General features: G+C 39.1%; 1 protein-coding gene and 1 long non-coding RNA gene across 11 annotated transcripts; one reads left to right on the top strand and one right to left on the bottom strand.

Moving 5' to 3' along the window:
- Positions 1–44171: 44171 nt before the first annotated feature.
- ITGB8 (integrin subunit beta 8) lies at positions 44172–90725 on the bottom strand. 10 transcript variants are annotated; one of them, XM_062616676.1, is made up of 14 exons: positions 90603–90655; positions 72413–72498; positions 68790–68964; positions 65813–66059; positions 63898–64063; positions 61013–61171; positions 56776–56898; positions 56597–56686; positions 53962–54096; positions 50621–51026; positions 47592–47817; positions 46200–46303; positions 44936–45099; positions 44172–44850 (listed from the first exon to the last, which is right to left on the bottom strand). In XM_062616676.1, exons 3-14 carry the CDS (start codon positions 68956–68958, stop codon positions 44728–44730), a joined length of 2112 nt encoding a protein of 703 aa, XP_062472660.1. In that variant the 5' UTR covers positions 68959–68964; positions 72413–72498; positions 90603–90655; the 3' UTR covers positions 44172–44727. The 10 variants fall into 10 exon arrangements, with proteins under 10 accessions (XP_062472660.1, XP_062472671.1, XP_062472630.1 ...); XM_062616687.1 differs by lacking the exon at positions 90603–90655 and adding an exon at positions 90471–90572; XM_062616646.1 differs by lacking the exon at positions 90603–90655 and adding an exon at positions 89454–89880.
- Positions 90726–98231: 7506 nt separating this feature from the next.
- On the top strand, positions 98232–105145 carry LOC134162644 (uncharacterized). Its single transcript, XR_009964387.1, has 2 exons — positions 98232–102603; positions 104362–105145. It is a non-coding gene; the product is annotated as an uncharacterized LOC134162644 (long non-coding RNA).
- The last annotated feature ends 39034 nt before the right edge of the window (positions 105146–144179 follow it).

Genomic DNA, 144179 nt, shown 5'->3' with positions numbered 1-144179 from the left:
AGGAGGTGATCCTCCCCCTCTACTCTGCTCTCGTGAGACCTCACTTGGAGTATTGTGTACAGTTCTGGTGTCCTCAAGATAAAAAGGGCATGGAAGTGTTGGAAGAAGTCCAGAGGAGGGCCATGAGGATGATCAGGGGCTGGAGCACCTCCCGTATGAAGACAGGCTGAGAAAGTTGGGGCTGTTCAGCCTGGAGAAGAGAAGGCTGTGTGGAGACCTCATAGCAGCCTTCCAATATCTGAAGGGAGCCCATAAGGATGTTGGGGAGGGACTCTTCATTAGGGACTGTAGTGACAGGACAAGGGGTAATGGGTTCAAACTTAAACAGGGGAAGTTTGGATTGGATATAAGGAAGAAGTTCTTTACTGTGAGGGGGGTGAGGCCATGAAATGGGCTGTCCAAGGAAGTTGCGAACGCTCCATCCCTGGCAGTGTTCAAGGCCAGGTTGTACAGAGCCTTGCGTGGCATGGTTTAACGTGAGGTGTTCCTGCCCATGGCAGGGGGGTTAGAACTGGATGATCTTGAGGTCCTTTCCAACCCTAACTATTCTATCATTCTATGATTCTAAGGGTCAGTGAATGTCATCCTTTGCGTCTAAAGGAAGCTGTGCAAAAGTCCATGCTCACTGAGTATACACTTCATGCACTTCATGATTCTTACAAGCCCGTACCAGGACAGCCCATAGTTAAAATGGATTTGATTGTTTTTTGCAAAGATGTGTGCATAGTATCCTTTAACCTGTACAATTTAATCTGGAAATGTAAAGTTTAAAATGCACAGTCACGTCCAAGTTGTATGGTCCCTGCGGTCATGAATGGGAAGAGGCTAGGATTAATGAGGAATTAACTTAGACCAGAGGAGATGAAGCAAATTTCTGAAGGCAGCTGCCTTGTACTACCTGTGTGCAAGCTACAGCTGATAACCAGAATAAATTACCCTAATTATAAACCTGGCTTAAACCTCTTGGGTTAAAGAAGATGTTACTTCTGCTCATAAAGTTGCATCACAGTCATAAATTTGTTTCTCTTGGTGGGTAATGAGGTTGTATTGGATAGAGTGGGACCTGAGCATGACATAAATGTTCTGGAATAAAGGGTGGAGAGTGTACTGGTTTCAGCTGGGGTAGTTTAATTTTCTTCACAGTAATTGGTACGGGGCTATGTTTTGGATTTGTGCTGAAAACGGTGTTGATAACACAGGGATGTTTTCATTATCGCTGAGCAGTGCTCACACAGAGTCAAGGCCTTTTCTGGTCCTCACACCTCCCCACCAGAGAGTGGGGTGGGGGAGCAGAAGAAGTGAGGAGGGGACACAGTCAGGACAACTGAATTCAACTGGCCCAAGGGTATTCCATCCCATATGGTGTTGTGCTCAGTATATATAAAGCTGGAAGAGGAAGAAGGAAAGGTGGACATTCAGAGTGATGGTGTTTGTCCTCTCAGGTAACCACTATGTGTGACGGAGCCCGGCTTTCCTGGGGATAGCTGAACACCTGCCTGCTGATGGGAAGTGATGAATTAATTCCTTGTTTTACTTTGCTTTTGTGCATGGCTTTTGCTTTACCTATTAAACTGCTGAGTTTTCTCACTTTTACTCTTCTGATCTCTCCTCCATCCCACTGGGGACACTGAGTGAGCAGCTGTGTAGCACTAAGCTGCTGGCTGAGGTTAACCATGACAGGTAGTTGTTTGTTTTTTTTTTCTGTGACAGCTCATTTGCATGGTCTTGGTTGTGTTCTCTTCTGAAGAAAAATATTTTGGCACTTTAGACAAAAGCAGTGGGATTTCTGTCAACAGTGGTTCCTGTGTTTCAGACTTCTGTGTCTGTGATAGCTAGTCCTGATGCTGACTACTATGGCACCAAGTTCTAGTTCAGAGGGAAAAAAACTGACAGAGCTGGGGGGAATAACAAAGTATTTCACCTGTCATGTAGGTAGCTTGTGATGAGAGGCAGAGCAAGAGCTCCATGTCCCAAAGATGGCTTAATCAAATCACAGTGTTTAAAAGGAAGATGTTAGTATCTTCTAAATACCCTATTAAGTACTGTGTGGTAGACTCTCAGTTATCGCTACAACCTTCTTTTTCTAGTTCTTCCTCCTCCCGCTTGAGAAGAAACAGTATTCATTGACCTTAGTTATCTGCATATACTACAGACTGGGATCTAAAAATACCTCCTTTTGCCATCAGTTCCCAATATAGGCCTTCAGCTGACAGGTGAGCAGAGTTTAGAAGCATGTTTTGTCCAGTGTCATCTTTAACAATCTATGCTCATGAGAGTGAGGAGCCCTTCACATGGACCAGGGAGTGCTCAGGCAACTGAGTAGGCTAGTGAGATACAGATCATCCTGGGTTTCCCTCTGTTGATGCGAACGCTAAATCAGGACTGTTTTCATGCAGTGCTGAACTTTTTTAGCTCTGTGTTTGCAGTATTAAACTAGTTATTATAGAATCATAGCATCATAGAATGGTTAGGGTCAGAAAGGACCTTAAGATTGTTTAGTTCCAACTCCCCTGCCATAGTCAGGGACTCCTCACACTAGACAAGTTGCTAAGGCTCTCTCCAACTTTGCCTTGAACACTGCCAAGGATGGAGGATTTACCCCTTCTTTGGGCAACCTGTTCCAGTGCCTCACCAGCCTCACAGTAAAGAACATCTTCCTTATATGTAGCCTGAACTTTCTCTGTTTAAGTTTAAACCCATTACTCCTCTTCTGCCACTACAGTCCCTAATGAACAGTCCCTCCCCAGATACTGGAAGGCTGCTATGAGGTCTCCATGCAGCCTTCTCTTCTCCAGGCTGAACAGCCCCAACTTTCTCAGCCTATCTTCATATGGGAGGTGCTCCAGTCCCCTCATCATTCTTGTGGCCCTCCTCTGGACTTGCTCAAACAGTTCCATGTCTTTCTTACGTTGAGGACACCAGAACAGTACTCCAAGTAGGGTCTATTATGTAAGTTTACATTTCTGCATGCATGACTGCCCAGTTATTCTTAGGCTTTCATTAAACTTTCCTTCTGTTGTACTAATTTCTAAATAGATCACAAGAACTAATGAACTTCTGGTTGGACCTTACTTAACATGGGAATCGAAAACTTCTGATGAAGGATATTTCCTTTTAAGGAGGAGCTGGTGCTTCCAAGGTGTGCACAAGAACATACCTGAGTAGCTCTTATACATTCAGAAAAAAATTAGGCTTTCCTATTTAGGAACAGCATGCCAAAAAAGATTAGACTATCAGAGACTAGCTTTTGAAATGCATTGATCTTCGTTTATGTGTCTGATTTGTTTTCTGTTTTGTTTCGTTTATGTGTCTGATCTGATTCATTTATGTGATGATGCGAGAAAGGGTAGAAACATTGCAAAATCATTGTAACTGTTGCCATGTATTTTTTAATTCTTTTTTTTTCTTTTCAAAATGATATCAAATTATCTGTGCTATACCACCAAATTCTATTTGAAGCTCCCAAATTGTCTTATAATTATCTAATGAATGACTCAGTACAGGAATAAATTCAGGTAGCATATCAGTTAATTAACTGATCCATAAAATAATTCGTGTTCAGAGAAGTAGTAATTCATTTTAAAGGATCTTTAGGTGCATTGCACAATGATAGTAAAATAGACATCCTAAAAAGTAAGTCGATTTTGAATCAGTTTCATCAAAAGTAAAGTCAAAGAAAAAGAAGAAATTCATCTTTAAAGTGGTTGCTACTCAACTGTTTGGTTTATCAATGAATACAAAATCATTTAGGTCAATGAAAAAGGAAAAAAACATTTTTTCCCCTGTTCCTCTTTGTAACAGTCTGTGTCATTCACCACAACCCAGTTGTACTATTCTGATGAACTGACATGGAACTTACGGAAATAGTTAGAAGATCCCAGCTGCACTACTCATTACTAAATACCCGTGAAGTCAATATGCACTGTGTGTTTCCATTTTTGGCGTCATCCAAAAAAACCTTTTAATGGATTACAAGTAAATTCATGCCATATGTCCAAGACAGCAGTCAGGAGGAGCTTTCAGACAGTATCAGTGCGAAGGCATTAGCTTTTTTTGTTTTCTTACTGTTTATATTGAACTTTTTTCTTACTATTTATATTACTGTTATTATATTTTCTTTCTGTTTATATTGGATGCTATCAATAACCAATAAGAAGACATAATCTGAACATTTCTAATTCACTTTTACACCTCCAAGCCACTTTATTGTAAATTCAACATTCTGCAACATTCCCCTATCTATAAACCTGGTAAAAATGAATCTAGGCTCAGAACCCAGTTGTTTCTCCTGAGAGCTTGGAGGTTTATTTATATTTTAATCAAGAAAGCTATTATTGCCTCTTTTCCAGCCCCAGACCTCAGTGTGATATTATGATAGCTTTAACCAAAGAGTCCAACAATCCCTCTCCTACCAAAAGCACATGGAAGTCCAGCCATGGAACAGGACACAGCCAAAATTTACTGAAGTGCTAAAAATGCTCAAGAGGGAGAGCGAGAAGTCCTTAGCAACCAGCAGTTCAGAACAGTGTGGGACATATATTTAAATTCCTGCTCTTCTGGATGTTGGCCATGGGTCTGGCTTCGTGTCTCCCAGAGGAAAAGGGTACCCCAGTACCAGGACACATGCCCTGCTGCACTGGGAGAGAGGAGATGCAGTTGTGCTGGTTGAATGTCCAATAGCTGGTAGGGCACTTTGAGTCCTGCTTTCGGTTCAATTAATAGTAAGTTATGTACACAGCATGGCGTGATTTTACAGGCAAGATTAGACACCTGGTGATTAGCAGATTTTGCTTGCTAGTGAGCACAGATTAAAATTCTCTTGGGAAATTTATGGGTCTGTGCTTGGCTCTTCTACAGCTTACACCGGGAATGGGATTCAGCTGAGAGAGTCAGACACTACATGTCAATGCCTGCATATTAGCTTTATGTCCAAATTTCCACTATAATCATCAGTCAATAACACAGATATCTACTTAAAGATGAGCTTACCAGTGCACATTGGATATCTCACTTTGTAGACTAGATCTTCATTGACAATAATGGGAGCTGGACAACTTCACTACAAGCTGACATGTAAAATGATGTCTGTGAATGTGGGACCTGTACCCCACTTTGAATGCAAGGGTAGGTACATCACGTTTTTTTTTGCAAATGTCAATGCAGTTTTTCTTAGGTGAAAGCCTTTAAAGAAGATGGTTCAGGTGGTCAAAACTTTCAGTAAGCACACTATTTTTTAAATAAACCAAATCCAAAATTCATTCAGCTCTAGAATCCTCTTGAACTGTTGCACTGGAGGAATCACAGTAGTTGACAGTCTCATGAAAACCAGTTGAGTTTAGGATAACTGTGTTTCTTGCTGTCTGAGACAGTACATAAAGCTCACTTTTTCAGAAAAGAACATCTGACTTGGTTAAACCTTACATTATAAAAAGATGTGCTTGTGGTTGTTTCCTTGTCATTGTTTTAATTTCACATGTCAACATGTGTTTTGAAAACATTATGAATTTAAAGCAACACCAAAAAGAGTCACCAAGTGTGACTTTGGTAAATATTAAGGACTTGTGTTTAGTGATATTTTGCATGCAGAAAAGTTGTGTGGCTTGTTGTGTCAATGGTTACAGATATGAAAAGAGACTGAAATCCACAGGTTTTAAACCATGTATATCAATTTCTCTTGCTTTGGTGGTCTATTTTATATAAAGCCAGGAATGTTACCGTATTGGATAAAATCTGGTGATTTCATTAAAATCTTTATTGAAAAAGAAAGACTGCTGTATCACAAGCAAGACCTTATCTATACCAGTGTAGCATAACCTCTCTGAAATAGAGAGAGGAAGGAATAAACCCCACCCCGCAACAAAACCCCAAGTGATGCACAATACATTTGCTCACCACCCGCTGACTGATACACAGCCCAACCCAAGCAGCAATCCGGGCCTTCCAGGTGATTCCTCCCACTTTATATACTGGGCATGACATTCTGTGGTATGGAATACCCCTTTGGCTAGTTTGGGTAAGGTGTCCTGTCTCTGCTTCCTCCCGGCTTCCCGTGCCCCTCCTCACTGGCAAAGCATGAGAGATTGGAAGGTCCTTGATAATGGTAAGCACTACTGAGCAACAGCTAAACCATCAGTGTGTTACCAGCGTTAGTCTCATACTAAAGCCAAAACACAGCACTGCACCAGCTACTAGAAAGAAAATTTGTCCCAGCAAAACCAGGACACTATATCACTCCTCTGGGCTTATAATAATAGGAACTTTGCTCTAAATCTTTTAGAAAACAATTGTTAGAAGTGAGATGTTCTAGCAAGTTAGGATTTATTTGCTTTTTTAGCTCTTCTCTGACTAACTTGTGTGATCTTAGGCAAGTAATTTTCTCCTCCCATTTACAGAATAAAAAAACAAACCCAAAACAAAAACCCAGAGAAGATTTTATTGAAGACCTTAAATATTCATCTGTTTATGGAACAGAATGAAGTACACCATTCTTGATCCACATGTGGATATGTGAAAATACAAAGATACAAAGAAAGGGCGAAATGCTCAGGTTCTATAGACAGAAAAGTCTCATGTGTACCTGATACTAAACATCAGGCACTAAATGAAAAAAAAAAAAAAATCCAGTAGAATTTTCTTCTAAGAGGGCAAAATGTGTGGGTTAGAGCACTGAGGTATACATTTTTAATTGGGAACGGCAGTTGCCCAGAAGAGATGATCTAGCATTTCTGTGGTATTGGCAAACATGTTAAAGCCAAAGTTAACTTTCCTGTTGAGCAGAAGAACTTATTAATGAGTCTCACTTTTTCAGATCAGATTTTGCTGAATGTTATGGTGTATGAGAGAAGCTGCTGACCTTTCTAAAGAAAGCACAGAACCATGCTGGGCAGGTCAGAAAAGCCTTACAAATCTGGAAGGATACAACAGGATATATCTTCTGTTTAAAGCTCAGACATTTTGTAAAGCACTGTGTGTGCTGAAGACTGTGGAAAAGCTACCATTGCATTTTATGAAAAGTCACCTTCCATCCCTCATTTCCTCTCCCATATGTTGAACTATTTATTGAAGAGAGACGATAAGGATCTCAGTAGCTGAAGCCAGCACTGTTAGCTCAGTAACAACCCTGGCATAATAGTAAAGCAGTGAGTGTACACAGTGGAAGCACTCTAAGAAAAAGCTGAAGGAGTTGGTGAATCATCAGCATGCAGGGAACACACACTTGTGCGAACACTCTCAGCCTGAATATGCTGCAGTTGGCATTTGCAGTCCGGGCTCTATCATCTGAAAAGTGATAAAAATGTGAAGGGCAGTCTAATTAAAAAACTTAAAATGCTGCACTGAGGTAATTCTAGTTTACCACCCACTATAAAAACATGCCCTCTCTTGCATGCTGTGTAGTAATAAAGTCGTAGAAAGGTACTGTGGCAACTAGCTTACCTCCTGCTCCAGTTCCTGGGGCTACTCTTTATCCCCGCCATCCTCAACCAAAAATAACTACTTTCTGTTACTACTGGCCTCACCAGCCTTTTTGGGCAGCTACTGGCAAGGCTCAGTTGTCCTTGTCCCTGCCTTGTGCCTCCCAAAGGTCACAAGGACAGGTGCCCTTGGTGCTGCTCTGTGTGCCACTAATGTGAAAAGGTAATCTGAGGCCCAAACTTGGATCTGTAAGAACTTGCAGAGCGAACCAAAAAATCCTTGGGCATCAAAGGAAAATCCAGATGTTTCCCTCCCCTCTCTGATCATGCTTGGTATTCACCCATTGTCCTCTCACAGGGGGAACAATTTTATTCTTGGAACCATTTTTTAACACCCCTAAGTTAGTATTATCTTGAGTTTTGATAATGACTGTCATCTGGGACTAAAGATATTTTTGTAAGCGTTACTTACATTATTGACTGGGCTTCAACCGCCTAGTGAAGCAGCAAAATGTGTTATTTATTTCCCTTATTTTGTATCAAGAGACAAGGGAACAGGATCTGAATAGACAATCGGTTGTCACTCATAGTAAAGTAAACCTAGCCAAGCCATGCTGAGTGCTAGCATTGAGCTCCAGCTATAAAATCTGGCATAAAAATCTGGGAAGTTGTGGTAAAAGCATTATTTGAAACAGACAAGTGAATTTCTGGGATATGATGTCCTTCTCACTGCAAGGCCCTTGAGCATTATGGGCTGGTGTGGGATATGCAGATAAGATATATTTGGTGACCAGTTTGACCATTGTTTACTTGAACTTTGCTACTAAAGCTCATCTGCATTTAATGTGGCAGGAATCAAATTACACTTTAGACTTCTGGTAATAAATTACTAGCAAACAGACTGGAAGTTTATGTAGTAGCAGGCAGGTAACTTGATATAACCACTAATGGACAGAGGGATAAAATCCCTTCTTCCACCAAAGGGGCTATAAATAGACGTGGGGAGTACTACTGATCTGTTGGAGGAGTCAGCTAAAATAAAAACACAGCTCCTGTTTGTTCCTATCACTTAGAATTTGCGATCCTCATGAAAGAGGTGAAGTACCCTCACACCTTCATTTGGTTACTGCTGATCTCTCCCCTGTAGACTGATTTTGTATGAACAGAGCATGAACTTCCCTTGAGCCAGAGAGAAAACTCTAAGTCAGGTTTCTTACCTGTAAAACTTCTCTGTTTTACAGCTCCATTGCAAAATGCACTGTCACTGCTTATCAGAGGGTGGTTTATGTTTAATGTTTTCAAGAGATAAATGGTTAGGAACCAGGAAACAGGGAGTGGAGTTAATTTTAGGTTACTTTTTGCCACACACCATAAAGTAGTGAAGTTATAGCAAGACTTTGCAACAAGTAGGACACATTCCTTTCTAGTGTTAACTAATCCAAACAATCGTCACTAGCAGGGGGGCTGGGCAAGTTGCACAGCTTCTTAGCTGTGCAGAAGATAGAAGACTTGCTCATCAGATCTTGTATTTTACCAGGTCAAGGTACGCCAGGAGGCAGAGAACTCAAGGAATAATCCTCACATTGCATTGAATTTTGCTGCATTGTAAGTCAGCCCAGGCGAAACACACTTAGGAGCACTGTGAGCAGAACAGAGTCTGTATTATAAAAACATGGTGATGCAAGGGCGTAAAAGGTGACAAAAGAATGTAAAAACTTCAGAGGTGTAAGTTATTGTCTCAGATATTTCCTTTCTAAAAAGAAATTTCAGACACTTTCTGAATCGCTGTCTGTCATAGGCCACAATGATCTTGTCCAGGGGGAAGCACAGTGATGTGCTTTGGGAGGTGGAGAGATCAATCTTTCAGTTTTATATTTTGGAAATTAATATAATTTCTCAAAAATAGAACAAAGTCACCAGAGCTAGCAGTGAAAAATGATGTATTTCTTCTTGCACAAATCATATTGTTTTCCAGGAGGTTATACATAATATTGGTAAATTGCCACCCATTTAATATAAAAAACTGTATTTTCCATACAATACAGAGCATTTTAAGCCTTAGTGATATTGTGTGAATGTTTGTTGGGTAGAAATGGCATGAAAATTATAAATGAAATGCTGATAAAATAACCTGCCACAAAAGTTAAGTCTTTGTCAAATTTCTACATATTCCGACATCTCTGTGCTTAAGAAATGAGAGTCTTAAGTACACAGTAAAGATGAATTTTTCTGTCATTTCCATGAGGACCTGGGAAAACCATGCCCAGAAAAGTTGGAATTGTTTCGTGTTTCCCTAGAAGGCATCCAAAACCGGCATCATCCCCTCCTTAAAAAAGTACCAGTTCTCAGTTTTCCTTCTGACCTATCTTCACAGAACCAAATTCCAGCCAAATTTGACATCTGTATAACACTTGAAACATTTTTCCCATCAGTGTGCCATTTCAGCTGGAGTTTTCCAAAATACATTAACATTTTTTTCATTCCTTTTTCAAATCATCCCAGTGGCTAATTTCCTTGTTATTTCCAATTGGCAGGACATTGTCATAACAACTTTAAAGTGACAGGGTTTTTAGGCAGAGGATTTCTGAAATGCATGTAAATAATGAAAATGCATGAAATAATGAAAAATCAAATATCATCGGAGGTAGATTTATTATTTTTACCTAATAGGCATTAGATGTTTTCAAAAAACTTCTGTGAGCCACTGAGATATCCTTTGTCCATTTTTTAGTTCCATTATATACATATATTTAATTTCTCTACTCAGAGGCATGCAAGAGCCAGTCCTTTAATATTTGCTTTTTATAGAACATTAATGATGAAAGGCCTGAAGAAGAGGAAGACATCTGGAGGCTGTGACAGGGTTTGCATGTCTTGCAGCCAGACATATTTTAGAACCAGTTTTTACTCCAGGATTACATGAACTTTGAATACAGCAAATTCTTTGGCAAAGGGAAAACAGGATAAAACAGTGAGATCTTTCTAAAATTCGTAACTTTTCTTGATTAGACCACTGATTTCTTACGTGAGGAAGATGTGTTAATTCTAGGGTACCTGTCATTCCCTAATGCATTTGGACACTACATGGAGAAAGGCAAGTCAAACTGGAGCAGGTGCAGATTTTGACCAAATATTCTGAAGCAACAACTGGGTAAGCAAAGGGAATCAAATGGATCTTTGCCCAAAGAAAAAAAATTCAATATGAAGTAAAAATTTTCTCCTCTCTCTGTTTATCTTTGTGGAGGCAGTTGTTCCCCAAAACTATTATCCTGCCCTAAACACGGCTGGATTGCAAGTTGACTTTACTTAAAGTTGACTTAACGTCATGCAAAGTTTGGGTGAATGTTTCCCTGCTGGTTAGAAATTTTCTCATGCTTCAAGATCCTTTCCAGATGGATTTTTAGGGTCCAAAATAAAATACTTTTGTGTGAGTGTGGATTTAGCTATAACTTATAGTTATTGGAAGCATCGACAGATCTAAACACTAGTGCTACTTAGAAGTAAGTGCTACTTCGAAATTAAATCACCTCCTGATCCAGTTTACTGGATTAATGGGGGTGGCCTTGACATGTAAATGAAACAGAACAGTTTGGCTTTTTAGCTAAGCTTTAAACTCATGTATTTAAGAGGCAGGGACACTTTCCACTAGACTAGGTTACTCCAAGCCCTGTCCAGCCTGGCTTTGAACACTGCCAGGGATGTGGCATCCACAACTTCTCTGGGCAACCTGTGCCAGCACCTAACCAGCCTCACAGGGAAGAACTCAGACAAAAATAATAAAATATTCATTTACCATGGGGAAAACAAGGCAGAACCATTTATAGAAAGCATTAAATATAGCTTACTCCATTTACTGTGTGCAATTCCTGTCACTTGGAACATTTGGTTTTTTAGCATTTCATGCCCTACTCTGCAGGTTAATTACTTGAGACCTCGCTAGCCCCGCAAAAATCATAGGGCTTTCTGACTTTGTATTTATCATATGTTTGACACTTGAAATAAGATAAAAAACATGGAAAACAGACTCTACTGTGTAAATTGTGTGAAGGGGAGGTGGTCAATTCAGAGAACTTACAGGCACATTGCGCACTTTCAGGAAACTAATAAAAAACCTTCATAGCCAAGGGAGGAAAGAACACCAACAAACTCCAAACAAATCAAAGCCAGTGGCCCAGAAATGTTAAAGCAGTTAGTGCGTTTCCTGAAAGTTACCTGTTTACTGCTGCTACCTTCACTGAAATGCTGATTTATTTCTGACGCACCATTCAAGTGTTAGGTAACAGAACTGGATCACACAAAATAATGTATTTGGCTTTATCCCAATCTCAGTATCCAGCATTTTCGGATGTTTGCTCAAGTTGGCTCTCTTGTTAGCAAAGTTTATTTTTTGTATATGCTTATCTCAAAATTGAAGGACCCAGCCAGGATTGCAAGTAGAAAAGCCAAAACGCTGTCAGAAAAAATTATGCTTATAGTATTTCTATATTGCAGAGCTCAGTTAAAGCTCTAAAGGAAGATTGCTTTGGAAAAGTATACCCTCCATTTGCAACCCAAAGATGTCCAGTTAGAAGTGCTTTCCAGTTTGTGCAACAGTTCACAGTATAATTCCATAATTATATTATTTGGGAAGGATTTTTCATTATGCTGACATTAGTTGCAGTGGAACAGATAAATACAGAATATTCTTTAAAACCAACCAACCAAACAAGGGTCTTCCTTCATAATTTAAATGAGCCAAGCCTATATACTCACAGTCGGCCTTTTGCTAATGAATTTCTCAGAGAACAGAAAGCCAGCTCTGCTAAGGCTGGTTTGGGAATCACCTCACTGAAAGCACCTGGGTAGCTCAGTCTTGCAATCCTGCCACTGAAGTTGCATCTGAAGAGACAACTGCCTCCAAATCACCACACAAAGCATTTTTAAATTGTATCAAAGTAAGAAATTCCACAATATAGTGCACTTCAGCCAAATACCAATGCCTCCTGTATTACTGGGAAAAAAAGTTGTTGAATCAACTTGCACTGTGAGAGTGGTCCAGTTGACGGCACTAGAGGTATTAAAGGATACTGCCCCCATGTGATTAATGAAAGAGACTGAGGTTATTAATACTGTGGAAGATATTCTGTTAGGTAATGAGCATATACAAACATTTCTTACGTACTTTGTCATATCCTTACTGATGCTTCTATAAGTGATTTTTTTGAGGCTTTTTAATTTTAAAGGGAGACCACATAAACAAGCATGTAGGGAGCTAATACTGGGAAGAAGTGGGCATTAGAGCTGAAGGAAAGAGGGCAGGAGCACTACTGGTGTGCAGAGGAGAGAGCTGCATAGCTTCAAGGGCAGTGGCAGCTGACTGGTGTAGCAGGCTTTTAATATAAGCCTTTTAATATGAGTAGTCTTGTCAGTTTATGCATTTGCCATTGCAGGCAGAGGATGCTTCAGATGCTTTACATCAGTTTGTCTAGCTTGAACTGTTCCATAAATTTTTCATTACATTTTTGAAAGCTTATTAAATTGACCAAAAAGTATTAGAAAATACTATGATCTGATGGCTTTCTGCTATACTATGACCTTGCTCACCTTGAGATAGTAGTTACTGACTGTTATCTGATCTGATACAGCACTTAATGAGGAAACAAAAGTACGGTCTGTTTTGAATTAGACATTAAAGTATGGACTAATTTAAAGAAAGAAGAGATCATTTGGTCAAATCAGTTGTCTAGCACCAGCTGGAAGGCTTCTGAGGCATCCCCAGAAGTAAAGCAGGAAACAGAAGGTTTACCATAATAGAAGGCTTATATTTTCATACTGAGTTACGAACTCCAGACGTGCAGATTAGGTAATGTAAAAATGAGAGTTAACTACTTTTTCACACTGACTGGATTTTGGGCTGTAAAAATTGATCAAGTAATTCACTGAAATATCATATGGAGTATATACAGAAGTAGCCTAGCTTTTGCTGGATGAGCAGAATGGAAAAAAAAGAGGAAGCTCTAAGAGGAGATAATTGCCCAGCCCACATATTGGAGAAAGTTTGGAAAATAAACACATCTTCAGTTAGAATTTGTAGTGCTGTATGAATAAACCCACTGCAATAAACAGAAACCATGAGCTGAAAATATGAACGGCATTACCTTTGAATAGGAACATCAAAAATGAATGTAAACTTTTCACCCATTCTGGTGATTTGTACTTTTGCATTGAACAACTATCAATGATGTTTGAAGTCTGGACTTTTCCCAAAGCCTTCCAGTACCCCCAAACCATGAAAGGACTTGTTCTCTTTGATAAAGCTGGTTACAAAGCAAATTGCACAGACCAGCATCATGAAGACCAAGTTTTGCACTTTGTCTCTGAGGTTTGAGGCCCTTGCTGGGTGGCACTGAGGTCCTAGAGGCCAATCACTTCTCCGGACTCTTCATCTGCTGGTTGGCCTTAAAATACAAATGAAAAAGCTGGAAGCAAAGAATGGCCTCTAAGACTCTGTCTTCTTGTACTAATAGCTCTGGGGTACAGCTGAAGATACCAGCAGTGAGGAGGAGGTGTAGTTCACGCGTTCCTCTTACCAGCAGAGCTGGGTAACACAGCTCCTACAACGGGGAGTGGATCCAAACTGTAAACAACCCTTCTCTTCCATGGAAAAATGCAGCTTCCTGCTGGCCAAAACAGTCTGTAAGCTTTTACCAAATCCACCATGTACTTCTGGCCAGAGAAAAAAAAGGGAAAAGATCAAAACTGGGATTTCAAAAGCAGGATATTTTGATTTTCTTCAGTTGTGAATTGCAACTTCTTAGACTTTTTTCCCTTTACTTTTTAGAAATAGATTTCTCTTTTCCTTTTTCTTCTCAAATATAACATTCAATTTTTAATTTTTAATTTTTTTTCACTGAGGAAAAATGTCCCCTCCCAAAATATCCCTCCCCAGAATATTTCTTTTTAATTTCCGGGTTTGTTTTGATGAGAGACCATAAATTCGGTTTGGCTCCAAGCCCTGACTCTTTCCCCAAACCTTTTATTGTGTTTTATCTAAATGGAAAGGATAAAAATTCCATTGTCAGGGTTCTTTCCAAAGCAACTTACCAACAATTTATTCAACTTTCTAAAACAGCTTGTCAGCAACTAATTGTGCAGAACAAGGCTGGGAGGCAACACGCCGTTGAATAAGGCACTTGGCAAAGAAGAACTCTTCATGAAAACATATTTTCTTTCAAGTGCCCATTGACCTATGTGTTCTAGGTGGTAAACATTTGAAAACATCACCTTTATACTTGGGAGCAGACACATTTGTCAGCATTGTCACTGATACCTGCAAGTGCGTTTTTTACAGGAACTGTAGGCTATACTATCCATCCCATCTATACTGTACTATACTATTCCTATCCCCGGTAGTGTTCAAGGCCAGGCTGGGCAGAACTTTGAGCAACCTGGTCTAGTGGAAGGTGTCCCTGTCCATAGCAGGGGACTTGAAACTAGATGAGCTTTAAGGTCCCTTCCAACACAAACCATTCTGTGATTCCATGATCCAGTATGAATGGCAGTATTTTTCTTTACTGCTCATAAATTGTCAGTGGGAGAGGAGAGGCAGGTCTTCCAGTGCTACAGACTACCTTCAACTCTAGAAGTTTGTGCAAGAAGCAGCAGCAATTATGTGGGAATAAGCTCCACATGTGCTTGCGCTAGACATTTAATCCATCCTGAAGCAGGCAGGAACATATCTATTCACTGCCAGCAAAGCCATGTCCCTGCAGCTGACCTTAGACACATGCTTGTTCTTGGGTATCCCTGTCACAAGTTCATTGCTTGTTCAAGGTCATTGTTCAAGTCCTGCCCGAATTTCCTTATTTCCTCTCCCCCAGATTAAGCAGTTCTTTTTCCTACACTGTGTTAACAGATTTATTTAAGTCGTACAGCTCTGTGTATTGCATCTGACATGAAAAGGCTGGATGTTGGTTAGGGCATCTTTGTGCCACTTTAACAGAAGTTCAGAAAATACAGTAATGCAATTCCATTGTCCTCAGCAAAACACAACTGGATTGCTAAGCAGCAGTGCTCAGTCTGGTACAACTAGCACCCAGATCCTGCCAGCAAATACCCAGCAAAATCCTGTGTTCTCATTTTTAGAAAGAAGTTACGGCAGCCTGTTAAAATATAATAAGAAAGTAAACGAATAATCAATGAAGTCACCACAAGTTTCTAAGTCTGTGATTTCATCTTAGAAAAACCTGGTGATGGTTCTCTGTGCCCATTTTATTTTACAAAAGGAATTTGGAATTAAAAACTCCCTTAGTACTTGCACAGACATTTTTTGCAGGGGCCAAATTTTCAGCTGTATTTTGCTCAACCTTGTTCTGCACATGCATTTTATGCTAGTGATACGGCAGTGTCTCCTAGAGATCATAGGCAAACAGCCCATAATGTTACTCTGCACTTCAGCTTTGCTCTCCCATCCCAAAGCTGGCCTGGTGGTCTGGTCTAGCAAATTGACTGTGGCCAATCTCAATTTGCAGTATAGGGGTGAAATATCTATCTGGGCAGAAGAGCTCCCAATGATTTGGAAGAAAATTTCAAGAGAGACAACTGCATATCTGTATAATTGCAGGAGATGTCTGCCTCTCATTCAATACTTAATTACTTTTATCTTAATTGCACTTTTGATTCATGGTAAAAGGGAATTCACCTAGGAATTCCTACAGTAAGGTGAACTCAAATTTGTATGAACCTTGCTCCTTTGCGCTGGTTTATCTCTTTACTCAGCCTACCTCTTCTCAGAAAAACCTCATCTTTTTGCCCTTCATCTTCATGTTATATCATTCATGGTGATAAATATTCTCACTGGTGCTCTCAGTGTTTTGGGCTACCCCAAATTAAAGTATGTCAGTGACTTAGAGCATACCTACAGAAAAAGGCTTGCTTTCCACATTGTTCTGCCTCTGCCCTGACACAGGCTTAGCTCCATGATGTTTCTGGTGTCATGATCTCCGTGGGGGACAGAGCCTCTCTTCCCCACTGGTGATCCAGCTTGCACAGCTGCCATTTGGCACCGTGTGCTAGCACACTTCTGCTCCACAACTGGGCTCTAACTGATGACCACAGAAGCTCTGCTTGCACTTTGGTCATCTGAGTTCGAGGTGAGTCATCCATGGCGAGTCATTTCCAAATGGGAAAAAAAGTGTTTCCACAAGGCTCTCCCAAAAAAGCTGTATGAAATGGTTATCAAACTGTAAGAACAAAAGAAAAATTGAACACATTAAAATCAGTTAGCTATTCATCAAATCAACCAAAATTAGGCAGAAAGGAAGCCTGGGAACTTTCAACAGGAGAAATTATTTTAGATGCCATGAATTTGATCAGTAAGTTACATCATCTTTGACCTGTAAATGACATCATCTGTGGTTGTTACTAACACTGACTGAGGATCACCTCTTTCAATTAGAGTTTATGGCTCCTGTAGCCATTTTTGATGATTTACCTTATTAGTTATTCCACCTGTAACCAGACAATGTGCGTTTATAACTTATTGTGGTTAGGTATGTGTGAAAAACAGACCTGGAACTAACACTTGCATGCCAGAGATTGTCAGGGGTGAGGAACAGTTGTCATAAGAAGGTCAATGCCAGATGGCCTATACCTTTCAACACTATCAGTATTTTAAAAGGCCATAGCTTGTCTACTTTATTGTTCTGCTTTCTCTCCAAAAGGTTAGTGATGGTCCAGATGTGAAAGAAGGCAATAAGTGACTGTGAAGTTCTGGAAGCAGCTTCATTAAAGATTAAGGTCAGGTAGCCTAACAAATTAGAGCCCTCAGCAGGTAGCCTACTTCTCTTCACAGTTATATTATATGAATCAGCAATCACAGCAACAGAAATACTTCTAAGAGAACAAGAATGTTAGAAAGAATTTGGAGAACTGTTGCACCTCTGAGACTCTGTAGCAGCACTGAAAGTGGGCAGCGTTTACTGACTGGGTCCTGAGATTTTGATGCAACATATTACTGAAGATGCTTAAGGTAAAACCATCATTTCTCTAAAAGTGAACGTGAGTTCCTAAGACAAAAGAATCTTAGACATGAGAAGTTCATCAGAAAACACCCCAGGAAAATTATATATAGGACCACAGTACTATAAATGAGGAAAATGTCTATTTACCATAACCTTAGATGGTGAGAAAAGATGAGTGAACACAGTTTACCAAGTAGCTGTAGATCTGGATGTGAACATGAAACAGCGCAGCCAAAAGCAAACTATGTTCACTGAGTTCTGGTAGTTTATTTCTGATGCTGCCTCCTTGTCTGAAGTTTCAGGAATCAGAGTTGCAATTTATACTCATCCTCATTACTTGTGACTAATGAGACAGAACAAAAAGAGGTTTGGCATCCTCCCCTGGGTAGCTACCACTGTGAAAGAAATAAATTATTGACAGCAACATGTGTCAGAGTAGCTCTCAAATACTACTGCTGCAGAAGAATTCATAGCTGGAAGAAGACAGCGAATCATCTCTGATGGTTGACTTGACAAATTTCCTTACAAACTTGATATTGTGGTAATGGCTTTTTACAATGAAAATGGCCATTTTACGCTATGCTAATAAATGTGTCCTAAGAAGAGGTCATGCTTGGCTGTTATCTTCTGCTACAGATAAGCCACAGAGGGGACAAACATACAGTCCTAAAAAGTATAAGCCTGACTCATCATGTATTTCTTCTTTTATGGAACAGACCCTGGAATATAGCCTGGACATATCAAAACTATCAGAGATTAACAAACTTCACCAGGAGTTCATGCCTGCAGAGCCAAGAGCTCCCTCAGGAGAAGGGACATGGGTAAAAAGGCTTAGGAAGGTAAAAATGAATGGGAAAGGAGTGGAGGGACTTCATTAGGAAACCATGAAAAACCACCACACAGGAATCTGAACACATTGGGATAACTGAAGCCATACATACCCGAGAAACACTGGGTTTCTGGGGTATGGTTGGCATAATCCCGTGAAATATTGCAAAAGTCTCATCTCAAAAGATGCTTTGGAATCACTGAGGCTTCACTACAGTTAAGAAACTTAGATTATTTACCTTCTCCAAACCACCCAGCATCACTGAGGGACCAGCTTCGAGTTTCTTCTCATGGCCCCCACTTCAGCTGGATTTAATAAATAAGATCCATGCAGAAGAGGTAGCAGAGCTCTGCCAAGTGGACACATGCTCAGCGGGAGTGAGATAGCGAGGACTGTCAGCACTTTCCCTCTTCAAAGGGCTCCAGAGCAGTGAATTCTTCATCTGCCTTGGGATATGCCTGGGAAGGATTTCCTCATCCCACCCTGCAATACTCAAAATCGTCATTTGGTCTCCTTAGAGTTTTGCAGCTGAGGAGGTGAGAAAAGTACAGCTTGGGAAGCTCCTGCTTCTCCATCCTTATTGACCTCTCCATGCTGGGTTTTGCATTTTTTTTAATGCATTTTTTCAAGGCATTTTTTTCTTCTATTAATTTATAAAAGAAAAAAAAAGCAGATAACTGCATTTAGCTGATATTAGTCTCTTTTCTGAGAACACACTTGTATAAATTATAAATTATACAATAAATATAACATATATATACATTATGCAACGTAACATAGCATAATATAAAGAATCTACATGTAATATAGATGTATGTATATACTATATATCATATATAGTATATACTATATATTATAGTATATTATATATAATCTCTCATTTATGAAGAACTGGTAATATCTAAAATAAAAGCAATAGTATGCATGTTCTTTCCAGATGTGGAGGTATGCTGTGAGCAAACGCTGTTTTCTAAGTGTGAGTTATGTGCATCAGTAACAAAGTATCTCAAAGAACATCTTCAAAAGTGACCAGGCAGATTTTGATGACTCATTTTTAAGAAGCCTTGAAAATGTTGGATTCTTGCCAGGAGAGAAGTTGTTTTAAGTCACTCTCAGGTTGGCCCTCTGGAAGTTAAGACACTCTCTAAATCTGTAGTCACCTTCTAAACTTCAGGCCAACGTACAATTCTGTTTAGATCAAAGAGTTGTAGGAGAATCTTCCTGTGTCTCTGTAACAAAAGGCTTATCAGTGTGTTAACTAGTCTCTCATATCATAGTGTGGCAGAGTATTTAAGTCAGTGATGTACATTGATTTATGCCCCCAAAAGGCAGGACAACATGGGAAGCATGGGAGAAGTTGCTGCTTGTGTTCAAGAAAATACATTGGGAAATACTTAAACCTAGAGGAATCACACTGGGATATAGTGAGTCACACCTGTGTTGGGAATGGGATATGGGGAGGACATGCCAGAATAGGAGCTGGATTGGCTGCTGTACCTGGAGTAGGGTTCTTTGTGTGGGGTCACAACGTGTGTTTATGCTGCTCCTGGAAGGACTCCACAGCTGGACTGTGTGCAAAGCCCAGGAAGCAGAAAAGCTGCAATTATACCCAAGTGAAAACAAGCAGTCAGTCTATCTGTTAGGAGAGGTGGTTGGGCATTCCCCTCCCCTTTTCTGCCAGGGTCACGAGAGCACAGGGCTTTTGTATGAGAACCAAGCTGTAACTGTACGCTGGGACTGAATTTTCCATGCCAGAGCTGCACCCACAGCATGAGGCCCCCACTCTACTTTAACACTGTGCTTTTTCTCCAGGTGACAGTCCCTGGGATGTGTAACTTCATCTGCACAATTTTATTGTTTCAGGGTAGTGGCAGGTCTAAAAACACAGGAGTAGAGAAAGGAGCCAACAGAGCCTATCAGAATCTGTTTCCCTTCTTCAACACAGTTGCAACTGTGTAGTATTGTACATGTCTGAGCCTCTTCCCATGCATTTCCCCTTCACTGGGTACCTTCTTGCTTCCTTGGGATTTTCTTCCCACATGTTGCTTTTGTTCAAATTGGAAGCTTCCCGTGGATGCCAGACACTTAATTTGTGCAATGAGGCTTTCCCCAAAAACAGGCTTGTGGTTCACCAACAAAACTGCGATCAGGAAAGCCTTTCTTCTTCAGAAGTGATCATAGTTGACTTTGGTTTGGAAATGAGGAGACCTTTTCAAGTTGTAACTCATAACCCCATTTACCATTTTGCTCAGTACAGGCTTAGGCAACAAAGACCAGATATCATTTTGTGCTCCAGAGAATTGCTTTAGAAATTATAGAGGTGAAATGAATGCGACTGATCATGTAAGAATATAATCACACTATAGGATTGTCATATTGTCTGCCCATCTGTCCTGGGTAGTCAATTTTTCTCCTTCTTGGTAGCTGGTGCAGTGTTGTATTTTGACTTCCAGCCTGGGAACAGTGCTGATAACACCGATGTTTTCAGTTGTTGCTAAGTAATGTTTGCCCTGACCAAGGAGTTTGTGAGGCTCATGCTCTGCCAGGAGGGAGGGGAAGTCAGGAGGAAGCAGAGACAGGACACCTGAGCCAAACTAACCGAAGAGGTATTCCATACCACAGCATGTCATGCCTGGGGGGGTAACTGGGAGTTACCCGGAAGGACAAGGGGTCTTCTGGGTCGGATTCTTTTTTCGGTGGGTGGTATCATATTCTCTTCCCTTGTTATTTTCTCTTATCATTGTTGTCGTTGGTGGTAGCGGTGGTGATTTGTGTTATACATTGGTTGCGGGACTGTTCTTGTCTCAACCCGTGGGAGTTGCACTCTTTCGAGCCTCCTTCCCATCCCTCTGGGAGCAGGGAAGGGGAGAGCCCCCAGGGGAGGGGGTGGGGGGGGACGCGGGCCTCGACTGCTTCAACCCCTGCACCACTCAATGGGAGTGAGTGAATGAGCTGTCTGGCTGGGTTTAAACCACAACACCATCTGGCTTTTCTTTCAGTCACAGAGAAGTTTCATGAACTAATTTAAACTCAATTGTGGTTATTATTTTGGCAACACTTCATCAAAGGTTCTGCCATGGACACTGTAGACAAGCTATGTTTTTCTTGCCTCACTATTTTCAGTAGTCCATGACATTTGATGAGAGGATATGTAGTAACTTGTACTTATCTCTAATTGATCCAGAAGGATATATGGATATATAGGCATATCTTTCTTCCCTTTGGGGCCTTCAGTTTGAGTAGGATATTAGAAGAAAAAACGTGAATAGAATTAGAATTTTTATTACATAAATTAACAGAATGCTGCAATGGAATGGACATTGTACATTACAATAATTACACATTTTGAATAACAAATAGCAAATCATCATGTAGAAGGAAAAGAAATTACATAACCTAGGTAGCCACTGGATGGCAGAATTGCTCTATTTAACTATTGCAAAACTGGATTGCTCTTTTCTTCATATGCACGTGAATAAACAAATCAACTCAGATGCAAAGTAGTTATTTACAGTGTAATAAATCAAACTAGAAAACCAAAGTCATACACCAAGTAGGAAGTACAATTTGTCATTGTACAATTTATGATGTCCCACAAACATTACTTTAATTGATCAATCAATCAAAGCTATTTGAGCAGTTGTCAAAACCCTGAACTTTACTTTTCTTTCTGTTTACGCATTTCCACTATCTTCAGATTTGTTAAAAAAAGAAATGTAAAACGGCTGAAAATGTAGAAGTATAACAAAGTGAAATTAGGCTTCCTGATCAAATTCTGATTGTAATAAAAATAAATTACAATTAATAGGTCTAAATATTGAAATTACAAAAGTGTGCCTAATTTCCCAGTTGAATTTTTTGTAAGATCATTGCCTATTTTGTTTCAAAGAATCTGTATCATGGTGTTGAGTGTACTGTTATTACTTGATTTTTTTTCTTGCTGACATTCGTTGGATTTCACCTTTTTGCCTCCCTTCAGGAAAAGTGGTGTGAAAATTTCTGTAAGTCATAGCATGGAAGGTTGTGACATGATTGTTGCGCACCTCCAGTGAGATATGTTACTAGTTACCCATGTAGTACTTCAAAAAACAAGCAGTCATATAAGGCTGATAACCTCAGTAGCACAATAATAATACGCAGTAACAGCATCTTATTGATATGCTTTACTTGCAGCCTATTGCTTATATGGAACCTCTCCTCCTCAGCTCCATTTTCAGCTGTGATTTTGACTGTTTTTTTTGTGGGGAGATATAAACCCAGTGATAACTGCAAAGTGGGTGGGCACCATTATTTGCTCAAATCACAGAAAAAAGACAGCTTAAGAGCTACTGATTTAACTTTTAGTGTGGGTTTGTTTATTTAAAAAAAAAAAAACCACAACAAAAAAACCCAACAACCCAACCCAAAACAATTTTAAAAAAGCAGAAGAGAGAGAAATGTTCACAGTCACATGTTTTTTTCAGCTGGCCACTTGCCTGTAATAACTTCTGAAAGATGACAGCAGCCTACTTTTCTTAAATGTAGAAATTTCTCCCAGTTTGTGGTTGAGTAAAACAGTACCTGGGCACTCAAGACATGGAAACAGCAGTGTCTCCTTACGCTTTCTGAAAGCTGGCTGTTGCTGGCCTGTTGGCACACCAAACTGCTGAGTAGTACACGCATTGCTTCAACCTTTGGTCTGCCAACTAAATACATGGATGCATCGGAAAGAGTGCTGGGGTTATTGGAGAAAGATGGGAAGGCTTCTTTCTGGTGTATGGAGAACAACCAGACATCATCAGAGCCATGACTCATGCTTTCTTACTTGTTTTAAAGGTTGAAAGGCACAATCAGATGCCTGTTTTCAGACGCACATCAAAGAATAAGAGGAATTAAATGAATAATGATACCCGTGAAGGCTGTAGAAGCACAAAGCCACAATGGAAAGGCTGAAAGTATCTCCAAGGGTTTGCATGTGGAAACGGTGGCAAGTTGCCAATTCCAAATCCCAGGGATGCCACTCTTGCAGCGAAGCAAATTCTTTAATAGGCATAATTCAAAAACAGAAGAATAAACAGTATTTGTATGAATAGCTGACTGGTTCATGTGTGGAGGAGGGATCCCCTTGACAGGGAAATGGAGTAGTACCCCTGAGACCTAAAACCGCTGGATAGAAATGGAAAAAAAGCTGTACTTAGTATTACCAAAGACTCCTACACAAACCTGAGGCATGAGCATAAAGGAAAAGCTTGTTTTTCTGTAATGAGAAGTCCTGGCACACCACCAGTGTCTAGCACACAAGTTGGCTCTCCTGTAGAAGGCACATGACTTAGGGATCCTAATTCTTTCCCCTCAGAGCATTTAAAATGCAGAAAAAGAAGCAAAGAGGAGTACGATGCACTAATAAATAGGGCAGAGGCTGACTTTTGTGGGTGCTGAGGCTGCTGAGCAGAGGAACTGTGACAATGGGACAGTAGTTGCAGTGCCCAAATCCTCAGCCTGGGCTAGGATTCCCTGTGTGGCTTCTCCTGAGATAGCCCGTACTGGCCCTGGCTCCCCGGCACCGCTCTGCTACTTTCATTCCCATCCTGGTTTATAAACAAGCTGCTACAGGAAGTGTGTGGGGGGAAAGTGATAGGGCATAGAGGCCCAACCCAGGGGGTGTCTTTGATATTAAAGCTTTATGAATAAAAGCCTTCCATTCTGTACATTCAGTGCTTATTTCTCATAAAGAATTTAAAGCAATTGTAATAGAGCCTATAGTATAAATATACTGTGGGCCCCTAATTTATTCTCAGAGCTTTACTGATGCCGCAACCCACAAACAGCAACACCTGAATTAAAACTTATATTGGTTACAGCCATGGTTTACAGTGGTCTACAGGCTTTGAGGCCTGTTTCATTCTGTCATAAGGCCAGTTTTATAAATGGCATTTAGAGTAACATCATTTAGAATGATGCTTGGATGAATCTGGCTTTTTAGTGTTTTAATAGTTAGGTGTTTCTTACCCATCGGAGTCATTACCTGTTAAAAAAATAACAGTTGAATGTAACTTTCATGGCCATGAGTCCACTAGAAGAATCATAGAATAGAATCATAGAATCGTAGAATCATAGAAGAAATGTATGGCAGGTCTCCTAACACTGCCTAAGAAAAGGACTGTGGCTATGGACTAAGAATTGGAACATGTTATAGAACAGAAGTGTTGGGCAATATATTTGGGTTAGTTAGTATTTTTTGTGGTGTGCTAATCTGCCATGTGGAAACTTAAATGCGTGATAGCTTTGTTGAATATAACTGTGCTTCACAGTTTACACGTGAACAACCCATATGTCCTGGCTGGAGGCGCAAAGGGCTTTTCTGACACCAGTGACAAAATAGTGTGAAGGAAGCCAGTATGAGCTGGCTTAAGGTGGCTACCTTTCTGGGTTGCAACACTGAGTTACCTGTAAACATGAAGAAAACAGTATTACTGACATAAGAGGACTACTATTAAAGTCCTGCCAGACCTTGCCCTTCTCTTTTACTACCCTGATGAAAAGCGAACAACACAATCATCAGAACTGGCACCTATTGCAGGATTAAGTGGTAAAACAACAGCAACAAAGAAGTTAAAAGTGGTGGGGCTTTTTTTTGTTGTTTGTTTGGTTTGGTTTTGGTTTTCTGTTGCTTCTTTGTTGTTTTGTTTTGTTTTGTTTTTGTTTTCTTTTAAGAAATCAAGGTGTGGGACATTGGTCGCCTGACACGGGAGTCACGGACAATGCAGGGACGATTAATGTGATCAAGCGATTGCCAAGTTTATTCGCACAAACCAACAGCTTTTATAGTTTATAGGACTAGCTGATGTAACCAATATAGATTCTGATTGGCTCAAAAGTGCTGTCCACACATTTTCGAAGTAGACAATAGGTTAGCTGAAAGCTTGTCCATTTGTTACTTTTTGCACACATCTTACAGTTTTCCCATCCCTCTTCTACATCTTGTTAACCTTGAGCAAACGCCAAGTTCCTTGTTCTACTGCACATAGCCGTCCTTTAGTAACCTAAGGTTAGGCCTTTGCAGCCTGGGTAACTTGAGTTCAGGCCTTACAACTTAACTCAGAGTTTGGCTAAGACCAAACAGCTGGGATGGCTCACATGTCCATTGTTCAACTGTATTCTTCATAGCCGCCATCTCCTAAGGCTAAGATGTCTGGGTTGGTCACGAAATGTCCACGGTTCCTTAGCCAATCCACAGTCACCTCTCTAAGACTCTCCCTTGAAGAATTAGACAGGAGTACTTGCAAAGAGACCAGGTTTTGTCAGATGTAGCTGTTGCACTCATGCTTGAAAATGTGAGACAACAGAAGACAGTAAGTTGATGACGTGTTTCTGTAAATACATGACCATAAAGTAACTGAAAGAAAGTATGGTTTCTTAGCATTAAACATTACAAAGTTAATTGCAACTCCATTTTTTTGTTAGTTCCAGTTCCTACAGGTATTGTATCTTGAATTTATGGGAGATTAAATGAATATGCATTGGTTCAGCATTTATTTTGAAGAGTGTTTTATTGGCGCTATAGAAATGCATCCTCTACAAATGAACCTAAAATGCCTTTTATTGGAAAATATTCAGTTTGTGTGTTAATCTAGGACTTCTTCCTTTCTCCTTATTTGTTAAACAAATTAAAAAAGAAATATCAAATCATCAGGGAAGGCACAGATACAAAAAATTAAGTTAATACTATTTTTTTTAGTCTCATTCTTGATATTTTTATTACAAAAAGGGAAATTAACACCAGATTGAGGAGTCTTCACTTTTCTTTCTTTGAAATACTAACATTACTGCATTTTAAAACATTGTTGACACTTTTAACTGTCAATAAGTCCATTTTTGATAGGAAAAGAAAACCATTAGCAAGAATATACATATATCTAGTGTCCTTTCCTTTTTTTTTCCTGTAGTATTAGAGTGCCTTCCTAAAATTATCGTGAATGGCAGTACATTTTGCTTTGTTTATAGAATCTCTCTGCTATATTTCTCTTTAATATTTAAAATAGCTTGGAGCCTGAAATTTGGTTCTGAGATGCAATAAAATATGTTACAGTAGGCTCAGCTTTCTCATAATCAGACTTTTCTCTGCTAAACTCTATTTTTTAAATAAATTATCAGTCAACAGTTAAGGGCTTAAGTCTCTCCTTCAGTTATAGCCATCCCTGCAGTTGTTTTCACCTCAAAAATTTATGAGAAGAGTTTTCCCCTTAGCATCCCAATTTTATGGGAAAAATGTTACTGCTGCATCCCAATAGTTCAGGCAATATTATAGATGTCCAGAGGGGGAAAAACAAGCAAACAACAAAGGAAAAAATATTTCTGTATGACACCGAGCAGTATGCATACCTATTTTATGGTTTCCATTGTATCAGTTCAAGGTTTTTACATGGAAAACTCAGCTGTTTTATCCCTGTTTGTACAGTGCTTGTTAGTAATGACTTGTGGTGGTACAACCCTGGGCTACAGTCCCCTAATGTTTTAATAGGGTTGTGCCTGCTTGGTACCTCAGTGAGAAACCTCCAAGGAAAGCAAGGCTTTGGGAGGTCCCTGTCCCTGGCCTAGCAGAGGGGACAGTGCTGAGGAGACATGAACCAAGCACTTGCCGCCAGCACCAAGGTGACTTGATCTTGCTCAGACTGTTAAAGCCACTGTGTCACTGATATTTCATCTTGTGGCATTACAATCTCTCCAGTTAAATTCCTACAGCAATCCATCCAGGAAAGCCCTTCCCTATAGCATGCCCTCCTCACGCACAGCAGTGCTGGCTGCTTTAGGCAGCTGTGGTGTTTCAAGAGCTCAGCCCATGGAGACAGTCACATCTCAGGACAAGGCTGACACAAGCTTTTCTGTCGTTACCTCACTGAAGACAGAATGTGGCTTTACAGTAAGTTACTAAGAGTAAATTTACTTCAAGATCTTCTTGGATGAAAATGCTGTGATTGTAAACAAGATATTGCTATAGAGTAAGAGCAGTCCATGCTGTGTTACCTTCTGTGCTGCAAAGCAGAGTCACTTCCTTCTTGGGCATGAGGGAAACAATGAGATGCTACAAGATGAGATAAAGAGTCTCTCCCCACTCCCCAGCACTTTCCAGTGCACCTTGTGAGGGGCCACATGAGTAAAGGGCATGCACATGTATAATCTCATACCCTGCTCTTCCTGCTTTCTGCTCCTGCCTCTAAAGGCAAATCAGACCTGATTTCACACCCATTGCAAACACCATAGCAGATGGAGGAGGCCAGGACTTGCTCAGAATGGCTGTAAGGTTAAATTTTCAAGTTTCTATAGTCATATGTGAATAATTCATTATGATCATTTTTGAGTATCTAGAAAGAGGGCATAGATGCCAGCTGCGTTTATTTTATAATATTTTATCTTGCCAGCTCTATGGATGCAATCTGTACCTGGCCTTGGACACTGCAGTTGGAACAGATCTTGTGTACATGTGAGGCTTTCCTTGGGAAAGTCACAAAGTCACAGGAGCTATCCTGCCCACGGAGCCAGCCCAGTGAGATAGGGCTTGAGTACATTTTGTCCTGTGTTGTTATTTTCTTATGCTTTGTGGCAGTTTCCACTTCTGGCCATGTTGACACTGTATAGAAAGTTTTCTACACTGGTACCCCATGCTTTGCTGACACATGGTGGATGTCAGTCTGTTGTGATATTTCTCATACATGTGCAATATATCCCTATAAATTAACTACACTTTGCAGTACTTCTGAATTGCAGTGATGCTTTGCAACTCTGGGGATGTGGATTATGTTACCCTGGTGTAATGGACAAACTTAAGCTTAATGTGGGAAGGGGAAGATTGGAAGAAGGGACATTTTCCACGGAAAATGCAAGAATGGACTATATGATGAACATTGGCACTTCTCTGAAATATCATATACATTCCACAACCTTTTTAAACCAAACTAATGAGTGGGAAGAGAATAATTGCATAATATTTGGTCTAATATTGCTGTGTGACACTTTTGGCCTGAAGTGATCTTGTGAACTTGTATTTCAGATTACCCATGGTCTTTCTCAAGAAATCTACTTAGACTTCAAAGATGTTCCCACTAAATTGAGCTCTATAACTGCAGCAACAGGAATGACATCAGAGCCTTTGGAAAGGAAAAATATGAATACTGCAAGAAAAAAAATGTAGGAAAAAGCTTTTAGGAAGCTATTGACCATGGGTCAAACTGTGCTCTCAGATATGTATATGCTATTCCGATTGAAGCTAAGGGGGTTTGTATATGCCTTAGAGCAGAATATGATACCTTGCTTTAGATGACAAAATCAACATATGCTATGAATTTCACTGTATTGAATTTCCTTATATAGCTGTTTCTGCAGTGAAGAAGATCTCTCTGCTTTATAAAGGAGTTCGAAAATCACCACTTTTCCTTCCCAGCGGATTCTACTGTTGCTAGCAGTAGCACTTACCACTTGCATACAGCAAGCCTCTTGAAGTTAATGGAGTTAATACAGAAGGGAACAACAGTGTCTTTGGGGAAGTTAATCAGGAACCACATTTATTACAGACTTATAGGCCTATTCAGGCTGGAAGGGACCTTGCAAGGTTTCTAGGCCAACCTTCTGCTCAAAAGAGAGTCAACGCTGCATCAGACTGGTTTGTTCAGGATTTTGCCCAGCTTGGCAAACAGACACCTGTAGGACAGAGACCCCACAGGTTCTCTAAGCAACCTCTTCCAATGCTTAATTACCCTCAGAATGAATATTTTCCCTGGTATCCAATCTCCTGTTTCAGCTTATGTCTGTTATCTGAACATGGACCTTGGCGAAGAGGCTGGCTCCATCTTTGTAATAACCTCCCCACAGGTGCTGGCAGGCTGCTCTTTAGTCCCCTGAAGCCATCTCTTCCCAGGTTGAACAAGCTTAGCTCCCTTGCCCTCTTCTCACAGTGCAAGTGCTGCAAACCCCATCATCACAGTGGCCCTCCACTGGACTTGCTTGAGGTTCTCGATGTATTTTTTGTATTGAGCTCCCAAAAGTGGATGTAACATCTAAATGAGGTCTAATGAGTGCTAGGTAAAGGTGAACAATCACTTCCATCATTTTACTCTCTATGCACCTATTAGTATAGCCCAGGATGCTGTTGACTGGCTTTGGTGACAGGGTTCCCTGCTGTCTCCCATTCAGTTTGTGTCCACCAAGGGTCCCTTTACAGCAGAGCTGCTACCCAACCTGGCAGCCCCTAGCCTGGATCAGTGCAAAGAGTTAATCTGCCCCAGGTGCAGGACTTGGCATTTGCTCTGGCTGAATTTCATGAGACTTCTGTTGGCCCATTTCTCCAGCATGTCAAGATGTCTACCTTAATCCAAATACTCATCCCATGTGGAAAAACCTTAGAGAGTCATACTGTGGAAATCTCATACTGTGGAAAATATCTTAATGGATTTCCACTGTGCTGACTCTTACTTTCAGAGTTATCCCAGTAGTCTTTTCTTGTTTTTTAACTTTCCACTTCTTGGTATTCAACAAATGTAGGAGTTCATTTGGTCCTGTGCTGTGCCAAAAGTTGGAGGAATCTCTGCCAAAATTTTTAAGTTCAGAACTTCAAACTTTGAACAAAGCCTAGGAGTGAAATGCTGAATTCCCACCCCCTAAAGAACATTTTTAAGGTTGTAGAGGACATTTATAATTGATCCTTGTTTTAACTGTTTTCACATGCACCCTTGTTTCTGTCTCATTTTAAGTTTTACCTTAGAAACAACCCTTAGAAACAATCCCATTGCCATAGTTGTGTCTAACTAACAATTCAGTTTATAATGAAGGGAGCCTCATGTGTCAAATGATCTGAAGATGCCATTTACAGTAGGGCAGTTTAACTTCCTCTTCTATGTGACTCAGACAAAATCCCTCAACTCTGGCCCCCAAACCTTGAAACCTCCTCAGATTTCTAGGACCTTTCCCTAAGATTTACTGAGTTTGAGTCTAAGTTACCCAACCACAGCTTAAGGTTGTTGTTTTTTTTTGTTTCTCCCTTACCCTCAGAAATACTTATGCAGAGATTCTGAAGGTAGGAAAGGGATAGATCCCAAAGGATGCAGAATCAGTGCACAGTAAACCAGGTTTAAGACACTGAAGGAGCTGTGCTATGAACCATGGCAAATGGACATGGAAATTTATCCAGGAGGTAGCAGATTCTCTGGGTAATTGTGATGTTATAGGTACCTTTCCCATTGTTGTAGACTGGCTAGTAGGTAGAAAAGCTAAAAAGAAGTAATAGGCTGAGCTAGGAGCTAAAGAACTTAGTTCTGTCATAGGAAAATTAAAAGTACTGCAGTCCTTTCAGTTGTAAATCTTATAATCTCCTTAAATAAAAAATTGTTTCCACATCCCTTTTGAAACTCTACAGGTTATAAGACCAATACAATTACCTCATTTAAGAAATGTTCCCTTTCTGAAGAACCCTCTGTAAAGAGCCAAAGTGATAATTAGCTAAGTAGCCAACCAGGGGCATTCCAGGACAGCAACCCACTCTGAGAAGAGTTTGGATGGGGATGAGTGGGAGACAGCCAGCCACAGGTATAAAGCCAGAGGCAAGGTCAGGATGCCTCACATGCCTTACTCTGTTAAGGCCAGGTCTAGGATGGGGTGAGTAGGAATTTAGAAGTAAGCGGCTGGACAAGATTTTCTGCTCTGGTAGAGAGACAGGAGCAGAAGAGGTTTGTGTCTCCCTCTTTTTTTTGTGCTGTAGGAGGTTAGTGTAAGAAGGGGCAGCTGACAAAAGAGGCTGTGTTAGGAATTGCTCCTGCACCCATTCAGAAAGGTGAAAGGAAAGAAGAACACTAGAAGCACTTTTTCTGTAAGGAGAGAGAGAAACTTACATGAGTGTTTCCCATTTGGGAAAGACTGCATATGTGTGTATAGATATCAGGGTATGATAGCTGACCCAGAGGAAAGGGGGGTAATGGAGATGTTCACTGAAGACATACTGCAGTTGCTGAACAGTTTAGTCCCCAAAAAAGCAATTTGCTACTGCTGAGACCTGGGCTAACAGAGGATATATCCAGTAGTGTCATACTGGCAAGTGAAAGGAAACATGACTGCAGTAACAGGTTTCTCTTAAATGGTTTATATATATGTGCCCTCTCTTAATGAGAGTGCTCTTCTGGAATTAAGGTGTCCAGCAGGAAGGAAAAGAGGAGCTCTCATCCAGCAAACAGGTGTTCAGACATATAGAAAAGCATACTATTTGCTTACTTAGTGCAAAGCTGGTAAAGCTCAGAGGCAATGGGTTGCAGCCAGTAGTATTTAGGTGAGCATCAACCACATGAAGAAGAAATAAGGTAAGAAATTCTGGAGGAGAAAAAAATTACTCTGAAAAAAAGATGGAGATCAGGACATTGTTGGGAACTTTCTCTGAAACAGTCACTGTACCCTGTACAGGGCTGGAAAGATAAGTAGAAAGGCAGAGATATAATGCTAGGAGGGTGGTATCTGGAGGAGATTTCTCCCTCACTAGGAACGGTGCTACTTGCCGACTAAGTAGAAGCTATGAAGAAGGTAACTTCTGCTCGAACCAAAGGGGAACCAAATTGCTAGAGTTTGGATTCAAGACAGCTGTGAGTGATCAGCTTTCCTTCATTCAAGGATTTCAGAGCTAAAAACATGGTAGGACAGTAATTCAGTGTAAGACCTCTGTTAAGGAGAAAGATATGAAAATTCTGTATCAAATCAAGTTATATGAATGTTAGGAAGCATTATAAAAGGAATAGGAAAAGACTCACATCAGTATGTCCCTTTGTAAATAGGTGGTTCATCTATATTCTGAATCTTAAAAATAGCTCTACTCTCTTATCCTTAAGGAAGGAAAGGAGACAGGAGAGGATCAGAAAAGGGCAGAAAAGATGATCAAAGACAGAGAAAGGCTTCAGTATAAAGAATGACTGGTTAAGCTAGACTCTGCAGTCTGGGAAAGGTGACCTAGGGAGATGTGAAAATTTCTACAGAAGAGAGTGGCTGGGGCTCAGAGTCCACTCTGAATGCAGGGCCACTGAGCAAAGTGCTGTGTTAGGAACAAAAGGAAACAGTTCTTCATGCAGCATTTCCAAACTCAATGAAGTTTTTCTTTTTTTAAGTAAGTTCAATGGCACTGAAAGTGAGAATTACTGATTAAACAAACTAATCAGATGTAGGAAATTCCCTCCACTGAAAAATGATTGGAGGCTGAGGGAAACTCGGAGAAGTATACACTTGGAGTGTGCTTATGCTTCCCATGGCAGCTCATCTCCACTGTTGGAGAGAGCTACACCCAGCTAGATGGACTCTAGGTCTGAAAAAATCTGGCTATTCTCATGGGAGACTGGTATGAAAAGGCAGTACTCCTGTCAGAACATTGAGAGCACTTGTCAATTCTATATCCCTAAGGGAGCGAAGGCTGAGTGCCACCTTGTGAATACTGTAAATGAAATCCTATTTTATCATCCTGTAGGAAGGTGTCCTCGGGAAATGAAGTATCTGAAAAAATATCATTCCAAGGGACACCTCAAAAAGATTATTTAAGTAAGTCTCTCATACAATCAATAGCCCTTAGAATTAGCAATATTTCAGGTTTGCAATGCTGGTGACTTCAGCAGTAGGTGTGCATAAATTGACTATAAATCTTACATCCAATAAAACTTCAATTACCCAGGTTTGTAATCAGAGCAAAATTATACTACTATTTTCTTCGCCAAAGCTTGCTCAAGAATAACAATTCCCTTATCTCGCTGGTTCAACAGACATTGCAGACTCAACTTTGTTGGCAAGCACCTTCACTGGTCCAGGGAAGCATCAGGAGCTGGGCACTGTCAAAGTAAGGAGTAAAATGTGGCAAGGTAAAAGCAATTGAATTCCATAGGAACTTGGTAACCAAATGTATCATAAAGCTTAAATGATAGCGATTAACCTCGTAACACACTTCAAGACATTTCAAGTGATGTTGGAAATCACTGGTTAAATTTTCCTTCCTCCTCCCTCCCCACTCCCCAAATAACTGAGAGCATTAACACACGAGAAAAATCCAGACAAGCAAAATTCCTGGGTAGCACAGGAATTTACAGTCAATTATGCACTGCATTATTTTCAGGTAGTTCAAATCCAAAAAGGTTTTGGATGAGTGAAAAGGGGATAAATGAAAAATATAAGAATACTCCACAATGGATTCTAGCATAAATTCTTTGTAGTCCGAAAGGCAGTATCAGCTAAGACAACGAAAAAAAAGCATCTTAAGTTTTGGCTTCGTAATCAGGTAAGATTTTGGTTTTTTTTTCAAAGGCGGAATATAACATATTACATTAACATGATTAATCTGTTGTTTATCTGATTTCAAAGGGGATCTTATGGACTCAATATTCAAAGATGCTCAGCATGTTCTCTCCTAGCATAGCCTTCAGCTGAACTGCGAGGGCCCAGCAAGTTCACGGAATTGAACCTTGGACAAAAGCAAAGGTGTCTTTTCTTTCATTTAGTTATTTATTCCTCCTCCCCCCCCCCCCCCCCCCCGCCTTTTTTTTTTCTTTTTTTTTTTTTTTTCCTTCTCCCCTGGAAATTAATCCACTCAGATTTCATTTTAGGCAGCATGAAACATCTCACTCTGTCGTATGACAATAAATAGTCCTTCTGGGAATGCCACTTTTATTGCTTTGCAAAATGATCTGTCTGACACGTTATCTTTTCTTTCTTTTGACCTAAGGATTCTTTCCTTTTTAAAAAGCAAGACTTCACTTACAAAAGCATGAGGAATATATTGGCTAACAAATTATTTACTATTTTTGACACAGAATCACAGAATCATAGAATAGTTTGGGTTGTAAAGGATCTTAAGATCATTAAATTCCAGCCTCCCTGCCATGGGCAGGGATGCGTCACCCATGTCAACCAAGACTCTGTCCAACTTATCCTTGAACACCAACAGGGATGGAGCATTCACAAATACCTTGGGCAACCCATTCCAGTGCCTCACCACTCACAGTAAAGAAGGATCCTCCTTGTATCTAATCTAAACTTCCCCTGTTTAAGTTTGAACCCATTACCCTTTGTCCTATAACTACAGTCCCTAATGAAGAGTCCCTCCCCAACATCCTTATGGGCTCCCTTCAGATACTGGAAGGCTGCTATGAGGTCTCCACACAGCCTTCTCTTCTCCAGGCTGAACAGCCCCAACTTTCTCAGCCTGTCTTCATATGGGAGGTGCTCCAGCCCCTGATCATCCTTGTGGCCCTCCTCTGGACTTGTTCCAATGTCTTTTTTATGTTGAGGACACCAGAACTGCACACAATACTCCAAGTGAGGTCTCACGAGAGCAGAGTAGAGGGCCAGGATCACCTCCTTCGACCTGCTGGTCACGCTCCTTTTGATGCAGCCCAGGATACGGTTGGCTTTCTGGGCTGCGAGCACACACTGCAGGCTCATGTTCATTTTCTCATCGACCAACACCCCCAAGTCCTTCTCTGCAGGGCTGCTCTGAATCTCTTCTCTGCCCAACCTGTAGCTGTGCCTGGGATTGCTCCGACCCAGGTGTAGGACCTTGCACTTGTCATGGTTAAACTTCATGAGGTTGGCATCAGCCCACCTTACAAGTGTGTTGAGGTCCCTCTGGATGGTCACGCTCCTTTTCCTGTTTAGAACCTATTTGTGAACAAAGAATCCCTGTGTAAGGTGATGTGTCTCTCTTCCGTTGGGGAAAACATCAAGTAGTGTTTTCAACATGATAGCAGCCTAGCCATTAACAGAAAACAGGATATGTATAGGAATTTTTAAAGGAAAATCCTGCTATGCATGAGAAATTAGGGGAGTTATCCCATTTTAAATATAGACAAAAAGTTTTGTAAGACAGTATCTGTATATATAGTACATGTATTTATAAAATTTGGTCTGACAGGCTATTTAGCAGTCAGAGATGGACTTCTTAATGCTTAGGAAAAGTTGATTTGGACGGAACATGCAGACACACACACATAAAGCTATACATAAAGAAATACAAATGATAAAAATTTCCACCAGAATGGTGGTACTATATGGGAAATGTGGGCAGTGAAGGTGATAAGATTTGCATGAAAAAGAGTTTGGGAATGAGCTCTGAGCCCTTGGTGCTTGACAAGCCCTAGGGCGATGAGTTGGACCCTTGAAGGACAGGAAAGGTAAACAAGCAAGCCTTCAGGTGATGGGCCAGGATGTAGTTGTGGCTGGAATCTCCGTTGGAGGCCAGAGGATGTGGGGGTTGTGAGAGGGTCTGCAACATTGTTATTGGACTATTTACGTGGAGAGTTTTACAGGGGTCAGTGAGATTAAACGTTGTATGTAAGTGTAGGTTGGGAAAGGACTGAACAAGGGGATAAAAAGGGCTTGGTGATAATAAACGAGGATTTGAGTCTCTGCATCAACTTGATTCCGTGCAGTGAAATGCCACAGGGAAATGTGTCTCTGGAGTTTGCATATTGCATACAGCTTGCAGAAGCTGTGAGGGTATCAGATTCAAAGCTTACAGCAGGAGCATTCCAGTGGGTATGTGAGGACTGACTAGTTCACCAAGAAATGGCCCTGACTTCTTAGCTTTGGAAAGGAGCAGAAGAGTGTGACTACATCTGACCAGGCTCAGAGATGCTCTGTTTAGCTCTGTACTACAGACTTGTTCTTGTCTGCCCCAAAATAAAAAAGCTCTTCTTATCAGCTATTTCCTGAGGAAACCCTCTGATTCAGTGCCTGCAAATTTTCAAGAAAGGCACAGTGAAGATAATTTTCCTTGATACCCAATTTAGATCGGGAGAGATGCAACAGAAACTGAGAAATATGGGAAGTATTTATTTTAGCTCTTTTTTTTTTTTTTTTTTCCACAGAAGCCTGGGTGCAGCTGCAGAATGATTCAAGGACGGAAGCCAACCTTAAACACTTCTGAAGACAAGGGTAATCTAGAGAGCACCACATTTAAGCTGTAGAAATCTTTGAAATTCCTGCTTTGTCCAGAGCAGAGTAAAGTGAAAGTGTGTCTAAAAATTCTGTGGAGAACACATCACTGACATGTGTCCTGTCAGCAGTTCAGCCACAAATCTTACAGCCCCGGTGACGTTTTCAGAATGGATGTGTTAAGGCTATGGTCAAAGACCACAGAGTCAGAAGGGGGTTTGTGGGAAAGGCCACTCCTGTGAGCAATTTTGAGAGCAGAGGAACCCCACTCAGGAACAGGTCCTGAGCTTTCCAGATTGCTGAGGCATAAACAACAGGCTTAGGGCCCCATAAGGGGGCAAGCTGGAAAGCTGAAAGAAATACATCATGTGTACTGATTTCAAAAAGCATATATGACATAACTTGGCAATATTATATTTTTGTGGTTAATCATTTAATCAGCTTGCATGCACATCATCTTTATTAAACAGTAACCATCCTTCATGAATGTTCAAGGCCAAGAAAATAATCAGAGGCCATGTTATGCTCTGGGCTGAGTAGATGATAGAAGGGTTCGGAAAAAGGAAGACACTGCTTTCTGCCACCTACCACAGTTTTCCTGGGATAAGGGGCCAGGAAATGGTAATGTTGGGGCCTCTTCTAATAAATCAGACTGGCAGCCTACCTCTAGGCAATACGAATCCTGTACAGTCCAACCCAATTTGGATCAGTCTAAGGCTCCCAAGGAGAAGATGAGCAGCCAGAAGCCGCTACACCACACAGAACACCTGTGCTCTAAATACAGCTTCAGACCATTTAGTTTTCTGTAAGACTAGATTTTTTATTTAATTCATATGACAGATTTAAGCTGTTTAGTTTTAAACCCAGGGTAGCAGGAATGCATTTCCAAGGTTCTCTTTGTTGTAGACCTGAAAGCAGAAGAAAGCACTCACTTTTCAGATTAACCCCTTACTAGTTGAAATCAGTCTGTTAACAAAGTTTTTGTTGCCTTTTAGTGATCACCAGTGATTCGGAGAAAACTCCAGGAACAAACTCGCCAACAGTTTCAAGTTGGCAAGCAGGTATTCTTTATTGCGGCGCTGGGAGACACGGGGGATAGCTCCTCCTAACGTATGTCTCCAAATTGCTATACAGGTCATCCTTATATGGTCACTGAGCATATTACATCATTTTCCAGAAAGTTTCCTGCATGCATACAAAAATGTGATGGTGGTCTTTAAGAGTCGTTTTTCTCAACAGTGTTCATAACCAGCTTAATTAACATTACAGACGTAGCAATCACCCTGTCCTTCTACTTACCAGTTAGTTTAACTGCTTGCATCCTGGACATCTGCTAGTCCGGGATACTCCCTAGTAGACGCTTACACCAGCTTAATGGGTTTATTAACACCCCAAACATAGCAATCATCCTGTCCTTTTACTTATCAGTTAGTTTATTTGTGCCCACCCTGGACATCTGCTAGTCCCAGATACTCCCCAGCTCCTTTTTTTCTGCTTTTCTAGAACCCTTTGTGCTAAGGTCCTGAGGACCTGACACTGTGTCAACTACCTTCAAGCACCGCAGTTATTTTCCATTACAAAGCCTTCAAACTTTACTTAGAACTGATTACATTTTGTACTTTGTGCCTTCTTGTCTCACCAGGCATATTCAGATCTTCACTTAAGCCAGCTGTTCCTAATGCCATCCTCTCAGTCCGTGCATTCGATCAAATTCTTCACGGACAACAAAGGGAATCATGCAGGGAGAGAAATTCTGTAATAGTGTGCACCTACATGACTGGTGTCAAAAAAGTGGCTGAAACCTGGATCTCTTTCCTCCGCCGGCTTTAGAGGCTGTAATTTAGGTATCTTTCCTCTTTGGAGAGACTGAGCAGCAAGCCTTTTTCTTGTCAATGGTATCTGCAACAAAATAGCAGTTGTGTTATGTTGGAGTCAAATTAGGGCATTGTGCCCTCATCGACAACTTTGTGGATGTGAATAAAAACTGATGAAATAAAATGCCACTCATGTCAAAACTTCTTTCTCTAATTAACTGGACATTTTAAGTTATATAGGCAAGATTTATTAGCTGGATTTCAGAACATAGGAAGAAACAAAGAACTTCATCTAGATCGCTTACTGTCATTCCACAACATACAGGGTATGCAACACAGCTTGGAGCCAGGATCACTGTCTGTAGGAAACTTGAATGTTAACAGTAACCTTAGTTTTGAGATTACTATCAGATGGCAAAATGAAGCCCTATGTCTGTAGCTCAAATTGTATGCATGAAATTCAGATCTAGGTTTATGTTTACGCTAGGTGGTGACAACATTAATGTTCCCTCAATCAAGGACTAAATGTGTATGTCAAGGGCTGGTTGCATGTGCTTGCTCAATGTGCCAGTGAAGGCTGGTGACTCCTGCCTCTGTGGAAGGAAATTCTCAGCCTTAACCTCATCAGGCATCTATTGGGACTATGTTCCTTGCTTTGACAGAAGAAGCAACAAAGGTGAATGGATGCCCTTGTGATACTGACTTCTTTTTTTTCCTAGTTTTGGTGTACAGCTCTTCCAAGGTGTTTCTGTTGTATTAAGTCCCGTACACTAAGTGATGTGATGACTGAGCAAATATCAGTTGTTACTTCAGTTCGCTCTCTCATGCCTAGAGCAAAAACTGGAGCATGTTAAAAGCACAAAACAAGCTCCTCTACCACCCAAAAGAACAAACATAACCACCTGTCAGTCTATAGATTATATTTCTACAAAAATTATCTTGTCCTCTACCAAGTACTAACACCTCCTTATGCATTAATGCTTCCTCTGCATTGGGCAAGGCAAACCAGCGGCACCTCCAAACTGCTAATGGCTACTGTGTCCCTTCCTACCTTCTCAAAGTTCATCCTGAACATGGTGTTGTGTTTTACCTCTCCCAACACAGTTATTATTCCCTTAAAAAACAGTTGTAATCATTTGCTTCCCTTTGCAGACATTTGCTCTTCAATGAAGGTGCCTTCAATTTTTAAAAGGAGGGCAGCATCTGTTCCTTAACTTATTACAGACATAATAAGCATTACAAATATGAAAAATCTATATGGATTAAATATTGATTTTATTTTTTTAGAGAGCAAGTACAATAATGTTGCATTATAATAATGCAATGTCATAGTTGTTACAGCTCTGATAGAAAAATAAACATCTCAATATACTACAGTGTCAAGTCATTAATAAATAACAGAAGTTAGTAGTCAACTGAAATTAATAAACAGCTATAAAAGTATACTATTTTAAATAATAAAATATTCAGTATATTTTCAGATGACAAAAGTAGTGATTTAAAAGTATCATTTAAAATGTAAGATGAACAGTAAGAAGTTATAAATTTATTAAAAACCTCTTCCCTTACTAACATTCTCTAGAGAAACATTGTCTGTATATACTTTTTTTACAAAAGGTAGTATATGTTAAACAGGAATTTTAAAACTGTAGTATTATTAATAGCTGTCACACCATTGCTAAATAAGATGTTTAAAAATACTTTACTTTTTGAAGCAGTAGTAGGTAAAAGTGAAGATGTTAGCACAGTGAATTCATCGAACTCTAATGCCTTCCCAAAAGAATCTTTCAACATGTCCCTTCAAAATAATCTGAAACAGCCCAAATACAAGTATCAGGATGCTGGGATTTGGGTAGAAGCCATTATTTTAACAAATGTCTGATTTATTTTTGTTTTATTAAGTAGGTACTTTTTTTTTTAAAGTGTGTGCAGAAAAGGAAACAAAGAGAACATGCAATCCAGGGCAGCATTTATAAATCTTAAGAATTTACCAATTTTAGGTTTTTTCTTTTTCTCTCCTCCACCTCCCACCCCAGAAAGGCTAACCATTCTGAGCTGGCTTACACTCGGTGAAACCCACTGGTTTGGCTTGCTATGGAAATGCATTCATGCTGGCTAATTTTAACCTTTTTTCCCCCTCCATGAATTTCAATTCCCTGCAAGATCCATGAGATGTCTGTACATTGGAGCACTATCATTAAAAAGTGGTGTTCTTCTCAACTACTCCTCTAATCTGCTTAGCAAAAAAATCTTTCCTCTCTCTTGCAAAAGCCTGAGCACTGTCAGTACACCTCACTCACAGTCAGAGCAGAAGTGTCACCCAGCACTGACTCAGCACAAATGCCTCTATGCTAAGTGCCTTTTTCCAGCTACAGCTTACGTTCCTTAAGGTTGGCTGGTGGAGATCCTGGATCTGGTGAGAAATCAGTGGGCAGATGCCCAAAGACTTCCCAGAAGCTTTAATGTCAGTCATCAGCATCCAGGTTTACAGTACGTACTGGCACAGACAGTCCCTTGCTAGGTTACATACAATCATTTTTTGATGAGTAAAGATGCTAAAGTCTGCAGTGCTGAGGGTTGCAGGCTGCACAAAATGCAGTTTCAAAGTGTGGCCAAGCAGCTTGGACACAAACTGCACCATGTTTTCTGAGCCAACCTACTTTGAAGAGGCTTCCTGCCCTGGCAAATGGAGAACTGTGTTCTCGGAGCACCACCTCTGTAGGGATGCTGCAGGAACTGCATGATACATCACGCCTGCTGAGGATGCTGTCCTTCTTCAAGGCCTTGTACAGGCAGCAGTGCTCTTGCATCTCTCTGCCTTGGGCATCACTAGGCCTTATGGCCAGTTTAGGACTAAGGGCTGTTGGAAGTTGCTTCACACATTCACTCCCAACAGATGTACATTTAGGTAAGCACACTAAGCAGGAAACAAGTATTATATATGTTCAGACTGGGAAAATAATTTTTTCCACTGCTGTCTGAAGAATACCTTACATAGCAGGTTTTCATGACACTACAGAAAGGGAAAAAATAAATCCAGTTGAAAATAATGGATAAAATGTAAACTATGCCTATACAAATGTCCTTCCTTTTTAAGGTTCTCTTTCAACATTCCTTGTGAATGTAAGGGAATTTCAGCTGGGCACAATGAAAATTCCTTGCATACCATGTTCACGTTTTCTGGATGAAACAGTTCTTTTCCCACATACTTCTGTAGCAATGTTATTAATGTACTTATGCTTAGAAATAATCAGTTCATGGTATTTCTTCATTGTGAAGTCTTTAAAGAAAATCAGAAGTAAAATGTATACTTTTTAATTGTATAAACACGTCATTCTGAAATGTTAGAAAAATAACCAGTTAAAGGCAAAAGAAATGGGATTAGAATTTGGAAAGTATACATACGGATTTTGGTATTAACAAATCTGCTGTTGAAGAATCATACACATGCTCTGTTTATGGAAGCAAATCTAAAAACAACTCCCAGAAACAATTATAAGATGCAAGAGTATCTGCTGGTGTATTTTTGGGAATAGGCATGCAGTTGAATTATTTGAATTTTTTTTTTTTTTTTTTTGAAGAAGCCCAGTATAAGAAGTTTTATTTAAGAAGTTTGGAACATTCTATTCTGAGGCTAGATATTCCCCCCTGCCATGTTTATAAGCATCTTTGACGCACAATAAATTGAAAATGAATATGAACTTATTAGTCTTTACTATCTCCCATATTAAGCACTATAGGAAGCAGAGTCCTTCTGCATTCGCTGTGGAAATTCCTTGTGAATTACAGGCTGCTTTCTCATTTAAGGTCATGTGCTGAGGGAACACAGCTCCCTAAATAGTGAGGCTTTTGTTGGGCTATTAATCTCCTGCAGCAGCTCTTCCGAAAAACATGGTCAAAGGCAGAGGGAAACAAGTACCAAGCAAAGCCAGAGTTTCTCATGGATAGATTCAATCCTTAGAAACAAAGCCTCCCCCAGAGGATCCTGCTCTGTATAAGCTCCTCGTGGGCCTTCTAAAAGCCTTGACCTGTCACATCTTATTCATTTTCACTGGCCTCCTCCACAATACGATGCAAAAAAAAGCTTTTTTTTTTTTCCTTTTTTTTTTTTTTTGTTAATATACTTTTTTTTTAATCTCAGGACACCAAGTAGTTTACAGTGCAATTCATCCTGTAAACCTGCTCTGTTTGACCAGAGCATTTTAAACATTCAGGCAGGTGTCTGATAAGTAAATACTGGCTCTGCCCTCTCGCAGGCAGCACTGCAATGCCAGCTAAGTGCTACACAAGAAAAGTATTTGATGTTATCTGGAAGACAGCTGTTACAACTTAAATCTTTCTTCCACAAAGAACATTCATTGTCCCCTACCCATATAACTTGAGACCTTCTAACAGCAAAAAGTAGTTTCTAAAGAAAAAACATTAGCTATCAGTTCAGTAAATGCTTTAAAGGCCATTATGGGAAATACATTCTGAGGAATTGATTTTGTTACAAAGAAAACTACCACACTGTTTAAAGAACACAATCACATCTTTCATTATATACTCAGATATCCTCCACTAAGCTTTCAGTTGTTTTTTTTTGTTTATTAAGTGAAACTGATAACCACAAATTGTTTCCTACTCAAAAATACTAATGAATTGTGACAAGGGCAATAGCAGGTAAAAACCTTTATCAATCTTCTCTCTTTATCCCACTGAAACCAATTGTTTGGAATATGTTAATTTACAGAGGAGGAAAATGTTTCTACAGGTTTTAAAAGAAAATTAAGGTATACATGATAGATTACAGAATTAATCTCTAATAAATATATTACAACTAAGCTGTCACTAAAATCGGGGTCAGTGTAAGAAAAACCCTTTTGTTTATAAGAGACACTTTTACCTGTTTGGTAGAAAGCTCAGGGACTACTTTGAAGACTGCTTTAGTATAATGAATAGTCCAGTTTACATTTTAAAAAAAACAACAACCCCTAAGATCTAAGATTTTATGTCAATTTAATGTAAGGCCCATTGTCTCTATATTATTTTTCTCAATTCCACTTCATGCATGACCCAAGAAACCATGAACACTCACATAGCACTTATCATTTGTTCTGTGTCCTGCCTTCCTTTCACATGTATACTCCTCAGATTTCAGCGTGAATTTACAGAAGAAATACAGAATAAGAAATAAGAATATATACTAATCTCTACAAACTGCATATAAAGTGGTCCTGCTTTGTTTCTGTAATTCTTATGTATGACAAGTACAGACCAATATTCAGTAGCAGTAATTAATGTTCCTAAAATGATACACTGCATACTGTCTTCTGAGATGATTTTCCTTTTTGCCAGCAAAATTGTAGTGCATTAGACCTTGAATATTTTCATAGGGTTTGGCAGCATAAAGTTAGTAAATCAGGCTGACTCTTCCAACTAGCTTATAACAATAACTCGTCTTCTACCACTGTAGCCAGTTTCAGAGGTAAGAAAACACTTCTGCTGGACCATGCAGATCAAATTCTGCTTTCAGATAAGCTTATATTGGTCCCACTGTGTTTAGAAGAGATTTGCCCATTTCTGAAGGAAGAATCTGATCCCACATTTATGAAGTCATTTAATGTGTTCTCTTGAGAAAAAAAGACTCCTGTTTTCTCCACCTCCTTCCAAATTGCAGTTTTTTTCCCACATCACACTGGACATATTTCTTATGTCACAAATGAATAGTCACAAAAATGGAAGTGGTTACATCAGAATTCACAAAAACTAATTCTGTCCACTAATTTACATAGAAAGAAGAGCACGTGTAAAATCAGACTTACATCTGACATCATACAAAAAAGAACAAAGTCTTCATTTAGCAAAACACTGACATGTAGCTAGCAAACAAGCACAGCTCTGGTGTAATTTATCTATTTCCAATGGAAATGATGCTGTCTCCAGAGCTGAAGTCAGCTGGCAGTGATCATCATGTACACTATGTTGTTGGACAGAAGAACTCTTGTTTTCTGTAGCCACTCAGATTCCAAATACCTTAAAATTTGTATAAAAGTGTTTATGTTGAAACAAGTAAAAAAGCTAAAAATCAATCTTTACCAGATATAAATTATGTTTAAGTGACTTCATACACATAAAAAACTTTACATATAATTTACCTCTGTGTGTGTGTATGCGTGTGTGTGTACACACACAACTGTACACCCACACTAGTAACTCATTCAATCCAATTATTTTTATTAAGTAATGAGGAAAAGCTAAGAGTCTAAAGCAGACAAATCAGTGGAATTTGTCAACTGAGAGAACTATAAAAGTACCATTTACTCTATCTAAGAGCATTTGAATAATTTCATCTATTGCTATACTATACAGCAGTGTTAATATTTCAGTCACAGCTTTTGTCCGTTCCCACAGAGCACAACACTACTAGCTACATGTAGACTGAGATCAGCGATTTGTCAGACCAGTTCATATCTACATTCTAGGGCAAAACTAAATAAATTAGAATATGCTAAAGTGCTACATCAAACTAATGTTCCTGAACAGTAGTAATGCACATTTCTCTTTCAAAAAAAATAAACCATTAAAAAATACAGCAGCTATAGTTTCAAACATAGTCACATTATGTGAATATGCTTACATGTGACTTCGTTACAGTATTCAGCATCGCAGGACACAAAACCATACGGCAACAGTCACAACTCTGATAGAGTACAGAAGATAACTTTAAAAAAGTTGTGTGATGGAGACAGACATTTGCAGAAAACACACAGTCTTCAGAATTCACACTTGAAAGTTTCATTTAATCGTAACTTGCTGATGTTGATATTTATTTCCTCTGGTTTGTCACGTCTGTATGTTACTGTTCTTGTACATACAGTAGGCAAAAACATCTTATCCTTGAAGGAGAAGATACAATTTTTGTCAATGATTAGCTAACTCGTATATGCTCGAAAAAGATTACTGAGTATTGAAATCAATTACCTTCTTTGTTGCAGATACTCTGTAATCAGCTGAAGATTTAATTTTATTGCTACTCCCCTGCAGAATTATTTGCCTGATGATAAGGACAACAAGCAACCCAATCAGAAAGGTAACTATAAAGATTATGGAAAAGACTCTAAAGTAGCTTCGTCCAGGGAAACATTCTGCAATGAAAGGAAAACACAAGTGTAAAGTCTAATGTATGGAATAGGCACATCCCTCAACCAACAGGTATATCAACCACTGCCTAGTAATGTCACATAAATGTAACACTAGCTTGATAAAAGTTAAGGGAAAATAACTTAAGATGAAAAGTTGCCATATACAAGCTTTTAAAGTGGGCATATCAAAAAAGGGAATTCTGATTAAGATCTGCTGTAGAAAAATGGTGGAACTATTATTCCTTTAATCTATGAAACTAAGACTCAGGCTTCATTGTGTTGACCACCATAAATTCTTTGTAAACCGCTGAGTTTATAGATGAAATAGAGGATGAAGCGTTAGGGATATACAGGGCCAAGCCAGTTTAACCTTCACAAGATTAGAGTGTAGATCACTGGTGAAATATGACAGAAAATGTGGTTTATTGAATCCTTGTCCAGTGCTCTCCTCACTGGTAGACCTCTTTCACAAGAGTAGGCTCTATTAATTAATTCTAAAGTTATGAGAAAAGTATTCACAGTTAATTTCCTCACTAGATAAAAAGAGGTACAACTATGTGAAGTGACAAAAGGTAACCATTTACCTGCATTTTGGTTGCAACATGTACTGATTAAGCTCTTAGGAGATTTTATGAAAGAAAATGTATTCTTTCACAGCCTTCATAACTATAAAGTATTTTATACTTGAAAGGAGTATTTAAACACTACTGAACATGAGGTAAGCATTCTACTTCATTCTTCCTCATTTCTGATGATGTCAAATAATATAAGCATATCCAAACCAATAAATATACATATACCATAGTATATTTTTATAAATATTTCTTTAAGCATTGCTCAAGCAGGATTCATTATTATTAGATGTGACTCCTCAAGGAGCTGGGAAATCTGATTTAGCAATGCTTGCCAATCACATTTCCTGTTATTATTTATCTTCTACTTTCCCTAAAGCTATGAGTAATTTTTCACTTTTTCCTGTTTTCTTCTTTTATTATTATGATACTACAACACACTTTTGAAAGACACTGTTAACAGTGGTAAATTCTATTATTAATCCCAACGGATTATCATGTCATTAAAATTACCTAGAAAATGTTACATACCTGAAGTTTGGTCAATATAACGCAGCAGGTAAGAGCATGAGGTTGTGCACTGGTCAGGTATGGCTTGGGATGCATTGTAAGAATTATGGCACTGAACACAATTCCTGTAAAATAAAGATGTAATTAAAAACCTATGTCTTTCTCTGCACTCCCCTTACAGAGATGGTATCAACAGGCTGATGTATTGCTTGTACATAATGCTTTCCTGCTGTTACTAAAACCATTGCAACATTTATTTATTTCTGAAATGTGATGCCTCTCTCAGCATTTTATCCCTGTGATGCTTCTCTGAACCAACTAGTCAGAAGTTGTAAAGTTAAACCATGCTTCAAGCCACCTTCATCTGGCCTCTGCTCTGCATTTTGAGATGTGAGTTTTCCAGGGGAAATATCATTGAGATGCATGTTGGAACTGAAAGGTAGAGATAGGTGTAGGAAACACAGCTTTGTTAGTGTTTTTCTGGATGCTATGTTAAGACAAAGCCATCTAAGTTCCCTCTGCTGGGCAGCTCAAGGGGTCAGCAGCACAGTGCAAGCCAGCACTGTCAGTCTTACCTACTATCTTCACTGTATAGCCTTGCTGAAGATGGACACCACCAGTTATCCTGCAAAAGCCCTGACTACGCCATGTTCTGAATTTATTAAAGGCATACATTTCACAGTGACTTTGAACAAGTGTAAGCCAGCAGGACTAAACACATTTTATACAGTAAAGTCTTAGCAGTCACCTTTTCAGACATGGCCCACCGTTCAGTGGTGCTGGCTTAAAGCCACTGAGGCTTGGTTTAGCTTCTCTTCTCCTTGGACTGCTCATTTCAACCTTCATACTGTCCCTTTTTTTTTTACAAGGGTAAGAAAAAATGACATACTTTAGCACAGCAAAGACTAAAACTGAGAAGCAGAGAAAGTTGATCTCTGTGTAAGACCAGCTCTGCTCTTGTTCAACACTCACATCTCCTTCTTTTATCTGAGAAGCACAAGGAATGTTCAAAAAACAAATCTGGAGACTACTGCACTTGGTGGCATTCAAGAGTAGGTTCTACTGTCTCTTTTAAAACTCCAGATTCACAGGCTTTATTTCCTGCCCAGATGATTTCATATGAAGAACAATTGTTTAATAAAAGTATGAAAAAACAATACTCATAGGACACACTTCCTTTGACTTCAGAAAGCCGAAAATAGGACACAGACAGGTGAACACAGATACAGACATGCAATTCTCTTAACTGCCAGTGTGAACCCCTCAGTTACATACAGAAAATTCACAAGCATAAATTATTTCCATTTCCTAAACTAAATATCTAAGACATGTAGCACACATCTAGCCAAGCAGAAATAATTCTAGTTTCAACACTTCAGAGTTAAAAAGTCAAGTCTAGCACAAGAAACTTACCAGTTTTCTTCACAGGCTTTGTTACAAGTAGGGCAATATTCACACAAATGGCCAAAGCTTCTTGGATCTGTGCACTCACATTTTCCACATACACATTTTCCTCTTCCACTGCAAATCTGGCCATTTGAATTCAGGCAGTATTTTGCTGATTGTAACGAGCACTGGCAAAGGTCACCTTCCCAGCCAGTGAAGCATTTGCATTTACCAGCTTCACATTCACCATTACCTACAACAGCAGACAGTCCTGAGTCATACACTTTCATGAAAAAACAGGGAGTCGATTTTTATATGCATACATTTGTATTTGTTGGTGCTTTACATTAAACAGAGCTAATTTAGACCTTGGCTTGCTAATTAATTTTTAAGTTAATGATTTGACTGAAATTACCAGCCTGATACATATTTATGGTTGCTGTTTGTTGTTAGGTTGAGCAAAAGCTTCTACCTTGATGTCATCCTTAAAACCTCTTACTAAAATTTTTCCCTGTTGCCTTGGATCAAAGCAGTGGGGATTAAAAATTACATAATGATCAGGAAAATGGTCTTCAGACAAACTAAACAAACTTCTCTTTTGCAAGAAACCATTCAAATCAAATAAACAGAAAGATTCAGTAGCGGAAGGAGTATCAAGTTCATGTAAACATGCCAGGTTGGGTTTTTTTCCTTTTCAGAAGCATGTATGACAGCACTGGTTCCTGCCTTTCTAAAGGACGGATGACTGAGCTGGACAGGTAGATATGCTGTGCTTATGAACTGTAGGTTATTTAATAAGAACTTAAAATAGACAACATCAAGGACTCAAAGACTGTAAGAATCTCTGGTGGCCTTTACAATTTTGTAGGCAAAACAGTGTGAACTTTGGGGTAAAATCCACGTTTTCCATGTTGTGGCACATTTAGGCAGGTGCATAACTAACCTGCTGATAATGTTTAGCCACATTTTTACAGCATGTGAGAGCACCCTTAGGAAATACAGAAACAGAGATCACATAAAACACTGGCAGGCCTAGGAAATCTCATGAGGTCTCCTTAACTACACCTCAGCAGTACTTCAGTTTCACAGACTGTGATGGCCCTTCTTGTGCTCCAGAGCAGCTGTAGGGAGACAGTGCCACCTAACAGACAGGATCTGGCCTGGAGTCAGGCCAAGGTACAGGCTGCCCCATTTTTTGCCTGGGCTGGGCAAAATGGAGAGAGGAAAGGTATCCCAGGACATACCAGAACAATGTTTTGCACTGGAAAACATCCCACAAAGAGGCATGCTGCCCAGCCATGGGGCTCTGGGCAACAGATTCCCCTTGTGGTAGCCTATAGCAGAACTCCATACAGGTGACAGTCTCCAACAACTCTTATACAAAGATCTCCCTGGCTCCTCTGCCAACCAGGGCACTGTATTTCAGGCTTCAGGAATTTGTAAATTTAGAAGGTTTGCGTATGACTAAGATAGTAAATTTGCAAACTGGGTTGGGAAGAAGAGTTAAAAGATGAAATGTAATACTTTTTGTTTCAATGAAGTATTTAAAGGATTAGGTAACATTATTGCTCTTCATTTTATGTAAAGTTCACAGTCACCAGCAGAGCAAAACCAAAGTAACTTTACTGAAGTCCACAGTAATACTCTCAATTTATCCATGGATGAAAAAATTGGTCCCTTAATTCATCACTGGTTAATATGCAGTGAAACAAAGGAATGCGGAACAGCAGTACATATTTTAAAATGTTTAATTACTTCTGAGGGGAAAAAAAAATCCAGTAGTGATAAATTAATGATACTGATTCAATCCCATTTTTTCTTTCTAACACTAACTTAGAAGTACATTTTTTGTATTTTGTTCATACACAATTTTCATTTGCATATTTTCTTTAAAAAACATAAAGTAGGCCACAAAAAGAATAAGAATTTCTAACAACTCTCCTTGTTTATGTTTCACTTACACTCTCCTTTTCTGAATGGTTTTACCATACTTATCAGTTATTTGAATCAAGTGTCACCGTATCTTCCACAAGTCTGATTTTGGGTGTAAGAAAATCAGATCCTCATCTGGAAGTTATGATTCCTTCCTAATCTTCCTATTCCCACCAGGCTGAAATATATCAACTTACATTCTGGAATAATGTTACCATCTTATCCAAGATATCAGTATTGTTACTTCTGAGGAAGTTTGAGATTTAAATCTTCAAATAGCTAAACTTAAAAATAACTCAATAAATCCCCTAAAAAGCAGGGCTGAAGTTTAGAAGACAGTGCATGTGGTGGTTTAAACCCAGTCAGGCAACTTGTTCACTCACTCCCCCCGCCCCTTCTTTCCCTCCCCCTACCGCCAGAGGGTCAGAGAGGAGAATCAAAAGAATGCAACTCCCATGGGCTGAGATAAGGACAGTTTAGTAGCTAAGGCATAACACAAATCACTACTGCTACCACCAATGATAATAATGATAAAGGAAATAACAAGGGAAGAGAATACATCACCTCACCACCAGCCAACTGATAACTTGCCCCCCCCCCCCCCCCCCCCGCCTGACCAAGCACCGACCGATACCTCCTCCAACCCTGCAGACTCCCAGCCCTTTCACCTAACTCTCAGTTACATCCTGGGCATGACGTGCTGTGGTATGGAATACCTCTTTGGTCAGTTTGGGTCAGGTGTCCTGTCTCTGCTTCCTCCCGGCTTCCCCTCCTCCCTGGCAGAGCATGAGGCTCACAAAGTCCTTGGCCAAACCAAAACATCATTGTTATCAGCTCTGTTCCCAAGCCGAAAGTCAAAACACTGCACTGCACCAGCTACCAAGAAGGAGAAAAATGACTGCTACTGCTGAACCCAGGACAGTGCATAACTCTCTGGCAAAGAAAGCCCAGGATTCCAGAATTCCTACCAGGCTGTTCAGGACATTTCACATGCTAATCCTGCACACAGAGTTCTAGCACCTGACAGCATTACATCATTGTTTTCACCTGCAGCATATACATAACCTTCAGAAAATGAAACAAAACCAAAAAAAGAAAATACAGACATAAACTCTGCGTCTTACCAGAACATAAGTTTCCCTGGTGATATGGGCAGGAAAAGTCATCCATTTCACAGTACTTGCCAAAGACCTTGCCTAGCTTGTTTTTGTAGCAGAAACATTTTCCATCAATGCAATTTCCTTGACCACTGCAGATGGGCTGGTCCTGGTGTTGTCTGCACCTCTCAGAAGGAACTGTATCTCTGTTAAAGCTACAGTTATTGTCACTGCAAGGGGACTGTTTGCCATCAGAAAAAGTTTCATCAGTCCATACTCTTTTGTGCTTTGCACTGTCTTCATACTGACAGGCACAGCTTTTCTGCACATTAACAATGGCGGTTTCATTGAAACCAATAGGTTTAAGTATTGCATATTGTCTTCCTCCAGTTGTATCGCATCCTTTCATTGTAACTGATATATTGAAAAGTACCTAAGAAAAAATAAAGACAGATTTTACACCATTATTATTTCCTATAAATTGCATAAAATTTTTGACACATAAATAAAGCAGAATCTGACACTGTATACAAATGTGCACTAGCTAATAATGACAAAACACACAGTGGCCATTTGTCAAATATGATACAATAGTAATGATAGGCATCACAAATACAGTTAAAATCCTAATAATGTAAGACTGAGAGCAGTCTACTTTTCATGTTAAGAAAGCACAGCTGCAAAACACAAGTTTAATGCATGTTAAATAGCAATAGAATTACCATCATCATCCTCCTATTATTATTTAATGTGTATGTTCTTCTATATTTTAGAAATACTCAGATGAGAATTGGGACTGGATTGAGCAAGACAATACACAAACAGAAACAGATACTCTTTATAAAAAGGATCTATAATGAATGTTCTTGCTGTAGAAATAGTCTGTGAAAATAGAAACTGCAGTTTTTTGTCATGGCTCTATCTACTCCTATCAAAACCCAGAAATGGCTCATGCCTTAGCAGCAGCTTATTTTTCCCAATTCCTGCAATGGGGATCATGCAAAAGAGTCTTACTGCTCTTGTGGTCCTGGGCAGACCAAGTGCTGCTTCAGAGTGGACCCAGCCTCCTGGCCATGTGGCTGTGTCCATGCGGCCATGACACTGTGGCTGTGTCATGGCCATCACAACCATGCTCCAGGTCCTCACCCTGGTATTACCCACTGCAGCAGCAGCCTCTGTGGCTTTCCAGGAACTTGAATAATTTTGGTGAGTAGATGACTACCACAGAACTTGCCTCACTACCAAAACTCTTTGATGGTTTTGACTGGATAGCAATCTTGTATTTCAAAATTGGTTTTTTTCTGGGCTTATGACAGGTCATTCTCACTAAGGCTATTTAGCCTGCTGATGTAAACAACTCTTCCTTGCCTTCTCACAGAGAAAATATAACCAAGAGGAAAAAGTGAGAAAGGAGACTCAAGAGGAGCAAATACCTCTACTCCTTACCACCAAAGAACAAAGACTTCCAAGTAAAAAGAGAGAAAACCTAAGAAACAGATTACATACAAGGTTGAAACGATGCACAAAGACTAAGGCCATTCATTTCTCATCACTGTCTGCCCCTCCCACTGCGCTCCCACATGAGAACAGCTGAGGCCCTGGGGACAATGGCGGCTTTGTGGTGAGCTGGGCTGTGGCTGCCTACACGGACAACAGGAGAAGAATGCTGTGCAGAAGCTTGTGCTTAATGTTGTATCGAGGGGGCACTTGAGCTTTGTCTCACCCTTTGCTTTTCTTCTTGTTTCTCAAATGCAGCCCTACACACACAACCCCTCAGTTGCCTACACTCTCGGTATAGGCTTTGGGTTTGGGACAAAAGTGTGTCTATGCAGTAATGAATTCATGCAGCAGTTGCATATCACACAAGGAGGACACGCTGCAGCTAGAGAATGTGCTTTTAATTTAACGCAGAGCCCTGCTAGAAAATGTCATCTTCGTGTACAACACAATACTGGAGGAATGACAGGCAGATGGGAGAGAAGGGCAAATCATGTCTTGAGTATGAGTTGTGATATTTGATGGGTCTGAACACAGCAGCAGAAAGATTAAGCACATTGTGACTAAGTAATTGCAACACCATGAACACTTGCTAACAGCCAGTTAGTTTTGCACCCTGAAGAGGCCGTAGTATTCTTCCAGAATATAACACACTTTGTGTTTTGGTAAGAAAAGGAAGGAAGAAGGATCAGACAATGTAAGCAATGTGAAAATGAAGGAAAAGCATTTTGGCTGTAAACAAATACTGAAAGGAGGATTTATGGTTAAAATAAATTAATCTCTTGAGGGTGGCTCCTTTTTCAACAGCAGTTGAGGTTTAGGACCACATGCAATCTTTTACAATCAACTGGCCTGGCTTTTTGTTAAAAAGAAACAGATATAAATATTTTCTTTTTCATTAAACAGAACAAATACCAGCCTTATTTCTTAAGACATGCACAGGGAACAACACGGGAGAAGACTTAAGAAGAAAAACACACCAAATCTCCCTTAAACTGTAGAAGCTAATCAGTAGTAAGTCATGCAGACAAAATTCACAAGAGAATAAAATCCATCTAAATGAACGTATTTAAAATGCACATATTTAATCTACTGATTTGTTTTGCTATTTTTACTCACACAGACACAAGTGAAATCACAGCAACTGAGATGTATGTACACGTGAAGAAGGAAAGAACTCCTTGACCCTACTCTCCAGAAACACAAACCTCTTCCTGGCAAGCAAAATGAATTACTCTACTCGTCTAAGGAATTAAATAAATATATCAAGGCACAGAGAAGTTGTTCTGGGAAGAAAACCATGTTCTTTACATTAGCCAGATATCTTCCCCCTCATTTTCATGGTGCATGATGCTCCAGGTTTACAATCAATTTCATTCAATAGATGGCACTGATCCAAATGGGGATAAGTAATTTTGTTAAGTTAATTTATAAAATAAACCAATTATCCACAACCCTGACTGTGCATGAAGACTACTAAAGCAAGGAGAGGAAAAGGTGGTGTCTAGTACTGACCCAAGAAACACAAATTCCAGTGATTCTTTTCTATAGGGTGATTATCTTTCAATGCCTTTACATACAGATTTCATCACAATGTACATGGCCATTGTGCTCCATGGAGGACAAAGGAGGAGAGTTTTAATGGACATTAGCTTTCAAGAAAAGCTTTGAGCCTTAGTTCCACAAGATTAGTGAGAATTAAAATAAGATTCAGGAAAAATAAAACCAGAGAATAATAGAGAGTCTGTGATCATTAATCACATAAATCCATTTTCAGTTTAAGTAAAACCCTAGAAGATTTCAAACCACTGAAACCCAACCAAACAGAAAAATAAGTATCTCAGTTGCTTGAACAAGAATTATTGACATACTTCTTTATTATATCCCACATTTTTACATCCTTCCATGGCAGCTTTTTTACTTCCATCAGGACAGATTGCAGTGATATTAAAATCAAGTCCTTGGATCTGGTTATCCACTTGAATTTTCACTTCAGAGATTAGTTTCTGTAACCAGAAAACAAGTTTTAGTTGCATTGTATCTCAACATATAATGTGCATCAGTGACTAGTACCAAGTACTGTGACTGACTAAAAATGAAGAAATCTTTTCTGTATGAATAAAGGAATGAATTAAAGCATTGTTTCCCATATAAAGACCCGATTACATTCCAAATATACAGAACCAGTGAACTGGCAATTTTGATGAAGAAGATTACGTTTTCCAGATAAAAAATGCTTTCAGTTTTTTGAAAATGGTTTTGAAACTGTATTTTTTGCAATTTGAAAATCTATTGTAACAACCATGTGCAACAAAACCTGTTTCTTGTCTGAGAGGCTATGCTGCCTTTTAGCCACACATTTAAAATAAAACAGTAAACATACATACAACTATTATTATCCAGCAGAAAAGGTTCCTAATTGACTTGGTATTTTCTAAACGTCTGATATTTTGCACCTGTCTTGAAAAGTTTTCTCTGAACAAACCTTAGGGTGATCTAGAGGCTTACTGCAATTATTCTTACTGATTTATTTGGGTCAGGTAGATCTATACATGTCAACAACTGGTTGATTCCCATTAGGCTTTCTGAAATATAAATGAAAAAGCTGGCTACTTTGCAATTTGTATTTACTGCATACTCTATAATCCTACTTACTTCCAAGAAGGAATATTGCTACTTGACCTTTTAAAAATTCATTAAAACTCTGTACAAATCCATAAGCTGAAAACTGCACAAATTGATTATTAAAATTCCTGGCATGTTAGTATAAAAAATTAGTTTAATAGGTCACTTTTACTGTTACAACTGGATATTTAATTACATAGATCTGAACACATGTTTATCTTGGCAACTTTTTGAAAATTAGTGACTCATCTTTGGCTTTTTAGCCAGGGATTTTCAGCTAGGGTTTTCCACAACTAAGCCTAAGGTTTGCCTGCCCAGAACAAGAGTGCAAGAGGCCCACTGTCATTGAACATCAACACTTGATTTATTTTCTTATCTAAGTACTTTTGCTTTCAAGAAAGCAAAATATTTAAGCCCTGTTCACTGTTTGTATACTAAAAGCCCCTAAACTATGATAAAAATCTCAAAAGTATAAAATCCAATGAAGTTTAGGATGGGAAGGAAGACACTGTCTAAAAAATGAAAATAAGGCAAGAGGAAACTGGGGGTGCTTGGAGCAGGAAAGTCCCACAGAATCTTCCACTGAACTAAGTCCTTGTTTTGTAAATTTTTGTTTCCTCTCCTTGCATGTTTGCCTTCCATTGTGCTCTAAAAACTGGGGTACTGTGTAAAAGTGGCATATAAAAGGACTATGATCTTCAATTTTTTTTTTTTTGCCAGCAATTTCCTGCAAACCTCCATATTCAAAATGACATTTCTTGATTTTATAAGATGAAGTACAGTATCAGTGAGAACATCTCCACAATTTTCTCCTCTGCTTTTGAATGTCTTTACCTTCTGCATGATGTTGCCAACATGACAGTGAGAAAAATGTGCACAAAACCACTCTATTGACTAGGAAAAGACATGGGACTGGGCTTCTCATTACAGCCAATTTGCTGAAAGCAAATAGTCTGATTTATATGGTTAACCAAGTACAATGGATAATTTCAGCCTCTGATGTCCAACTAATTAAAAATAATGTGATACATGTTGATACCTTGCATATAGCTTTGTAACTGATTTTTCAGCTGTTGGAACTCGCATGTTTGTGTACCCTGCACACCTTAACAGCATTCATACTTGGCTTCACTTTCAAAGCTGTTTACGCCCACTCTTACCAGACTATCTTTCATTCAGTATCAGGATGCCAGTTTCCAGTTTCAAGCTGCCATTCCCTGTCTATCATTTGTGGAAAATGACTTCACGTTCTTCCCATACGACTGTGTTTTCTTTCCCATACTGTTACTTGCAGTTGAGAACTCCAGGCAAGAGCCATTTCCATTGTTCCTTTCCAAAGCCATATCAAAAGTCTTCCACACTGCCATGCCTCAAACCCCCAAGTCATTACCCTGCTTTGTGCTTTCCGTAATATCCACTGTTAACTCAAACTACCTCCTCATGAATTCCTACCTGTTATCCATGTTCTAAGAATTATGCTGTAAAACTCTCTTGATAGTGCACTATCTTTTTGCACTGAATTTATATGGTGCCGAGACAGTGGTGTCTGGTCTACAAACTAAGGAATGCCAAAATTCAAGTATATCAGATATTTCTTTTGAAATTACATGGCAACAGATGCAGAAAAATCAAACAGCTTATTTAGAAGTACGCTTAGAAAGGAAAAAGTGCTAGCTCTTAGCTTTGAGACCCTGACAGCCTGTGAATTTGACAGCCATTGTGGGACAGCTTCACCCACCAACCTGGACATTCAGAAAAGTAGGGAACTTATCCTTGTGGATTTCAGATAGATGCCAAGATCCTAGAAATTCCAGCTTTAGACTATGAAAGGTAAAAATCCCTGAACAAATACAGCATACAAAGCTATCATTCTCATCATACCTGATAGGCTTCTACCACCAAATCATTGAGATTTGCTGCTTGTGATTCGATCTGTCTTGCAACAGTACCAGGCAACAGAGGCAACAGATCCTATGAAAAATACAATGATTTATGCACAGTTTTAATTTTTAATATGACTATTGTACTTGTAAAATTGGAAAAACAGGTTTCTAACCTACTTTATACCAGTGGAACTGGCTTCCTTGAACTGCAAAAATAACATTGATGTTATTGTCAATCAACTTTTCAGAGAGCTGGCCAAGGGATGGATGCTCCTGCAAAATATACCAGAAAAGAGAAGACTGCAGATTAGTAGGTAAAAGCCTTATATTTAGCACAGGACACAATGCAGGATTCCAAAACCACCCCAATCCTTACTTCTAAAAGTACAGAAAAATGCTAGGCCTATTTATGAAAGATGGTGGGACGAACCAAATAAACAGATCATGACAAAAAAAGTTACTAGGGAATCACACAGACTGTAACAGGCCATTTACTGTTGCCAACTAAATAGGGAAGTTGCACAGTGGGAGAAATAACTCACATAGTACTATTTTATTGGTTTGAGTTTGATGCTTAAGAAACATGATGTTGTCCCTGATCCATCTAGAACAAGATTCCTAATAATGACAGGTAGGTTCTTGTGAAAAACTCAGGGAGAAAGTACAACATAAGGAAACTGAGATTAAGTATGCTTTTGGGAACAGCAAGGCGAGTAATTAATGAGTAATCTTGATTCTCAGAAATGTATTTTGGCACCACGGATCAGACACATCAACTAAATGCAGCCACTGGGTCAGGTTCTAGCAATGTCAGTATTCTGCACATATCTTACTTAGAGCTGACAACTTTCTCCTCCTCCTCTGTATGTCCAAGACCTGCCTTAGGAATGATGCCTCCACTGCAATGACCTACTACATTTTCTTAACCACACTTGCTCTTAAAGACAGTAGCATGAGATTCATGTCTCTCCCCAGTAATGACATTGCTCTGTTTGGTGAGGTACCTATGATGGCATGTCCTGTGCCAGTGACCTGCCTTTCTACACTTCTCATTGAGAGATCTGACATGGATTTCAGAACAAGAGGTGCCTATGCTTTCATCGAAGATCAGGGGAAGCACAAGGATGTTTGTGGTCCCAGTGGGCTTTGCACACCTCACACCTTGGCTATGTGAGATCCCTCCAGTTCCCGTTCACTAAAACAAACTGTATCTGAAAATCACTGCTTACTTATCACATATCTGTGAATACTTCTCAAGAAGTAAATTCAGTACCTAAAATTCATGACTGAACACAAAGAAGTACTGGGGACTTGAACTATCTTTCCCCTTACAAAGATTTCACCTGGACACCTCCACTGATGTCAGGTCCTTCAAACTCTTTCCCCCCACATACTTCTGCTGTCTTTCTCTTCCTGGCATTTTTCACCATCTGCCCCATATTGTCTCTCTCTCACAAAACCATACTCAAGTTACCCTGCACAATTCATTTCTCCCCAGAGTACCACTTGTTACTCAAGGCACCCTGCAAGTCAACTGCTCTCCTAACTGTAATCTGAATGCCAAGACAGCTGAGATAGCAAGGAGGCAAAGTTCATTTTCCATCGTATCACACCATTATAATGAACCTCGTATAGAAAGAACAAAGGAGTTTCTTACTGTGGCTTGATCTTAGCCAGTGTCCACACCTCTCTCTACTTTTCCACCCTTTGGTAAGAGATTATATTCTTTAAGATAAGTGATGAAGGTAACGCAGCAATAAATAGGCCTTCTTCCAGCTTCAACTGGGGAGTATGCCATACATGAGGATCCAGTGAGCATGCATTCCCACTACACAGTAGCTGTGGGTGAACTGCAGCAGCAGTGGTTTTGCTGCCATTTTCAGTAGCTTGCAGCTTGTACTAAGCCCTTCTTCCTTCTCCATGATCACAAAGCACAGTGGTGGGGCCTCCATTGTGCTGCACAACCCTACAGGACACATGCAGCTGGCTAGCAGATCACTGACTCACCAAGTGGTCCCAGGACAAGGAAGAGTGAATCCAGACATTCTGTAAATACTATGTGCACTGTCAGCATGTGAAGGACGGGCAGTGTCAAAGTATCATGAGATGGTTGTCAATTAAATCAGTCTTCCTCCTTAACAACTGAGACTTGACATGCCAGAATTCCAGCAGAGGGGCCCCTCCACATCTTGGCAACTAACAGCAGGGCTCTGGGATCAGTAGTATCAGAGATGGGTTTCCAAGTGCTCATGAAACCAAAACTTACTCAGATGGAGCTTACTGAAGTCAAGAGATGATATGCACAGATGTGCAAGGGTTGCAGGGACTGGATCTCCAAGTTACCTAGTTTGCTTACAAGTAATGTTGAACTTCATTCCATTTGTCAGCTCTAACTCACTACAGTGTCCAGCTTGCTTAGCAGTACATTAAAGTCTCACTTCAAGTTGGAAAGAAAAATTTTCTTAATTTTAGAAGGGATATTAAAAAAAAGTCTAACCAAACAAACATCATCAGACCCACACTTACCTTTTTCATTTAAGCATATGAAAAGACAACATAAGAAACTGTTGCTTGTTTGTGAAGCCTCACTTTGCTTGCTGTGAAAAGCTTGCTGTACTTTATATGTTTTTACCTTATCTCTTCCCACTACGGCTCAGGAAAATGTACTTTATATCATCTTTCTTGTTCCAATTACATCATTCATTTTATTATTTTAACCCACTGTGTTAAGCTGTGAAGATAACTAATACAGATGTTAAATATTTCAGAAAGGGAGTTGACCAAGCACAGATCTAATTAAAATGGACTAGATTTCTTTCCTGTCTTATGCTTTTCTTGCTGACACTGTGTGACTGCTTAGCAAAAGTTAGAAAGAAACAGGCAGAAAAGTGACTGGAAACATTTCTGATATAAAGGCTGAGCTTATGCAAATAAATAAAGTCCTCTTAACTGGCACAAGCAGGAAATAAAAATATTCCAAAATGAAATGTTCTCAAGACTCAGATGCCAAAAACCAAGGTAAGAAAATGTGATTACAGATGGCTCTTTAATTTTGCACAGAACAACAAAAATGCACTGATAAAAAAAGAGGGCAAAAAATACATCATCACTTTTTTTAAAAGTGTCAGTCTTCCATGACATTTCATTTAATTATCAAGTAGCTCTGATTTGACTTGTTCTGAAACTACTGAAACTGAACAGACTGGCTAGAGGAAAATAAATAATCCTGACATCTGAGAGGGAATATCCAGGAGGTGACAGGGGGAGTATATGTATGCAAGAACATCAGATAATTTGAAATCCAAACAACTTTCCTGTTAGCACATGCTCAGCTCCCTCCTCCACTCAGCAAGGCCCTGGAACACCCACTGATTCCCAGAAACCTCCCAAAATGTCATGATCACACACCATATGGCAGTTGCTTCCTGCTGCCCCATTATCCTTGTAAGTACCAGTTGCTGGGATTAAGTTCAGATCAAGTCTAATTTACACACAGCCCTCACTGCTTTCACCAGCACGTTGTTGGGTTGGGCTGAACACAGGCCATATACTTTAACTAAATGCAGCAAGAAAAAAACTGTAATGTGCTCCAATGATACCACAGCTCATAATTCTGCTTTCTGATGATTACATGGGAAGTAAGTAGTGATTCATTTTTCTTACATAAATGACTCATAATTTAAGCAAATAGCCAAAACTATTAAAAATTTCAGGGAAAACAATAATTTCTTCAATCACTTATGACTACTTTATAAATTCCTGAAGAAATTATTTCATAAGCAAAAAACATCTGCTAAAGAAGTATTATTTTCTACAGTATTTTTGCACAGGTATGTATTACCACACATTGTCTTTAGACTATGAGATTCAAATGTAATGCTGCATTACTGCCACAAAGCTTTGTGGCACAAGAATATTTTCTAGTCTATTATGTTTGATTAACTCATTGCTGCTGTACATCTTCTGTTTTACTCCTACCAACCCTTTAAATTCAATGCAACTGTGCCTCTGTGACCATAAACTGACCACTACCTTGGTCGTATAGCAGGACTGTGCAATTCTTACATTTTACCAGCTTCTTCTTGTGCAAAATACCACACAGGGCATTTCCTACATGTATTTTATCAAAATGTGTGTAATGCTTATTAGATGGCAATGAAAAAAAACGCACCAAAAGCAGTAACATAGCCTCCTCTGCTGGGTGCTGCTGTCTCAGACTCCAAAATACTTTATCACAGACAGAAAGAATGACAATAGTTCCAAGTGACTGATTCTTCATTTCACAACTTGTCTCCCTAGAAAAATACTATTCTGATAACTGAAATAAGAGCAATGCTTTGACAGTGATATAAACCTTCCTTTATGTAGTTTTACACTGCTTCTCTGAAGGCAGAATCCATGACATATACCTTACCATACTTGTAGCTTTGATGTACACGTTATCCTTCAAATGACAGTTTCCATCATGGGGAATTACGATCCCTGCTAATTTGCTATCAAGGGCCAGATGAGAAGTTTGATCTGTCATCACAAGAAGCAGTCGCTTTGCTTCTTTCCGCCAACCAATATGGCTCTAAAAAAAAACCACAAAACAAAAAACAAACCAAAACCCAGCATAACTAGCTACTTATTTTCTAAAATAATAACTAACAACATGAAAAATGAATGTTGAAATCTAGTTTCCGATATTACACTGCTTAGCAGCACTGAGTTTAAGTCAGGCTATATAAAGCATTTTCTGTTGAAATGTGTATCATGTCCTGCATCTGAAAGCTACCACTGTACTCAGTGATTCACTTACCACTTTGCTTTGAAATCTTTCTTTAGAAAGATCTCTCAAAACATACATAAGTCATGCATTACACAGGGGGCTTGGTTAACAGCTGCCACATTGGGTGTGTCACTGTTACGTACAAATGCAAATGCACTGCATTTGTAAAATACCCCATGCTCCAAAAAGCACTACAAACTGTTAATAGACATTCATTTGTACTGGTAGTTGGTGCTTTCTTTTATTTTTACTTTATATGTATCTACTTTATTTTCTCAGCATTCCATAATTTTGTTTTCTTACACAGCTTTCCAGAAAGGACATTGAATGTGAACAACAAATCAATGAGTGTGTCTTCATGCACCTGCAAATTGAGAAATTCGTTATCACGCAGCAAAATACTACATCTATCCACCATCTTAAGGGATTAATAACAAAGCATCATCCACAAGGGTGGATTTAATGTGTTTCTGGAATTCAGTGATGTGAAAATGTAGAAGGGTAATCTTATACCTAAACTGGGTTAGGTGCCAACTTGTATTTCCATAACATTTATTTCCCTGCAAGAAATAAATGGCTCCTTTAAATTAAACTCTAGAGGCACACACAAATCACCGCATATTATTTTTCGTGATTCCCTTTCATGATTACTCCATCTTACTCACTAATTCCGCTTTCCTCTCTTTTCCTCTTTTTTTTGCTCCTCCATCCTATGACTCTGCCTCACCTCTACCATTAAGATGTCCAGGTATCTTTCATTTCATGTGAAACGTATTAGCAACACAGCCCATGTACTCAGCCAGGCTTTGTCTTATTCTCTGTCTTCCTTTCTTTGCTTTGCAGAGAGGGATTTAGCTCCCTTCTCAGGCTCATTCCCTCCTACCTCTGAATGGGGATTAAGTATCTCATAACAGTAGGGATAATAAGTACAGAGGGGTGTGGTGTCTTTTCCAGCTAATACATTAGGCATGAACCTCCCTCAGATAAATCTAGACAGCATTTCCCCTAAAGAAGACATATTTTGAGTTTTATTTATAAGCAGTTTGTATCTAAAATAAGCCCAACTTCTCCTTTAGCACCACAGAAACTTCTTGTTCCTAAGACTCCCATCATTTCACCTTGTCACCTCAAGACTCCTACCTACCTACATCACAGCAACCAAAACTTTAAAGGAGCTTTATGACCTAACCTGCTACCTCTTGTAACAGGGCTGTACTGGCTAAAGCAAGATGGAGCAAGTTATGAAGTTCTACTCTAGGCAAAATGAGTCTGCATTAATCTAAATTATAGTTCATGATGGTTGTTATGAATTGCACATTGTTCTCATTCATTTTGGTTCACAATTCAGTTACCAGGAAAGCCTCCCCATTCTCATGAATGTTTCCATTCTGTTGTTTTTGGAAGCATATATTCTAGAGCTCACATGTCATAAGTGTGGAATGTGTCCAATGACAAACGCTGAATTTTAAGGATTTTTTTTGAAAGCTTCAGAATGATTTTATGTAACAGCTATGATAATGGTGTCTACGAAGAGTAGTTTTTATTTACCTGTTTTACGTCTCATCAAAATTTGAAAATAAAATTGGGCCAAACTGTTAATTTTTAGCATAGAGTTACTTTTTGTCCTTGATTCATTTGACTGCTCAAAAAAAAAAAAAAGTGAGGATGGACAAGATAAAAGAACTGTCCTGACATCATCCCAAGGCATGAGAAACACACTAAGCCTGTGATTTGGACATGAGCTGAATTACTTTCTTTAAGAGAACAGAAAGAGCAGAGAATTAGCAAACCCATGAATCAGTCAGTTTTCAAAATTCCTATTGCAGTACTATGCAAAGAAGACAAACAACACGCAAAATAGCCCTTTAGAAGAAACAAATTCTTATTATTTAACATGTTTATAGCTTGGGAATTACTGATGCAGATCTTTTCCATCCTTTTCTGCATGGAGAGATGGTGATGAAATTTTATTGAGATACAACAGTTAATTTTTACTTGTTTCGTATTGTTTTCAAATATAAATTATTTAAAACTTGAGATAACATTGACATGCATTTGTTTTCCTCATCTACACAAGCAGATATGTAACCGATCCTTCAGTTTTCAAGTAGGTTTTTCAGAAAAATGTCAAATGGTATTTTGACATTTCACTTAGGAACACAAGGAGGGCTTTAATGATTTTTTAAACTAATTTTGTAGTGAACTGAAATTAATACTCTTCAAGCAAGAAGCAGTTGCTTGCATTGTCCATCCTATGTCAGTTAGGCTGTTTAAAGCCAGAGTTTGAAGAATATCATTAACCAATACTGACAAATGTTCCCTTAGGCCCTCCTTTTTCAGTTTCAGTGGGAAACAGAAATGTATAGCTAAGGGGGAAATAATGGAAAAGGAGGAAGAAATCTCATTATCAGGCCTGGAAATGACATTTTGAAATCAGGAACATTGAGCGCTGTTTAACTGTATATATATACATATATATACACACACGTCTGAACTACCATTTAGTCTTCTGTTAATAAGCTCCTTACCTGGCACACAGCTGCTTGGAGCATCGCATCAAAACCCCCTTCAGGTGTATCAATATTCCCAGAAATTTTTTGTTTATTAACTGCATTTCTGAATTCTGCTATATTGTCGGTCAGGGATAGCACGTGAATATAACCGTGAGGAGGCATACAATCTAAATTATAATCACTGTAAAAAAACAAAAAAGCAAAAGTCTAGCACATTCTGTATTTTCCATTTGAATTGTAAATATTGAATCTCTATTAACCTATAAAATCCTGCTAGTAATTTACATAGTGCATAGATGCACAGTAGAAGAAATACTTAAAGAAGAATAACTCTGCATTAAGTTCAGTAGGAATTAGTTCTCATTTACTATGAAAAAAATGTATTTTTTGGCATTTATGGAAATGTATATAATATAATTTAATATAGTAACAGTACATATGTAGTATTTCTGTCCAGAATGAAAAGAAACACAACGTGAGCAATGGTATGATCTCAGAGAGTATACAATCCCTTTTGGAACGTCTATCAAGTAATACGGCTTTGCTTTTCATTATTTTGAAAAAGAGCTATCACACTGCAGCATTAAGATCTTTTAATGTATCGATACACAGGTGACTGGATCAAAACTAAAATAAAAGTTCCTACATCCACTAGCAGTAAGTGTATATAAAATGAATGCTGAGATTAGTGACAATTAAAGGGATGGTAAACTCCACTTTCAATAACAGCTGTAAATTATACTCTTTGAAATTATGCATAAGGGAGAAGTATGAAGTTTGAAGTAAGTAAGCTAGTGCCACAGCGCTTACTTGAGCCATTGCTCTGTGATCCATCTATAGCAGTGGAGTTCATGGCACTGAAGAAGCAGTGCAGGCATCCAGACTACAGCCTGCCCATGCCCAACTCAGTTTACAGTCAAGGAAGAGAAACTGGCACTGTAAGGATTAATATTTCCTCAGACATCTGCTTTTAGGCAAAATGAATCATGTCCTAGAAGTGGTAATTGATCGCCACTCACTACACAGTCTAGATGACTGCTTTATACACTGACATTTATATCAACCTAATGAATTCCACTCCTACTGCCCAATTCAAACACCACTGAAATAAAAAAAGACACTAATGGACTTCACAAAACCTTGAATCATGCCTTCCCAGGAAAGATAATAACAATCAAGAAGGTATGAACAGTTAATATTCACTTTTCCAAGTATTATGGTTTATACAGATTTGAATTTCTCATGAATAATCTTGTTCTCCCATGGCTTTTGGAAGTGATCCCTCACTTTATGTAAGTGTTGAACGCAAGAAAGAAAAGACATGGGATGAAAAAAGAACCACAAGCCAAACCAACTTTCATATTTAAAATGGGAGTTCTTTCATATTACAACAGTGGAATTAGATCAGAGGATTCTCTTTAATTATTCATTAAATTAGCTGAAAGAAACTGTATCACAGAGACAGAAGTAGCACTTTAAGAGTTCATGAATATACAGCCATACACCATTAAGTCCTAACTCAGGAAGTACAAAACTTTGTGATGAATCTAGGCAACATATGCAACATATATGCAAAGTAACTAAGAACAAAATATTAGATTATAGAATTAAATGCAAAACATATTCAAGTATACCAAAGCAGCATGTCGTTTGGCTTGTTCTGCTAAAAAAAAAACAAAAAACAACCCAAAACCAACCCAGCACATTTTATCTGATACAGAAACAGTTTTTCTGAAATCACTCACCAGATATTTCAGAAGTAATCATTATATAATAACTTTCAGCATTTTCTTAGGAACTCTGCTGGAGAACCAAGGTATAATGAAACACAGACAGATTCTGAAGAGCTTTAAAAATAAATATGCATAATGCATATTTGTGTACTTAAGTAATTTCTCAGTGGTACAATAAATATACAAAGACAACATACCTGCACTGGTTATGGATTCTGCCTGGATGAATGCTAATATAGGGTGACACAGTTTTATCCACATAGGATCCAAACCCAAGTCGAAAATCAAGAGAAATATTCTCCATCTTTTTAGATAAAGCAAATCCAACGGAATTTAGTTTTTCTATATTGTTGTGCATAGAGGCTGAGACGTCAACTAAATAATAAAGATCCACAGGGTATTTCTCTAGAGGACGAACTTTTAACATAAAGTTTGCTTCACTTCCTAATTCAAAGGAAACAAATAAGTTTATTTACTATTTTTAATGGACACTCTTAAAAAACATTTAGTTTTGCAGGAACCTCAGCACAAAGTTCTTTATGTCAGCAAACAGAAGACAAACAAACAAGAAAACCTCCCAAGAGAAAATGAAACCTTGAAGCATTACTCAAATATAAGCCATAAAAGGGTTCTTTGTAGAACACGTTGCCTTTTTTTTTTTTTCCTTGAAGGAGCAATTTATTGTAAAAATCTGACTTCTCCTCATTTTCTTTTAATTCATGGTCATGCAATCCCTTTGACATTGCCCCAAAAAGCAGTTACGACTCACAAAGGACACAGATTTGCATAGAAACTGTGGCCAGTCACTTCAAGGCTGACACTTTTAAGTATGTACATGTATCCTGCAAATCGTCTCTCATCTAAGTCTAAAACTACATGTGTACCATAAAGACAGCACAGTAAATTATACTTCAAGTTTATACCAATCTACCTCCAAAGATTTGATGAGAAAACTCAGTAGGATCAACATTTTTTTTTTTTAAAAAAAGAGGGTTTAATCTAAAACGAAAACAGAAAATCCATCTTTTGGTGTATACAAAATGGAATGCTTCTTTTAGCTAGGATGACAAATGTCTGTATCTCCTGCAGAAGCACATGACATTCTTGTATGAAATAAAAATGTTAATGCTTTGGAAGTCACTAAAAATAGTCCCTACATTTTTGCTTGCCTAATATTATGTAATGCCTGCAAAAAGAGTGAAGTGCTTAGAGTACAGGCAGTGTAGGTACAGTAATGCATGACTTCAATTTGTTCATTATTTTATGTCATCCAAACTGCAAGCTCACAGAAGAAATGAGGGAGTACAGTCTTCGCATGATGAGTGCAGAATCTAATTGAATATTATGCAATGAAGATACAGCAAAGAACAGGAGGAAGGGAGACATTATAGAAGAATTACATAGTCATCAGCAGAAGCTATCTGAACACTGAAACATGCCTTCTCTGAAATGTGACTTTTCTATGACATTTACTAGTGCATATGACATTGCTAGATAGCATAATTCAAGTACATGCAACAAAGATCTGACCCAGAAAAGTTAAACGTGCAAAGTGCTTTCTTTCAGCGATCTGAACATAATCTACTTGAAAATATCAGGATTTGCCTGTATAAGGTCTTGCAAGAAAAACGGAATTTCAGTGTGCTGTAACTTGTGCGTTTCCTCTTTGCCAATGTAAATGGAACTACTTTTTGTAAATGACCTTTGCAGATCTCTAGTTTGCATATAGTGAGATGCTGAGTGCAGCTTTTGTTTTTTTCCCATGTCAATCCTGACAGTTGGCTGTATGTAAACAGTGACAAAAAACCCCAGCATCAAAACATCAAAAAACCATATTTGCCTGCATGATTATACTGTATCAGATTTCTGGTTTGAGGCATGACTATAGCTGTACATCTGTGTATTTCCCTGGGCTATAAAATACGGGCAAGATGTCTATATATCAAAAGTTATACTTCTAGAGATTTTAGTCTTCTGCCTCCCTGATGGAAGAACTTCTGCAAAGCATATGGAACCCTAAACTTAATCTCACTGACTAGTGGCAAAAAGGTTCATTAAACCAAATTCCAGAAAACTATTTTTTTTTCTTTTAATCAAGTATGCCTTTGAAAATAAATGTGATTACAGACACATCTAGAGCTAGCTCAGTTTCTCACCATTTCTCAGTACAAAGTAGAGTACTGTTCATTTCTTTGGAGGGAGAGTAGGGAAAGGAGAGGAAGTGCTCAAGTTACTTTCTCAGTTTTATTATTATAAATATGGTAAACCAGAGCTCATTTGTGCTTTACACCCATGAAGAGTCTTCCTGTAACTGACAAAAAATTATCTTTTATACAGTGAAGATCAGTAAGATATTTTTCCTGTTCACTTAATGTTTTTCTACCAAAGACTTATCCCTTGGAAAAGACATATTCTTCTCCAACTCTCATTTGCCAAAGGAAATAAATTTTACAATATGAAACATACCCTGCATCCTTTCATACCACCTTCCAGTTTTGCTGTTGTCTACAACTATTTTAGGGACGGAGAACATACACTGATTTAACCTGAGCTCAGCTGAGGGCAAGCAGAAAATCTCAGATCCATGAAGGGACTTGTAGATTCTATTAGAGGCAGGTGAAATGTCAGGCAGTGAATACCTGTCTCCTTTAAGAATCCAGTCCATTCTTATACATTGACTATGACATCTTTGTGGTTGTCTAGTCAATGCACTTAAAAGTAACCAAGTATTTGTATGACATATAGTGTATACATGTAGATATACCTATAGAGAGTGTATGACAATTATCAAATGATAAATTCAGAAATTCTAACTCAATTTCTTTTCAGTAAGGAATACAGTTGATACTGTATTATATGTACATAAGGGAAAACTATTTGTGAAGTGTCTAAAGAAAAAAGTTCAAGAAACCACAATGGAAAACAGAAAAGACTACCTAAAATATTTTTTCCACTTATTGCTTGCATTATTCTGATCTTCAGCAGTATATGACAGAAACACTTTTCGATGAAGACAGTACCTGAATATGAGAGCAACACCATCACAGTCCTACAATACAATATTATAGTATTGCTCTTCAAATTAATTATTCCAGCCACTTCACAAAATATCTGTACTTAATATTATTGCACTTTAAACTGACTATAACATCAATGTGTTAGAGACAACCCAACCTGGACGCAGTTGGACTGAAACTTTTCCAGGTGTCACTTGTGTATTTGTCTCATGGTCACTGGGCACTGTCACATGAACTGTGGGATTTTCTACAAAATCTGATTGGCAGCCTCTTTTCATTAAGTTGAAAACAGTGTCGCAGCGTCCCTTCTGTGTTGTGTCAGCCATGAAATCCTGTTTAATAAGAGACAAAGTACAAAACAATCTGAACAGAAAAAGCAACTGCAATATCTTCAAAGGAGAACAAAATAATAGTCTTTGAAACAATAAAAAATGCTACTATTATTACATAAATTGTAGAACAAGTTCATGGAAGCCATATGTTTTTAATAAGAGCAATGACAAAATATTTAAATTATAAGTTAAACCTAATTGCCACAATAATTTTTTTCTACAAACGACAAAACTTTTGTAGGAGAAAGAGGATCTTGCACAATCAGAACAAGCCGACTGGAGAAAAGGAAAATGTATTATCATTATACCACTAAAAAATGTTCTGTGCTATGCTATGAGTTAGTTATAGCAAGAAAGTGTCATTCACATGACATCAACACAGGTTAGTTTTCAGAGGAACCCACTAGTAATATTCCTCAGGCGAATATTTAAAAGTAGCAGCAGAAGATAGCTTTAGATTTACCTAACCTGAATTTGTCTATCACAGATGTCTTAATCCGTACCCTACACCAAAACCAAGGACCAGCTGACTACATCATTTCAATCTCCAGAAACAGGAAGCTATATGCTACAGGACTGGACAGTTTAAGATGCCACCAATATAAAAAAGCCCCTGTAAACAACATGAAAGTGGTTAGAGTGATTAGTAGTAGGATGATCTTGGAAGCAGCATATCCTTTCTTGTAGTGAAAGGGCATATTTGCTAAAATTGTGCCAGCATGATCCAATGCAAAATTCCTTCCTGACCACAAATCTGATGATTAACATGACATGAACAGAAAAAAAAAAGACAAAAAAAGACAAGATCCTTTGTACTCTTTCAAAGCATCAGTCCATCCCAGCCACAGCTGGAGAGCAAACAATGGGCAATCTGATATTTCAGAGGCAAATGGGCAAAATAAACAATCAAAAAGTGCATACAGCCAACTGTGTATGCGAATAGTCATCCAGACCCTGAAAAGACCAGAGAAAGCCCCTGAAGAATGAGACTCAATAGTCATATATCTTGGTTTCCAAGTTTCAACTTATTTTTGTAGTTGACCTCTGATACATTTTTTCCACAAGCTTCTTAAACATACGTAACAGAGAATAGCTTTTTAACTAACTGCTATTTAAATACTCTTTTTGATGTATGCATGTTTCAAAAAGGTAGATCTTTAAATGTATAAAGACATTAGCTGCTGTCATTGCTACCACTAACAACTGATATGTTGCATTTTCTGCAGCTCACTGTGTGGGGTATGAAGTCAAAGCATCTCAAGTACTCCTCAAGGCTGATTTTCTCATTAAAAATGTTGTTTAAATGAAGCAGGCATGCTAAGCTGAAATCTGCTCCTGTAACTTTACTCTGGGAAGTTTTGATCTCCATTAGTATGGGTTTTAGCATTCCACAGCCACAGATGTTGGTAGGTGAACTGGCTATCAAAAGTGTGGTCAAAGAGGATTTGACAAATCCATGATTTCCATAAACAGATCTCAGGATTGACATGAGAAGTGTGAGAAGTAAAGCAAGAGAAGCAGACCAGAAGTGAAACTGATTGAATCTGAGCACCTTATCAGGAGACCTACCGCAGCTCCATAGTACTGGAAAGCTAGCAAGGGGTGCTCCGTGATAAATACAGATGCAGTAGGATAAAACTGTGCCCTTTGTAAGACAGAATATCAGGCCACAATAATCATAGAATAGTTAGGGTTGTAAAGGACCATAAGATCATTAAGTTCCAAGCCCTCTGCCATGGGCAGGGACACCTCAAGCTAAACCATGTCACCCAAGGCTCTGTCCAACTTGGCCTTAAACACCAACAGGGATGGAGCATTCACAAATTCCTTGGGCAACCCGTTCCAGTGCCTCACCACCCTCAAAGTAGAGAACTTCTTCCTTATATCCAAACTAAACATCCCCTGTTTAAGTTTTAACCCATTACCCCTTGTCCTATCACTACAGTCCCTAATGAATAGTCCTTCCCCAGCATCCTTATAGGCCCCCTTCAGATACTGGAAGGCTGCTATGAGGTCTCCACGCAGCCTTCTCTTCTCCAGGCTGAACAGTCCCAACTTTCTCAGCCTGTCTTCATTTGGGAGGTGCTCCAGTCCCCTGATCATCCTTGTGGCCCTCCTCTGGACTTGTTCCAACAGTTCCATGTCTTTTTTATGCTGAGGACACCAGAAGTGCACACAATACTCCAAGTGAGGTCTCACAAGAGCAGAGTAGAGGGGCAGGATCACCTCCTTCAACCTGTTGGTCACACTCCTTTTGATGCAGCCCAGGATATGGTTGGCTTTCTGGGCTGCAAGCGCACACTGCCGGCTCACGTACATTTTCTCATCGACCAACACCCCGAAGTCCTTCTCCGCAGGACTGCTCTGAATCTCTTCTCTGCCCAACCTGTAGCTGTGCCTGGGATTGCTCTGATCCAGGTGTAGGACCTTGCGCTTGGCATGGTTAAATGGACTTCTCCACATTATAATCCATTGTGCCACCTACAGATGCCCTAAGGCTCCTCTTGGAAATCGAGACTTCCATGCCCTCTATTCATCCTTGCATTAGTTATCCTTAGACTGGTTGCAGACTAAGTTAATAATTCCAAAATACTGTATCTCAGATAAAGTTATGCCAGTGCCTTACACTTCTTATTGCCTCTAGTCACACCCTAGGAACTTATTTACCTTCTGTGCTAACCTGAAAGCTACTACAGATAATTTGCATGTGACCTTCAAGAGCATGTAAGCCTGGAATTGTCAGTGGTAGTCTTCAAAACCTTGCTCTCTGAAGTGCTTAAAATGGATCAGCCTCACTCAAAATTATGTTCTCAAATGTTTTTTTTTCTGTCAGACAAAACCTGAGATTCCCATATTCTTATAGTTCAGAAAGCAATAACAATTTCAAGGTAATCCTTGCTACTTAAGATCTATCTTCTATAGTAAGTCTCAAAACTGATAGTTTCTAGTGTCAAAACAAGAAAAGTGTAATTTTTTTCCATTTGTGACAGGGTCATAATATATGGTGAAGTCAAAGTTAACTCCACTGTTTGTAAAGCATTTTGCTAAATGCAACAGGCATATGTATAGACTTGCTCTGATATATAAGGACTTAACATAAATTACTGATAAGTAATTTTGCTTTTGAAGCCAAAAGATGCTGAACTCTAAAAGCTACTATAAGTCTGCCAAAGCTGTCTACAAAGCACATTAAAAAGTTCTCACTTCATGTATTTATTTATTAAAAATGTCTCACTTTATTATTTACTGCAATTTCCGAAATAAAAGATTGTATTTTCTCCTTTGGAAAGTATATTTCACACAATTTCTCAGGTTCTGTCTCCAGGGGTCATTTAAAGATTTTCTTGCTATTTCTCACTATGATTTTCACAGTTTAGAAGTCTTCTACCTTTACGAACCAGAAACAGCTAAAATATAAAGTCAAATGTAAATAAGCAAAATGCCATACCTCTTGAGCACACCACCCACACTCTGGACCCAAAGCAAGGCACCTTGTGCATGTTGCTGCATTTGAAGTGGCACATCTGTTTTCTGCTGCAATGAAACATAAAACCAAACATTCATGATTTATGATGATATGTGGGAATTGTAAAATACCTGATTTTAAACCACAATTTCAAAAATGACTTCACCAGATTAAGAGTGATGACAGTGTATCCAAATGGAAGTAAAACAGAACAAAGGTAGAGTAGAATACTCGCAGCATACTTTTTTTTATCCACAGTCCATCCAGAGCCCTATGTACAGATTCCCAAGGCCAAATTTTAAGATCCTGATTTAGAATAATTTTGAAGTGAAAGTTTATCTTTGGCATGCCCCTTGCTGATTTACTGCCTAACAGAAAAAAAATTACCAGGTAGCTTATCTCTTCATAGACATTTTCTTTTAAGTCATTTACACTTGACTGAGTTACTCATTCATTCCGTATGGAACCCAAAATATTTTCTCACTTTTTAAAAGTATTCCCCCTCTACATTTTCTGGAATAAATGGTTTCCCAGAAGAGCCAGATTTTATTTTGTTTTTCCAGAAGGAAATACAAATTTATCCAACATTACATGTGTCACAGATTGAAGATACATCATTCTGTACTAACAACTGCAAAAGAATGTGCCTACTAACAAGTTTATCAGCAAAATCACAGAATCGTTAGGGTTGGAAGGGAGCTCCAGAGATCATCTAGTCCAACCCTCCTGCCAAGGCAGGGCCACCTAGAGCAGGTTACACAGGAACACATCCAGGTGGGTTTTGAATTTCTCCAGAGAGGGAGACTCCTGGGCAGCCTGCTCCAGCGCTCTGCCACCCTCAATGTAAGGAAGTTCTTAAATACAAGAAGTTTCACCTCAAAGTAAGGAGGTGAAACTTCTTGTATTTTAGTTTATGGCTGCTGCTCCTTGTCCTGTCACTGGGCACCACTGAAAAGAGTCTGATGATCCTCTTGACACCCACCTTTGAGATTTTTATATGTATTAATGAGATTTTGTCTCAATTTTCTTTCCTCTAGACTAAACAGTCTCAGTTCCTGCAGTCTTTACTCATAAGAGAGATGCACCGTTCCCCTGATCATCCTCGTGGCCCTCTGCTGGACCCTCTCCAGTAGCTCATTTTCTTTCTTTTACCGAGGAGCCCAGAAGTGGACACAGTATTCTATATGTGGTCTCATGAGGTTGAGTAGATTGGGAGGATCACCTCCCTTGACCTGCTGGCCACACTCTTCCCAGTGCACCCCAGGATACTCTTGGCCTCCTGGCCACAAGGGCGCGCTGCTGGCTTATAGTCACCTTATCATCCACCAATACTGCCAGGTCCTTCTCAGCTAAACTCCACACTAGTAGATCAGCCTCCAACTGGTACTTAGGGTTCTTCCTCCCCAGTGCAGTACCCTACACTTGCCCTTGTTGAATCTCATTAGGTCTCTCCCTGCCCAATTCTCCAGCCTATCAAGGTCCTCCTCGATGGCAGCACAACCTTCAGGTGTATTAGGTACTCACTCCAGCTTTGTATCATCAGCAAATTCTTTATATGCTTTTAACATCTTTGTTTTATAGGTCATTGTTTAAGTTAGTACTCTCTGTAAAGAAACTTTGGCAGTCAAATTGAGAAGAAGAGACAGCCTTTTCAAAGGACTCAGTCAGCTCAACTTGAATTGGGTGGAGAATTGAACTGGGTGGAGAAGGGATTCAGAGCAGTCCTGAGGAGAAGGACTTTGGGGTGTTGGTCAGTGAGAAAATGAACATGAGCCGGCATTGTGCGCTTGCAGCCCAGAAAGCCAACCGTATCCTGGGCTGCATCAAAAGGAGTGTGACCAACACGTCGAAGGAGGTGATCCTGCCCCTCTACTCTGCTCTCATGAGACCTCACTTGGAGTACTGTGTACAGTTCTTGTGTCCTCAACATAAAAAGGACACGGAACTGTTGAAACAAGTCCAGAGGACGGCCACGAGGATGATCAGGGGACTGGAGCACCTCCCAAATGAAGACAGGCTGAGAAAGTTGGGGCTGTTCAGCCTGGAGAAGAGAAGGCTGTGTGGAGACCTCATAGCAGCCTTCCAGTATCTAAAGGGGGCCTATAAGGATGCTGGGGAAGGACTATTCATTAGGGACTGTAGTGATAGGACAAGGGGTAATGGGTTAAAACTTAAACAGGGGATGTTTAGTTTGGATATAAGGAAGAAGTTCTCTACTTTGAGGGTGGTGAGGCACTGGAACGGGTTGCCCAAGGAATTTGTGAATGCTCCATCCCTGTTGGTGTTTAAGGCCAAGTTGGACAGAGCCTTGGGTGACATGGTTTAGCGTGAGGTGTTCCTGCCCATGGCAGGGGGGTTGGAACTTAATGATCTTAAGGTCTTTTCCAACTCTAACTATTCTATGGTTCTATGATTCTATGAATGTCAGCATTCGTGTATCCTTTCAGCACATTCAGCACAAGGCTCTTATAGATCTGTGTGCCTCCACATGAGAGAAGTTGCGTGCCCAGAGTTATTCAGAGGGCACATGACCCTTCAGCACACAGCACAGTAGTAGCACTATTTAACAACACTGCTTTGTGGCATATTCAGCATGGTGTATTATAAAACATACTGGAAACAAAATAAATGGAAACACTGCATACTGGAAAGGCTGCATCTGTTAACTGGTCTACAGTGATAATATGCATATCATCATATCAAAACAGTCTGAAGAAAAGTTTGTTTTTCATCCAAAGTTTTTGCAACATGTACAGTCAGATTATCTCTTTCCAACCTGCAATCATGCAAGCCATCTCTCTTTTTAGAGGAATGAGAGCTACTGCTCACAGTGAAAACCTGTATTAGGAAAACACATACTAAAATATCTTTGTCTTTATTTAACTGATTTCAGCTATGGATTCAAAGATGACAACCCATATCACATCAACAGCTAGTCCTTAATAGGTCACTTTGAATAACTGATGATCCAAGGAACTTATCAGAGCTTGTAAGCTATTAGTATCAACACCATATATACCATTATCAGTATTAACAAGATAGAAAAGCCTAGTATTAGCACAAATGCAGCATTATACTGATAACATATAGGTTACTGGCCATTTCATTAATTTCAAAGGTCATACCTGTATTTCCGTTTCATATAAACTGCTGCTGATAATTTTTGCCATGCAGACAATGTGAGAAAATAAATTATGAGAAAGGGAGAGAATCACATACATGATAGAAACAGTAAGCTGAAAAGCAGCCCAGGAAGGTTCTGGAACAGAAGGAAAATTGATTAAAGGGTGGGAGAGGTGCATAGGGATAAATAAAGGAGGAGTTGCTAAGAAGAGAGAAAAGAACAAGACAAAAATACAAAGGTTTTTTGTTTGTTTGTTATAAAACCAAACACAGCAAGTTTTACTAGGATGTGGAATGACAGCAAGCTCATTCAGCACTAACACAATAAAACTTTGCATTTGTAGGAAGAAGGCAACAGCACTATGTTCTGCAGTCTGAAAGATTAGACCTGGAAGCCATAGAAAAAAATTACCACAAACCACAGGAGAGGAGAATGAGGATGAAGATTCCAGGCAGGTACAGACATGCACAGGGTTATAGAGCTTGCACAGATTCCTTCCTGGAAAGTATTGGTAAAGCACAAAGGCACAGGATGAAATGTTGCTCAAGGAGTACAAATAAAAGGAATGTAATTGTTCTTGGCACAGAAACATCACTCCCATCTTCAACTACATACCAAAGGCAGCAGAGATGAAAGGTATTGCAAGGAAAAGAAAATGATGGATTTAGTAGGACAAGAAAAGATATGAACTGCTGATCTGCAGCATAATAGTGGTTAAAGACCACCATGGGGCAAAAGAGAGAGGAGCTGACATGAACTTTGAAGATACCAATTAAGATAACACCCACCCAAGAGGCAGGCCTGTTCTGATAAGAAGGAATAGTTGACAGGAAAAAATGAGAGACCTGTGTTTCTAGCTATACAGATAAGGAGTAAGTCAATTCCTAGTCATCATAATCTGTAAAACAAATAATGAGGTTAGCCTAATTAATCTCCTGCAGTAATGCCTGAGACTCCTTTCTTAAAACATATAATCCTATCTGCATAATACACGTTTCCCAAAATTAAATGCCATTGACCATGTAACAAAACATTACCCTCTTACCTGGGTAAGCCCTGTGCCTGGGCTATAAAAAAAAATTACAAAAATAGTATGTGTCTATGGCTGGAACAACTGCACCATAATTCCAGATGCATTGGAAAACTGACTGAAAAATAACTGTACCAACTTTTCCCTTTTTTTTTTTTTTTTTTTGGTGTATGGTCAGTTTACTGAATCTGTTGCAGATTGATTTAGTTATATCTTCAAAACTGCTAATGCAGTAGAAAAGATCTTAAAATACAGTTTGGGTTTTCAATGTGATCATGGCAGATGAAATGCTTTAACAAATGAGCTATACAGTATTGCTGGATGCAAATCTCTTTGCTGATATCTCTTGTCTCCAGAGATCCATTTTCTCAACGTGAAGTCACAGACTGGCAATTGACAAGCTTGGTACCACTGGCTCAAAAAGCTGATTTTTTTTTTTAATAAAGAGAAACTTGAAAAAGGTTTATTAATGCCCGAGACACATTCTGGCTACATGACTACTGTAGTTCCCAAGTACATAGTCCCTTATAGCAGTAACGTTTATGGACATGTTTGTTTTCATTCACCAAATATTTATTATCTAGTTATAAGCCTACTCTAAGGTTATAAGCCTACTCTAAACCAGTAACTGATTTAGTATAAATTCTCAGTTTCTTTTAAAAATCATATGCTAAAAGAAGAAACTTTTTTTTTTTTTTAAATGAGTTGGCTCAAAGAAGAACAGAGATTTTTCCTGCCACTTCACCAAAAACAGAGTCCAGACAAGACTGAGTTACTGTTCAGCCAAAGCTAAGGGCAAGTTTCTACTGGCTTCAGTTATAACTGATGTATGCCAAAAGGTATTTTCAATGATGGCCAAATTTTGTGCTGGGAGCCGTACAGGCATATGCATATAATAAAAAGTGAGTGCAGCAGGTTAAACAGCACTTTTCCAGCCTCATCCACAAAATAAACCGCTCCAATGACTGCAGCTATTTACAGTGATCACAGGTGTGGCAAGCCCAAAATCTCAGCAACAATCAACGCAAGACAAATATGATGTGTTATATCCTGCCTCACTATTATGAAAATAACTTTCTCATGAAAGGGTTATTTATCTCAGAGACGGAATAGTAATAATGCACACTGATGTTTGAGAGGGGATGTTATACAGGTTTTCAGACAGATAGCACTTTGTTCAAGTACAGCCAAGAATTCGGATTTATATCAACTTCACTGCTGGTACACATTTGTGCTGATTTTGGAGGGTGTATGATTTGTTTTCTTAAAAGAGAAAGACAAAATACAACTAGCAGCTTATAGTCCCCGAGCATGGAACAGTAAAGGAGGTTGTTGTGGTTTAAGCAGAAACCTGGAATGAGACTTTTTACATGGGTATGTATGGAGGAATGGCTTTAAGTTGAAAGACGGTAGATTTAGATTAGACATTACGAAAAAATTCTTCACTACGAAGGTGGTGAGACACCAGCACAGGGTGCCCAGAGAAGCTGTGGCTGCCCTATCCCTAGCAGTGTTCAAGGCCAGGTTGGATGGAGCTTTGAGCATTCTGGTCTAGTGGAAGGTGTCCCTGCCCAGGGCAGGGGGGTTGGAACTAGATGATCTATAAGATCCCTTCCAACCCTAATCATTCCATGATTCTATGATTCGGTGGTACTGACTGTTGAACACTAACTAAGGAAAGGCAATACAAAATTATCTAGCCTCTGCAGAGCTTTTTTCTTTCAATTCTGTATCCAATCCTGTTCTAGGGCTGCAATCATCCAGGCTGTCCCTCTCATGTGGCCGTCAGTAACTTGTGTGCAGCATCACTTCGGAGGAAAGCTGCAGAGCTTTTATATAGTATACAGCAGTTACCATCACCTTTCTGTCTTCAGGAGCTTAGCAACATGGCTCCTGCAGAAGGGACAACCAGTAACTGTCCCAGCTAACACACAGCTTCCCAATTCGCTTTGGCTGAATATGCAGATACAATGAAAAGCATTGTAAAAATACTACAGAGAGGTATTTTTTCCTCCATGATTATTGTGTCTGACATTTACTTGCTCAGATTACAAGGAAAAAAATGAGTGCCTGTGCTTTAAATGCCAATCCTAAAACCTAATCCTGGAATTAAGTTTTTTTCACCTTTTTTTTTTCCAAACAAGCAATAATTCTCTTTATCCTTTGTGCCCAATGCTATGCTTTAAAAACACCCTTTGGCACTACTAGTAATTCCAAGTGTTACAAGGCAATCCTCAAAATCAGCTTTAAGAGGTACTCACCCTTGCCCAGAAAAGGAGATTTCAACTTCCATACTGTAGATCTATTATGCTTTAAAATACATTCCTAAGATTACTTGAGCAAAAAAAAACAGAAACCTTTTCTTGCCTCTCCCTTTTTTCTATAACATACTGGATTTGTTAATTGGTATCAATTCTCTATTGATGGCTGTCCACTTTAGTTTCACTATTCAGACAGGAGCTAAGCTGTGCAATGATTTGAAAATACCGTTTAGCAGAAGGGAGGTAGCAGTATACTCAAGCATGTAAGAGACACATGTGTTTTTTAAGAAAAAGATGTGTCAAAAACAAGGTGCAAACCATGACAGGCACTGTTAAACGCTGAGCCCTGGAAAAACTCTTCTGTAAACCTGGCAAGTGAGTAAGAAGAAAAATACTTCTGTAAACATGGCAAGTGAGTAAAAACACCTTTCCATGAAAACAAACAAGCAAACAACAACAAAAAAGAAAACAAAACCAAAACCCATCCTAGACCTTCTTAATAAAGAAAAAATAGTCAAGTGTTACAGTGTTCCTGAAAATAACAAATATGGGAACTGGCATACTGTTATATACACTGGTATATATATATATACTGGTATACCGTTATAAATACTGGTAGATATACACCGTAACTGGAGAAGAGATGTAAATGAAACAAGTAAGAACTATACATGCACTTCTGGATAAATTCATTGAAAAGCATCACTAGTGAACAAGTCCTGATGACTGATAACGGGCTCCCATTCCTAACTCTGCCAACATCCCCCAGACAGTTCTTGAGTTCCCCAATTAATCAGCATGACCATATGAACACATCACACTATGAACATGAGGGTCACTACTGAGAGGTCCAGAAAAGTTTCAAAAAGCCATCAAAATGCAAAGTAATGCAGCAGTCTGCCCCATTGTATGCAATATTGCCTTTGCAAACTATGGAGCAAAATACCAAGATCTTCCTGTCTTTTTTTTCACACTGTGCAAGCTCTGTGTGAGCTGATGGCGGGTATCAGGTGAATGAGGCAAAGGTAAAGGGTGAGGAGGAAAAGGGGGTTACCTCTGTCAACACAGCACTGGAAAAACTCTGGCAGAAAAGGACAGTTGCAGCTGATGCTGAGAGCAGCAAATCTATCAGAAGTCTGCTGTGCAACAGCAGTGGAGATGGAGGTCCCAGGCAGTGTATGGACACTTCCATAATTAGGGAATAATATAGACATTAGCCTTCCAAGAGATACTCCTGACACTGCTATGAGTCTACACATGCCTTTCTCAGCCTCATTTCTTTGAAAAGTTCTGTTACTTATGTCAGTGTTGCACATCCCTCAAGAGGACAACTTGGAGCACAGAAGCCTCATGCAAATGCATAAAAACTCAGGTTTAAAAGTATAAGTATTTATTATATATATTTTTTTAATATAGTTTTTTGTTTGTTTGTTTTTTTTGTTTGTTTTTTTTTTTTGTTTGTTGGGTTGTTTTTTTTTGGGGGAGGGGGGTGGTTTGTTTTTGCTTTTTGTCAGAAAGAGGCACATAACACAATTTTGGAAAAGGTACTACCCAAAATAGCAACAGGCATATAGCAGTTAGGACTCACAAAACACAACATTCAAACCACAGCCTCAAACATGACCTTGACTGTGGGAGGCAGAGCTATTGACTACCCCAGACTGACTTTGCTCCCAAGCCGCAATACAGAATGAAAACAAGCAATGTAACCTTGAATTTTTTCACAACACAATTTTTGTAGCCTCTCCTTTCTATGAAACTTCCTGCTTTTTACAGGAGCATGGTTATATTTTGTTGATGCAGTCCATGCCTGTAAACAATAAGTCAACCACTATTTGGCTTCTGAAACCAAACTATTCTGTCTTTTGCAAATAAAAACATACTGGACAACTTATTCTGATTATACCATTAGAAGAGACTCGTTTCCCACAGCCACTAGCTTTTACGGCACAGGTTTGATGGTACTGTTTGCACAGCTTTGCACCAATAAAAATGCAAAGCATATGGAGCTAGAGAGCTTGAAAATTTTTTTATTAAATCACTTGATTTAAAAGGAACTTCAGGATACGCAGAGCTGTGTTAATTCCCCTGTTCCCTAGGACCAAACACAGGCATAGGAATCATTATATTCTAGTCAGTTCCAGCTGCTAGAATCTCCCCTGGAGGTGGCCAGCTTGGATATAGTCATGCTGCTTGAGCAAAGCCTGGAACAGCTACTGCTGTATTTCATTGATAATTTAATTTCTTGTGTAGTACTATGCACTGCTAGCAAGTAGCACATCAACAGCCTAGAATATATTTCTGTGTATACTATAAATTCTTTACCTAAATATGAGGTCATGACACATATAAAGGTAGACACAAATGACTGTTTTATTCCTGCTTAAGAAGTTCAACCTTGAATAAAAGACAAGCCCAAGCTATATACCCTACCATCTCCTCAAAGCAGGTTCCCAACCCCAAACCGCCTCCTTAATTCACCTTTCTGTTGCATATTTAGTCTTCACCAAATCGTTGCTTTCTGTCCTGTAAGAGCACTACTTCTTCCTGGCCCTGCATCTTCACTCACAAACCTAAAAGTGCAGAAGATGGGCTCAGAGCTATTTCTTCCCAAGGAGTGTTACCATAGACCACTGAAACCACAGGATCTATGCCCATAGCAATGCAAACAGCTTGCTTCATACGCTTTTATTTGCACACATTGCAAGTTGAAACAAACTCCGTATTCAGACTCTGATTCTCAAAGCTAAAAAACTAATGGAACCAGTCCCTCGATTGTGAACACAAAATGATAACCAAACTGTGCTTCTTTCTACGAAAGATTTTCCTGAAACAAATCAAAAGCCCCAAAACCAAAATCTGTGCACATGTATATACTAGGAAGACATGTCAGGATTAAAACAAAACTTTGAACACATAATACATAGCTTATACTCACAATGATAAAGCCTAAAGAATATTATACAAGAGCTAAAACTGGTATCGAAGATAACCACTACTCCTTAAGGACTTGTAGTATGTAGTACACAAGTTTGGGAGAAGCATTTATCCAGCAGGGCTATTTTTAAAAATGTTATTGCCTTCTAGAATACAAAGTGTTTGATATTTGTTATTTCAGTAATTTGCTTTTCAATAGGGTTTTCAATCTCCAAACATGGTTATTGGCCCTGAGACAAAAGGAATGTGGTAAAAACTTTCTGCGGTTTTCTTTTAAATTATTTTTGCTATTTATATGCTCCTTGAATGCAGAAACAGATGTCATATTTTAATTAACTGTGTGATAACATAGTACAAAAACCTCTTAGGATCCAATCTGACAACCAACAGCTGAATTAAAAGTCCTTCAAAGGTGAGTTAAACCACATGGCCTTTCTGAACATACAGATCAAAAATGGAAGAACACAAAGATCTTCTCACAGAACACTGAGAAATTAACTTCTCAACTAGAAGATACATGCATTGCTCACAAACAAACAAAAAAACGAAACCCAACCATACCTTTCTAGGAAGAGACACTGGTCAATCTCCATTTTAGGTTTATATAAGCCTCCTAGATTTTTATAATTTGAGGGCAAAGATTACACAAAACATGACTGCATGCTATAAAATATGCAGATTCACATATTAACTATAACTGCTGGTGCAGTATGTGATCCTGTTTGAATGCAGGCTTCTGCTTGTGCTTCTGCAAGCAAGTACTCACACATGTTTTTGGTCTGCAGGTGCAGCTTAAATGCTCTTGAAGGGACAACCTTCAAACATACAAATTCAGGATTTTAAACAGGTAGTGGTTTATTTAATGCTCTGAATTAATACCAAAACATTTTTGACAGCAAATGCAATTCAACAGTTTTGCTTAGATTGGGAGAGCATGCTTGCTGATTTCATTAGTTTTATTTTGGTAATTTTGCATCTTCTGTGACAGATTATAAATTGTCTGAAATTTTCTTATTTCTTGGGAGTCCTGTTTGTACAAGGAGATGGGATCTTGGTTCAGCTTTCCAGCAAGAAGCTCCCATATGAGAGAAGCAAGTTGTGCTCAGCACAGTACTAACCCCTATCACCCTGAAGTGATGACATGGAAATAAATCATATTCTTAAGTACCATAGAACAAGTGGAATTCACTTAGCCTAATTCCCTTGAACACCGAGAAGGAACAGAATTTATTTTGGAAAACGTAGTGACTGGTTTAATCAGGCTTGTATTACTTTTGTGATGCCACCATATATCATGCAGCTGTGCTCATAACATAGCTACAACAACAGCAAAATACCAAAAATACTTAAGTTTTCAAGATTTGAACCCAATGAAATACAGCTGCTAACAACTTAACTCTCAAGACAGTGAACAGAAACAGGGCCTGAAGAAAAAGAAAAATCGAGCCTCCAAGAACATCATTCCCCCTGCCTAAAGCTACAGAATTTTATTCTTCCGATAACTGTAGTTAAAATCTCTGTCTTAATAACTTTTTTATAATTATAAATACTTCAGACTCATTACTGTCACCACAGGTAGTAGCAGGAAGAAGTCACCACAGGCATATGACAATGAGGTCATGGGAAGCATAGAAACATATGAAGAAAAAGGTCAATTATGAGCTTTGCAAACTTTTCAATTTAGGCAAATACAGCCTCAGCTAGAAGCAGCTTTTTTTTTGGCAGCTTTCTAATGCTGTAAATTCTGATCATCCTGAAACACTTAGATTTTGCTCAAGGGGTTATTCTTGTTCTGCCACCAGAACAAGGGATAATCCTGAATGGCTGGCAAGCAGCATACTTTTCTTCTTGAAGAAAGCTTCCATTACAGTGGACAGTGAACTTATTCATTAGAGCTCTACTTCCTTCCCAAAAGCTAAACTAAATAGCCCAAATCCATTTATGTAAACTGCCAAAAGAAAAAAAAAAATAATTATCTTTTAATAAAGTTTGAGTGCTTAGGAAAGAATAATAGACCATATTCTACTTTGTCCATCATAAAGTATGCGTATTTAAGCAGAACAGAAAGAAGTATTACATCTTTCCACTGGTTAGACAGAAGTCAGCAATTAGTAATGGACACATAGAGGAGCTTTGGAGAAATATTTTGCTTGAAAGGAGGATTTAAATAGAAAGAGAAACACCGAAGCTGTAAGAATTTGATTAAAAAAAAACCAAATAAAAAAAAACACCCCCCCCAAAAAAAAAAAAAAAAACCACAACCCTAAAAAACAAATCCAAACACAAAAAGTTTACTAACACAAAGGAATTGATACACCTCTCTGGATTTTTGTTTTTAGTACATTCAACTTGAGAAACCAGATTAATACCAAGACATCTGCCCTACCAGTTACAGTAAAAGCAGAGGATAGTTCATGTATGTCTTGTACATGTAACATATGATTTTAGTGTTATTAATGTATTTTAAGAACACTGAGCAAACTTTAAAGCTCAGGACACAAAATCACTCCACTTGTCCTTCTTACCCTGTGTCGTGGTTTAAACCCAGTCAGGTAATTCGTTCGCTCACTTCCCCCCCTTTTCTTGCCCTCCCCCTGCTCTCGGAGGGACGGAGAGGAGAATCGAAAAGAATGCAACTCCCACAGGTTGAGATAAGAACAGTTTAGTAACTAAGGTATAACACAAATCACTACTGCTACCACCAATGATAATAATGATAAAGGAAATAACAAGGGAAGAGAATACATCATCTCACCACCAGCCGACCGATAACTCGCCCCCCCCAGCCCGACCAAGCTCTGACCGATACCTCCTCCAACCCTGCAGACTCCCAGCCCTTCCGGCTAACTCCCAGTTACCTCCTGGGCATGACGTGCTGTGGTATGGAATACCTCTTTGGCCAGTTTGGGTCAGGTGTCCTGTCTCTGCTTCCTCCTGGCTCCCCCTCCTCCCGGGCAGAGCATGAGGCTCACAAAGTCCTTGGCCAAACCAAAACATCCTTGTTATCAGCTCTGTTCCCGAGCTGAAAGTCAAAACACTGCACTGCACCAGCTACCAAGAAGGAGAAAAAAATGACTGCTACTGCTGAACCCAGGACACCCTGACAGAACTAATTAAATCCTGATCACTGCTTACAATAAACCTATCCCAATACTACAAAAGTACGGTTTAGCAACATGCAGTTTTAAAAATGTACATTGGTGATAAATATTATTGTATGTAGTGTAGAGTTTATTTGTGTGATAATGCTAATCTTTCTTATATGAGCCTCTTCTAAAGAACTGGGGTTCAGAGCTCCCAACAAAGGACTTACTCACAAACACAGTGATGATAAATCTGACTTTCTGAGTAAGTCTTGATAAATAGCAGCAGCCCATGTCAATTTACACAATTTGTAAATATAATATTCTATGTTTCTCTTCTCATACCTCCTACAAATTGTCCCAAATTCAAGACACAATTAACATGGACATGTCATCATGAATTCTTTCAAGGGAATTAAAAAATGTTACCAGTATTTATGCACTGTGTGAAGTATAAGGGAGATTATAATCTGATATTTTAATATCTTCTTGTTGAACATACAACCAGATGAGGGCTTACTTGATGGATAATTTCTAAAGCTTCCATAAAGCTCACATTATGACATCTTTCTGATGTTCTGGGGAGGGGAGATAAATTAAACTTAGATTGTACTTTAATGCAAAATCAGAGTTATTCATTCAGGTCTCTTAACTGCTTACTCAGTCATTGTAGCTCCAGTCCTTGAAAGCTTAAGGACCAGAAAAGAAACTACTGCCTCTTCAAACTTCTACACAGGGAATTCCTACTACATACAATCTTCAGGCTGCCTTCACAGCTTCCTTCAGCAACAGCATGACCTCAGTGACATAGAGACAAAAACTTCCCAAAGCACCAAAAGTACGCGTATTGCTCTTCTAGTTAGCAAACTGCCCATCTCTTTTCCCAGTGTCACCCCATCTCAAACATCTTTAGCATGGAAACATTGTAAATACTATACATGCAATCACCAGTATCATTCAACCTGCAAAACCCATAAATTAAAAAAAACAATAAATTACCACATAACCCCCCCTGAAAAGACATGAAATTGCAACAGATTATGGGAAGTGTTCAATCTGCAAAGCAAATTTATGCATACCATTGCCATAATGTGCTCCTTGGGCAATGTGCAGATAAACAAACCTCCCCCTTGCTGTTCCTTAGAACTGCAACCTACAGCCCTCAAAAACACCCAGGCTGGCTTTCCCGAAGATGGTCCATTACCCCCCAGAAGCAGATCACCCATGCAGGCTCAGGAAATTAAAAATGGGGTTTCTCTTTTTCTTGGATTGATTCAAACCTTAGTAAAAGCAGAACTGTCTCAGTGCTGAGTATCCCATGCAACACAGTTTCTTCCACTGAGCCCCAGAAGGAAATGGGCCAGCACAGGAAGAGAAATCAACAAACACCAGTTAAAGCTATAATAATGTATCATTTATTTCAGACTTTTTTATGTGTGTGCAGGGACATTTCCTGACCACCTCTCTTCAAAAACAGCTCTTCCTTTGACTGACCTTTCCTATTCCTTTGAGAAGTAACACAATAATGACTTACGGAACTTTCTAACTAGAGGGAACACACATGAGAAACTCAGGTGACAAGACTGGCAAAACACCAAAGGGCCAGATAAGACAACCAACACTGATGAATCTGTTCGGCATCAGAAGTCACGCTGTTGGGAATAAATCAATTAATAGTTGTTCTTGCTATGATCACAGATCCTCTCCTTTCCCAAGCCCACTAAACAGTTGTTCCAAATGACACTCTCAAGAAGAAAAAAACAGCTTTTAAATGGTCAAGAGACTTGTCAGCCATGACTGTGTAAGAGAATTGTTGTGAAACTGTTCTCCAACTCTTAAATTAGGGACAGATGTTCACACCCTCCCATCCCTGTGTGCACATCACAAGTAAACTGTTTACCTGAGCTTCATAGCAATGACCACCTAGATATTTCTGAAAGCACCAAATACCTAATTTTTCAAACTTTAATGCACATAAAAACTGTTTTTGAGACATTGCTGAGATTTGAACCAATGTCCTCTGTTAACCTTGACTAATTACTCATTGCTCAGTATTTAAGACCAACATATTCCATGTGCTTATACAGCAGATAAAAACTAAAGGGTTTCAACAGTTCAGTTTCTGAACAAGGCAAGGGAACTAACTGTCCCCACTGAAACGAGCATTTACACAACTGGTTAACATAATGCAAACACGTGCTCTTACTGAAGAATCCAGTTCTTACTAAGTTCACTGGTTTACATCCTTAGGAGTTTGTAAGGCTTTAGCATGCAAAGATAAATTTGCGATCTGTAGAAATCACTATAGAACTACCTCAGTTCTTGCCAGGTATTTGTTATAGTTGGCTTAGCGAACTGCAAATTTCCTTTGGTGAGACATATTGAACAAGGGACCCTTTGTCGAAGGAGGCAACACTAAGTTTTTTATCTGAGCTTACAGAACCCTTAATTTACGATTTGCAAACTTACAGTGTTGTGAGATTTCCTTTTGTGCTCCTCATAACTCCAAAATCAGGGCCAAGTTCTACTTTGACTTATTCCCAAGCAGTAACTGGCATCTCAAAATGTGGTTAGCAGAACACATACTCAGGTAGCATCAAACCATTCATTTTTCAATTAGAAGAGCCATAAATGTTCCAACAAGAATGAATAAACATGAATTCCATGTACATTTAATATTAATTCCAGTCTCTTTTAGAACTGGAGATTTCATGCAACAGATATGCAGGTTCTGCCAACTCGGCACACAAATAAACTGAACTTGCTGATGGCATGGGAACAACAGGATGTTCTTCTCCATGCTGAGCACTGTCAGTGCAGAAGCAAAGAGGAGTGGCTGCTTCAACAAAGCTGTGCTGACAAATAGCGGTACATGGAGCTGGAGCCCAGTCTCTCTCCAAGCAGCCTGCGGAAGATTAAGAGTCCAGGTGGTGCTGCAGTGGCTGAGAGAGCTACCACAACCAAAAGTAAAAAGCACACAATAACAACAATAACAATGAAAAATTTCATGTGTCCATTCACAGAAACACAACAAACCCTCTTCTTGCTTTAACTGTGGCTCTAGTCTGTGAAGTGATTATGTATGAAGAAAGGAATTCAGTGTGAAGAAAGGAATTTCAGCTTTCATGAATTAGCAGAGGTTTCAAATGAAGAGCAAAAACCAAGGTCTGAGTTACAGTCTGCCCAATCTGGGAGCTGTTGTCACATTAAGCATGTAACTCATTACCATTTCACTATTTTCACTATCAAGCACAACAGAGAGAGCAAGCACCCTGTGGCACAAAAGTACTGTGCACCATCTTCCCCTACAGCATTCTCTTCCAATGCATTTCTTGCACTAGTGTGCACTCAGGAGTGATGCTCATGAGCAAGCACAACACCCCACTCGGGCACAGAACTATCCTCTTCATAAAGTTTCAATTAATCTTTCACTCAATTACACTGCATAAAAAAGAATCTGGGATACCAAACACAAGATGCCATGTTTCATAACAAATTTAATAATATTACATTTTTCCTATTGACATTTAGTTTGGTTTTGAATCCAAAATATGAAGCCAAAAAAGCAAACCAAATTATCTTATGAAAGCTAACAAATTATTCCATTGTTTTAAATAGCACTGGGCAAATCCTACTGAATTAGGCATGAATTTGTCACATATGCAATGAAAAACTTAAGACTAATACACTGTTCCCATTGTCAGTCTTATTTTTAGAGGTTACATGTTAACATTCTAAATTAACTCCAGGCTTAAATTTGGAATACTCAATTATTCCACAAGAGGGGGGAAAAATAAGGAAAAGTGATTGACAACTTGATGTGCTTTTTTGATCCTTTATGAAGTACATGACTAACTTGATAGCTCTGTCTGATCAAATACTGCATGATCTAAGGTACATTTGCACAAACTCCTCAGCCTGCATGCACCAAAGCTGATGCTCAGGGGTTGAGGAAGCCCTTCCGCAACCTGAGGGGTTACCCAAATATACCAGAGCCTTTGCTACCAGCATACCACAGCTCTCAGGACTTGTCAGCATACACGTTACTCAAGGTAACGAGAAGACCACCTCCCTATAAGTCTATCCATTTTAAACCCCGCCACTAAATGCCACATAAAAGATACAAACGCGAGAGCTTTCATCCCTAAGAATGGCCCATCCAAAGCTTGTGACCCCCCCGGGGGTCCTGCACGCTGCCTCTTGGAGGCTTCCAGTGGGTGAGCGGGCACTTCAGGACCCGCTCCCGGGGAGCTGCCATGGCTCCGTCAAAGGCTGGCCGCCTCCGGTACGTACCATTAGGTCACAGGCTCTCACTACCAGTACTTAAGCAGCGTGACGCTTGGGCAGGGGCCGGCCGCTCCCGTCCGGCTCTCCCCGCAGGTACACTCCGACCGCTCCTCCCGGCCGGCCGGGGCAGTGCGTGCTGCGGCGCCGGGCAGCCCCGGCTGTCAGGGCTGTGCCCCGAAGACAGCCGCCGAGCCCGAACATGGCCCCCAGCCAGCGCACGGCCCCCGCGCGGAAACCAACCCAAGTACAACCCCGACCAGCCACAGGCACGGCGAGCAGCCCGAGGGGCTTGGCAACTTACGGTGCTGGCAGAGTCCCGGCACGGCGGCCAGCAGCCGGGCAGCTCCCAGGAGGGGTCCGGGACCGCGCTGACACTTGGGCAGGGACATGATCCCCGCGGTGAGGCACGCCAGCAGCGGCACCCACATTGTGCGCCGCGGCCGGCTCCGGTCCCGCTCCCTCTCTCTCTCTTCGGGGCCGCGTCTCGGCGCCGCGGCGCGCTCAGTCCCGGCCCCCGCGGGGGCGGCGGCGGGGCCAGGGGAGGAGCGGCAGCGGGCCCAGCACAGGTAGGGTGCGCGGCGGGGCGGGCACGTAACACTGCATCTCAGGAACAGTGCCCGCCGCGCCCCTGCACCCCACCAAGGGCAGCCCCCGGGAGGCGAAGGCAACGGCGCGGTCCCGGGAGAGCGCTGAGTGCTGCTCCGTCCATCCGCCTCCAGCCCGGTGCGCAAGGGGAGGCACTTGCCACTGCGCGGGGAGCGGCGACCGCCGAGCACCTCCCTCAGGGAAACCACCGCCCGGCGGCTGCACCCGCCTCCCCCGGGGCCGCTGCGCCACGGGTCCGGGGCTGGGGAGCACGGGCACGGGAGCGCGGCCGGCGCCGCTGCCGCCCAGGCCTCCCGCAGAGGCGTCGGGCCCCGCCGCAGTCGGTGCGCGCCGGGCCCGTGGGTCCCCGCGGTTGCTAGGAGACGGCAGAGGGGCAGGTTCGGCGGGGGCGGGCTCGGCGGTGAAGTCACTGCGCCCGCCCGCGCCTTTGTTCTGTGGCGGCCGGCGGCGCCCATTGTTCGCACCGCATCTGCCCCCGGCCGCGACAACGGCAGCAGCAGGGGGGACGGGCGAAGGCCGCGGCCATGCCACCTTTGCCCACTGCCTCGGCCTCGCTGCCCTGCCAGCAGCTCCCCGCCCTACCCGCGGTTATGGCCCTCTCTCTGTACTGCAACCGCAGCTGCGTGCCCGGTCCGTGGTGCGGGCTAGGAAACCGCTTCCCGCCCACAGCCCACCCTGTCACCCCCCGCCGCCTCCGGTTACCTCACGTTACCTAAAAATACCTTCCCTCCTTTTATCGCTCCTATCGCCCTGCCCGAGTATTTTCTGCTCGGAGTTTCCACCCTTTGGGACGAAGTGGGAGTAACGCAAAGGTTAACTGTGCTTGCTGCAGGGCGGAAAGTACCTCGCCATGCGGGCCAGGAAAGCCCCGCCAGGCCTAGGTGCGTTCTCCTGCACGCCAGCACGGCCCAGCCCAGCGCTGATCCCTAACTCCCCTGCCCTTCGGTTTGTTATCTTTCTTCGGCCTCGGCTGAGTTTTACCGGCAGGTGAAACGCGCCCGAGCACCTCGTTCTGTCACCGGGCTGGGCTATTTACATTAGCCATCACCGTGCCACAGCCTCATTCCCCATACAATCGAGCAGATGTCAGTGCATGCAGGTTTCCAAAATAGTGTTTCAACGAGGTGTTCGAGTCTGCCAGTGCGGGGTACAGCACAAGTCATGCAAACACAACCAGTGTAAATACTGTGCTGTTTCAGTCTTCATGGATGAAAGGCTGCTGAAGTATTTTCAGATCCTGTGCTAAGTCTCACAGAGCTAAGGACGATTTATCATCTGCATGCAAAAGGTCAGAAACTGAATGTACACTGTGTTTGCTCAAGGTCTCTGAGGAAGAGATGGCAGTAGAGCCACCCACATGGAGTGTGAGTCCTACCTACACTCACACTCTTGGGAGCTTTTAATCTCTGTATCACCCTTCTGCTTCATCTTGGAGAAATCCCCCATTTCAGACATTTGAATGTCATTCCTGAAGTGGCCACAGCCCAGATGGGGATATGGGATGTGAGAAAGCAGTGGTGGCAATATGAAAGGGTAGCATTGCATGACTCCAAATCTTGTGGCATTCATGACCTAAAAGCTCTTTGATTTCAGAGATCACAATTTCAAGCTGGGTAATAGGTGAGCTCCCTATCCTGTGAGACCTCAGCTGGGTACTCTCCTTTGAAATGAGATACACTTCTGACAGGTGGAACTAAATTCAACTTAATCCTGAATTTAACATTGTAATATCTGTCCCCTCAGTCACAATGTTGCAAAGTCATGGTGATTCACATGTATCTGCAAAAAAAACGTCCAGGATGAGACATGAAGAATTAAACAAAATCCCAGCAGAAGCAGAAGTTGCTGAAACAGAGATCTCTCTGCTTTGGGATTTTCACTTTCATAGTCTAAGTAGTGTTGATGCATTTCTAAGCATAGGCTGTTCACCATAACGAACAGGGAAATAGAGTCCTTACGTGCAGTACAACTGATGAGAATGCCACCCAAGGATTCAGCATTCTGGGCAGAATGTTTCTTTCATGTTAGACCTACAGTCTAGCATGAAAGAAAAATAAATTGGTGATTTTCTTATAAAATCTGAGGATAACCAAAATGAACACACTAGTCATTAATTTAAACGTTGAGAACATGATGAAAAGGATGCCAGTCTAGGGTGAGAACTACGTACCCTGAGCAGTAAAAGTCACCAGTATCAGCAGTAACAAAGAAACCAAGAGCTGAAGTTAACAATAGTTGAGGCCTCTATGAGTTGAGGCTGCTGTAGCTGTTGTTGAAAGTGGTCTGATGGTTTACGTAAAATGCAGTTTCTCCCTATTCGTTTCATACCTTCCCTAGTGAAATCCAAAGACTTAAAAATATTTACTTTGCAGCGATAACATCTTTGAGTATATTGTTGTTTACACAGTGTTTATAATGCAATAAGTTGCATCTCAAAGAACATCATACAGATTTGAATAATTCTGCTAGTTTTGCAAGTAGAGAAGCTGAAGGTCACATAAAAGACTTGTAACAAGTTATTTAAGACCACCGGAAATGGATTTAAGTCTCACTCCATTGTCCTACCTACAGGGCCATGCATGCTTGGAGTAATGTGGTTGTGGAATTTCTGTCCTTCGATATATCTGAAACAGCTGAACAAGTTCCCAAGCAGCCTGACCCCAAAACACTGGGCTAGCTGGGCCTCAGGGGGTCTTTTTCCAACCTTACTCTGGATTTTTATGGTGGAAAGCGTATAATTCTCTGTTCTTTCATTACATGAATACCAATTTTTCTGAAGTGCTATCACTGTGGTTTCTTTCTAGTATTTACATTTGCCTTATTGAAAACAAAATATAATTGTCTATTGCAGTGTTGGTGATAGCCTCCCTTTTCAGGTACGTTTTGAAAATGCTGCATTTGCGAAGAGGGTAGAGCTGGTCAGAAACCCCAAAGAATTTCTTACAAAACACATGTTCCTTTTTTGGTTGAACACACCCTACCATCTTTGATGTGCCATTTCATGGGGGGAGAGTCCAAAGTAAGATTGCAAAGGGAATCATAGATTCATAGAATATTTAGGGTTGGAAAGGACCTTAAGATCATCTAGTTCCAACCCCCCTGCCATGGGCAGGAATGCTTCACACTAGGCCATGTTGATGAGGGCTCTGTGCAACCTGGCCTTGAACACTGCCAGATTGTTGGTGTTTTGCAACTTCTAATAACAGAACTTATTTTTTTAAATAAAAAATGTGTTATGGGTTCATTAGCTTGTTACATGATTACTTATCATAGCATCTTTCATCCCCACAGAAAGCATTTTGGTATACTTAATTGCACTTTCCTTCAACTTCCCTATTTTAATAATGTAAAGCATTGCTCGAGAACAGTAATTGTTTTGGATTTGGTGGCTTCATTTGATCCCACTGACATGTAAATTGTATTTCTTTGCTATATAACTAAGTAAAAGGATCACATTCTTGTCTGTCAGATACAATTGCATTTGCTATAGCTGGGGTTCTTTTTTTTACACAACAGTTGAATCTAAACTGCATCTGTTTCAGATAAAGCAGTCAATGTATTTTGCAAATCTTTCATAATCTATCAATTTAAAGTGATAGAACAATTCAAATTCAATAGCTGTTCCCAAGAAACAGATTACCAAAGAGTTATAGGCCTCTCCCTCAGCAGTGCAGATTATGAACAACCCATATATGCTGGCTTTTATATCCAGTAAAAATCTATATAAAATTCCAACTGCCTGATGCAATGCACAAAATTTTTGAAAAAATTTAACTTTGTAATTTTTACAAAGTTATGATATATTTCCATAAAAGATATTACAACTATCTTCTTTGTTTCTCATTTATGGGCTCAGTTCTCACAGTGAAAACTGGCAATGTCAGCTTTCAAAATAGAATATTTACTTCCCAAAATAGTATTTTTCATTATTTTTTTTCATTAATGACTACCATAGTTACCAGTTACTGATATTTCCAATGCACAAGGCACAAAGAAAAAATGGTGCATTTTGAGGAAAAACAATAATCCCAAATGTCTGATACTCTATTTAAGAGTTTTTCATGAAGGCTTCCATTGATTTCACAAGGGCATTTCCTATGGGCTCACAAATCTTGTTTGGGTTTGTAACTTCAGTGACTTCAGTAGGTCTGCATGAAACAATCAGACAACATTTCTTCTTGCTTTTACCTTCTTAACACTAACAGTTTGGCCAATGTTATGCAGAGACGGGTGGAATAACACCTTCTATTTTCCATAGTGACTTGTGACTTGTGTAAACTGTGTCTTGTTTTTATTCACAATTTATTTGAATGGGTTTAACTATAAAATGATGTTCCCCCCCGCCCTGGTCTAAGTGCCAGCAATATTCCCTCTATTCTGCTTTCCTGTAGAGAATTAATTGCAAAACTCAGCAGTGCACTTCTCTTCCTTTCTTATACAACCGATTGTATTCCAAAATTTGTGTATTAAAAATATAGAGTATATAGTCCTCTAGAAATCCCAGATCTTGATCTTCTGTGCTTTAGTGCTTGCCAGAAGCCCACTGAGAAAGTGTTATAAGAATAAACCTGAGACATTTCACAGCTTTGCGAGAAGAAATATTGCAGTACAGATGGACTCTGAACCAAAACGGTTAGCACGCAGTTGACACAGAGACAGCAGTGGCTTCTCACGTAAGAAGGTATCAGTCTGTTTAGGGTTTACTAGGTCAAAACCAATGCTTTAAGCTCTATACAGACACTCGTTTCCTAGGGCATCTGTAGTTCAGACAGCTGATCTGTAAATTAGCATTGAGGTGGCCTCAGTGAAGGTGTCCTTGTCCTCTGTTTAAGAAAAACTAGGATGATTTTTCTAGAGACAAACAAGCATAAGAAATTATCTGTATAATTCAAATAAGATGCTCAAAAGCATAAAAGCATGTATTATAACAAGTCGTCAAAGCTTAGGGTTGTTTATTGAAATGCTCTTTCTGGAAGTATTTACTGAAAGAAACCCTGCAGTATATACAGTTGAACAGATTTATTCTGAAAGAAGAACATTTTAATTGTTGTCACATGCAGAGTTTTAAATAACACTCTTCACTAGGATTTTTCAGTACTTCCACTATGATTTTTCATGTGACGGAACTCGTATTTCAGATGGAAGTGTTTTCTTCCTTCTGACAAATAAACCTGTGGTATGCTTTGAGAGCTTTTCTGACTTCAGACACAAGAGCTCCCCTGCAGTCTGTCTTTACAAAATTTACCTGGGGTTCTTCTAAATGCAGTCATTGATATTTTCTAGATATTATATCACAGATTTACAGGCACTGCATCTTGATTTCTGGAAGGAGAAGGATAGAAGAGCAGTAGGCCTGATAAGTTATTTCGTTAACCTTATTTCAGTGGAACTTTTGCCTGAGGGACTGTAGACCAGACCTTGTGTTGCTGTCTTTCCTGTTTTCCTTCAGTGAATAACAGAGTGCGAAGAGCATATCGTTTTACTTAGTTTTATATTCACAAGGGACTGCAGCCCACACCAAACCAGTCATTACAATTTTGATGCTCACTGTGTGGTTTTCCAGCTCCATGGAGGATGGGTGAAGGCCAGGTTTCCTCTTGATAGATGTAGGTGTAGATCCACAGACACTAAGGCTGCTGAAATCCTCTGAAAATATTGATTTCAAAGAACATTTGTGAACATAAACAATAGCATTTTCTTTTCTACAGATGAGCAAAACCACTGTGAAGTTCAGCAACAGTCATGCACTTTTTTATGTTTTTGTTTTTATTTTTTATTTTTTTATTATTGCAAGCTGAAACTATCCATAATACACTGGCACTCTGTGTGTTTTTCTTTTTTTTTACCTCCACCTTTTCCTTCTGTTCTTATTGCCTATCTCCTACCTTTCTTCCTGGTACTTGAGAAAAGTGTGCAATCTCCAGTTACCGCTGAGAGCCGGCTTAGGTGCCAATCAAGTGACTGTGTTTCACATCAGGTTTTTTAAATTCTTTTCTTCCTCAAAAGTTAGGTTTGCCTCCTTTTTATTTTTTATTTTTTATTACTCTCAATCTGCCTCCATCCTCACCTGATTTATTTTTTTAATTCTTCTCATGTTTTTTTTTTTAATTATTTTCTTCCATCAGTCACTTTTGATGGATCCTCAGATGATACTTTATGGGTCTTTTGTTTTCCCCATCTACCCCCTCTCTGCTTCTCTCACTTCCCTAATGGAGTTCTAAGGTCATGATTGCTGCTTCTACGGCTATCTCAAGCAGCACTGCAATTTCTCCCTCATCCTCTTTCCATGATGATTTTACCCCTTCTCTGACCCCAGGATTTAAGATACTGGGTTACCAAAGGGGAAGATGAAATATTCCATAATAATACAGCAGGCCTGACAACATTTTGGAAAGTTTTCAGAGAAAATTCCCAGGTAAGCCCCTGTCATCGTTAGCTCACTCATATTTCCCTGAGGTTTCCTATGTAATGTTTTACAAGGAGCTGGTAGAAAGAAAAAGGTAGAATATAGTGGAGAAATATCAGGAAGTATTTTTTCGGACTTAAAGTTCCTCCGGAGAAATTTAAGTGTTAGAGGTTGAAAGGGAAAGCGAAATTGTGGTTTTAGAAAGAGCGCAAGTATTGATTAATAGAAATTAAAGTTTATTTTTAGCACAGTATATACTCTACAGATCAGGTTCAGAAGTATTCTACAGTTAAATGCAGAAGTTTGTAACTGGGTGATTGATGAGTACAAATAATTTCTCCTGTCCATGGCTGAGCTGCTCAATCTAGTGCATGGGTTGAAAAATCCCACAGGCAAACTCTGGGTGCACGTGGCAGAGTCGGGGAAGTGAGAGGGGTGGGGAACAGGGACAGGAAAGGTATGTTTTCCAGAATTATCGAAGGTTTTGAGCCTGCCTGATTGGATTTCATCTGCTCTTGTCCTCAGTCTTGAAAGATGGTGTGCCCATTACAGCCAGGATATTCTCTGTGGGGTATATTCCCTCTCCTTTCTCACCAGATTGCTGCTCAAGATTCACTGCTAATGTGACAGCTAAAATAAATCAAGAAATATTTAATGGTGAAATTGAGAAATAATGGAGGCAGATGGGGACCCCCATTACTTACTGATTTTTGTAACTGTTTCAAATATGTGTCTATATATATGTCTCCTCACATTCTGCTTATTCTTTGATTGTTATCATTTTGGCATAGGAGCATGTATGCTTGGGCAGCACCTCACATGAGTTCATCCCTACTTCTGAAAGATATCCCTACTTCTGATTTTTTTTTTTATTCATATAAATAAACCTTCTCTTGTCTAATTCCAGGATCCAGTAAAGCTGTAGGCATTAATTTTTCCTTTATGCTATAATAAAAATAAGATTCTTTTAAAAATAATGTATAAGTAACTTGTGGAATTCTGTGGCTCCAGATAAGAACTTTGTAGGATTTAAAAACAGATTAGATACTTATACAAATTTTATGTGCCTTTACACTAGCCAGGATAAAAATTCACAACGAAGGTAGGCTTTCATGCTTCAGAACAAGAACCAACCACTGTCTGGGGCTGCAGAGAAATTTTCCTCCAGCCACATAATGATGCAGTCCTTTAAAGATGATTTCTACCTTTGCTGAAGCATCTGGTACTAACTGTTAACTGAAGTCAGGGTAAGGCATGCGAGGAACTATGGGATTTATGTATTGCTAAGGAGCAGACATCACTTTGTTTGGAACAGACACTTCTAGCCTGAGTTAAAGCAGTCTAGAAGTAATGGAATAGTTCAATGGTATTTAAGGAGTCAGAATGAACTGAGGACCAAAATTAAGGTCACACTGTAAGCATGTACTTGATAAGAGTACACAGCTACCTTAGGATTTGCCAGACCTTATCTTTTTATCTCAAATGGAAAATATTTTACATAATTAAGCTACAGCCAAACTAAAAATTTGTTCCTTTAAAATTTAGTTAATGAAATACTGTACTGGCAAATAATCCTTGTGTGACATGACACACTAAAGAACACTGGAAGGTGAGGGGAAATAAAGGTTGCAAAATAATTTAGTAAGCCTAACTGTGTTTGAAAAAAAATGCTTCTGATTAGACTTCTTCTTTGGCACCATTTTTCATCATGGGTGGTCTTTAATTCAAGACCCAATGATTGTATAGAAGACAAACTATATATCACACAGAAGTATTAAGGTTACTGGAGAAATTGCTGGGTGAAGTTGTATAGCGTATATAACATGGGGGGTCAGAAAAGATGATTGTTATAATTCTTTCTCAAGTTCTATCAGTCTTCTAAGTGTCCAGATTTCTACAGGTAAGTAACAAAACAGTATAACTTGTACTTGGAAGAAAACGGAATGTAAAATTGTTAATTTGTAAGAGATGTGTCCTGGCTGTCTCTGAAACATCAAATTAAACTGAAATTTCACTATACTCAGAAGAGAAATACAAGTGCAAGACTGAAGTAAAAGAGAGAACAGCCAGCACTGTAAGAGGTACAAATAACAAGGACATGCACCTTACCTATGCACAAACCATCATAGTAATAGCTGCCATGGAAGGTTATGATCTCAAAGAGATCTGTTCAAGGTAGTAAACTTGAATATAACTGTGTGTGCCACAGAAGACACAGACACATGGACTACTCAAAAGGACAAAAGAGAACAACTAGTTCTTTTGCTCTTAACCATTAACTGTCTCCCAGAGAATACTGCAAATACACTATGATCACAGCTTCAAAACACACAGTTATGAGTTTACTGATTACTTGTCTTCATTTTCACAATGTGGGCCAAAATGCTGCTTTCACTAAGCTTCTTCCCATGTGTGGGTGGAAACCACTAGTTCTCTGTAGACTCTTGGTTTATTCTTTGGTGCATTGTTGTCAGTTGGTCAGTCCACTTCCCTTTAAGAACATGAGAGGTATCATTCCTGTAGGAGGAGAGGGTAAACCAAAAATAAACCAGAACAGATCCTGTGGAGAGTGAAAATGGAGCTGGATGTGTAAATCAGGATTAAACTGCAAAACCAAAGCAGAAATACAGTTCTTTGTTATCCAGAAATTCTTTGAGCCTATGATAGTATAGTTTCTTCTCTCTTGGAATATCTCCTACTTAATTTGTCCTGTTGATTGCTTTTTGTGCTCCAGAATGTAAGACATATATGATGAACATATCATGGAAAAGATAAAGAGCTTGTGCAATTCTGTTACTCTAACACTAATAGTTGAGTACAACTTTATTTCAAATTATAGGTTGATTCTCTGGTTTTGTGGCCATATCACTTCAGATCACTCTTTTTCTCCTTATTCAGATCCTCATTCTGTATTCTATAGCCTACCAGAAAGTTTTTATGAGATCCGCTTGTATAAGGAGAAAAATGTATAATTTGCTATCATAATGTTATGAATTCTAGATACATACATTAGAAAAAGTTTTCCCAACATATGATTTCACTGTGTAAAACTGATAGCTAATTGAAATAGAACATTTTATAATAGATCCAAAATACCTGTAAATTGCCTACCTAGTACAGACACGGTGAATAAGAAGCAATGATTTTGAGTTAATTGATGAAAATAAAGGAAAGTTGTAGCTAGCTAGAGAGTTGAGGCAGAATTCTGCCTGCTGGTGTGAAAAGGGGTCAGTGGCCAGGATTTTCTTTGCCATCTGAGCTCCTGATATTCTCAAGTAGCTTGAGTTGTGAAGAGTGCTTAGAGAGAGCAATCTCTCCACAGTGGAGAGCATAAGACCTACACAACCTTCCTGCAGCTCCTGTTGAATTACTCAAACACTGTCTGGGCATACTGGCCCCTTCTGCAAGTAACATATACTATTTTTTCCCCTAGGTTTTTCATTGGCTTTCAAGTCCAAAGGGTAGGCAGGAAGAAGGAATTGCTCTTTCTGGAGCACCCTTGGCTTAATATGTTTTGTTTTTTTCCTCTCCCTTTTTTTTTTTTTTTCCAGAGCAATTGTGTCCCCTCCCTTTAATCTCTCTCAGTAACAGGGAATGTAGAAGCTGCCTGTAACAATACTAGGCAAGCATTTTTCCATTCCAAACAGTGGAACAGAGTCTGATGGTACCCCTCTAAAGAAGTATACAAAACCTTTAGGTGGCAGCCAAGGGCTACAGTTTGAATCCGTAGATTTATTGGTTGTGTGGTTTATGGTCTCTGCTTCAGGTGGCAAAGAAGGTATGATGACAAATGAATTTCTAATCCATCCAGAAGTAAAGCAGAAGAAATTTCACACAGGTAAAACAATTTTTAAAAAGCTGGATATGTCTGGATATACAGAAATGCACCTGGAACCTCTGTGGACTTCTGCCACCCTCTGTTTCGTTCAAAATACTTTTAAAAGCACACCCTAAAGCTTAACTAACATCATATCTCTATTGATACATTTGTTAGAAAAATGGCATTCAATATAATGCTTTCATGTTGTATTCAGAACATGAATGATAATGTGTGTCTGGACCTGGGAGGAGGTTGGAAACATTTGGTGGTCCCCTGACACGCACCTCCTCTGGCACTGTAATGCCTCAACAAGTTTCCTGGGCAATTTGGGGCATGCTGTGGAAGACTTCATGCCTAAAGATGGTCATTCAAATGATATCTTCAGAAATTGTAATTCAGGCTTGTTATCCCCATGCCACTCTAAAACAGAGCTTTGTGATGTTACGTAAAAGAAAAAAAGAATGGACTTGTCAAAATCCCGAGGTTAGTTTGCTGCAGTTATGTAGTAGCCATGTTGAAATTCTGCTGAAATATATCCTTACAATGTGTTATTAAGTCATCTAAAAATATCAAAATATTTGGCGATGAAGGTAAAACTATTTGAAAGAAACTGTAGACTCCAGAGAATTTCTTTTAGGCAAGAAAATGCATCTTTGTTTTTACAAATAGCTGCACAATGATACCTTTTGGTATAGAATTTACTTTTTAAAAAACTTACTGTCATTTTCATGCAAGAAAATATAGCCACATTTTATTATGTATTCGGGAAGTGAAAACCAGAAAATGAGAGATTTACAAATAACCTCATCTGTTTATTATACTGTTCCCAAATTTTTCTTTGTCATTAGCAATCACAAGCAGCTACAAATCATGTTGTCCACCTCTGCATTCTCATGCAGCATGCATCATCTCATCATTGTACAGATAGGCTGAAGTATTGAACATTGTGGTGCCAGGAACTTACACCCGTGCAGAACAAACATCCAAGTTCAGCAGTGAGACAAATACTTGTACCCTGATTGCACACCAAATGTTAAAAATCAAGTACTTTAACTTAAATGACTAATGGTTCAATGACTAACAAAATTGGTTTACATCAAGATTTGCATTAGAATATATAACTTCTTTTCACAGTGTTTGTGAATGTGCCAGGTCTGTCTTAGTGTGTAGGTATTTATTAGGTAAGATGCAGTTTTTCTCCCTTTCCTTTCTCTGTTTTCACATTCTCTATTTTGTGTGAACCCATGTAAATGACTGAAGCCATATGTAAGTACCATTTCCACTATTTCTGAATCTTCAGGTACAAGCAAGGCTCTCTCCAGAAGACTTCCAGCTGTTTAACACACACTTGGACTAGAGCTAGTACATCTGCCTCCCTGCAGAGCCTGTTTGTTGGTTTGTGTCTAGTTAGCTCTGAGCAGAAGCAGAATGAAAGGAACAAGTGACTGAGCCTGGCCTTTCCCACCTGTGGAGAGGTGCCCTGCTTTTCTTATTAAGGTTGTATCCCCTTCCTCTTTTTTGTTGCTGCATACTAGTTCACCTCCCATGGGGTAGAAAAGGGCAGACATGCTTTACAAATTCTTTGCTTTTTAATTATTCACTCCCATCATCAGGCTAAAGCTTCCTCTCATCAAGTTCCTACTTGACTAGCTACAAGATGTCTGCATTCACCTCCAGGAAGCAAAGAAAGAATAAGGCATCTAATTCACATGGTTGAAATTACTTAGGAAACAGAATGGTCTGTGCTGATGTGGAATATAGCCAAGATACTATAAAAGATGCCCTTGTTATTCAAGAGGCACCAGCAGATGTTTACATGATAAAAAAGATAAAGACAAAAGTTTTCCAGTCAGGAGACACCCACTCCTCTTGCATGTATATTCCTTATTACTGGCATTTTGTTTGTTCATCTAACAAAACATAGGAGGCTGGCTTACTAAAAGCTGAGTTACTAAATGATCTACTTACTTTTTTTGTTAAATAATTTATTACTGCATAAACATATTTTTTTCCAATTAAAAAATGCCCATCACCTCCTATTCAGCTTTGCAGTCTCTCTTGGTGTAAATTTTCTTTGGAGGCTCTGTCTCGTGACACTGGTTTTGTAAGTGACACTGACCAGCTGGGCATTTATCCACTGTCTCGTGCTGAGCCACATGGAGATGTTTTGTGACACACTTCCCTACCTGGGGAATATCTGGGATATGGGGGTGGTTTAAAATGTTTGTTTGAGTAAGATGAGAAATGATCTCACAAGTTGCCGGAAAGGAGCTTAGTGCAATGGGAGCTAAGAGAGGACGTGTCCAGTATGGTGAAGAAGGAATTACTCATCAGCTCATATAAATAACAATAGCAGGTGTGGGTAATTGCACTTTAGTAAAATTGTATTTGAAAGCAGTTAAGTTGTAGTTTCTTAGCAACCGCGGCTGACAGCCACATTTTACGTGGCCAAGGCTTTTCAATTATGCAACACCCATACCCTGCTATGCAACAGCATTAAATGGGGAGAAACACCAAAGCAGAAGTATTTTTACTCTCTAAACAGAAACACAACAGAAGGCCAGAGCCACAGAGCAGGTGATGAAGTAGAAAAATCAGAAATTACATTTACATTTCCAGGTAAGCTTTTTCAGGAAGAGCTGCTCAGTAAGCACTGCATGATCCATAGCCTACTCAATGCAACGGATAGAATTTAGGGAATGCTGTCAGGGGCATAATTTGTATTTAGGTAACTTTGTTATTTTATTAACACATTGTTATGTCTTTTTTTTGCATCTGTCATGTAAAATCTCTCTGTGTGTATATATAAGGGTGCATGTGAAGGATTTTATTTTATGTGAATGAGTGTTTCTATGTTTAGCGTGAAATGTAAATGTTATAATTAATGTTCATCCCTTAAGACCATGCTGCTAACAAGATGATTTTGAATGTTGGATAAGGACGTTTCATAGAAGAAGACTGTGCTAAAGCCAAGAAGGGATGAAGAAGCTTTAAAGAGAAGTCTGAAGGGTTTTTTCCAGTTCATGCAAATTTACATTTGGCTAATTCATCTTGTAGTGTCTGTGTTGTATTCAATTCCTTATGGATGCTCCACAGAAAGCACTATTTCTGATTGTTAATATTATCCCAAGTTAGCTAGGTCTTATCCTAGTAGCTGATAACATGCTCTTAATTCATTATCCATAAGGCCAGCAAAAAGTCATGTATATTTTCTGGCAATACATAGGCTTAGAAACACTGTCCTGGAGACAAGTTCCCCAACCCAAGATGGAAAAGCTGCTGTATTAGTTAACACACTCTCTATATTAACAAACTTCAAATTCTGGGCCTGTGCCCTAACTTCTGGTTTACTATTTTGGTGGGTGTGAATGTCAGTCTGTCTCTTGCATGGTATAGTATATTATGCCCTTATTCCAGCTCTGTAAAACTATTCTTAATTTTTAAAAGTAAAACTTTTGTATGCGGAAGAACAGTAATTGCCTTCTACAAGTTTTAAAACACCTTCGGTATTTCCTTATTTTCTTCCAAGTGCAAAGCATTTTTATCTGGCCTAGCACTGTTTAACATAGATATATATAAAACAACCTGTTCTAACATGACACCCCACCGTGTCCTTCATGAGGAAAGTGTAGCATTTGTTTAGAATGAGATGAGGCTATATAAAATATATACAGTACCAAAGACTAATAAATAGTAATAAGGTTCTTTTTTTGATCAGCTTACACTGTTTAACTTTTACCTGATGTATTCTCATACAACCTTTAGAAAGACACATATTCCAGTATAACCACAGTTAAAAATCATTTAGTTGTTATGTGATCCAAAACACCTAGAGTGTTCTCAGGGGCTTCCTATGGTGTCTCCACACGCTTAGAGAGTCTTTGGGTTTAAAGGGTAAAGGTAATTTATCCATGTCTATTTGCTATTAGATGGCTACTCTCCGTATATTCCTTTGTCAGGAAAAGGGTTTTAGCCTTTTAATAACTCACTGAAGTATCTCTCCATGAGCTTTTAAAAAACTGCATATGAGATTTGCTGATCACTTGAATTTATTGAAATTACGCTGTTGTTTTTTCTTCTCACATTTCAGTGTTTTTTATTCCTGACTTCCTTTTTAATTCTCCCTTTTATTCATGTGACATAAAAACAATCTTTCAGTACTTCACACTCTTGTTTTTTTTTAATTTATATTCCACAGAGTTGATGAATGCCCATAATTTTCACTGTGAGATGGTACACAGATGTTATACTGCAGGATATATTTATCAGCTTGATTTTTAGGACAGAAAACACTAAAACTGCATGAATCTGAGTAATAATATAATTTGTCTTCAGTACATTTAATTCTGATGAACATGCTCTTCTTTCCTTCTGCAGGTGTCCATAGATTTCTCAAGCAGAAGTACTGATTTACAAATAAGAGTGGACTCTTCAAATGAATATGGTCTGCTATACACTGAACCAAAATTTTCAAAAATGGCCTGGAATTCAGTGTACCTCAAAACAGAGCAACACGATTTTGGACATTTGATTCAGGCAGGAGCTGATTTTCCCTCTAGTTCCCCCTGAAATCAAGTGGATTGCAAGTTGAAATCTGAAGATGGTTGACTAGTTCAGTACACACATTACAATGATAAAAGCCACATATGCTACATGGGATTTTTTCTTACAGAAATCCAATCTGTGTGCCAGATAAAGCTGCCACACTTTTCTATGTTTCCTTTTTCTTCTTTTTTTTTTTTTCTAGTTGATCTAGAAAAGGTTGTCTAAATAATCTAAATAATGATCTAAATTAATAATTTAGATTAACAATAAATCATCACAGATACTGCTTAATTTCTTATTCATTTTTTCATTTTGTGGAATAGGAACGTATTTCTTTCTTTTGATACTTTTACTCAAAATGAACGATACCATCTTTCTTCAGTAGCTATTTCTCAGTTACTCTTATGTCAAGGATATTTTTCTGAATGATATTTAGAAACCACTTCCATAATTGTATGTGCTGTTTATTTAAGCCATGTAGAATTTTAAAGTTGTCTCCATTGGCTGATGGCAGGGCACCTATCCCATAAAGGAACATGTTTTTATAATTAAAAGAGATACTGCTGTCTCTACACAGCCTTTGCCTATTACTGCCAATTAAATCATTGACACTTCATTTCTCTTTTATTGTCTGTAGTGTATGATTAAAATGCAGAAGTGACTCACTATTATATAAAACAGGTCCATATTTTGCTTCTTAAATTTATGATTCTTTTCAAACTATGGGTGTGCCAGGTCTAATGTGCATTTGGCACCACTGGGAAAGAAATTGGAAGCAGAATAAAAGTATTCATTACTTTCACCAGAATATTCCACCTATTTAAAGATTTTAAAGTAGGCGTATGAGAAATGCCTAAAAAAATACAAATCCAGGAGAAGCAGAAAAAGAACAGGTTGGAATGGACCATATGTGAAAACTTTTTGAGTATCAGATATAAGACTTGAATAGCTGGCATAGAGAATGAAAGCTTCATTACTTCCAGATGATGCAGATGCTGCGTCTGCCTTAAAATATTGCAGAATTGTTCGAACTTCACAGCAGTAATTCTGGTGAGTTGGATGAGTAGTATTATCTGAGCTGGATTCAACAGGCTGACACTATCTGAGCAATTAAACAAAAGGGTCCTTCCTTTTATGCCAGTCTGTATGTGGGATTTTCAGTCTTAGACCTATTGTGCAATGCAGGACAGCTCATATTGGCCAGAAAAAATTGGCAATTCCATGAGAATTCCTGGAATAATTTGAATGAAAATCTAGCTGGATCAATTTACTACTAGAGTTAAAAGATGTACCTATCTATGAAAACTCATGATAAAAAATGTACTATATAATTAGAGATAATTTTCTCTTTCTTTATTTTCTTTTCCTGTAGGTTCTGATGGAAATATCTTCTCTCTCTCTTTTTTTTTTAAAAGAAAAACAACTATTTTTTAACACTGTTATCTTGTAGCCACAAAGAGTTCTCAGCCATAGAATCTTTCCCTGAGATCAAAGACAGATACAGATACAATCAGGAAGTTATACTGTTTATAATTTAAAGACCACTTCTAGAATGACCCATGTTATTTTGAAAGTCATCTTAAAGTCATCTTGCCCTGGTCTTTTCACCACTCTCCTCATGAGATTTCTGTTTGTTGGGGTTTTTTAAAGCAAAGATCGCAGGTTCTGAGGGAAAACTTGGAATGTGTGTATATAACAACATAATTAGTGAATACAGTGAGCCATTGAAATTGGAATGAAAAATTTCCCACCAGATTTTATAACAGATGCTGAAGTCATGTGGATAAGCCTGCTCCCAGTCTGAACATCACGGGAAAGAGAGATCAAAATCTTGTTCATAGCTAACTATGTCTAGGGCATGGTAAAAGAAAGAAGGACAAAATTATGTTTATTTTCTGAGGGTTTTTAAAAGTGCTTTTGTCCATAATTATTTTATAGAGAACAGAAATCTTGTTTTAAAAATTTCAGGCTCAATTTGAAATTAGTCATCCAGATTCTCCATAGGAACAAACATGTTGCTATGGAGATGAACCAGAGCAAAGACAAAATATACATACAGAGGAATGCAATTTGAGGCATAAGTACACTGCTTAAACTCTATAAGCACTGTCCTGATATTCTTGTTTTCTCCATAAAAAGTACAGTAAAATATCCCTAATCCTAAACAATCTGTTGTTTTAGCAACACCTTTTAGAAGATTAGTCATTCTTGCAGTATTTCTTTTACTTTTTTTTTTTTTTTTGTCATAAAGGACAATACAGAAACTTTTTTGTTACTGCCTAAGTGCTATTAAAAGGGTAAATCAGCAATAAAGTGGATAAAACTTTTCAGACAAAAGCAGTGGTGAAGGCTTTGCTGATGTAAAGAGATCTTACATGCTGTGAGTTCAGTATTCATAACAAATGTGTAAAAATGCATTCTTTTTTCTTTATTATTATGAAATATGCTAAGCCCATGTTGAACTTCTGAGAAAGGATGAGTTCTTCTGCTCTGAAACCCATGCACTGGTCACTTGGCATAAGAAAATAGACTTTATTAAGCTTTTTGGGTAACAGGTCCTCCAGCTAGCAATTCTTCAAACAGAAAACTCATGCCAGTGCCAGTGCTGCATTTATTAAAGAGCACTATTTTACTTGCATATGCTGTCCAAAATGATATCTTCTATTTAAGATTAAGTATCTCATTGTATTAACATTTTTTTCTAGCTCTCTGTGAAACAGTAAGAATCCTAGTATATTGTTTCAAAAAGCTCATTTTTTTTCTTGTAAGCATTATTTTCATAGTTCTCTCATTTTCTGCAAGTAGTTTGTGGAATTCAGTATACATGGCCTTTTATAGCATTGCATCACTGTGTAGCACCACAACATGAAGAAGAAAATATTCAAGCTATAAGTTAGATATATGTTTTTCATGTATACCTTATTCCTAACATCTGGAAGCTATTAAAGCAACTGGACTTCTCTTCAGGGATGTTTTAGAGACAATAAGGCACAGATTTTTAAATATTTCTCTACAGCCAGGTTTTCGAATAAGCTTGACTGTGTTCTCTATCTCATATGTATTACCTAATATTGAGGTCTATCTATGCTCATAATTAATGTCATTAGAGAACTAAAATATTTGGAAGCCCTTCAAAATAACTGCTAGATCAAATGAGAAGTAGGCACCAAATTCTGTCCTCCAGAGTTCTTCTGTATATGCACAAATACCTCTTTTTTAATGAACTCCAGTTCCTTGAAAACTTAAAGGTTGAATGTGAGTTCCCTGGATCACTTGCATTTTCATTTCTAAAAATACATTTTTGGAACACACTGACATTTTTTAGTTTTTTATGGTCACTAGTGTTTGATTAAGTTGGACTGTCACCTCCTTATTTAGTTCTGGAGCAGATTGTTAAAATAATGCCCTTAGGAGTTCAGAAATATTATTTGAACCCATTCTTTACCTGAACACCAGCTGGGCTATTAAAGGCTCATTCTTAGTTATTCTCTCATTAGTAAGGTCAGGTTTAAAAGGAATATATGTATGCTTGTGAAGGTTAGTAATAGGGAAAACTTAATTTCCAAGAACTACCAATGTTCCCTGTGCTGTCTGAAACAGGCTAATTTATGTGTGTGACATAACTGGTTTGGTCCTTGGAAACAGAGGAGGAATTAATTGAAGCTTTGGAAAAGTGTAAAGGGTAACCAAGTTTCTGTAACCAGGGTATAACTAAAAGCTTAAACAGGAAGGGAAAACATTAGTGCTGTGAAAAAGAACTAAAGTTTTGCTTTTATTGAGAATGGTATATATATGCCACAGACAGGAAAAACTAATCAGAAAGAAACATGGCAAATCTAACCTTTAGGCACTAATAAGAGTCACAGCTACATTAAAATCTCATCAAGCAACGAATGCACACTCCACACTACACGGGTAACAAATCGGTGGACAGTGGCAACGTTCTTTAGGCAGAAGCAGTGCATTAAAATGATTGCATTCCGGCAGCCTGAGCTACTGTACTGAAAACAAATGCACTTTCCATGTTAGCAAGAGAGATATTGAAACCAGATGCTTATTTCTAAATAAGCTGTGGCACCACCATGTATTCTCGATCATGTCAAATTTTTTGTGGTGGCAAAGAATAGCATAAAAGTGAGATATCTGAGTGTTGACATCATAGGATAAGATTAACTGGAAGCACAGAGGCCAAGAACAGAGAGGCAAGAGGTAATGCTGGAACCTCTCTTGCATTGCACAGAGTGAGCCCTTTGGTTACCCTGCTGTCACTGGTGGCACTGGTCTCCTAGTCAGAGGTGATGGTCTCCATAACTGAACCTGGCTGCTGCCAGAGTGTATGAAATACCTGCCAGGGATTTGCACAGTGGCACAGTTGGCATTCTTGAGCTATTCCATCAGGACAGGGTAGTACATTATCTTCCCTCAGTAGTCTCAAGGTAGAGGCTTTTTTTGGTATATATAGCCCTGTGTTCCTCTGAAGCAGATGTGTAAACACAACTGGAAGCTGGTGCACGCCCTTTGAAACAGACTTTAGGGGCCAATCTGGCTTTTGTTAAAAACCTGACATGAGAAGCACAGGGATGTCTGCCTTTCTGCTCTGGCATATATATTTCCTGCTGCCTCTAAAAAAGTTTCAACACATGCACACTTTGGTCATATGAAACCTGAAGCAAGTTTCTCAGAAAGCCAGGTATGAATAGTTTCTTTACATACTCTCAACGGGGAGAGAGGTTTTAGTATTTTAGTTTAAAAAAGCTTATTAAGCTACTGCTAATGGAGGTTCTTATGTTACTTGGAGTATGTAAAAAGAACTCTAAAAAAAACAAACCCACAAAAAGGCTTCACCTACCCCCACATTGAGTTCACCCAATGACAAAAAAAGCTCCCCTGTACAATGTATACAAGCTTACAGCACAATGGTTTGCACACAATGTAGGTGATAAAGCGATTGAAGAAGAAGAAAGTCATATCTGGAGATGAAATATAAGCTAATTGTCCTGGGTTCAGCAGTAGCAGTCATTTTTTCTCCTTCTTAGTAGCTGGTGCAGTGCTGTGGTTTTGACTTTCGGTCTGGGAACAACGCTGATAACACCGATGTTTTTAGTTGGTGCTCAGTAATGTTTACTCTGACCAAGGACTTTCTGAGTCTCCTGCTCTGCCAGGGAGGAGGGGAAGCCAGGAGGAAGCAGGGACAGGACACCTTACACAAATTAGCCAAAGAGGTATTCCATACCACAGCACATCATGCCCACTACATAAACTGGGGGAGTTACTGGGCAGGGTGAGATCACTGCTCAGTCAGGCTCGATATCGATCAGCAGGTAGTGAGCAGTTGTATCCTCTCTCCTTGTTATTTCCCTTATCATTACTATTGTTGGTGGTAGCAGCAGTGGTTTGTGTTATACCTTAGTTACTGGACTGCTCTTATCTCAACCCATGGGAGTTGCATTCTTTCGATTCTCCTCCCCATCCCTCTGGGAGGGGGGGTGGAGGGGAAGTAGAGGGGGAGTGAGACAGAGACTGCGTGGTTCTGAGTTATGGCTGGGTTTAAACCACGACACTAATGAAATATAAATGTCTTACAAAATGGGAAACAATTAAGCAGAGTCTTTGAAAAGGAAATTACGGCTTAGTGGCATCTGGTGATAGTAATGCTTGTCTAGATTTTTCCATGAAAAAATGACATCAAATACTGGTTTGGGGGAATCCATACTACGCTTTAAAAGAAAATTTGATTTGTGCAGGTGCACAGATTTCTATTGGGAAAATCCAAATTATAAGTTTGGGGGTGGCATTTTAAAAATTACGTAAAAATAAAAGTGAACTACAGGCAAATTTTGGTCCAGCTTGGAATAATGGAAGTGAATAAAATTGAGTCAAACAAGATGTAAGCAAATACAAAAAATGAAAAATGTAACTGAAGCATGATTTTACAATGAAAGAAATCCCAACAGGAATGTTCTACTCTTAAGCTTGTTGAAATCGGATTACTTTAGGCGTTCAAGAATTTTATAAAGGCTCTCTCTTTCATAGATGCAAATACTGATGCCCTGAATTGACTGTGGCACATTTTTATGTCATAGCATGGCATTTCAGACATTTCAGAGTAATGAAATCAGTGTAAGTACCTTTATTCTTTGTCTCCAGAGCCCCAAGGAGTAGATAACTCTGAAGAAATTAAGTGGTATCACTTTTAAGAATGAGATTTTGTTAGTGATAAAAACAATGAAAAAAATTAATAGAACTACAAAAAAATCAGAATTTAAACTAATACTAAATAATTAGAATAATTAGAGGACCTTTCTTTCCTAAAAAAAAAAACAAGCAAACAAACAAAACTCCCCAAAAACCAAACCCAATGTAAAATATCTAAAGCTTTATAATGAAGTAGTAGTTCAAGGCAGGGGTCCAGTGTCAAAACAGATTTGGCTCAAATCAAACAGTATGATTTGTTATGTCACAAAAGCCATACGAGACTGAAGCCACTAAGAATATTGTTCCATCTGTATCACTTCTAATCAAGCAGAAGACATTATCAACAGGTGTTTCATAATTAGATATCCTATATGCAAATATCTGATTGGAGTGTAAAAATATGAGAATCAGGAGCAATAAAGTCTACTCTTTTCATATTATTCAGGTTTCTGACAGGAGATGACCCCTTATAAATAACCAGTTGTTCTTCCTAGAACTTTCACATCTCTCTCCCATTTTTTGTATTCAGCTTTTCTGTTCCCTATCTACCTCAGCTATAACCTTTCCTTCTTGCCTCTTTTAGGTTTTAACAGTTTGATATGTTACAATTGTTCTGTCCACCAGGCTCAGTACCATCCTGAAACTTTGACATCAATAAAAAACTTTCTTTCTTTTGCTAAACCAAGGGGAAAACCACAGTTCTTTACTACAAGTCCATAACTTCTGTATTCCAAGCGAAGACTCATTATTCTGTTGCTGAGGACCAAGCATATGGTAACTACACAAGAAAACTGAAGAGCTCTTTTCTAGTTCTTCAACTGCACTTTTTTTTTTTTTTTGGGGGGGGGGTGGTTAGGTATTGTTGCTTTTTTTGTCTTTCTTTTTATCTAATGGAAAGCTGTCCCTAAGCACAACTGGGCATGATACCCTTAGCTGTGATATAAAAGATGAGCTAATGATGTCCTGCACAAAGAACTTTTTGGGAAGAGGAGGTTGTCAATATAATTACTGAATACCTGATTCACAAAGTTTTGACAGGGAAAAGGTCATATTCTCTTGTATTAGCACAACCCCAAAACATCTAAGTCAAGAACTATTGCAGAAATCAGAAGCATTCATGTATGCTTCTGCAAAATAGGCTTCCAGACAATCTGGAGAGATAAATGCAGATTTGGTGCTGGGAAGAGGCTCAGTGATCAGTGTAGTATGGAAGCTGGAGCTGTTATGAAATTCTGTATTTTGTATATACAGGCTCTTTGTGCAGAAATGCAATAAGGTGCGAAGGACAGTGGGCATTTTCTGATGCAAAGTTACTCTATTCAAGAAAACTAATCTGCTGAAAATGGAAATACTATGTATTAGTACTAGTATGACAATGAAACCCTTTTAAAATATTCATAATAGCAGGTAAAATGGAGCAACTTCATATCTGTGTTTTGTTTTTGTCTTCTCCCTTTGCATCATCATCTGTTGTTTTGAGCCTAGAGCTGCAGGTTCACACAGCATTTATCAGTATAAGACTGAAGTCAAGACTACTCACAAAAAGACAATCCTCCTAGAGTGCATCTCAAGATTTTCAGCTGTTTAGAACAAAACCCCAGGGTGACATTCTGATTATAATTCTCTGCATATCTACCCTTTTATGCAGAACTCTCCCAAGAAATCCCATTTTCATTCTATGCAGCAGTTATTCTTCTGCCCTCCTTACTGGCCACTAACTTGACATTGTGACTTGCTTAATCATCACCTAGTTCACTTAACATTGCAGTTTATTTAGTGCATTTCTGTTATGGGGATATTCTAACTTCTCATTCTATTCATCCTGACCACTACCATTTAAGCTAACATTGTTATTCAGTCATTTACCCATCAGCTGAGGTATTTCACTTCTTGTGTGATATTTATACATCAGCTATTTATATGCTTGTATGATCTTTATATAATTGAATTTTACTGGGCAGTTTTTGTTTTTGTCATATAGCTCTTCTGCCGATCAATTTTAAAACTATTTTCTTCTCATGCAGATTTATATCAGTCTAAATCATTATTTCAGTTATTTACTTTCACAGTGTAACATAATCATAGACTTACAGAAAATTTGGCTGGAAAGGAACCTCAGGAAGCATCTTAGTCCAACTTCCTGCTCACAGCAGCTATGAGGGTAGACCAGGTTGCTCTGGGATTTATTGTGGTCTCAAAAACAAAAGATGGAGACAACACACACTCCTCATAACCAGGCAACCTGTTTCAGCTGTCTGTCTGTCCTCATGGTAAAAGTTTTTTCTTATATCTAGTCTGCATCATTCTTTCTTTCTTTGTCCATTATATCTCATCCTTCACTCAAGCATTACCATGAACAGCCTGGCTCCACTTTCTCAGTTCCACTGCATCTTCTTGTAGGTAGTCCCTTTAAAATCCTCTCAGCAAGATATTCTCCTTCTTTTATTTGGCCACAGACAGCCACTGAACTGAAATTTTTGTGTTATTTGGCTGTTGACTATTATATTAAACTAATGCCAGTATATGTGATTTTTCTACTACTTTACCCTTTGCTGCAGTCACTTTGTGTCCTTTGCTAGACTTCTCACACAGAAGTTGATTGATTTACTCCAGTCAGCTCTCACAGGATCATGGTCGAGACCATTTTATCTTACCAGGAAGTAGTCATATTGGGAAATGATGGCACTGTTGTTGTATTTAATTAAGCAATCACCTCCACATTTCCAGTGTGTATTTTGGCAGAATTCAGGTGCTGGACCCTGACTGACTTTCTCTGGGCAGCCTCTGAAGCCAAGACATTCACTACAGACCTTGCTGTGTTTTCCTGGGCAGCCCATTGAGATCTATCATCAGGTGCTGAATGTCTGGGACTCTATCACTCTTTTAGTTCGCTCTCTCTCCAATTCTTCATCTTTCTTTACAATATTACATATTTCTAGAATTTTGTTTAGACTTTTCCCCACAAATAACTGCAGATAAAGACTGAGATAACATGTACATTACAGCTGCCCAAATCTGGTTATAAAGCACCACATTTTTATATATGCACCTTAGTTTAGAACACTTCCTGTAACAGGGAAAGTAATAGAAATGCAGTTTCAATATGCAGTTTGCGACATTTTCTAGACATAAAATTCTTCCATAGACTTCATTAGGCCAGCTTTCTGAGGCATATCTAAGAGACTAAATAGCTAAGAAAGCCTAAAGCAATTTGCAAAATTAATCTTCTCTGATGTCCCCAGCCAAGACAAAAGTCTGCCTTTCTTGGCCTCTGCTGTGAGTCTCCCCACTTCAGGAATCCTGGAGTCCAGACTGGCAGGGTGACATGTGCACATTTAAAACACTGCTTGGAAAATTTTGATCCATCCCATTGGCTAGTCACAGTTATACTCAGTGAACCATAGAAAATTCCTTTGGGATCTGCAGGAGGACTAAGAATATTTTAGGTTTGACTTTGATACATGTAGGTGCAAGACCTTGTCAAGAGCTGATGGACAGTTCTTTCTTTTCCTTTGTGTACAAAGACAACGGTATCACACCTTAGAATCAAACCTTAAAGTCTGTGATAGTTTTAGCAAGCAGGGAGGCTCTTCATGCAGCCTGTTGAAAAGCTTCATCACATATAAAGAGGACAAGTTATGCTCAGCTTTACAGATTTTTGACCAGCATGCCAGAAAAGAGGTGCAAGCTGGTAATGAAACTGTAGGGAAGCTACTTTAAGTGCAATTTGTCCTTCTCACCAAGTCTGATTAGTCGATTAACTAATTTTAGGCCCATGCTGTGCTTTTGCTCTGTATAAATTCCTGTGACAGCTTAGATCAAGCTAAAGACCTGCTTCCAGAAGGTCACCCAGTAGTTGGCACTCCCCCTATGATGTTAAATGGAACAGGGAGCCTTAACCCGTAGCAGACACAGGGCAGACCTGTCAAGTCTCACGTACTAGGTGGCAGACCCACGCCTTTATCTCCACTCCTATTTTCCCAGACTGCACAACATGGGGGCATATTTTGGGCCTTTTCTGTTGCCCCATTTGCAGAGGAACCTTTCCAGATTTCACATCACTTTCTAGCAGCTTTACGCTGCGGTTTCTTCCCTATTGCATGCCCTGCTGCATAGCCTAGAAAAAGGCTGAAAAGTCAGACTAGTGGAAAGAAAACTGGAAGTAGCAATGACCAGAAAAGAGATGGAGAACTTAGCTGAAGGGTGATGTGGAAGTCTGTAAAGTGCATGCCTGAAGAAGGCTAAAATAAGCTTGGCATTTGAGTGAATACCTGACAGATTGACATGCATAAATGTCTGTCCCAAGATTTGCAATTTACATCTCACTCTTCTGTAGGTTTTTGTGACCTTTTCAATATTTCAAGTTTTGCATAATTAACACAGTTCTTCTGGTTAGAGAGGTTGAAAGGTTAGAAAGGGCAAAATCAGGGATAAATGGGTCTCTCCATTGAGTCAACTGATAAAAAGGTTCAGTGTGACACAAACTAAAATTATAATTAATGAAAAATCTGAGACAGAAAAACCCCATCAAATATGAACCAAAATGTCAAACATGTAGAAAAGTTGACTCTGAGTTGGCTTCTGCTTAGCCCCAGTGTTTCTCCATATTTTGGTGATTTTTAGCCTTCCATGTCTCATTTTTACCATTGGGAAACACCTCAAATGCCTTTTTACATTCTTCCTCCTACTACAAGTTGTGTTCTCTCTGCAGCTCCAATAGCTTTACTATTCCCAATTAATATAATAATATATAATTTCTTTTTCAAGGCATGGTTGAATTAACAAAAAGTGATGCTTCAGTACATGCTCTCATTTTTTCACAGCAAACCCCATCACAATAAGCTTGTCTTCAGCTCCCATGCACACGTTTCTAGAGGCCTTCTCTGCTCTTTTCTTGCTTAATCTTACCACCCTACTTCCTTCCTCTATATACTCTTCCATGGTCATTTGCAAATGAAATGACCCTGGACAAATCATACAGGAATGTTAAATTTAAGATAGATTTTTAGATATTTATCATCTACATCAGAACACATCAGAGGAAATTCTCTTTGATATGCTGGAGTTAATATTCCTTACAGCCTAAATGAAATATCATTTTAGACTTGAGTGACTAATCATGCAGCTGAATGTTCATATAATGATAGGTCATTCTACTACTGGTTTTATTTTTTTGATCTAGATCTTCTTCCTCACCTGCACCTGTTCAATAAATTGGTGCTTGTCATTATACTTTGCAGTTTATTTCATACATGAATACAGAAATTTGGTATTTGAAAGACACATCATTGATTGCTGAAATAGAGACTTAAAACCACTGTCTAGAGTTAGAGAGTTGACAATTTGAGCAGGACAACAGGATTTTATTTCCTCATATGATGCTGGTGAAGTGCTGAAGTGGTGTGTGTATCTGTAAGAGTATGCATGTTGTGTTCTTACAATCAGAAATCCTTTTTTTTACCCTTTTGCCATTCAGGGAGGGGCTCTTCAGGCAAGATCGTGTGTGTCTTTTATCACAGTCACCGAGAAAAAATAATAAACTATCTACATTATGTCTGACAGCTATGAAGGGGGGAATCAATTGCAGCTCATCTTCCACTTGCTGAGTTAATTATTAAATACGCTTCATATGTTTGTGCATGTCTTTATGGCCCTGTTCTTTCAGTATGTAAACTCCAAATGAATTATAAATTTAAACTAAATAAAAGTGAGAAAATGATGCCACAAAATATGGATTCCAGAATTATTCTGTCCTAGGCAATATCCCAAGAAACAGAACTACTGATGTTATTTCTGTTACAGAGTAATTACTGTCAAACTCAAAATAATAAGCCAAAGCTCTATTTCCTAGAATTGTGAAATGACATCTTTTTAATTTGCCTGTCAGTTTTTAATCTTTTACAGTTGCTTTTTTTTGTTGCCTTTTTTTTTTTTTTTTCTTTTTACTAGCTTTTCTCAGTCAGTATAAGATGGATACACATACCTATGTGTACTTTTCTATGTTCACATATAAGTATGTGAAAGTCTGTGCATAGTACTTACTTTTCCATATATAGATTAATTTCAGGGGAAAATCACTCCCAGTTACACACACCTGAAACATCTGTTTTCCATAGTCTGTCTGGCAGAAAATAATTTGTTTTGTTGGGACCATGATAAAAGAGAGATATATGAACTCTTTCATGTTTGCATTCATATTCTCAATCTTCCATTTACAATGACCTATATTGTTTTTTAGATCTTTCAAAATGATCTGATTAAACAGGTTTCTCATGACAATTAAAAATAGCTTAATTTTTTTTAGTAGTTATCATATATTAAATTCCAAGTTGGCATCTTAACTCAATTTACAGGCAGTATCTTGCTTTCAAAGACAGAGACTAACAAGTGTATAATTATAGTTTGCATAATTTAATAATTTGTCCCAGCAAGAACAAATATGCAGACTACATGTATAACGCTTCATAGCAGTTTTATTAAAAAAAGCCTTCAGTATCTAACTGCATTAAATTTTTCAATTTGTATTTTTGTGTGACACATAAGGTAGAAAAGCCTTGTTATCTCCACTTTATATGTCAAAAAGAATGGTAGATAAAGAAGCAAGATTAAGGTCTGACCTTCAAATAGTTTTAGCTTATGTTAAAAATATAACTTATTTAAGGTCACATGGGAAATCTAAAGGAAAGGTCTCAGTCAGATTCAAGGCTAGTGCCCTCCACACACTATGTAATATGCTAGGTAACATACTGCTAGAAGAGATTCCTGAAATCCCTTTGGGGAAAAGGAGGGGGGAAAAAAAAAAGGCAAAAAGAATTATATCTTTTAGAAAAAGTTGTGTAGAGGTTTGAACCGGCATTCAGATCCCACAATTTTTTTTCTGTGAAGTGAAAGCACAGAGTGTTTTACAGGAGTGTTCACCTACAAGTGTAATTAAGTGTTTCACTCCTTGTGCTGGTCCTCAGAAATGTATGAGCTTTTTTATTCTGCCAAAGAAATGCATGCTACAGAGTGCAATCACTCTCTCAAACATTCTTTGTTCTAGGTTGTCACTCACATATTTGAATTGCATCTTTTTCTCCAAATAAACCGAGTTTTCTACCCAGATCTTTCCTAACCCCTTTCCGAGAATTTGACAAGTCACTTGATTAAAGATGAATTTTTCAAAACATCCCCATCCCAAAACTTCCTTAGGTTTTAGACACAATGTTTTTCATATATATGGGTTTGAGTCTATTCTTAATAAAGAAAAATAGACTTCACGTTTTTTCTTTCTTAAATTCAAATCAGATATGGGAAACAACAAACACAAAAGCTAAATTCATGGTTTTGAAAATGCAAAAGCTTAGAAAAAAGAATTACTAGAAGGTTTTTCACTATAAACTTATGAACTATTCATAAGGTTGTATTAATCCAGGGAATACAGATCTTCGAAAAAAATATTTGTGTAAAGCCTGTCCATTCTTACTAGGAGGCTGGCAAAATGAGAATTATGCAGAACTACCACCAAACTTTTGCTTGACAAATTGTCTTTCTCAGGACCAGAATGACACTGTTATTTGCTACCTTTGTCCTTAACCCAGGACAGTATTATTTCTGGGCTAAAAAATACACAACAATCTTTGTTATTCTGTACATTACCTATATGACAAACACTAATTCACCAGGTGAATAGCATATTCACTTTCTATTCTGCTCCAAACTAGCAATATACCCAATATACAAGATTACATTTCTAAGTGGATAACCTTGATTCTGTTCTAAAACATGGTCCTTTAAATTCTGTGAGAGTTCATAATCACTTCTGAATCTGCTGAGCTAAAGGAGTAATAGTAGTTGTGCAATGAGCTTTGCAGTATACAAATGACTGTGGCATCTTTCACTTTCGTTTTATATCTAGGCTGTACTTTGGAGGGGCAGCCTGTGAATTATATATTGCATTGACAGACACATATTGAGCAGGCACATTTTTAAGCTACTATTCATATTCATTCTCCTGATTATAATGTACTTTTCTCCTTGCTCTGTGCTGCAGACTGAGTAGCCAGCCAGATGGCTGGGAACAGTCTCTCCTCCCTTGGATGCCAGGCAGTTTGAGCAGCAAAAGCTTCTCTTCAAGGTAAAGCAGCCCTGCACTATTTTGCACCCCAATGACAACAGTAAGCTGGAATTTAATTAATTTCTGAAAATCCTTTTGCATATTACTTCCTTTGATGCAGTTTTTAAGGGAAAGTAAGAATCTCATACAAAGTGGTTTTATAGAAAGTTTATTTTATCCATAGTCTGATCTTTAAACAGTAAAGAGTATAACACAGAGCTCCCCTAATACAAAATACTATTATTATACTCCAGTGAGAGATCTTCCTTCAAAACCTGGAGCAACTCTGACACCTGTGGCTTTTTTTGGCAGTGAGACCTCTGGAAACATGTGTGATAGTAGGATGAAAGACTGCAAAACAAGGCTAGGAGTGGAATCCTTTTCCTGTAAATAGAGAAGCTTCCAAGTCCTAATCAAGTTGAAAAAGGGGTATTTTAATGGAACACCTAACTTGTTACAATCAGCTTTCAAGACCAGTACTTCCTATTTCCAAGTGACAAACTGTTCCTACAAAGTACACAATGACCTTTTTTTAAAACAAACCTTTTTGTTTTTGTTTTTTTTTTTTACTGCCATTAATGGTCAGAAGCATCCCAATGCTTTGCAGTTCTGTTTATTTTAGCCAGCATTTTAAAGCACAGATTCCATAATTGTGGTCTGCAGACAACTGGGGGCCAATAGCTGGTCATACTGAACATTGAAATATATATATACACAAGTCAGATTTTGCTGCTAGGACTGATGGTTTTCCATGAGAGACTTGTAAGATTGATAACAGTCACTTGTTATGAACAGCACTAGAAAGCTTTCATCACCCTTAGCTACTGGATAACCAGGAACCAAACATGCATTAAGGCTATCTTAACTATTTTCCTCAGCATTTACTTGTAGCCTGAAAGCAGTAATTTCCTCCCAACAGTCATTAGCATAAGGAAAAGGTGTTACAATTAACATCCCACAGAGGCCTGGCAAATACCCCATTAAACACAAGAAAATTGTGTTCTCTCCACCTAATCAAGACTATAAAGAGGTGGTCTGCATGCCCACTCCTCCACTGAAAGTGTATATTGCAAAATCGAGCGCTCAGAATATTGTAGTTAAGATTTTTTCTGTGCACAGTTACATGATTTCAAAGTATTTTTACCTCTGTTCCAGGAGGCAACTTCTTTCCAGATCCTGATGGCCCACGGGATTAACAGGTCTCAAATATAGGTTTTGTAGGCTTTCTGGAACAACACTAGCACCTTTTTGCAGTGTTTCTGGCAGCTATCAAGTATAAACCCTACAGGCTTATTTTCAGTCAGTATTACAAAAAGAAAACACAGAAAAGCTGCTCTGGAACAAGAATAAAGTTTTTCTTTCTCCCTTAAGACAACGTGCAGTCTGAACATCAAAGACAATGACTGAAAAAGAAGCAAAAGGATGCATAAACTCTGATAACTTAAAGGTGTTTAGCATCGTTTCAGCTGGATAATTGGGTGACATCATTTATGAAACCCACGGACCATTTCCAATTAATATGAAAGTAGTATCACGGCAACAGAGACTCTGCTCATGTCGTCCTTGGCTACTGAAGCTGAGGAGGTGGCTTCAGCCAGCCAGTGCTGCCACAAGCCCTCAGAGCACACTCTTTGCCCACAGCCATGTCATGACTTGTGCAGAAACTGTCTTGTGTTTCTGCTGCATTCACACTGCTTGGCAAAGAAAAATAACGTAGGGGAGTGTCCTGGGTCCAGCAGTAGCAGTCATTTTTCTCCTTCTTAGTAGCTGGTGCAGTGCTGTGGTTTTGACTTTTGGTCTGGGAACAACGCTGACAACACCGATGTTTTCAGTTGGTGCTCAGTAATGTTTACTCTGACCAAGGACTTTCTGAGTCTCCTGCTCTGCCAGGGAGGAGGGGAAGCCGGGAGGAAGCAGGGACAGGACACCTGACCCAAGCTAGCCAAAGAGGTATTCCATACCACAGCACGTCATGCCCCATATATAAGCTGGGGGCAGTTATGCGGAAGGGCCAGAGTGCTGCTCAGGTCGGGCTGGGTATCGGTCAGCAGGTGGTGAGCAGTTGTATCCTCTCCCCTTGTTATTTCCCTTATCATTACTATTATTGGTGGTAGCAGTAGTGGTTTGTGTTATACCTTAGTTACTGGACTGTTCTTATCTCAACCCACGGGAGCTACATTCTTTCAGTTCTCCTCCCCATCCCTCTGGGAGCCGGGGGAGGAAGAGGAGGGAGTGAGCGAGTGGCTGCATGGTTCTTGGTTACCAGCTAGGCTTAAACCATGACAAGGAGCTAATGATAAATTATGTTCAACATGATACTGATACAAAAAAATCAGCCTTCAAGTATTTGTAAGAGCTATGTATTGTTCTCTTTGCTATGTACTGTTCTCTTCAGCCCGATGGGCTGAAGTGGGTTCTCAGGTCTTTTTAAAACAGGAAAATACACTTTAAAATATTACTGTAATCATTGCATAAAAACTACATTGTCAAGAGAAGACTCCAAACCAAGCTTTTTCTTGATGCTCTTACTCATTTGAAGTTATCACATGGCCCTACCAAGCTGTTCTACATCTTTCATCTTTTGGTCCTTTCTCCCAAACCCTTCAGCTGTGTTAGTACAGTTTTTTCAGTACAAAGCATCCTTGACCTGCTCTTTGTTGCTGTAGCACATTAGGCCAGTCTTGGCTCTATAAATGCTCTTCTTCACAGGCTCGGCCATATCAGTGTCTTAAATACTCTTCTGGAGTTTATGGGATCCTTGATTTTCATAGACTGTAAAGGCAGAAGGGATTGTTGTGATCACCTGTTTTGCCCTCCCACATAAACCACTCCACATAATGTCTCTGAAAAAGATTGCACTTGAATGGATCTGCCAAAGACCTATCTCATAACTCTCAGTAGGCTTCCCATCCAAGAATGCCAGGCTAATATTTCTCTGTAATACTTTCCTCACTTTTTGTTGGCACTATTTCTGGTAGAACTTCAGTAGTAAAGATCTGCATAGCAAATTGTATGGTTTATCAAAGGCGGCAGAATGCCAGGCGCATTGAGTACTCTGAAGGTCACCACCTGAAAGCAATTGTAGTGTGCAGCATCCCTCTGCTACTCTCTCAAAAAGCTCTGTTCCTGGAACAAAAGCTGCAAGGCACAAACATGCCTGATTTACATCTGCTTGCTTAATTTTCTGACTAATTGGAATATGTAAGCCAGTGATAGACTGACTCAAGTTTTTTTAGTATATTAATTAGTGATCCAGAAAGTAAGTTTTAAAAGAAATTTATGTAAACTAAAATAAAGCTTCATTAGGTTTTGAAAATTCTAAGTTTTAGAAAATGGCTTATAAGCCTTTTTACTTCTGTTTTCCTCATCAATAATATTTATTTCAACTTCTAATGATAAGGATAAATCCCTCATTTAAAATGTGAGTTCATTGACTGAAATATAAATAAAAGCAAAATATGCTTTTATTTCTAATTATATTATCCTGTTACAAGGAGGGTCTATGAAAATGCATACGCTTTTCTGGTGCTTAAGTACACTGTGTTTCCAGCCTGTATTTCATGGGGAAAGATCTGCTGTTTCTATAGGGAAGCAAACAAACACAAAAAAACAACAAAAAACCAATAGTTGGCAAAAGAAGATCTTCTGGAATAGAATTATTCCACTATCAAACTAGTGTGAGTTTGCAACGGATTTTGTGTATGCGTGTGGAATAGAGCCCTGTTATAGCAGCTTTTTATTGCAAAGCTTTTAAAATATGAATCATGGGTATTTCATCAGTGGAAATGTTTGTAAACGATGTTAGAGGATTTTTGTTTTCAAGATGTCTGTTAGCCCTGATTTCAGATGTTTATATACAGATCACATTTGACAGTCTCTTGATTCAAATCATCTGAAAGTAAGTTGATGTGGATAAAAAATCACTTCATCACACTTTTTGTTCAACTTTCCATGTGACATCTGTTACAGAATAGTAAACTTTAAAAAATTGTGTCTGTTACTGTAGAAATGTAATTTTAAAGACTTCTTTTGTTTAAATATCTGACATCAGAAAAGCGTGAATTCAATGACCGATGACTAACTGAGGTAAGGTCTTTATAGAAAATATAACAACAATGAGAAAAGGTATCAAGAAAGTTCTTAAGGTATACATAAAGTCATTCTGCATGCTGAAATTACCATTTGTTTTCTTAAGAAACATGGCAGTAAAATCCAAATACTGAAAATCAAAACCTAAGCCTCTATTAACCTCTGAACTTACAGAACAATGTAAAGTTTTCTGATCCTTTATAAGCAGGCTACTGCTGGTCTTCATGATGAACACTGACTGAGTAAAGGATAAATTTAAAAGAAATCAGAAGGAAAGGGATAGGGAGAAAAGTACAACCTTTCATACTTCATGGATGTAACCAGATTTTCTATTTTGACCCAACCCCCCTGAAACATGGCTCCTGGTTTTTTACTTTTTAGGACACCCATTTTTGGTGATGGAATGAAGAAAGGACAATTCATTTCTGTTTATTTAATGGAAATATATTTCTTAGTCCTCTGATTTGGTAAAACAGTGTTTTATCTCTAGCAAAGTATTCAGTTAAAATAAAAATATATTCTGTTGAAATTATGATTTGGCAGCATACTTCTTTCTTCCTGATTCATCAGTATTTTGCTGATGTTTAGAGCCACAAGGACATATTTCAATTCTGGTAATATTGCTCTTTCTTATGAAAATGAAGCTGAAGCATTTGGCACTACATCTCCAACAGTAAATAAATAGTAAGTTTTTTTCTTTTATCAGACATATCTCTTTTTCTGCTTAAGAAAAAAAGAAAAAAGAAAGAAGTGAGGGCAAGTGGTAATTACAGAAAAGCTGATACTTAGTGAAAGTTTGGCTTAGGTCATTTGGGAACTTCATATAAGGCACTGAAGTAAAGGTGGACCTTGTGGTCCTTGTGTGAAAAGTGATCAAAAGGTTTTAATAAAAAATTCTGCTTAATTACTTTTTGCTATTGAAAATATTTTAAAATAAAAGTATTTTTTTGTGAATTTGCCAGTCTTTTTTGGGGGAAAAAAAAAGGGAACAAAATATTTTTAACCTTTTTCTCCCCCCTGCCCCCCCTTTTATTTCTCTAAAATTCTATTTTAACAAACTGGTTATGAATAGTTATTTCAGAAGTAAAGGTACTTTTTCTGTCTTCTTCTGTGGACAAGTATGAACTTGAACTTCTTATTCTCCATCATTCTGCTGTATTTCAGATTACTTTAAAAGAACAGTTAACAAGTAAACCTGAATTTAACTGAACAATTTGATTTCTCAGGAGTCCTATATATTTTAAGAAATGTAATAAGTAATGGTTTAACAAAATAATTAGAAAGTATGATGATTTTCAGAAGATTAAATATATTTAAAGTGAAACATATTTAAAAAGCTTTAAATAGAAAATGGAATTCTGTTTCTAACAAAAATTGAAACATTTTTCTTGGTGTAATAATGGCCTATACTTATCAGCATCCAAAACGAGAACAAACTGTGCTTGATCCCAGGAAAACAGCTGAAACATTGCATCAGAGGACACTGAAGCATTTCCTTCTGTGCAACTCTGAGAAATGAAACCCTTCCTCTGCTCACTGTAATTTGAAGATTTTTCAGGGTTTCTTTTTTGAAGTCTGTGACAATGAGCTCCATCTCTGTGGTTATGCAGCTTTTAATTGTGAATAACCTCTGATTACCTACACAGAAGAAACATTTACTTCCCTTGGTTCCCTAATCAGAAAAGAAGTTTGAGGCATCAAAGCCTTACTCTACAAGGAGCCACAAAGAATGACGGTGACTTGGTTAAGTTTTCAGTATTCACAGGAGAAAGAAGGAAAAAGAGCAAATGATTTAATTTAAATGGTACAAAATTATAAATAGTATTAATCATCTTGCAAGACAAAGATTTGCACCACAAGATCACTGTACTAAGCAAGCTGAAGACATGCCTGCCTCTCAGAAGCAGGGTGCAACTTGATTCAACTGCTTTTTGCAAGCAGATGTGATCCTGGTATTTTATAACAGCTGGAAAAGGACCAAAACAAATGCACAATTCCAGTTACTCAAAATGAGACAAGAGAAACCATGGATCTTGAGTCTGTGAGGGCTATTTTTGTTATGGTTTCTTGTAAACAGTATCCAATTATGGCTGATGAAACAGCAAACCTCCCCAGGAAAAAGCAACTGATTTTATTCAAGCATAGATGGATAATGAAAGAAAGTTCATATAGAGTCCAAAAGATTACTCAATGTGGAGAAGTAGTTGGAGTGGTAAAGTTACAATACTTTATTCAGTCTTGAGGCTCAACAACTGTTATGGAAACTTCTGCAAGGACACCAATACCATCGAAAGTTTAGCATAGGTATCAAAATGGAGCTGGCAAGGGCTCTTACAATGCCCATGCTTGGAATTTGGCACGGCTTCAGATACTGCTATTGTATGTGATATCCCTGTAGTTGTTTACAAAACTATCAAATTTAATTTCAGTGATACAAATAGGATATTATTTTTCAGGCCAAATAAAGAAGAGTAATCATGACATCATAAGGAATTTGACCAAAAGGATAGCATGCATTTGGAGGAGCACTGGTTTTAATTTCTGAACTGATGAGAACATGTTGCAATAGGAAAACTGGGAGACATGCAAAGAAAGAATCTAAAATGATTGTTTGAACTGATTGCAAAGTATTGTGAGTTTTAAAAATCATCTTCATTCATACTAATTATATAGAAAAATTCCAGGGAGGGTAGACCTTTGCAAAAGAAGGCAAGTCTTGCTTTTGTTCACTCATGTTGCTGAAATCTACAAATAAGATACCAAGCAAAGACTATCACCTTGTAATCCAAATGGCAAAATGGGGCTGCAGTAGGAGGTTTTTCATTATACGATGTTAGATATGTATGCAATGAAGAGCATTCACTGGATATGTTATGTTAGAAGAACTTTAGCTACAGAACCCTTGGAGGAGAAGCAAGGATAAAAACCTGTGAAGAGTGTGATTTTTGAACTGCCACAGATATTTTGGCAGAAATGATTTGCCAAGGGTTATATTATAGGCCAAATCCACCAAAAAGATGTGAAGTTAGAAATACTTGGAGATGCCTAAGATTCCAGGGAAGAAGAAAGGTCCAGAGAAAGCATGGCTGACAAATAAAACTAGACACTCAGATTCATCACAGTATTTTATGACTTTTGCATTGGCTCCTAAATAGATTTCCCAATATCCAGCACTCAATCAAACATTGAACAGAAAAAGCACCAATTATATAAGATCTGCACACTTATAATGATGTCAGCCTTAACAGAAGCATGTTAAGCAGACATGCTTTGGATGGGTGGTCATCATTGAAACTGATTGACTGATTTCCCAGCTTTATTAGTATTATTTATTTATTTATTTATTATTTATTTATTATGTTTCTTTTCAAGATCCATCTGCTTCAATGCATGAGGAAGATTCTGAATGATGGAAAGGGGGACTTGAGGTTGAGACCTGAGTCAAAGGGTTTGGCATCAAAGTAATGTTATTTTAACCAGAGAAATGAGTCCTGGAAGAAGTCATTCCGTATGGGGCAATCCAGCACACTCCCCTTCTCTGTAAGCAAACACTCCAAGTGCAACTGGTCAGCAAATAAATAGCAGCAAGAACCAGAGCAAAGGCACTGCATAGCCAGTGCAGGAGATGTGGCCCAAGCTGCAGAAGAGTAAGAGACTGGAGTCACATGCATGAGCTTCAGTCTCAGTGTGTGAAGTGTGACAGGGAGTTCATATCTTGTGAGGCAGTATCAACACAATGAGATTGTTTGAGTAAGATCAGAAATACGTACACTTGTTCAATCAGCCACCAATACAATCTGTTTTCAACACCAGTGGATGCAGTAAGAACAGGCTTGGTGGCACCAATAAGGAATGCTCTTTGCGGGCATATTTAAGTATTGTCTTCATTATAATGAACTGTGGCCTTGATCCACAATTTAACAATCATAGCTGAACTTGTATATGATTTTACATGTTTATGAGGGGGAAAAAATGATGACTTACAACTTGCAGATGTTGCTGAAGGATTCACTTCAAGGTGCTTGTCAGGAAGATCACTCTCTGGATATTTTACAGATTTGTAAGTTGTTCTTTTCCCTCATATTTAAAAGATTAACATTGTAATGAACAGTATTTACTATGACTAAACTTGTCCATTATTAATAAAGTGAGATAATGAGCCCCTATTCCAAAAAGTATTTATTTATATAGGAATTAAGTCCAAAATTCCAGTAAACTAAGCCCATGAACAGAGTAGCAAAAATGTAGTTTATCTGAAATAGGTAAATATTTATGAGCAGTTCTTACTTGTCATACTCTGGAAGTTTTACTGAAGCATACCAGCATCACTACTCAATTTATATATGTTTTTGAACTTGGCCTTCAGCAATTCTAGAAGGGATCATCTTGGATCCTCTGTGATCCAAACTGTTATTCAAAATCATCTTTACAGATTAATTAACTTTTGCGTGTGTGTTTACTGAGATGGAACTGGTTAGGGTGTTTTTGTAGTTACATTTTGAGATGGCTTTACAGCTGTTTTTATTTGCTGTTCCTACTTCCACCCACAGGGCAGTATCACTGCTGGTCTCAACTCAAAGTTCTCTGAAGTCAGCGAAGTTGCAGCTGTTAACACCACAATTAGCTTTAGTGCAGAACTGCAATATCATTACCCTGAATAATCACAGCTTCCTCACTGCATGAGTTGTAAAAGCCAAAGGGAATTGTTATGACACTGGAAGATGTCAGGTTAAGCATTGGTTGTGTTATTTTGCTCGAAAATATTTCCTGAAACCACCCATGCAATTTGAAGAAGTTTAAAGCAGTTCATTATTTGATCTTATCCTGCTACTGCAGGTGTCAATGAAGATAAATTGTTTCATTCAAAATGAAGGCAGCAGGAACGAACCTTGTAAAATTTCTGAGTAAGCACTCCCTTTAGCCAGTCAGCACTGAAAATACTCAGCCCATTACAGGAATCTGCCTTCCAGAACAGGTCCCATAAACGCCTTGAAACAAAATATGTTCCTATTTCCACAGCTTTCAGTTAACAGGGACATAGTGTACTGAAGCGATGTTCTATGTTTAACAGCTTTGGTGGTAAATGTACAAATCGGATCCTCAGAAAGCGTAAACTGGAATTAATCCCTTTGCTTCAGCAGTTTTGATTAATAGCTGCTGAAGATCTGGCATTATTTCTTTTTTATAACTGCATTCTCAGCTTAATCATATCAGCATAATCATATTACACCTTGCAGGTTTTCTCTAAGCTGGCAAAGAATTTTTAGTCGGAACTTTTGAAAGTCTTAAAAGAGAAAACAAAGAGAAACATTATATTAAAAGACAATGAGGTCAGAATATTGTCTTCTTGCATTACTATTATTCCAATATTAGCAGTCTCAATGCAAAAATATTGGCACATACAGGGAGTGCTCAGCTGCTGGTGGGTGGAGAGCTGCTGTATAAGCACACACTGCCCTGGTAGCAACAGCTTTAATTACAGCCATTATGCTAATCAGAGGCAATTGACCGTAGGTATTATCAAGTAAGAGGATCTCTTTTAAGTACCAGGACCCACAGGTGACAGCACCTATTCCTGGCCAATCTGGGAGTAGCTTTTCAGCTTTAATGCTCTTGGGTTCCAGCCCTATCGCTCCTGAAGCAGTCAGAAATTATCTTCCCTTTTAGTATAAAACCTTAAAGACCATTTAGGAAGGTCTCAGTGACATTAGGTGTGCTTCTGATAAGCAATGTGAGGTCACTTGGGAGTTAAATCTGGGTCCTGTTTTTGCCTTGCAAGGCTGATAATGCCAGTCCTTTCCTGAAAGGAGTGGTATCAGTTTGCATTGAGAGAAAGCTGGTGTGCTCATTGTGTACCAGAAGTTTCTTGCTATATGAAGAAGATTTTGGCTCCAGAAATAGTGCTTTGCAGATCAGGTGGGTGCTTTTAAAGCATTTGGAAAATTATATCTCAGTATTAAAAAGTGAGACAGTATTATCAGGTTGGTGACAGTGTCTGGCTAGAATCAGTTGCTTGCGGAGCTGAGAGGTAAGTACTCTAGAGCTTAGATTCCAGCTCAGACAAAAACATATACATATGCAATATAAGTATGATAATGCTATTCCTAATGAGCAAAACACCTAAGTATACAGTTAAATATGCATCAGAATTACATCAACAACAAGTTTAACTGATATTTTGATGACTCAGAAACCTAATTGAACAACTGAGTGATTACACAGCTGAACAGTTTCTTTATCAGTGGTGTGGGCTTTTTTTTTTTTTAATTCACCTTGGTTTTGCTTTGCATTGTTATAAAATCTTTCCCCTGCTTGAAGTACCTGATAGTGAGAAATAGAGTGCCTTTTTCCAGACAATGAGCGCAGAGTGAGAGCTCATAGCCGCAGTCCTACATCTTGGATCTGTAACAAAGGCATAGTAGAAGTTAACTGATTGGAGTCACTATAAAAAGTAAGTATGATCAAATTATCATCAAGTTCAACATGGGCATGTGTAAGTTACTGCCCCTGGAGGGGAAGAACCCCAAGTACCAGTACAGATTAGGGGCTGACCTACTAGAGAGCAGTTCAGCTGAGAAGGACCTGGAAATATTGGTGGATGACAAGTTGAGTATGAGCTGGCAGTGTGCCCTTGTGAGACCAATGGTATCCTAGGTTGCACTGGGACATGATTCTCTCCCTCTAGTTGATCCTGATGAATAATACAAGAAAGCTCCTCAGTACAAGAAACACAAAGAGCTACTGGAGAGAGTCCAGCGGAGGGCCACAAGAGAATGATCAAGGGCCTAGAGCATCTCTCTTATGAGTAGAGACTGTAGGAGCTGAGACTGTTTAGTTTAGAGGAAAGAAGGCTAAGAGGGGATCTCATTAATACATATAAATATCCCAAAGGTGGGTGCCAGGAGTATGTTGCCAGGCTCTTTTCGTTAGTGCCCAGTGATAGGATGAGGAGCAGTGGCCATAAGCTAAGACACAAAGGAGTTTCACCTCAACATGAGGAAGAACTTCCTTACAATTGAGGGTGGCAGAGCACTGGGAGAGGCTGGCCAGGAGGGTTGTGGAATCTCCCTTTCTAAAGACATTCAAAACCTGTCTGGACCTGTTCCTGTGTAACCTGCCCTAGGTAGCCCTACCTTTGCAGGGATGTTGGAATGGATGATATCCAGAGGTTCCCTCCAACTCTAAAGATTCTGTGATTCTGTGAAAATAGATGAAAAATGCAACCAAAACCTCTATATTTTTAATCTATGAAAATGGTGTGCAAGTAATTGATGAATAAAACTTTATCAGTCCATGTCTGTTATGCAATTCTATGGTAGTTTTACATACATATTGTTTTTCATGCTACAGACATTATGCAAACCCTGACTCATATTTCTAGTTGTATGCAACATTTGAAAGGAAATCTTTATATTTCTTTATCTGATAATACCACACAGTAAATACAAGTAATGAATAGCTAAGGTATTAGACATAAGGTATCAGGTATGACAGGTCAAAAATGTAGTAGATCTAGATTATTTTCAGTTATTGCAGAAATATGCAGTCTTCTGGCTTATTGTAATAGACTCCATTTCATGGAAACATCATAGTGAGCAGCAACATGCTGTGATTAAGGGTGCCAGGTGATTACAAGAAGAGGCTAGAAGTTAGCCTTCAGCTCCATTTACAGCTTCACTGCTAATTTGCTATTTAGCTACTTTTTTTGACCAGAGTTCAGCAAATCAGTTATATTTGGGTGTATTATTAAACATAGACTAAAGCATTACTAAACTTAAAATAGGAGAAATATTTTTTACTGAACTGAGGAAATGTTCTCAACTGAAGAAAAAAAACAAACCAACAGAAACAAACAACTCTCACTTTAGAATGAAAAAAACACTGAATTTGGGCCCTAGTTTTCAGGGTTTATTAGCACCTATATTGGTGGAGATACAGTCTGTGTTAAAGGGATGAATAGTTGGTTTATAGGTAAAAAGTTCGAAGTATACTGTAATTGATAGATATTTGAAAAATAATTATTCAAGTGGGTAGGATGGTATAACACACATACAAAGTTTAAGCCTTTCCAAAATTGATTTTGATCATTCTGAAGTAAAAGGAAAAATCCACAGCTAGTAAATACTTACTTTCAGCTTTAAAGTTTCATGTAAAGACCATGAAACTCCTATTATTTATGTTAGTGTTCAATCCCTATCTAATATGGAGACAATCAGTTTAAGTTTGCAATGGTGCAAGAATATACTTTTCAGCCCTTCCCTGGCAGCTCAAATCTGATTTTTAGAAGCACCTGCTTTCAATATAGGCACCTAAAAAGCTTGACTTTCAAGAGTATCTGGTATCTCCTGACTCCCAGTGAGGGAGTGGCCATATTTTTAAGCGCTTAACATACTCATTGCTGAAAAACTGGTCCATATTGACAACCTATATGGTCAAAGCTATCCACCTACTACCTAATTCAGCAGGGCTGCTTGAGATCTGCAGTGAGCTCAGATTCTGAATCTTTACGTCTATGTTGTATGAATGCACATAAGTATCTTCGTTTTTTTTGTTTTTTTTGTGTGTGGACATTTATTAACCATAAGAAAAATAATGTATTCCTGTGAGCAAGAGGAACTCCCAGAGCTGAATTTCTCATGAATTTGTGTTTTGAACTGGATTTTAAACTGTTAAAAAAAGAAACCTCCTCTGGATTTTGTGCTTTGATAAAAGCCCCTCTTTCATTTGTTGTTTTCTGTGTGATTCTCTGAGGTTTAATACAATAGTAACCTTTCCTTCATAGAGATGCTCAACTTTCTATTTTACTTGGATGAGCCTTTTCATAAACCTTGCAGCATTCTATCGTTTTTGAAATTTCTATCCCTGCATTAAGCTGAACTGGTTAATGGATCCACAAATTGGTGGTATCTGGTATCAGTCAGTCTTGGGCAGACTTGGCATGATTGTACAGCCCTCGTTTCCTGAGGAAATTTGGCTAAAAACAACAACTAAAAAGACCTTACTTGCTTCACCCCTAGTAATCAATTATTTTCTACCCAAGTGTGGCTGATACAGTGTACTAATAATTTATAGAAACACAATATAAGAAAAGCTTCTGAGATGGAACATTATTTTTCTTGCCTTACTGCTCATTACTCCAAGACATGAATGTTTTTTCCTGAACCCCATTACAGTATCACAGTATGCTAGAGATTGGAAGGGACCTCAAAAGATCATCTAGTCCAATCCCCCTGCCGGAGCAGGAACACCTAGATAATGTTACACAGGAATGTGTCCAGGCGGGTTTTGAATGTCTCCAGGGAAGGAGACTCCACAACCTCCCTGGGCAGCCTGTTCCAGTGTTCCGTCACCCTCACTGAGAAGAAGTTTCTTCTCAAGTTTAAGTGGAACCTCTTGTGTTCCAGTTTGTACCCATTACCCCTTGTCCTATCATTGTTTGCCACTGAGTAGAGCCTGGCTCCATCCTCGTGACACTCCCCCTTTATATATTTATAGACACTAATAAGGTCACCCCTCAGTCTCCTCTTCTCCAAACTATAGAGACCCAGCTCCCTCAGTCTTTCCTCATAAGGGAGATGCTCCACTCCCTTAATCATCTTTGTTGCCCTTCGCTGGACTCTCTCCAGCACGTCCCTGTCCTTCTTGAACTGAGGGGCCCAGAACTGGACACAATGTTCCAGATGGGGTCTCACCAGGGCAGAGTAGAGGGAAGGAGGACCTCTCTCGACCTACTAACCACACCCCTTCTAATACACCCCAGGATGCCTCTGGCCTTCTTGGCCACAAGGGCACAGTGTTGGCTCATGGTCATCCTGTCGTCCACTAGGACCCCCAGGTCCCTCTCCCCTACACTGCTCTCTAACAGGTCGTTCCCCAACCTATACTGGAACCTGGGGTTGTTCCTGCCCAGATGCAGGACTCTACACTTTCCCTTGTTATACTTCATCAAGTTATTCCCTGCCCAACTCTCCAGCCTGTCCAGGCTTGTTGCTCCCACCTGCAGAATTTTTTTTACTGTCATATGGAACATTTTCCTTGGTGATGTGCAATGTAAATGAAATGATCCTTCTTAATGAGTTTGTGGGATTTAATGAGGAAATAGGACAAAAATAGGGTTTTCCTAATCTGAAAGATGTTATTCTTTTGCCCAGTCTAATGGCACAGGAGTAAGTGCGATGTGGCCCTGTCATCTACTGCTACTTCTGCCTTGGATCTGGAAGCATCACTGGAGGACAGTTCTCTGCAAAACATTACTTGGGGTCTTTGCCTGTGTCTTATTAATGGAGGTGGTAGGCTTGCATGCTCAAGACAGGTTTGTTTTCCTTCTTTTGAGATCACGTGGTGTCTTTTTTCTCTGTGAGAGTAGAGTACATGAACATTCCCTGCAGACTGCAGCAGATTCGTCTGTGGGAGAGAGAGGTTTGATAGCAACAGAGTGAAAATGGTGTAACCACAAGAAGAAATTATTTAATGAGCACACTTTGCATAAAGTAATCTATCAATTTACCAAGTGAAACAGCTTAGTTATAGAAAGGAAACAAACATTTTCATGTTACAATAGACATCTTGAGAGTCCTTCCCTAGGGCACAAGTTGCAGCCCCCTGGCTATTTCAAGAGAGATATTTCTCTAATACTTTCTGAGCCCTTACTCCAAGTCCCCTTTGGCAACCATATGCTCACCATTCAGGAAGGTTCCTGTCCTAATATTCTTCAGTCCAATTTGCCAGCTACTTACCCATATTAATGTTATGACTGAATGATCCTCTTTAAAGTTTTCATTAGGAAAGATAAACTTCTTTTAAATATAATGTTCAGAATAAGGGTATGGTATACTGTCCTGGGTTCAGCAGTAGCAGTCATTTTTCCCCTTCTTGGTAGCTGGTGCAGTGCAATGTTTTGACTTTCAGCTCGGGAACAGAGCTGATAACAAGCGATGTTTTGGTTTGGCCAAGGACTTTGTGAGCCTCATGCTCTGCCAGGGAGGAGGGGAAGCCGGGAGGAAGCAGAGACAGGACACCTGACCCAAACTGACCAAAGAGGTATTCCATACCACAGCACGTCATGCCCAGGATGTAACTGGGAGTTAGCCGGAAGGGCTGGGAGACTGCAGGGTTGGAGGAGGTATCGGTCGGAGCTTGGTCGGGCTGGGGGGGCGAGTTATCGGTCGGCTGGTGGTGAGATGATGTATTCTCTTCCCTTGTTATTTCCTTTATCATTATTATCATTGGTGGTAGCAGTAGTGATTTGTGTTATACCTTAGCTACTAAACTGTTCTTACCTCAACCCGTGGGAGTTGCATTCTTTTCGATTCTCCTCTCCATCCCTCCGAGAGCAGGGGGAGGGCAAGAAAAGGGGGGGAAGTGAGCGAACGAATTACCTGACTGGGTTTAAACCACGACATATACTCATTCCTTCACTAAGATACATATTTGAGGAAACCAATGATTTTCCTTGAGTTGTTGACATATGCAAATCAGAACAACTGTATTTTCACTAGGACTTTCTGGGTGATATTTCTGCCCATCTTTTTTTTTAAACAAATTTAAGTTCTTGGTCAAGCTCACCATGAAGAACTGATTCAAATTTAATTTTTTTCCAGAGCATAAGTAGATATAATAAATACAGATACAGCTTCTGCTGTTCTATATTACATCTTCCTTGCTAACTTCTGTGCTGCACAGTGTTGTTTCAATTTGGTCTATTGCCTTCAGCAGTTTCAGTATATATTTTTGCTGCTGACTTTGGCTGTAGTTTCCCATACTGTGGTACTGTTGCCACAAGTTCTATATGTTCATTAAAATGCGATGCCACAGATTTATTTGTTTTTTAAAACCAAGTCTTCACCTGGACTAAAGTGTTAAAGTGCTGAGGACACAACATGCTTTGAGTTGTTTTTCTGACATTTAACATTGCCCAGAACTGCATCCCGCCCTTCAGAAACCAGGTACAAGCTTCCAATTGCTTTGGTTCACTATTTATCAGGAAAGGTGGTTTTGCCTGCCTGGGTGGAGTAGTCCTTAGTGTTTGTAAAGCCTGTTCTGCATTAGAAACTTTTGTTAATTGAAGCAATGTCCCTTAGGAATGTGATTTTTGGTGGCATTTGGTAGTGGCAACAGCCCTAATGTGGACACAGATCTGGCAGATGATGTGCTTTTGTCGGTATAGATTACATGCAGGGTTCTGAAATCAGTAAAACCAGTCAAACTGCTTTTGCCAGCATAACTATACTGTTAAATGTTTTCTAGCATAGACATGGCAGAAACCCAGTTTTCACCCCCACACCTCTTGGTTATTAAATGTTATTTAATTTGGAAATGCTACCCCATATGTAAACATCTTCAGCCAGGATATTCCCCGCCATGAAAGTTTTTCCATGGTAGAGAGCGTGGGGGAGAAAAAACATACGTATGTCACCACTTCTGAGTGGTTTCTTTATACCCAGAATGGCCTCACACTGTACCTTTATTTCCTCTCACACATGCATGCATAAATTATGGTGTAGTGGCCACAGCTAAATTTCATTGGAAATAATTGTACAGGTGACTGTCACATAGCCTAGGGTTTATGGTGCCTCTCTTCTAATGGTTTGATGGGCAGCAGTATCATATTTGTTTTCTCATGAGCTTTAAGAACAACTGAAACAAGCAGGACGAGAACAATATTTAATGTACACTAAAGCCTGCGTGTTTATAGCTCTTCTGATTAAGAACTGCAGCAAAACTGAGATCAGTCCAAAAGTTATGCTACTTTCTGCCCCAGCAGAAACTGTTGCAGGCAAATAAAATAGGTTCTTTCTGTAAATGTAAGTGACCGCTTTGCCTCTGCAAACATTGCTAGGTCTCGCTGTTAAAATATGTAGTTATTTAAACAAACAAAAAAAAGAAAAAAATCACTGAAATGGAAAATGATAATGTAGTCAAATGAGAAGTGAAGACATGGCTGCGAATTCCCATATATGTTATGCTATATCAATCCGGAATGTGACTGTTTACATTGCTGTCGTGTTTTAAGCTCAGATGTAAATCAGCCACGTAGTCTCTCTCTCACTCCCCCCTTCTTCCCTCCCCACTGCTCCTGAAGGGATGGGAAGAAGAATCAAAAGAATGTAACTCCCACGGGATGAGATAAGAACAGTCCAGTAACTAAGGTATAACAAAAAACCACTACTGCTACCACCAATAATAATGATAAGGGAAATAACAAGGGAAGAGAACACTGTACCACCCGCCGACCGATACCCAGCCTGACCGAGCAGTGAACCAGCCCTTCTGAGTAACTCTCAGTTTACATCCTGACCATGATATGCTGTGGTATGGAATACCTCTTTGGTCAGTTTGGGTCAGGTGTCCTGTCTCTGCTTTCTCCTGGCTTCCCCTCCTCCCTGGCAGAGCATGAGACTCAGAAAGTCCTTGGTCAGAGTAAACATTTGCGCAGTAACTAAAAACATCCGTGTTATCAACTTTGTTCCCAGGCTGAAAGTCAAAACCACAGCACTGCACCAGCTACTAAGAAGGAGAAAAATGACTGCTACTGCTGAACCCAGGACAGTTCCCAAGCTATCCAGGATCCTGCCACCACTACCAGTAATGCTGCAAAAGCCAAAGGATGTGGTTTGGTGGCATCTACCCACTTCCAAAGTGAGTGGCAGCCTTAGCTGCCGCAGATCAGCTTTTCTGCTGTCACTACAGTAGTTGCTGCATTCAAATGTACTGACCCATCATGTCCAGCTTTTATCCAGGGTTTCCTACACACATGTTCCCAGCTTCCAAACTTTCCATCTCAAAATCTACCTCATAGGTCCCACTTCTGTCCCAAAATATTCCTTTCCAAGTTCCACTCATTTTAATGACAAATATATCCAAAGAGTGGATTGAGCAAACAAAAAATGTGTAAAGTATTGCCAAATGAGCCTGTAAGCATCTGCTATGGCTTTTGTTTGCATGTACAGCATGTGGCTTTCCCCCATATGAAAGCAGTGCAGTTAATTCAACACACAAAATTAACTGTCCACATACTACTTAGCATTCCTAAGGCCTAACAGTCAGTTTGCTTTCTGAAGGCCTTTGCCTTGAAAATGAGTCAAACTGCAGAAAACCACAGTGTCTCATCAAATGATGTTCAAAGAGAAGCTGTTGCGGAGTATGGGTTTTAATGGAGTCTGGAAACATAAGTTGACTGGTCAGATCTGTTTTTGGAGAGGTAGCAGAGCATGCAGCACTGTCTTTCAGACACCCATTTTAGATGCCTTCAGGTTAAACTCCGTTATGCAACAAGACAGAAGTTGCAGACTTTTATAGAAATGTGGGAACTAACAACTGGTCACACTTGTAGAGAAAACCCAGATAGACTCTGTTAATACTAAAGACCCTTCCTGAGGCCCAGATGTGAACTGAAATCCTGCAGATGCTATTATGTGAATCAGCAGGGTCCCACCAAGCTACAAGTATCTTCTATAGTGATTTTCTAGCTGAGAAACAGTTGAGAAGCATATTAGATTGACTGAGGTCTAATTCATCCCTATAAAGGGTGTGTTAAAAATCATCAGTCTAAACTTAAAGTCTTTTTGTTTTAAGGTAAAACACTACTGAATATTTTTTTAATTATTCTTTGAATCAAAAGAATGTATTGTACAAAACATCTGGCTCTGAAAATAGGTCTACTGGGAACCAACATTTCTGCTATGAGCTAATGGTTCATTCAGAGAAATGAAATCTGGGGAAAAGTGTCTTATTTAAATAAAAATTTTAAGGAGAAGTCTGAGATGACAGAAAAGGGGCTGAAATTTAGAATTTAAGATGCCCCAATCTTACTTTATTATTATATTAGTATAGGATTTTCAACTGGTCTGGGCTATTACTGTTAGTAGAGGCACATGATAGACAGTATCTACCTCAAAAACAAACCAAACAAACAAACAAAAAAAAAACAGAAAAAGAAGCCCATGACAAAAAATAAACACCAGCTTACTTCATAGCTCTGAGTAAGCCAGTAAGTGTATCTGGAAATGTTTCCCTTCTTCTCCTGGTGTCTGACAGGGTGTTATCTGTCCCACATGTTGTCTTTCCAGGTCTCGAATTCTAAATTTCTAAATTACACCTTTAGAGAAGTAGTGGGAGTAGACTTAATCTTTCTGTAACTGGTAGTAGAAACTGAATAATCCTTCTGTGTTTCTCTATTCTCCTGCTTCTGACATCAGGACAGAGCTCTCTCAACAGTACATCTAGCTGGTTAAGCATTTGGAGATAGGCCATCTCTTTTTTCAACTTTGTCACATATGGTCAGGTGGGTAGGCTGTTTTCTGGATCAGGGCAAGGAAGGAAAGCCTTCAGCTCTCTGAAGGAGAACTGCTGCAACACGTTGACCATTTAGTTGAAATGGTATTGGCACTTTATTTTTTTCCAGATGAAACTATTTGCTGAGTTTTAGCCCACTTTGCTACCAGCCCCCGTCAAACGAAACCACTTATATGGCAGGTAGCTTATTAGGTGGAAATTGCCCACCAATATTGATTCTATCTCCCCTACAAAGAACACTGAGTCTGCCTTTCTCCATATTTTTTTTTTTTTTAATTCCGGTTGAAATATACTTCAGCTTTTTGGAGACAGGCTTAGAAAGCCTGTGAAGCTTCTTTTCATCAGAGGGGTTTCTGCTGTGGGTCCTAAGTGCCACAAAATCCACAGGTAGCAAGTAACAACAACACAGGCAAATAATTTGTTTTCCAACTCCCCATGACATACATTCCTAGCACAAAGACCATTTATCTTATCTCTCTGACGTTATAATCTTTGTCTCTCTAATCTTTACCAGCTTTATCCTACAAAATACTGAAATAACTGAGAAAAAAAGCCTCTATAATATAGTGTCTGGAAAGACTTGCTATTTCTTCAAGCTCATGGGTCTGAAAAGGAATTTCTCCCAGCCCCCTACCCAAATGTCTCTGCTTTCCCTCCTCTGCAGATGAGTTCTCAGGCTGTTGCCACCCTTCCTTCATTTGCTTCCTCATATCTAGATTTCTGATTCTCTCACATGCACAGTGATGGCCAAACCGGTCACACAGGTTCACACAGTTTTGGTCACTGTATTCATTACTCATACATCTAATTATTTCTAACATTGACCTCTATCAGGAAAACACCTTTGTCTCACCTCCCAGGAATTCAATATATATGCAACATGGCATTTGAAAATGGGAAACCTTAACTCTCTCTTCCAGCAGCACACACTTCCTTCTTTCCTCTGCATGCCTCTCTCCTCCCTAAGGCGAAACTTGCACACCACCTCTTCTGGTTTCAGGTGTAATCATAAACCAGATGAAGGCAATTATGGGTAATGTAGTTCCATCGCTCCCTCCTGTCTGTTTGAACAAGCGTTGCCAGGCATGTGCTAGACTGCACATTCCAGCAGGCATTGCTCAGCACCCCTAAGAGGGAGGTTCATCAGGTATGCTCACAGCGCCAACCTGAACCCTGAGCACATTGGAGTTTTTCAAAGCCAGAGCAAGAATAAGTGCTCCTTCAACAGTGCTGATGTCTTGAGCAACGACATAGTTTGGATCTAGGAGTTTCTGGAATGGTGAGTTTGTTTTGGTTGGTTGTTTTGGTTGTTTTTTTTTTTTTATTTTAAATTTCAAGTATCTTTTGCTGGCTTTGTTTAAAATACTTTGGAAGGTCTGAAATATTAGAGTAGCTTTTTACCTAGGCCTAATGCTGCAGTCCAGTCCCCTCTTTTGGCCATAGCTATTGCCAGGTGCCTCTGGAGAACGTGCAGAACCCATGCACATTTTGGATTGCATGATATTGTACCCTAGGGTGGTTTGGGATGTGAGATGCAGTTTGGGAGAAAGGCATGGTGCTTGTTAAGTGCTGGTGCTTGCCTTTCTTGAGAGCGTAAATAATAGTGAACATCTTATAATATTAAAGCAACAAATATTAAGCGGGCTTTCTCTGTCGTTTTTGTTTTGTGAAATAAGCTGCTGTAGTTCTATGTGTATGCATGTGTGGGGCTTGGTTTTGTTGGGGTTTGCTTGTTTGGTTGGTTGTTGGTTGGGTTTTCTTGAATCACTATATGAATTTAAATATTCCTTTGCATGCAGCATTTGGACTGATCTTTAGCTTTGTGAGCAATAGGATGCTGAACACCATATAATAGTCCTCCCTGCTAACATTGCAGCCATTAGAAATCAGAAAAATAGTTTAAAGAGTGCATATGCTTGTGAATTTTAAAATATTCATTCTCTATTAAAAGAATCTTTCAAAAGATCTTCAGTCTAAATGGAGGCATGGCCCATTATGCTGACAGACCTTGAACCAACTCCCTTTATGGCTAAAAAATGGCAAGCAGAGCTGGCCAGTCTGTTTATAAATGCACACAGTTAATGAAAGACAAGAAAGAAACAGTTCTTGTTCTCTTTCCACCTGTTATTACCACTCTTAGCTAATAACACCTCTTCTTTGATACATATTTCTCTTTATTTTTTTTTATTTTTTTATTGGCTGGCTTTGCTACAGAATGATTCCTTTACTCCTGAGTAAGGGAGTGAGGGGATCATTCATACTGGGTGGACTTTAGGAAGCACAAGTTGCCACACTGGCAACACTTTCCCTAGCCCAAAAAGATGTGTTTGATAGTGGTTAGTAAGAAATGTTCCAGTGCTGAACTTACATACTGAAACCAATTGCACAGTGTCTGAGTTGGGTGGCAGATATACGATGGGATTTAGAACACAAGTACAAGCTGGTTACTGGCATGCTAGAAGCCACAGAATGGTGTTTAGCTTGAGTACATTAGAAACCTATAAAGTCGTATTCACTAAACTATATAGTGCAATATATCCTGTGGGAATGTGTTCAACAGGCTAATTATATGTTGCAATAGGTGGTTTATTGAGCATTTAAATGTTTGGTTTGAAACGTTATGTTATTTTTCTTCCCCCTCTTTCTCCCTTTATTATGAGAATGGCTAGTTGGATTCAACTGCACATTTCTTTGCTATTCAACTTCCTTTTAACTCTTCACCATAATGAGTTTCAGCCCGTGGCACTGGAATATTTGTATGTGGTGTACTGTCTCTGAGAGATTTCTATGAAGGGCACCCAAGGGAAGAAAAAACTTTGAAATTCACTACCTCTGAAACTGGATGTCTTTCCTCTTAATTTTCCACACAGATAAACAAAGCTCCTTGAGAAACTACATGTTTATGGTACTGTAAACTTTGGCATACATCCTGCAGGGAAATTCACTCTTGAAATATGAATACAAAATGGGTGGAAGAAGCACCCAAAGCACATACAGTGCAAAAGTATAAATCATGTTGCTGTAAAAGCCAAAAGGATGGCTTTTTGGACAGAACAGCCAGTTAGTCAACCTAATCTGATGGTCTCTAAAGGATGTCCTCTTTGTCTGAAGAGCTGAGCTCTACAGTAGCGGCAGCTGCAGTACATCAAACTTCTGCACCATAAACTATGGTGTGCACTTGCAAAAAAAAAAAAAGTAAAAGAATAAGCATAGCTCTGTCTAGAACTATAGGTTCTCCCCTTCTGCCAAATACTGCATAGGATCCTAAGTTGCCTCACAGATCCCACAGCAGGAAACAGAACATGACTGGAGAGGCAAAAAGGAGCTATTTAAAAAAAAATCCCTTTCCTGATATTCCTATAGTCTGTTGCTGTCACAAAAAGTTTAGTCTAATTTGACCTTCTAGGTTTTTAGCCTCTTCCACAAAATAGGTTTCCTCTCATCTCTCACCCTTTTTCTTGAATTCTTTTCAGTTCATTTCCTGCAACTCTGTATTTTCAGGAACAGGGGGGTGTTTTTGTTTTTTTGCAGGGTTTTGTTCTGGTTTCTTTTTGTTTGTTTGTTTTAAGAAACTGAATTCTGGAGTAAAAGTGAGGTCATATATTCATAGAAGACATATATATGTATTTGCTCTGTAATATTTTACCATATTTTAATTTACTTCTCAGTACACACTAATATCTTATTTACATTTCTGCACATTAAGCAAACAACCTTGCTAAACTGCCAAGGAGCATGCCTAAACTTTTTCTAAGAAATTACAACTAGTTTAGAAATCAAAGTGTATGAGTAATTTTAAACTGCTTCTCTGAAAGCATCTCTTCAAGGTCTTACTTACTGCAAATGAAGTCTTATGCTGTTCAATTTATTAGGCTTTCCAGTAGTTCTTCATAGTCTGCTCTAGTGTTAATAACCTCACTAATTTCAGTTTGCGAGCAAATACTGTCATATCACTTTCCCCTTCCCTTCCTTCACTTACTGTATACTTCAACAAGTGAAGGTACTGGAGCACTTTCCTATCCAAGGGCAGTGTTGAGGTTGAATCAGTGCTTTGAACCACTGAAAACTAGAGAAAACTGAAACAAAGTTTTATTACCTTGCAGCAAGTGATGTTTTGGGCTCTTTTTAATGTTCTCAGGGTGGACAGGAAACGTTTATAGGTTTGAATGTATGCAGACATCCTTTTCAAGGAATATTATAGGAGGCATATACTGTTAAATTTCTGTAACAGTATGAGTCCTTTCCTTGTGTAGCTGAGCTTCACCTTGTAAGCCAGCCTGCTCAGGAAGAAGTTGGCCAATTATTTAGCTGAAAGATGAATTATATACCCCCAGATGTTACCTTCCCCTTGCTGTGTGGGTGGTTCTGCAGGCTGAAATGCTCTTTAAACCCAGTGAGTATCCTGGCAGCCCAGAAGAGGTCTTCTAGGTCTTTTGCTTGGGATCTGTATTTATAGAAGACTCTGGATGACAATTGCTTGAGTCCAAAATGTAAACAGTCGAATCCCTTTGCCATTTTCTTCAGCTTTCTCAATAGGTAAAGTATCTTTCTGAATGGTTAAAGGAAGTCTGCCTTCACTGGGTACTCAGAGTACTTAATTATTGTATTCCTCTTTACAACATACTTGTGAGGTTGGGAGCTGCCATTTTACTTTGGGTAAGTTCTTGCACTACATTTAAGCTGCTCTAATGGCTAGCTGCTGCTGAATGGGGTAGTCCCATAGCTCATACTTTGCCATTACTTCCCATAGGCCAGCACAGGTCAACACTGATTCATCATGCCTGGGCCAGCTCCCTGTGAGACCAGATAAGCACCAGTGTTGATGCAAAGGAGATGCAGGATTGCTGCTTTCTGGAGCAGCCAGACAGACAGCCACCCAGTCAGATGGCAACCTCAAGAGCAGGCTTAGCCTCAAGCTCAATGCCAGATGATCTTGTGTCTTGTCTAATACCTTAAAAACTTTGGAGATTTAACCCTAGTTCTATCCCAGACTTGCTCTGAATTAATGCTTTAATCTCAGACTCTCTCTCCATTAAGGCATATGCTACTTCCTTGCATTAAATGGGAGTTCACAAGTATTTAAATTGATTATAAATGTATTGGCTTATTCAGTCTGCACTGACCTCTAGTTAGATATAATAGTATTAATTCTGGTTGTGTCTTTACTAATAAGAACTGTCAACAGCCTTGCTTGTCCATTATGCCAGTCATCTTGCAGTCATGCCAAAGCAATCAGCTCCTTTCTCACTGGCTGCAAGAGGCTGCATCACAAAACATTTTTGCTGCAACTTGAAGAGGAGTCATTCAAGTTCCCACATGAGCCTACTTCTGGAAAAAAAAAACAGAGTTTCATTAGTAGATTTGAAGCTTGTGACCCATCAGTGGCAAATCCTATAGCCTAATTTTTGTCATATGATCTAATTGGGACTGAACTTCGGATATGTATTTACATGGAGAATAAGCTGTATTTCTATATATACTAAGCTGTGTAATTAAAAGGAAATGGCTTTGTCTGAAATAACTGGGGGGCTGAGCAGCTCGCAAGACCTTTTTGTGGTTTTGATTCATATGTGATCTCATGCAATGCCAACTCTGAGCCCTGAAGGAAAGCCTGTGATGTGATAACCTCTTTATGAGTTCACTCCCTCTGATCCACTAGCCTTAATTTAACAGGATCTCTGTAAAGGTGGGAGGGGTGTGATGCAGCAGGGAGACAAGACTTCCCAATTTATTCATAGTGTTGCCCTAATTCCTGCAGCAGAAATTGTCACCTGTTGCTCTGTGTGAAATTATGGTGCTGTGAACATGAGTAATGCCAATTTGTTCTTCTGCTCAGTGATTTATTATTTTTTTCTTTTTATTTTTTTCTTCTTATTTGAAATTTGTTGTGCTCTTTGATGTGGCCTCTAGTTCTTCAGCTCTGGACTGAGATTGTTTACTTGTTTCCAGTATGTTATATACAAGCATGAGGCGAAAT

This window comes from Pezoporus occidentalis, unplaced genomic scaffold (genome assembly GCF_034315485.1).
Source record: "Pezoporus occidentalis ecotype Australia unplaced genomic scaffold, CSIRO_AGI_Poc_V1 ctg103, whole genome shotgun sequence".
In the NCBI taxonomy this organism is placed as follows: Eukaryota; Metazoa; Chordata; class Aves; order Psittaciformes; family Psittacidae; genus Pezoporus; species Pezoporus occidentalis.
The sequence above is the reverse complement of the archived record's forward strand: the minus strand, read 5'-3'. Positions and strand labels throughout refer to the sequence as shown.

Bases quoted from the DNA above. Each gene is read 5' to 3' on its own strand.
- ITGB8 (XM_062616646.1), bottom strand. From the start codon at position 89,580: ATGTGGGTGCCGCTGCTGGCGTGCCTCACCGCGGGGATCATGTCCCTG. The intron at 72,499-89,453 runs GTAAGTTGCCAA...GTTTCATTGCAG, and splicing joins GCCGGGACTCTGCCAGCACC to CAGAAAACAGATGTGCCACT. The intron at 64,064-65,812 runs GTATGTTGTCTT...GTTTTTTTACAG, and splicing joins AGAATCCATAACCAGTGCAG to TGATTATAATTTAGATTGTA.